The sequence below is a fragment of the Gorilla gorilla genome, chromosome 1 (genome assembly GCF_029281585.2).
Source record: "Gorilla gorilla gorilla isolate KB3781 chromosome 1, NHGRI_mGorGor1-v2.1_pri, whole genome shotgun sequence".
Classification (NCBI taxonomy): Eukaryota; Metazoa; Chordata; class Mammalia; order Primates; family Hominidae; genus Gorilla; species Gorilla gorilla.
In genome coordinates this window covers 85743761-85887939 of record NC_073224.2, presented here as the reverse complement: position 1 = coordinate 85887939, position 144179 = coordinate 85743761, and the positions used below count along the sequence as shown (strand labels likewise).

The following is a 144179-nucleotide window of genomic DNA, read 5'->3' as shown; positions in this document are numbered from 1 at the left end:
AATTTACCTCCCTGGGACTGTAGCAGAAACTGTGCTTGAACCTTTCTCACCTCATGGTATTTTATCAAAGCTGTTTCCCATTCTTTCCCATCTGTCCTGCCACCGAGTGACAATGAGCAAACCAGAAAAAGGAGTCTGTGTCAATGTTCACTAACTCATATTACCAACATGGACAGCATATTCCACAATGCAATTAAAATGTATAGTTTACAATTTAAAAAGTATAGAGAGATAGGGTCTCAGACTGTCTCCCAGGCTGGAATGCAGTGGGTCAATTAATAGTTTACTGCAGTCTCAAATTCCTGGGCTCAAGCAGTTCTCCTGCCTCAGCCTACCAAATCACTGGGATTACAGGCATGAGCCACTGTGTCTGGTCCTAGTTTATACTTTTAATGTTTACCTGTCTTCAGTTGCATTGTGTAACATAGGCATAATCATAGTACTTATCTCTTAGAATTATTGATTTAAGAAATATTTATTAAATGAATATTATGTGCCTTTTACTGGAGATGAAATACGAACAAAAGAGACAAAGTTACTGTTCTCAAGTAGCTTTCAGTTTAGACAAGGAGAGTAAACAGTTAAAAACCCACACTAACAAATGTACTGTTACAAACTGAAATAAGAGGTCTAGAGAAAAAGAACACCGCTTTATGAAAATTTGCAATAAATGAGGCCAACCAGAATATGGAATCAGGATGGGCTTCCTTGAGTAAATAATGCTTGAGCTGAGGAGTTACATAGGTTAGAGGGTAAGGCAATATAACAGGGGGGACCTCATTCCAGAGAGAGAGAAGAGTGAGGACAAAGGCCTTTGGCTGAAGGGCATGTGCATATTCACAGAACAAGAAAGCTGAAAGGACTGAAAGCCAGAGAATGAGGTGGAGACGAATAGGATTAGAGAGCACAGTGGAGGTGGGAGTCTTCTGGGCAACATTAAGGACCACTGTCCTTTGTCGTAACAGGAACAGGAAGTCACTGTGGAGTTTTAAGCATGAAAGAAACATAATAGAATTTGTGTTTTGAAAAGATTTTCCTGGATGAAATGTGGGCCATTCTTAGAAGAAGATCAAAGTAGTAACTGGACAGGAGGTAATTTCAGCAATCAAGTGAGGTGCTCAGAATAAGATAATGGGGATGAAGAAATGGGTTTGGCAAATATTTAGGAAGCAAAATCAAAAGGTTATAGCAATAGACCAAGAGTAACTCCTAGTTTGTGGACTTTGCAATGCCTGCCAGATAATTAATGCTCAATAAATATTAGTAATAGCAGTTTTGGTGTTGGTTGATGCTATTGCTGTGTTATTATTATTATTTATAGAGCTTTGGGATCAGAGATCCCAGATTTAAATCCTAGTTTTGCTAATAACTAGTTATGGTTAAACAAAAAAAAATTGAAATTAGTTATTATAAACTCTCCCAGCTCCCAAAGGGGTAGCCTGTAGCCCAATGTCCAGGGACCATGAAGAACTCAGCTCTTTCTAGCAACTATAGTTATTTGCAGAAGTTACAGCACAGGTGGGAGCCAAGGACAATGATAAAGCAAGGTGTCCTGGATTTGCTTCCTGAGGATCTTGTTTCTAATTCAGCCTCAGCCGCTTATTTTCTGGGGACCCAGCATTTGTGCTAATTTCTCCAAATACTTTATCCCACACCTTCCTGAAAGCTCTTTTTTCTCTAGATTTGTTCCTTTCTCCTAACTTAAGTCTTATTTCCACGGGAGCATTGGGAACTTTAGACATCTGATTAGCTAACTCATGTTAAAGCACAAATTGCCTACAGTGTTGTTTCTCTATGGCATTCACGGAACATTCACTCATCCTCAAAATCAAAACTGATGAGGGTGGGAATGCCAAACACTGTGTATGGCGAACTGCATTGAGACCCTAGGGGTACAATTTGTGAGGGAGTCATCACAGTTGCTCAGATGGCACTGGAGCACTGGGTGCTTCAAAAACAGATGACAACTGTCCCACTGAGTACTCTTGGCAGATGGAATAGCTGCAGAATAGATTATGTGACTCAACTCCTTGTGGAGAAGCAAATTCCTTATGATATGACCAAGCAAGGAGAGCACTTCATGTATTTGCAGCTTTTTGAAAATTCTGCAAATTATTATTATTATTAATCTAGGTCTAGGTAGAAAATCAAGGATGGAAACTTAAAAATATTGAAAACTGGATTTCTTTTAAAGCACAGAAAGCAAAGTACTGTAAATTGCAAAATTTTCTTGCAGGAGAAAAATTCTAAGTCAGCTTTATTGGAGTATAAGCTACATATAGAAAATTCATCCATTTTAAGTGTACATTTCAATGAGTTTTGAGAAATGTATACACTCCAGTGATCACCACCATAATCAAGAGGTATAACAGTTATAGATAGCAACCAAAAAATTCATTCATGCCCCTTTGTAGCATGGGTTATCTTGGATGGAATCATATTGCATATTCAATTGAAGAAAAAGCCAGAGACTTGCTGATGGGTTGGGTATAAAGTGTGGGAGAGAAGAGTTAAGGATGAGTCTGGGCTTTTGTCCTGAGAAACTGGGTATACAGAGGTACCATTGTTAGATGACAGTGACTGAAGTTTTGTGGGGAAAATAGTGCAGTTTTAAATATTAAAGAGGAATTATGAAAGATAAATTTTAATAAATAGATAAGCATTTCACAGACAGGTCATAACAGAAAAACAAAAATATGCTCATTGAAATAACAATGGAGTACAAGTGTACAACTATTAAATTACCAATTACTGAAAGACATGATGCTACTCAATGTTGGTTATGTTGGGAGAACTTGTACATGCACCAACTGCAGATGCTAATTCAGAAAAGAACCTTTATTTGAAGAACAGTGGCCCAGAACTGTCCATGACTCTTTTGCCCCCTCATTCCAATTCTGAGAACTTTTTCTTAGAGAATTTTGTTTAAAAATTAAACCAAATAATCTAAAAGACAGAAAAAGTATAATTTGCATCAAATGCTCACTGCAACTTTCCTTATACAGGTTGTGCATCCCTATCTCAAAAATATGAAATCCGAAATGTTCCAAAACCTGAAACTTTTTGAGCATTTATATGACACCACAAGTGGAAAATTCCACACCTGACCTCATGTGATGGGTCGCTGTCAAAACACACTTGCACAACATGGTTTATTCAGCATCTTAGAGGGAAAAGAAAACCCTCTCAGCCCCCTTCAACTGCAGTGTATCTTTTCCATGCAAGTCCAGATTCCCCTTCAAGCACGCCCACAAAAGGTAATAAAATAAAAACTATGTTTCATGCACAAAATTATTTAAAATATTATATAAATTACCTTCAGGTTATGTGTATAAAGTTTATACAAAACAGAAATGAATTTCATGTTTGGACTTGGGTTCCATCCCCAAGATATCTCATTATGTCTATGTGAATATCCCCAAATCAGAAAAAAATATCTCAAATCAGAAACACTTCTGGTCCCAAGAATTTAAGATAAGGATGCTCAGCCTGTAGCAATGAAATATTTGTATAACAAGTGTCCAGAAAAGGAAGTTGTATAAGTAATGTGCCTTTGGATAGAATTTGTAATAACAGATAACTTTTATTGAATGTTTACTATGTGCTTGACACTACGCTAAGTCTTAGTTTACATTACCTCATTTTATCTTCATAATAGCCTATAACATAGATACTATATCCTGCGTGGTAGAATTTATCCCCAATTAACTGATGAGAGGCATGAAGGACACATAGTTTAAAATTATACAACCAGTCAGTGGTAAAGATAAGACTTGAATGTAAGCAGGATAACTCCCAAGTCCAGGTTCTTAACCATCAGTAAAACTACCCAATATTAAGCAAATACTGAGAGTAATTACAACGAAAATGGATTGGAGATAGAGTGACACATTCAAAAGGAAAGAAAATATGAAAAAAATTGTTTCTAATGGCTTATGTTAAAAAGGAAAGAAAATACAAAAAAGATCTGTATATTATAGGTATAGGTATGTGAATATAAGAAAAGACCAGAAGAAAATGCAAAAATAAGATTTTTGTTCACATGAGACTATTGGATTCTTCAGTTAGGAGTTCATTAATGGTGTTGCCAGATAAATTTCCTTTAAGAGGTAGGAGCAGAAGGGTTTAGTAAACTGATCTTTCAGAGGCTGGTGATGATAGAAGAAAATTGCATGTTTTTGTTTGAAGAGAGGTAGAATCAAGGGATTTGAAAAAAGCCAAAGAGAAGAAACCAAGGAATAATAAATAGAAAGAGGATGAGAGGAAATGAGAAAAGAGAGGAGGTAGTGCAGAGAAGAGAAGAGGAGGGAGAATGTTGGAGGGTGAAGAAGGAATCAAAGGTAGTATGGAGTATGTTATGCCTTATACATAACAGTTGCTCAAAAATATTTATTAAATTTGAAGTTAATAAATATTTTTGAGCAATTGTTATGTATACGGCATAACATTGGAACCAACCTAAATGTCCAACAATGATAGACTGGATTAAGAAAATGTGGCACATGTACACCATGGAATACTATGCAGCCATAAAAAATGATGAGTTCATGTCCTCTGTAGGGACATGGATGAAGCTGGAAACCATCATTCTCAGCAAACTATCGCAAGGACAAAAAACCAAACACTGCATGTTCTCACTTATAGGTGGGAATTGAACAATGAGAACATATGGACACAGGAAGGGGAACATCACACACTGGGGCCTGTTGTGGGGTGGGGGAACGGGGGAGGGATAGCATTAGGAGATACATCTAATGTAAATGACAAGTTAATGGGTGCAGCACACCAACATGGCACATGTATACATATGTAACAAACCTGCACTTTGTGCACATGTACCCTAAAACTTAAAGTATAATAAAAAAAAAAATTTGAAGTTAAAGCAACTTATTATAAAGTTAGGCAATCATGTCATGGTTATTATCTCAAGGAACTCATTTTGCTTTGCTTTGTTTTGTTTTGCCGTGTGTGTGTGAGTGTGTGTATAACATAAAAATAGCCTTATTTTATTTTTCTAAGTATGCATATATAAATAAATATGCTTATGTATTCAGAAAGTATATTAAATAATTAAGAAAAAATAAAATAATCTGTAATCCTATCTAAACAAAACTCTGGTTAGAATTTTATCATATAGCCTTCTTGGTTATTTCTGTTCATTATGCACACATACCTAACTTCATATTTCCTTCTAAAAAGGCATCGACATTTGTAATCAGCTTTTTGTTACTCAACAACAATATGATTATTCCCTATGCTACTAAATATCTTCTCTTGAATAGTTGTGTAGTTTTCTGTTGCTTGGACAGATATAATTTATTTAATTAATCCCCTATTGATGGACACTGGCTTATTTTGAATTCTTAGTTACCATAAGAGCATTGTGATGAATATCCTTACACATGCATATCTATAAATGTTCATTTGTTTCCTTAAGATAAATTCTGCAGTAGAATTACAGTGGAGATATATATATATGTATGTTCTTTGGACAGAAATTACTCAAGTGCCTTCCAGAAAATGTGTAAATGTTATCTTCTCCCATTGACACAGTGGGGGAAGGTTTGCATCCCCACAGCTTGCTGATTTGGGCTATCAGCCTTTCTAATTTTTCAGAGAGCCATTGTCTGAAAAACCTCAAAATATCCCCTTTCTCATCCCACATTGCCTCTTGAATAGATAATTTTCCCTAGAAAGCATCTAAAAAATTCTGGAAGATATAAGTAGTTGAAGTAAAATTAGACTTGGTTTTAAGGTTTTACCAGAGAACAAAGAAAGTTGAAAACCATCAGGGCAGAGTTCTATATGTGTTACCCACTGATGACTCTATGCTGTGTTCCGTCTGATTAGAAAATGAAGGAATCAAATTTATGGAGATGCTTCACAAGCTCCTAAAAAACAGATCTTCAGCTGTGTAGGGAGCCACAGATTTCCCCTGTATGAATCTAAAATTATGTCAAAGTTTTTTCTCCTTTATGTTGGGTGTTTTTTTTTTAAGAATAAATATGAAGGCATTGCCTCTCAACCGTTGAAAATAGGCATGGGAATTATAAGAAAAAGTTTTGCATTTGAACTCTGACTTAAGGTTTAGGCAAATATTTAGATATTAATTTAATTTCAGACAAACTACAGAATCCTAGCGATTTATTATAGCTCTAATTTGCAATAAGGGAGAAACAGTAGTATTTCTTCTAGTATTTTAGCAGAAATTAAAAATGTGTATTTACAACACTTAGTCACTTCCCTTAAAAAATAAAATCTTTTCAGCTTCCATGTAAAGCAGCCAGATGTCTAATTAGGAATCCTGAAACTTGGCTCTATTGAATTAATAAGAACCCATGGCAAGTATTAACCAGAATATCCCATTCCTCAACAATGACGAAAAATACTTGAAAGTTCATGAAATAAGCTGTCAAAGTGGTTCGGTAAAATTCTAAATAAGATTATTATATTTTCATGTTCTTGCTAATCTATATCATGGTTAGAAATCAAAGCATGCCGAAATTTCTCTCTTACTTTTTTTGCTGTTCTTCCTCAACCCCACCTCCCTCAGGAATTTTTTTTTAACTAAAACGTTCTGTGGTTGCTTTCAACCAAAGAAATGTTATAAATTATTGAAGTTTATATGTTTTTTGTTTGTCTTTTTATGAATAGAAAAATATTTGCTATTTTTTAATCAGTTGAGTGGGGGCTGTGTGTGTGTGTGTGTGTGTGTGTGTGTGTGTGTGTGTGTGTGTGTGTTTGTGCGTGCACCTGTATTTTCTTACTTTAAATAAATGTTTTCCTATTTTAAAGGCTTTGTGGTATATTGATGAAACAAAATGGACAAACTTTCAGAGACGCTAATTAGTCATTTGGCCACTCTTCTCACAGCCGAAAATATAGTTTTTTTTCCAAAGAGGAAGCAATAAAGTATTTTAAGTAAATATTTTTAAACTTCTACTAAAATGCTTGTTGAAATGTAACTGATGTACCTTATGGAAAAAATGCACACTTTTATCACACTTAGTAAATTACTAGAGTTCTGGAATTTCGTTGTCTGATGTTAATCAATATATGTTTACACAAATCTCAGTTTATTTTTAAGGAATTGAGAGATAAATGCATTTATATTTTTTAGGAAAGGCAATTAAACCCTTATAAGAAAATAATGTAATGATAATGGTTAATACCTAGTTTAAAATGTTAGCATGAAAATTAATTAACCTAATGTGTACAAAGGACATAAACACTTGCTTGGCTTATGATGAATACTTAGTAAGTATCAGCTGTTATTATACCTGGAGTCACACTGTCTGGATTTAAATCCCAGTTCTGCCATGACTCGGCCTCAGGTCTTAAATTTCTCAATGATAAAATGAGGATAATTATAGTACCTAGTCCATAGGATTGCAGTGATAATCAAATAAAGCCTTGGAAGAGTGTCTAGCATACAGTACCTTCTCACTGACTATTAGCTTTCATTTTTAACCATTAGTGCCCCCAAATGAGAGCATGTTGCCTGGATTATTGGTAGTGGAGTAGATATATGTTTTATCTCAATTAGGGTAAAAATTTTGGAGAAGATAGGGTCTTATTTTTCTTCTGTAGCTCCTGATGTTTCTAGCCTTGTACAGTAAGTATGAAAGCCAGACTCTGCAACTGCCACTGTCTAAATGCATAAATGATTTAGTGAATTAATTTGTAAATTCAACTGGTATGAATTGGTCACTGACAGAAATAGAGAAAACAAACAATTCTTTCTCAACTCATCCAGAGAGATCAAAAAGGGAAAGTTAGATGTTTCTTACAGAACTAATGTTCCCAAATGACTCATTAGCCATGTATGTCTCTCAAAGCCAAAGTGCTTCTCAAAAGAATATTTGTACTTCTCCTATCTGCCCTCTTCTATGAAAAATAGATGGGATTAAAAAGAAAACAAAGACAACAAAAACCAAACCCAACGTTGACCGCTTAGCTGCAGTGTTAGTTCTAGAGCCATTTGTAAAACAGCAATGCCACCTGTTGGGTAGAATATGCAAGTCTGTTATGATTTTTGTGTATTGGAAAAATATTTGTTTATGCCTCCTCTACGAGGCAAAGTATTGGGCTGCAGTATGAGAAGGAAAGAAAAATGAAAAAATCACCTGCAAAAAGTTTCCTAAGTAGTAAAGCAAATGAAAAGACATATTTCTAGTCATAGCATATGGACAAGTCTCTATTTTAAAACCTAACTTTTTTCCTCCCAAATCCTTCCAAGGATTACATGATCTATCCTGGCATTTGCTCTATTGTTCTTTCACCCTCCTTTTATGGGGCTGCTGAAAGCAAAAATAGCAATCTGTAACACCTGTCACTTAACTAAAATGAGACATTACTTTTAATAAAGCAGATAATTGTTTTAACAACTTAGCAAAGATGGGGCCCTGTTTGTGGGGGCTGCAGCAGTTTTGTACTTCTTGTCAGTACTACATAGTCATAAATCTCTGAAATGTAATAAAGAAAGAAAAATCAAAGATGATATTCTGATAGTGAGATGACATATGGATATTAGTCCCTGACCCAGAAAACATAAACAATTTTTGTTTAAGACAGAGTGTCCTCAGAGTTAGAAGTCTATCAGTATTGCTCAAGGTGTTACTTTGAGACTTACCAATGCCTCAGTCTAAAGATGAAACACTCAATGCTATTGCTTTTCCATTGCTAGCAAGCAAATGATGACGTTAAATTTGCTGGGCTTCAGACAGCAGAGAATATCTGGAATTGCTCGCTGGTCAAATACCTTGCTTGGCAGAGATATTTTCTCTAGGACTTCTTTGGATCAATTTCCTGACAATAAGGACCACCCTACTAGAGTAAAGAAAAAGATAGCTGGGCATTCAGAATATCAGATGCCAGTTATGTGTATGTACAAAAACTACAATATAAGGAAATGTCCAATGTCATATGAGTGGCATGAGTGATTTGGGAATTTATAGGTCATAAAAATTCCAACTGAGATAAACAGGGAAGACTGGCAGGAGGACACTCAAACTGGAAAGATGAGGGCAAGAAATAGCTGAGATCCAATCAGAAACAAAGAGCCAGACTGTGAGAGTCAGTAGGACTATTCAGGTTTGTTTTTCCACCTCTTATTCTTCTAGGTACATGACATAGTTGCATTTTCCTGCCTCATCTGAAGTTAGACATGATTGTATGACTTATACCAATGACATGTGAAGGAAAACAGTGTGCATTACTTCTGAGCAGAAGTTCTAAAAGCCAGTATAGAATTTGTTATGTATCTTTTCCCTACCTCAGCAATTGTGAATCCAAATGTTGAAATGGAGTGTCTCTTAATCTGGTCTCTAGGTAACCAAGATGATCAGAGTCTGTTTACTGATTCACATTGGATATACACCTTTATTGTGGTATGCGATCAAGATTGTGAGGTTTGTTTGTTGCTGCAGCATAACCTAGCACATCCTGACTAATACACAGGGTTCCCATAAAATATATAAAATAATGAGCTAATAAAAGTAAAAATAAGAAGGAAAGCCTTAAAAAACCTAAAATTAGAAAACATTAGCTTTGGAAAAGCTAGAGGACAAGGGTTTTTTAGTAGTTATGTGTTGTATATGAAGTCAGTATATATGTGTGTGTGTCTATAATATATACGGTTTGGAAATGTATTTCCAAATGTTAGCCATTTCTCTATTTAATAACATATTTTCCCCTATTTTCTCAACTCTGAAAGCAGCAGCAACAACAATACAATGGTACTTTTCAGATGTCTCCTTTATCTCTCTCTTATTAATATTCTTTATCATTTCCAAGACTGGAAATTAAAGCATTGACTCAGTTTTCTTTTTCTACCTTTGTCCACATAGAGGCTTTGTATATAGTAAACAGAGCACTTTTATTAAAACACAAGTCAGACTAAGTCACTCCACTGCTCCATGACCTCCAATGGTTCACCATTCACTCAGAGAAAAGTCCGTCCTTGCTGGAGCTTATAAGGTCCTATGTGATCTGGCCCTCAATCACCTCTGACCTCATTTTCTTTGTGCCTTAACTTCCATGCTTAGCTGTTCCTCAACTATATATCAAGCACACTTGCTTAAGGACATTTATAGTTATTATTCTCTGTGCCAATAAGGTTCTTCCCTTAGAACATTTACATGGCTCATTCCCTTCCTTTCCTTCTGGGCTGTGCTCAGAGACCTTCCCTGAACACTTTTCACACTTGAGTGGATTTGTCATACTCACTCTGCTGTATTTTTCTCTAGAGTATTTAAGATGGTGTGATATACTACAATTTGCTTGTGTGTCTGTAAATAACCTTTTTCCTTTAACTAGGACATAAGCTCCGTGAAGGCAGGTCTGTGTCTGTTTTGTTCTCTGTGGAATTCCATCACCCAGAAGAGGACCTAGCAAACAGTAATAGTTCAATAATGAATTTGGATTATTCTCTCAGTGCTGAACCTCATTGCTGTGCAATATGGCTTTGAATTCCCCTTCTGTATCCCTGGACTTACTACTCAATGTCCAGTATGCTGTCCAGGGTCAGGCTCAGGGTCACAGCATGCCAGCATGATAGCACAGGACAGAAATATGAGCAGGCTTACTTCTGAGGTTCCCATATGAAAGCTATGGCAAAATTTTCACTTTCCCATGAAGAAAAAAATAGACAAAGGCAAATTTGAAGGCATTGACATAAAGCTAAGTTTTAAATTTTATTTTTTAAAATGTGGGATAATTTCCTTACTTTTTTTGGTGCTAAAGTGTCCTTTCATTTGTTAAATAACGATAGAGTTTGATGACAGTTTCTATTTTGCTGCTTATTTGTTAGCTTTTTCCTTTTAATGGCCCATACTTGGCAAAGTGAAAAGTTGAACATCCTCAATAATACCCAATTTTTAAATATTCTAGAATTAACTATCTCATAAGGCAGGAAACTGAAGTCAAGAGAGATGCCATGACTTCTACATGTTCGTCTATCTAGATTATAGCAGAAGAAGAACTAAAATTCATACCTCCTCATTTCCAGCAAGTTCTCTCTCTACCCAAAATTCCTGCCTCTGAAAAGCCCTTTGAGAATAATTCCCTCCCTGACGTGGAGTGTGCTTTATCCCCATAGATTTGCTTTTTTGGCCATGAAGCATTTCAGGGCTCTACAAGAAAATCAAGCCTCTTCTTTCTCATTTTTAGGGTAGTCAAAGGGTTTACACCTTACACAAAGGTAAGTTCTAATAGGGTGGAGTGAAGTGTCCGTGTTGGAAGCAATTAGAGAGGAATGAATTTCCCTCTGAAAACAGGTTAGGATAGTTTAAGAGGTGAGTGGAGGGGTAATACATTCCTGAATATAATATTGCCCTGTCACTTCCTTTGCTGTCTTGGATGTCATTTTGTACATTTTTCACATTGTGTGTGTGTGTGTGTGTGTGTGTGTGTGCGTGTTTTGCAAATACTCAACTTAACTCTGAACTTTATTGTAGGCCAGAATTTTGTCTCCTTATATTTACTATCCACCTAACCAGAGGGCCTGCCCAGTACTCGGCACTAGAACATTGAGTGTCTGCCACATTGACTTCTGCTTTTATTTATTCTCTTTCTGAAAGGTCACTAGAGCTAAAAATTCTCAAGCTGTTGAGAAATGCCACCCCCATCCATGGTACTGTATTGGCTCATGAGCTTTTTTCAGTTATCTTTCTCATTGTCTTGGCATCTGACTTTTAAGTAGACAAAGAATGCCAAGTTCATGCCATATCACAATCTGCAAAAAAATGCTTATCACCGCTGGCAAGGAGAATGGAATATGCTCCCTTTGTAAAGATCATGGCTCAGAAAGAAGATTCAAATTCTCAGGAGCCAAACAGTTGGCTATAGTACCTTCCCACCCCTCAGATGTCCTGACTTCTATCTGGGAGGTATCTGGGCCATTAATGTAATACTCCATCATCAAGCATATATTGTGATCACCACTAGTAAGCTCAGAAAATCACTGAATTCCAGGATTAAAAGAGGCTTTAATGGTATCTTAATCCAACATCCATCCTCTTTATAGTTAAGTGATTGAAGACTGCTGGTAATTTACATAACACATTTATTGTTAGAAAGTTTTCTTTTCACACATATGAGGACTTGAAATCTTCCTTGCTGAAACTTCTACTTATTGATTGCTTATGAACTAATATTTGAACACTGAGCTCCTTATCACACTTCAGGTTCTGTGCTATGTGTTGAGGCCAGGAAGATGGATAAGGCACAGCTCCTGCTTTCAACAGCCTTATAGTTGGGTTGGAGAATTGTCATATAAATATATAATTCATACGCTGTGCATAGTTCTGTATAAAAGCAGAGTGGAGGGACATATTCCCCCAATTTAGGCTGGTAAGGTAAAGGAAGGGAAGATTCCTGGAATATATGATATGTCACCTCACTTTCTAGTTTGTTAGTCATGCAGCAATTTAATCAGTTAATAATCAACCCAACTATATCATCCAGTCTAAAGTCTACATCTTTCCATGAACATAATAATCTTAGCTGGGGACATAGTGACTGAGTCTCCATCATGCTTTCCCCATTCCACTCCCGCCCCTGTGTAGAAGCAATAAAGTTTGAGGAACTGACCTCAACTCCAGTCATAAAACCCACCCCTTGCCAGGATCCCTAACTGGAACCTATCTGTGCATAGTGTTCCACTGATGACAATTACTCGTTAAGAAGTGGGAACATTATGAAAGGAAAATTATGTTCAGTGCTTGAGAACTGTTTGCTCATTTTTTCTTTCCAGATATGAATGAGAGAACATGTAGCCTATTTTCGACTACTGGACAACTTACATACAAGATGAAGCCAACACTGTTGTTAGCACAGAAAGACAAAATAAAACCTGGATCCTTGATCATATTACTAAACTGCTGGATCAATGAATTCTGATACACGCTGCCAAGCATGTGGGCCAATAAATGTACTCATTGTTGAAGCCAGTTTGATTTAGATTGTCTGTTATTTACGTCTAAAACCATCATAAGTGTTCAACTTGTCTAAAGCCTTATTAAAGAGATATTATGTCTATGGTTTTTTATGAACAACTGCTCTAATAATATGAAGAAAGGAAAAACGTGTCTTTGGTATGCCTTGTTTTTGTGAATCAATTGTGGTTCCTAGTGCCTAAAGTCACATTTTCCTGGAGAAATGTTCTTAATTCACTTAGAGTATGGGTAACAGTTGGAAGTAATTCAGCTCCACAAGTAATGATTACATGTCTACTCTTTGCCCTGTATTATACTAGGCACCAAGGCACATGCAAAGTGGTTCTGAATAAGATATGGCTGCTTTATTTAACAAGCTTAAAATCCTTTGGAAGTCAAATGTAATCTAAGGAGCTTGAGTTCTTGTGTCATATACCCAGTCTCAAAACTTGCCCTGCCTATTATGTGTCAGACACTATACATATCCTGTCTCATTTAATTTTCCCATCACCCGTTAAGGCCATTATTTATGAATGAGGAAATTAAGTTCAAAGAGGTAACTAACTTTCTCAAAGTGACTTGTCAGACATGATGGTGCTGGAAAATGAATATAAGACTAAGTACAAAACCAAAGGTATAACCAACATTTAGGTGGGATGTGAATGTGTCATTAATACGCAAGCAAGCCTGACAGCCAATTTATGTCTATTGTAGTTCCTCTGTCTCGGAGATATGCTCTGAAGTCAAAGGTGGTACTCAGTTGGTCCTTTAAGGGAAAAAAAATCTCCCAAATCAGGCAAAGCTCCATCTGATGGCAATTAGAGCAAAAACCAAGAGCATTAGTCTTTTGGTTATTCATCTATTCAATGAAGATTTATTATGCTCAATATATGACGGGCATTGTGCTAAACACAATGAAGAATACTAAGATTCATGAGGCTCAGTTTCTTCTCTGAAGCAGCTGTAACCTTTTAAGTAACAATAGCTGCCATGTATCAGATGTCTACTAACTGCTAGGCATTTTTCATAAATCATCTGTAATCCTTAAATGGTATTGTAGTGTATTTTTGTTCCCATTCTCTGGATGGGAGATCTGAGACTTAGAAGGCTATGCCTAAGTCACGTATTCAAAGTCAAGATTTGAGAACAAGCCTAACTGAAAGCTTATGATGTCACCCAGTCATAAACATCTGAAGCCTCAGTTTGATTGGTGGGAGTGTGTAGTGTCCAACAGGTGTTCCTTTCTTATTCTCCATTCCATAATCCCCACCCCATTCTTCTCAGCGCCATATGCCTACCAAAGTGCTGTGTTTACGGCAGCCACTCAGTGGGTTCACATCATGTATTTTCAGCTGTGTGACAGAAACTATACTTTCCCTGCTGCCTGTCAAGTGATTGATCTTGAGAAATCTGAGGACTGAAAATTATATTTCAAGTTCTTTTCGCCATAATAAGCATTCTTGCCTCTAGCATAGAACTGTTTATATAATTCAGACTCAAAAATATACATCTTAAACACTTACTATATATGCTAGGCACTTTCACATATGTTGTTTCATGACTTTTATTTTGCGAATAATGAAACCGAAGGTATAGTAAATTGTTCAAGGTCACTCACATTTTAAGTGAAGGTCCAAGATTCAAAATCCAGTACTCTCTGTCTAGCATATTTTTAAGTATACATTCAGCTTTCAGTATATTTTTAAGGATATGTCTAAGTCTGATATATATTCTGCTACACCAGATGTGAATGCTATTGGTTTTTGCATGGTGAGAACTACTTTTATTTAAAGCATTTTCTGTGTTTCATCCTCTCATTCCACTTCCATTATTACTTTCAGAATGTTTTATGTCTATGTAACCTCTGCCTTTTTCCTTGGTGTCTCATAATTACTGATCCTGGCTCCAAACTCTCTCCCATAACTATTCCCAGAGGCCATCCTCACTATGCTACAGCCTGTCTCTCTGTTAAGTTTTCATGAGGAATGTCTCTTTTGTGGCATTTACCAAAGGGAAAAAAATCTTCCAGGCTTCTCTAAATAGCATAAAGTAATTCTGTTCTCATAGTCTTAAAAAAAGGCATTTCTCCCTTTTTCTTTTTTTCTTTTTTTCTTTTTTTTTAATTCTAGGACTTGTCCCATCAGTAGGACCCATACAGTTAACCACATGAAAACTATTGGAGTAGACTTTTAAAAAATCTTTGGTACGACGAAGACAGTGATTTACTAGATTTATTTTAAGTAATCATATGGGAATACTTTTTTATTTTCAGAAAAAATCAAATTAAACATGTGAGCTTTATTTTAAAAATTAGTATTTACGATTAGACTCAGTACAGGTAAGGAGTTCAACTGGATAAGGCCACTTAGTTTTTGTGCCTGTCTTCTTATGAAGTGGTTGGTGACAAATTAGATTTTTCTATACTTCTAGCGCAAACTCAGTCATGCTTGAAGGCTTCAGTGTGATGACCCTTGACCTGAACTGAAAGTATAAATGAGAAAGCACCGGGTCACCCACTATTACATTTGGAAGTTGTTAAGTATTTTTGGAGTTCTATCAAGAGAAACTTGGAATAAAGTAAGACTAAGATTAGCCACTAATTATGGAAAAGACAAGTAAGTGGAAAAAGGGTCCTGGTCTTTTAAGAGAACATCCAAAATCATGCTTTCAACTAACACCTCTTAGCAAAGTAGTGAAAAGCAGTGACCTAGGAATATGTTCAATACCTGCTTCAGCTACTTACTAACTGCAAGTGGTTTAACTTCTCTGGATTAATCATGGTTACCACCTCATAGGATTGTTGTGAAGTTTAAATGAAATAATGCGAGGAAAACATTTAGCACAGTGCCTGTTGATCCTAAGTGTTCAGAAAATATTCTAGCTAAAATACTCTTGTTGTTGTTATTGTTGTTATTTTTATTATCTAGATGTAAACCTTCAGTGCAGTCCAAGTCGTGTGACAGGACATTTCTACTTTGGTATCTTGCCCCCCGCCGCAAGCTTCTAAGCCTGTACGGCAGAATTGGATTTTTCTGTGATCAAGGTGAGGGGGCAGATACGACAAATACCATCAACCTAGGAAGTAGATGGAAGCTACTCATTGGCACCAAGCAATCACACATCCTCAACGCATGCTTGTTGAGGCAATTAACCTTCAGTTTCTATACGTATAGGTAGCTAGATTTCCTAATTGAGGAATTGATGCAGAGTGAATATACCATTCAAAGTCTCAGCATCCACAATCTCAGCATGTATCTTTATAAATCACATAACATAAATCCAATATTTTGGAGGAAGAAAGCTTGGCAAAAAGGAATTCGAAAACTATTCATTGATATTGGGGTTATTTAGGGAAGAGAGCAAGGAATAAAAAACGATTCGTTGATGTTGGGGTTATGAAGGGAAGAGAGCTACAAATGTAACATTCAACTTATTATCCAGATTCTGAAACAGGCCTTACAACCCAGGAACATTTAACATTTAGCACTTTAGTAGAATGTATAACATTTCTGTGTTTACCCACCACTGAGCTGGGCAAAAAGATGACTGGAATTATTCTTTACAATCAAAGAGCTTACATGATATTTTAGAGTATAAGAAGCATAGATATTCCTATGTTCCTAAATTAATCTACCTCTCCCATTTTCAGCTTATTGTCAAATTTAGAGTATTTGTGAGCAGAAATAAAAGCCCTTTGCCCCCAGACTGTATGGCTTGCTCTGAATTTTGGAAAGCCAGGTTTCTGGTCAAGCAAGCAGGATTTGAATTGCAACGAGTCAGGGAAGACAGTCAAATGCTGGGCTGGCCAGCCATTTGCCTATAGCTGCCTCTATTTAGAGACTGTGAAGAACCAAGGAAGGACAGCCAGAATCAAACCCACTTCCAGCTTCATCCTCTTCCTACCTCCACACACCATCATTTCTTTCCCAGACAATTATTAACTAGTCTTTGCCACTATATATCTGAGTAAAAAATTCACCCAAAACTCACTGACTTAAAAGAACATTTATTTCCATGAGTCCGTGGGTGGGCTGAACTGGGATGGATGCTGTGCTCAGCTGGGTGGATCTACTTGAAGCTGTGTCTCCCTAGATGCCATTGCTTCCCACTACAGGTCTGTGGGCCAGCCTGGAGTCTCTACTTCACATATCTCATTATCCTAAGAGTCCCAGAAACAGGCACACTTCTTCATTCGTGGAGGAAGCAGAGGCAAAAGGGAGCAAGAGGAAGTATATGAGTCCTGTTAAGGCCCAGGTATGAAACTGACCCATTGTCACTCTTGTCCCCAGGATCAAAGCAAGTCACATGGCCAAGCCCAAAGTCTATGAAGCAAGAAAATACACTCCACCAATGATGGGGCTATGACTAAATAGGGAAGCAAGAAAGTGTGAAGAATGGGAGCCAGTCTTTCAGCCTACCACTCTGAATCACTCCCAATCCTAAGCTAAAAATGCTCTCACCTGCAGAACTTGAAGTTTCTCTATTGAAAGGATATTTCTTCACTTTTTAAGATCATTCAAGGGGGTTCTAAACCCTCTACACTTCTTCCCTGGCCAGAATCCATAATTCCCCATTTCATTTTATGCTCCACACTGAAAACTTTTTCCCCTCATCATTTATCAAAACATGATTACTGTTTGTGCTGTATTTTAATTCTTTGGGAGGCAATCTATATAGTTTCATCTGGAATGGATGTCATTAACATTTGCAGTACTGCCTCAGTTCATTCCCCATAAATGATAAATGATATAGGATACACACACACACACACACACACACACACACACACACACACACACAAGAATATCCAAAATGAGGAAAAGCGAATTAGTTATTGGATGAGATTCAGCTGAAAATCTTCAGGGAGAACTTGAACATTGAGTATAACCTTGAAAGAAATTTCCAATTGCAATATTCTACTCACCACTCACATGATGAGGCATTAGATGTATGGATGTGTGAACTGGTTAGTTTGGGATCGTTTGCTTGTTATTCACCACAACCGTACCTTTGTCCTTAAGCTATGCACACCACTAATGCAAAGGAAGTGGGTGAGAGCTCACAACTAACTCATCAGCATGACCAGACAGAGCTCAAAGTCCATGCAGTTTTGTTTGGTGGATCAGAGGTAGTATGGCTAATATGTGTTCTCTGTCTCTCCACCTTCATGCATGTGTGCATATGTGTAGGTGTGTGTACATATAATCAAAAGTAAATGTATGTTGTGCTTATTAACCAATTAATGGCCATTAATAATCAACGAAGTATAGCTTCCTGACTGCTGCTATAATTATTGGGAGCCATTGATTCATTAGAAAGTATATGTGTTTGAGTCACTAAGATAATGCATTGTACATTTTCCTCACACTTCTGTTTCTAAAACTGTTTCAGGTAATAGGAGGGAAGCTACTTCTTTCTGGGTTACTATGTAACCCTAACTACCTTTCACCACAGCACTAACCATCCTGTATTGTAATTGCCTATTCACTTGTCTCTACCTAACCATAAGCTCTGAGAGGGCAAGTAAACATCTTGTTTATAGTTCTCTCTCTTGGTATAGTGCCTGCTCTGTATTATATGCTCAATAATTTTTTTGAGAGAAGTAAACATCATTCCAAATGTTACATAAGACAATACAAGTAAAGCATTTTGTAAATTGTCAATTTTATATCACTATGTTATAATTAGTATAATCTCCATTAAAATTATCTACTGAGAAAAATTACAACTGGCAAACCACAGATTATGAATGTGCTAGCCCAGGCAATCTGGCAACTTTGCAAATTATCTAATTTGGGGGTTGTATGTATTGGTCTTGGCATGAACATATACAGTGTTACTTACCAATTTGGTCTACGGGACATATAAATATACTTTACCAGGCCAGGTGCGGTGACTCACGCTTGTAATCCCAGCACTTTGGGCAGCAGAGGCAGGCGGATCACTATGTCAGATGATCAAGACCATCCTGGCTATCACAGTAAAACCCCATCTCTACTAAAAATACAAAAAATTAGCTGGACATGGTGGCGGGCATCACCCATGTAGTCCCAGCTACTTTGGAGGCTGAAGCAGGAAAATCACTTGAGCCTGGGAGGCGGAGGTTGCAGTGAGCCGAGATTGTGCCACTGCACTCCAGCCTGGGTGACAGAGCGAGACTCTGTCTCAAAAAAAAAAAAATATATATATATATATATATATATATATATTTATACACACACACACATATATACATGCACACACACACACTTTATGGTGGGGATGGACCTGCACCCACTGGCTACACACAAACACAAGCCCATACATTAGTGACAGATAGATAACCTCAGGCTTAGCGTTGAAATGGTTTCTCTATAAAAGCTCCTCAAAGTTGTGAAATATAACTGAGATTCAAGAGCAAAATAAAATATGAGTCTTACCAGAGGAAAAATATGGGTTTTCTCTGGATTAAAAATATAAGATTTTTTCCCCCTGAATGATAGGACCGTAACGATTCAATTTCTCCTGCACCAATCAGCATCAACCTGTGAGATCCAGACCTGACACATGGAAATTTCAGCCTTAAGTCAAATATTATTTCAAAGTTAATGACAAAATCTATTTTTGCAGTGGTCTTGTTTAAAATATTTCCCCTTAATACTCTTGAAATGCTGTAATTGAAAGCAGTTATTTGAGATGCCAGTGCATATTTCTTTAATTATGTCCTGTGCCATCTGTTTTCAATGAAAGGGCAGTATCTGTTTGCAGTTACCAGTCTTATGAAAAACAGGCTTGTCCCGAAATAGATTGGAACTAAAACCAGAAAGCAGTTCTTTCAGAGGCATCCTTTCAAGGCAATTAACTTTAATCATTATAGAAATGTTTATTTCCCATCTTAGTCTCTCTTCACATGTAAATTCCTTCAGGGGAAAAGATCTCTTTTTGTGACTGTTTGAATAGTTCCAATTTGGATTAATCAGAACCTGCTGGTCTGTTTATGTTCCAATTGTGAATGCTGGCAGCTTTCTTGATGAAGGAGCACACATGCCCTGCGGAGAACAGATTGAGAAGCACAGTAGATATACACCTACTGATCAGAGCAAGTTGGCTTAACCTCCTGGGCCCTATGCTTGCCCCATACTGTCTTCAAGGGTCAGGACAAGGAAGCCATGTGATGGATGGGAGACCAGGAATCCTAAGCTGAGTTTGTACAAAACCCATCTCCTCAAAGGAACCAGATACTCCCTTCAACCACACATTCCCGTGTCATTCTCATAAAAGCTATGAGAAAGACTGGTGGCCTTGCAAAATGCAGGATCTGTGGTGGTGACTTGTGAGTGCATCACTCTACCTAGGAGACTGTTATTTCTGAATTGCTTCTATTCTTCAGGGAGATTTTCTATCAAAAGGTCAAAAAACATTTTATGGCAAATTTTTGATGACAATTATTAAGTAGTTTCATTCATTGTTTCAGAATGTAAGTTTCTCAAGGGCACGGATTCTTGACTGTTTTGGACATTGATATATCCCAAATACCAAGAACAGCAATTTGGTGCAAAGAGACCCTCAGTGACTATTTGCTGAATTTGTTCATTCTTTTAGACTTTGATAATACATTGATATAAAACATACAAAAAAGTCTCTTAAGAGACTTTCGTTCAACATGATCGGTGTCTTGGACACGAAAATAAAATGCTCAAAAGACAAACCATGTTGACAGTAAACATCTTGAGGATAGAACAAGAGCAGAGACTGTATCTTTTTCATCTCTGTGCCTAGATGCAAAGTCTCTAATTTAGACTTGGCATTTGATAAATATTTGATTAATTTGACTCAGCAGGCATACATGTCTTGGCTTCCACCTAAGAAACTTACCACTTACTTAGATTTTAATAAGTCTTGAATGTTTTTATACATAAGCTTCTCTAATCCTCAAAACAAACAAAAACCCTGTGAAGTACTAAATATCTCCAATGTTCGGATGAAGAGCTGAAGCTTTTATCTGGAAAATCACTTGCCAAGGTTAATCAGTTAGTAAAGCCAACATGAGATTAGGAACTCAGGTTTGTCTTAAAGTCAATAACATTGTACCCCATAAATATATAATATGTACGATTATGATTTGTCAATTAAAAATTTAAAAAACAAAATGCAAGTCAATAAGCAAATAAAAGTTGATACTCATATATGTTATCTATTGGCTTCTATACACTACTTAAAGTGTCCTTTAGGAAAGTTTGTCTTTAACATAAACCCAAGGATTCATAATCACATACTAAAAAAATCTAAAATTATTAAAATCTACATTATTGTTTGAAAAACAGTAGTTTCCCATCTCTCCCTTGAAGCTTCCTTGACAATCCTGTTTCTCCCTTGAAGTTCCTGGAGTCTTATATTGCCTGGACCTTCTAATAACTGTTATTCCCTTCAATTTGGGATCCCTGTAACTTGCAGGTCTGTGGCTTTTGGACCTCATGAGCTCCATTCAAGAAGGAGATGTTCTTCTGGTTTCCCAAAAATCATGAGAGTAAGTAATGTGTTTTTTTCCCTTTGGAGTTGAAATGTTATCCTATCAGATTGGATGGACTTGGCAGGCTTGATTTAAAGAAAACCACCCATCTCTCCCAGGCTTTCTTTCTGTGATGATTGAAATGGAAGTGTAATACAATCTCTTAAACTTTCATAATTTAGTCCCACCCGAAACTTTCCAGAAATCAGTCAGGAATTCTTGTGGGAATATCAAGTGAGAGGCAGTACAGGATAACACAACAAAGGGAAACATATAAAGGGAAATGATGGAAAGTTGGGAAAGAGAACAGAGATATATGAATTGAATAGTGACTGAGCATCTAACACACTCATGCTAATGAGTGGCTTCTGAAATTATGTGGTCAAAATAAAAGAGCTGGACTCCATGTTCTTGAGCTTGGCATTCAGTGATTATGATTCATATTTTAGGTCTGGAGCAGACTAATGAGTTATGGACAAACTACAAGCACTCATTCTGTTTTAGAATGGCTATGATCTTTTTGTCAACTCTTCATTTATCATTTAATAATATTAATCACCACTTCCCAGTCTTCATCCATAATATAGTAAGTGCTACTCTGAGCCACAAGCGAGAGTTATCTCTACCCAGAGAACATTCCATTTAAATTAATCAAGCGTACGCACACACACACACACACACACACACACACACACACACGATAAAGCTAAAGCTAAGAGCTCCCTCAAAGAGAAGGAATGCCAGGGTGGGGCAAAAGTCAATGCCTTAAAGTAGTTAAAGTAAACACGGTAATATCAATAACAAGAATACCAACAAAAAACTTAATACTATTTATTTAATGTCTACTGTGTGGCAAGCACTGTGATAGGAGCTTCATATTGATTCTATACAGACTCTGTGAGTTGAATATTCTTATCCCTGTTTTACAGATGGAAAATCAAGTCTCAGAGAAACTAACATTTTCAGGCTCCAGAGCTAGTAAATGATAGAAACAAAGTTAAAACTCAGTTCTTCCTGACTTTAAAATTTCTGTTCTTTCTGTATTAATCAGAGAATATGGTGGGAAAATTCTATTCTGTGAAGGAAGCAGATTGAAAATAGAGAAAAAAAGATTAAAAACTTACAGAGTCCTGGAAATATTCCTGAGCTAGAAATTAGATTTAAATTCTATTTTCTACTATTTTACTAATTAACTTTATAATCTTAGGTAAGTCACTCACTTTATCTCTTCAGGCTTTGGTTGTATCATCTATGCTACCAAATTAAGGAGATGAATTTAATGCTGTTAAAGATTGCAGGGGGACTGTTAAAGATTGCTGTTAAAGACTGCCCCTAACTTAGATTTCTCTGTAGAAGACGCTATCTGAGCGAGGCTGAACAGCCAAATGGAAAACGATTTTACAACATTTCAGTTGTAAAATTCCTCGGCTAAGTCACATTAGAGTATCTTGGGCTTTGAAACTGGGCTGCACCTTCTTTTCTCTGCTCCATCTAGCGTGATTGGATCTGCATAGTGTATTCCAGACTAACTTAAGTAACCACCCTTGTGGATAGGAATAGTCACTCAGACACTCAAGTGCAAAGGCACATAAGGTCAAAAATGTGTGTGAAATTTCTCATCTGAATGAACCAAGGAAGAAGCAGGGGATGGAGACACAAAAGAGAAAAATAATTTATCTTCTCTGTAAAGGACTTCTAAGATCTTTCCTGGTATTGAGAGTCCATAGATCTATGAAACCACTGCCTATAAACAAAACTGAGTGAATATCATTCAAACTGAAACATGTAATGAAATGCCAATTACCTATAAAAATATGACAGTGAGATCAAAAGGAGATTGTTAATCAGGAACAGTAGATATCAGAAGTCAATGGAGTAATATATTGAAAGTACTGAGAGAACATAACGTAAAACTAGATTTTTTTATTCAGCCAAACTATTATTTAAGAGGGAAGGAGAAAAGTACAGTTTACCACATACAGATTCTCGCTGAAATAATTAGTAAAGATGTGCTTCAGAACATTGTTGTTTTTAGAGTCAGGGAGCTCTCCTGATGCTCATGCTATTATATAATCCTCTCTCTGTCTCTGTTTTTGCTACAAGGTAGAATCCATAGGGCTAAGGGGATGTGCTCACTGGGAACCTGCCTCTCCTTCTAGACCTTGGTCCAAATACCTAGAACACCAGAGTTTTCCACCAGAACCTGGGCCTACTTACAGGTCCCACATGGATCTCTTTCCCCAGAGGGAGATACCACCAGTGGTCACACTTCTCAACTGAAGAGGTAGCTGACAGGTAGCTGTTTGCAAGCGTTCTAGATGGAACTATGTATATGTGTGGAGATAACTACAAACATGTATGTGAGACCCTTAGTTGTGTGAGGTAAAGCCAGGATGAGAACAGAATTGGTGTGAGCTGCAAAACAAAAGCCAGGGGCCCACTCTCTCCAAGCCACGACTTTCTGGTTTGGGAGTCCAAGAAGTCTAAGAAATCTAAATTTGAACCTGGCCTTCTAGGTTGTTAGGAGATATATTTGCCAAGAAAGAGGATAGAGCATCATGTATTTAACAATTTGTGGGGCTTTATGTACAGTTGCGTGGAAACAAATAGCTCTACAAAGAGAAACTTAGAACCATTAACGCAGGAGTACAGGTATGTAAAGAGTACACGGAGCACACAAACAGCTAAAGGCTGAATGGAATTACAGTACAAAAGTCCCTCTACAGTATAAAAGCCTCTCTACAGTACAAAAGCCCCTCAAATTTCAAACACTCATGGAAAAAGCTAAACTACAGTCTAGGAAAAATAATAATAAGTGAGTGGTTGTTCACAATCTATATTTTAGCTTGGACATTTCAGGTCCCAGTTTGTCCAGTAAATGCAAAAGCAACGGTGGTATCCTAGTGAGAAGAGACAGGGGCTTGTGGTGGGGAAAAAAACTTCTATGTATGTAAAAATATGTATGGTATGTGAGCTTCTTTATATTCTTGATCAACCCCCTTGAATATTAGGGGAAGCCTAGAAGAAAAGAGAACCCACAGGGAAAGCATGGAATGCAAAAAACAACAGAGGTTACGAAAATTAATAAAACATACCAGAAAATTAATTAATGTGACTAAAAAAATTCTAATGACGAGCTTTTGTGGGTTAAAAATGGTAAAACAAAAACATTAGGAGAGTTTGTCAATGGGGTGTTAAAAAGTGCTAGGATCCTATTACACAAGAGTAGGATGTAAATACTGAACAATTTTATAAACCATTCAAAAATGTAGAGCGAATTCTGCACTGTAAAACTATAAAAAGTTTAAGGTAATCACTAAAGAAATAGAAATACTTAGTTTCTGGACTAACAAAAGAAATTGGGAATAAATGGAACTTTAATCCAAGAGAAAACAGGAAAAGAAAAAATAAAGCAAAGAAATAGTGGTAAACTGAAAAACACAAAATAAGACAAGAAGAATAAATCCACAATTTAATAATTAAAATAAATTTAAATACAATTAAGTCACCTATTAAAATATAGAGATTAACTGTTTAGATAGTACAAAAAGAATAAAATCCAGCTATATGCAGCTTTTAAGACACACAACTGAAGTAAAACCATGCAGGTTGGAAAAGAAATTATGAAAAAAAGATGTAACATGTAAATTCTAACCAAAATAAAGATTATTTTACGTTAATACCAGATAACATAGAATTAAAAACAAAATAGTAATTATGAATAAAGTGTGATACAATATATGGAGCAATCAACCAAGTAGCAATAATAATCACAAACGCATATGCACCTAAAAACATAGTTTCTAATACATAAGAAAATATTAGAAATAGACACATCTCCCATCAAAACAAATCAAAAATAAGCAAGGTTAGAGAATATTTGAACCACACATTACCAAGGTTGATCTTATATCCATATTTCTGTCTTTGTACCTATAGAGTTATCCTCCTTCCTTTAGTTAGAAAATATACATTATTTTAAAGAATGTAAGATGTATTTTAAAAACTAACCACACAGTAGCATAAAATTAAAAACTCAATAACAAAAGGGTAACTAAAGTACTCCTTGTGTATAAAATTTTTAAAAACACATTTAAATAACTCAGAGTTTAAGAATGCATAAGGAGCTCAAACAACTCTATAGGAAAAAATATACAATAATCTGATTTTTCAAATGGGCAAAAGATCTGAATACACATTTCTTAAAAGAAGACACACAAATGGGAAACAGGCATATGTAAAGGTGCTCAACATCACTGATCATCAGAGAAATTCAAATTAAAACTACAAGATATCATTTCACTCCACGTAAAATGGCTTTTATCTAAAAGACAGGCAATAACAAATGCTGGCAAGGATGTGGAGAAAAAGAAACCCTCATACACTGTTAGTGGGAGTGTAAATCAGAACAATCACTGTGGAGAACAGTTTAAGAATGAATAAGACCTACTACTTGATAGCATGATGGGGTGACTATAGTCAATAATAACTTAATTGTACATTTTTAAATAACTTAAAGAGTGTAATTGGATTGTTTGTAACTCAAAGGATAAATGCTTGAGGGGATGGATATCCCATTCTCCATAATGTGCTTATTTCACAGTGCATGCCTGTGTCAAAGCATCTCATGTACCCCATATGGATACACACACACACACACACACACACACACACACACCCCTACTATGAACTCACAAAATTAAAAAAAGAAAAAAACTAAAAATAGGGCAGGTGCGGTGGCTCACACTTGTAATCCCAGCACTTTGGGAGGTCGAGGCAGGTGGGCCATCTGAGGTCAGGAGTTCAAGACCATCCTGGCCAACTTGGCAAAACCCTGTCTCTACTAAAAATATAAAAATTAGTCTGGCATGATGGTGGGCACCTGTAATCCCAGGTACTCTGGAGGCTGAGGCGGGAGAATCACTTGAACCCAGGGAGGTGGAGGTTGCAGTGAGCTGAGATCGCACCACTGCACTCCAGCCTGGGTAACAGAGCAAGACTGTCTCAAAAACAAAACAAAACAAAACTAAACTAAACTAAACTAAACTAAACTAAACTAAACTAAAATTAGAGCTACCACACAATCCAGCAATTCCACTCCAAGGTATAAATACAAAAGAAAGGAAATCAGTATATCAAAGGGATATTCTGCATTCCCACGCTTGTTGCAGCATTGTTCACAATGGGCAAGATTTGGAAGCAACGGATGAACAGATAAAGTATGGTACATATACACAATGGAGTACTATTCTGTCATAAAAAATGAGATCCTTTCATCTGCAACAACATGGATGGAACTGGAAGTCATTATGTCAAATGAAATAAGCCAGGCACAGAAGACAAACATCGCATGTTCTCACTTATTTGTGGGAACTAAAAATCAAAACAGTTGAATTCACAGACACAGAGAGTAAATGGATGATTACCAGAGGCTGGGGAGGGTACTGAAGGGTGGGGGTGCAGGGGAGTGGGGATGGTTAATAAGTACAAAAAGTAATTAAAGTAATTAGAAAGAATTAATAAGACCTAGTATTTGACAGCAAAACGGAGTGACTATAGTCAATAATAATTTAATTATACATTTTAAAATAACTAGAAGAGTATAATTGGATTGTTTATAACACAAAAGATACATGCTTGAGAAGATGGATATGCCATTTACCATGATGTGATTATTAGGCATTGCGTGTCTGTATCAAAGCATCTCATGTACCCCATAAATACATATATCTACTATATACCCACAAAAATTTAAAGATTTTTTTAAAAATCATCTACATAAAATATAAATGATGCTCAAAAAATTAAAAACAACAATTTATGGTTTAAAAGAGAAATCATAAAGAAAATAGAAATATATTTACAAGAAAATTATAATGAGAATACTAAATTTTGTAATTTGTTAGAATATAGCTAATGTGATACTATTGTGGAGGCAAGTAAAAGAAAAACTTAACCCTAAAAAAAAGCAGAAAATTAATAAAATTTGAATACAACAAATATATAGAGAATATCAGAAAGGAGGATAAATACATAGATAAAATTAATTTATAAGGACGTAATTATACTCTAAGCCATTTTTAATAAAATACCTAACATTTAATTTTACTTGAAGAAAAAACAGAAATGAATTTGTAAACTTGAGTTAAAAATTTCTATATGCCAGAGCTGCTACTTTTTATAAGCTCTTTTAACATTAAAGGAACTATATGAAGATAATTATATTAGTGTTATCTTTTTCAAAAAAATGTATTTTCAATTTTAGTGTGAATTGCCTCTCTTCCACCAAAAATGAAACAATTATTACTAAACTTTTAATCCTCCTACCATCTTTTTTCTGTTACTTATAATATTTTTACTTGTTTAGGGATTATAACACTTATGTTTTGCAATGAAAATTCCTTCAACTGTTAATTTTTTTTTTTTTTTTTGAGACAGAGTCTCACTCTGTCGCCCAGGCTGCAGTGCAGTGGCGCAATCTGGGCTCGCTGCAACCTCCACCTCCTGGGTTCAAGCGATTCTCCTGCCTCAGCCTCCTGAGTAGCTGGGATTACAGGCTCTCACCATCATGTCCAGCTAATTTTTGCATTTTTAGTAGAGATGGAGTTTCACCATGTTGGTCAGGCTGGTCTTGAACTCCTGACCTCGTGATCTGCCCACCTCGGCCTCCCAAAGTGCTGGGATTACAAGCATGAGCCACCGCGCCTGGCCTAATTTTGTTCTATTTTTAAATGGATTTAATACCCCATCAGTTTTTGTTTTGTTTAATTTTTATCAGTTTTCCAAGTCAGGGTTCTTCATTTCTTTAAACATCACTTAATTGTCTGTTTTGTTTTATTGAATGTTTTGCTTAAGAATTCTTCACTGGAACCTATAATCCTTTACTTTTTTCATATATGCGGATTTGCCTTTTCTCCTATTTTCCTAAATGGCAATTTGGCTGGGTTAATGTTAGACCCAAGAATAGACTTCTGTAGCCATTGCTTCATTGTCTTCTGGATTTTGTTTCCTCCTTGGTAACTTACTTTTTCTGCCTAAACATCTAAAGCAATTCCTTTAAAGTTTTTTTTTTGTAGTTTGGTCATTTAATAGTAATTTATTTTTTAAAAATGTTCAGATAGGAATAATTTTGCATTATTACTTCTTAGTATATAAAATTCCCTCTCAATTTTTTTCTTCATTTCAGGAAAATTTTTGTCATTGTGGTATATCTTTACATCATAGCAGCTCTTTCCTTCAGGGATACCAATTGCCTTTATGTTAGATTATCTTTACTTTTTCATAACTATCATCTCTTCCAATTGCTTTAATCTCTGATCTGTGACCATTTCAGTGTATCCCCCATGCCATAAATACAGTTTTTGTCCATGTCTATTTCCTTCCTTGTTCTTATTATTATTTACAAAGTCTATTGTGCTATTATTTCAGTTCATAATCTGTTTCATTAATTCTACAACTTTCATCTCATTCTTTTGCCTCATCCCATTTTGGGGCTCATAGTTTTACGAGTTATTTTCTATAATGAAGAACTGAGTGGGAGTTTCCAGGCCAAGACAAGTACAGAAGCAGGAACACAGTTTTTCTCTTCCATGTTTCCTAAAAATGAACAAAAATTATTTTTAAAAGGCCAAAACTATGTGTGTGTGTATGTATGTGTGTACGTGTGTGTGTGTGTCTTCATGAACATGAATTGTTACATCTTTGAAATGGTTTACTTATGGTCCTGGAGATCAAGAGGATACACTTCAAAACTTTTAAATGTCTATTCTATGATTAAGTAATTAACATAATTTAGTAAAAGCATTGTGTTATCTGAATTTTATAGTTGTGTGTGTGTCCACATAAAAAACCCACATTTCTAAAAGGAAATATTGCAGCCCAATACAATCTTTTAATCTAGTTCAATTAGTTCACATCAATTCCATTGAAGTCAAATTGGATCAGTTCAATTTAACTGGATAAAACTACTTGCTCTAATCTTGATTCACTTTCACATTAGGGTGAAAAAGAAAAAATCCAGCTCCAGATAATACCTTTCTGCTGTCAATATTTCCTCTAGCTACCCTCCCATTCCTCCACTTACTCACTTGACTAGCTTTTTCCAGCCCTCGTCTCCTGCATCTTTGATCTGCTGGCTTTGTGACCCAGCTTCTGTCATCTGCTTTAGGTCTCTTTTTGTTTTGACAATCTGTTTGGACCAGTTTCTGTGTTTTACCAATTTTAGTCCATTTCACTAATCTGTTGGCTTTTTAGATCCATTAAATTTTGATAACACTGCAACTGAAAATAAGAAACACTTTATTCAGCTAAAGACTCGTTCTAAAATATTCACCACACTGCCAGAGGTAGTCTGTATAAATGTGTAGCTTGGCCTCCTTACAAGTATATAAGGCACTATGTTGGGGTAAGGCATAAAATCGTAGAGAAAGACCATGTGTACTGTGCGCTAAGAAGACAGTGATGCTTCAACCTGTTCCCTACTGTATATCTCAGTCCTTGACACTTTGCTCTTAATATTGAGACCCAGAGCTTCCACTAACTGGATAGAGCCAGAAAGACTAGCCCAAGTAGAATTCCTTTTATATGTGCTAATGTAATTTTTAAAGAACACATTGGGTGAGGCAGGCACATAACTGAGGACCAGCAACAGTCCAAAGTGTCTCAAAATAAATTACTTTCCAAATAGTCCAAAGAGATAGATAAGGCAGAGAGACTCTATATGGCTGGTAAAAAGTTGGCATCAAAGGCAGATGATTGACTTGAACTGCAGTTCGCTGTATTTTTATGCTTTGATTGACAGTCTTCTGTTATTTTTGGTGAGGCAGAAAACTCAAATTTTGCCTTTGGTATTTTTTTCTTCACTTTGTTATTTTTTCAAGCTGTAGTAATGCAGTATTTTCCAAAACTGAGAAAAAGCATTAAGTCATCTTCTCTATTGCTCTGGCCAAAGCATTATTTTCTGTGATGTGTATCCTAAGACATTTATGAACTAAGTTAACCTTAAGATATGGTGGTTCCCTTCTTATTGTCTTTGAGACATGACTCCCAAATTTAGTTATTATTATTAGATATTTTTTTCTGATTCTGGTCATCCTTGATTAATTTCCAAAATTTTTGTTTCTATCCCTGAATCACATCTATCTCTATTATGCTGTGATCTTAATGTGAAGTTATGCTCTTAATGTTAAGAAAGGCCTTTAAGCATTTCCATCACTTATCATTACTGAGATTAGAGACATGTGCATATAAAGGAATCGGACATTATAATATTTGACTGAGCACTCACCAATCCCTAAAATGTGACATCTGTTTAAAGTAATTATTACCTTCAATGGTAAAGAAACCATTAAAAGATAGCTTGGTGGAGAGTGTATTAGGACAGTTCCAAATCTTTATCATGGTGAGGAAAGCAGGTCATCAGCTATTAGGCTTAGCATTTACAAGGTCTTCATTGAATTCTGTGGGGGTTCTACAGGGTCTTTTCATTCTTTCTGTCAAACCTTGAATGTTTTCCACCCCTGTGTGACCTCTGGTAGTTGCTCAGTTCAAAACTTCTTGATAATTGTTCTTCCCCAAGTAGTTGTATTCTGCCAGGACTTGCAGAGTTTTGCCCTGAGCATTTGCAGCTTTTGATTCAGTCAAATTTTCAATACAAATTTCTGGAGCACACAAGGGAAGATATCCACTTTTTCACTCTGTTCAGCACTGCATTGGCAACCTAGCCAATGAAATAAGACTAGAAAAACAAAAGACGTACATAATGGAAAGGAATAAATAAAAGACTTTATTCTCAGATGACATAATCGTGTGCATAAAAAATCCTAAGCAAGGCCGGGCACGGTGGCTCACGCCTGTAATCCCAGCACTTTGGGAGGCTGAGACAGGTGGATCACGAGGTCAGGAGATCAAGACCATCCTGGCTAACACGGTGAAACCCCGTCTCTACTAAAAATACAAAAAATTAGCCGGGCGTGGTGGTGGGTGCTTGTAGTCCCAGCTACTCGGGAGGCTGAGGCAGGAGAATGGCATGAAACCGGGAGGCAGAGGTTGCAGTGAGCCAAGATCATACACTGCAGCTTGGGTGACAGAGGGAGACTCCATCTCAAAAAAAAAAAAACCTAAGGAATATACAATTATTATAACCAATATGCGAATTTAGCAAGGTCACAGGATACAAAATCAATATATAAAAAATATTTCCAGATACTGACAATAACATTTGGAAAATAATTTTAAAAAATAACATTTATAACAGCTCCCAAACATTTAAGATCCTAGAGCCAAGTTTAGTGATAGAGATGCAAGATATGTACATGAAAATTACAAACACTACTAAGAGAAATTGAAGACATAAACAAATGGAGAGATGCATCATGTTCATCAATTAAAAGATTCAATATTGTTGTAATGTTAATCCTTTTGAAATTAATCTATGAATTCAAAGCAATACCAACCAAAGTCCTCAAACTTTTAAGAATTAAATTGTCACACTGTTTAAAAAACCTATATGAATCCAATGGGAAAAGTAAATAGATCAAAAAACAAAAGAGTTCAGAAATAAGCCTATATCTTTACTGATTTCTTTCTTTTATTTATTGCTATTTTTTACTAAAGTTCTAAAGCAATTCAATGCGAAAAAAAGACTTTTCAACAAATAGTGTTGGATCAACTGGCTACCTATATGAAAATAAATGAACCTCAACCTATAGCTCATGAGACATGCAAACAATTATTTTGAGATGTATCACAGACTTAACATAATAGCCAAACTATACAGCTTGTTGAAGAAAACAAAGGAAAACATCATCTTGAAATTGTTATAAGCAGTAATGTCCTACACATTAACTATAAAAGAAAAAAGTGTCAAATAGACTTCATCAAAATTAAAAACTTTGAAAGATTCTGTTAAGAAAGTAAAAAGACAAACCATAGACTGGGAGAAAAAATATATAAATAATATACATACATAATATATATTATATATTTATATATACCATTATGTAGTATATTATATACTATATAATAAATATGTGTAATTACACATTAAAATGTTTATTTTATGTATATAAATTTATACATATTATATATAACATATATAAAACTAATATATATATCAAAACAATCTTAAGAAAAACGAACACACACTACTAGATTGCAAACTTAACATAAAGTTATGATAATCAAGAGAGTGTAATATTAGATTTATAGATATTAAATATGTGATATTTAATAATGGACAAGAATTAAAATCTTATAAAGTTATTGCACAGATTAAATGAGACAATGCATGCAAGGTGCCAAGATTGCTGGGTTCATAGTGTATGCTCCATAAGCACGAAGCACCCTTGTACCACTTCTTTTCTCCCTGTTTTTGTTTACTAAATTAGAAAAAATTCAACTCACGATTACAGATTGTTGGGAACAGATGAGTCTGTTGGCTCTGTCAGATTCATATTCAACCTGGACCCAGGAACTCTAAGATTTCTCACTGAAGAATTCAATACTGTGACAGTTCCCAAGTTGACTAGTTTCTCTCACTTGAAGTATGGAAGAAAAAATACCTCAACTTCAGATATTAGGGCAAAGGGTTTTCTTTCTTTTTTTGGGGGGGGGGGGTAGGGGGGGACAGAGTCTCGCTCTGTCGCCCAGGCTGGAGTGCAGTGGCGCTATCTCGGCTCACTGCAAGCTCCGCCTCCCAGGTTCACGCCATTCTCCCGCCTCAGCCTCCCGAATAGCTGGGACTACAGGTGCCCGCCACCACGCCCGGCTAATTTTTTGTATTTTTAGTAGAGACCGGGTTTCACCGTGTTAGCCAGGATGGTCTTGATCTCCTGACCTCGTGATCCACCCGCCTCGGCTTCCCAAAGTGCTGGGATTACAGGCGTGAGGCGCCGCGCCCGGCCAAAGGCAAATGGTTTTCTAATCCAGCCTTTAAAAAAGTTTTGACTGTGGAAAGCATTTCCTAGTTCTCTCTTGCATGTGTTGTTTTGCTTCGCTTTGCTTTGCTTTCCATTGTTTTGTTTTGATAAGTATTACTCAATACTCATCAATAATACATACTTCACCATAAATAACACATCATCCATTTCTTTGTCCAATAAGAAAAGGAAATTCTCAAATTGAAGGGAAAAGTAAAGATCTCTGTGATATCAGTTCAGTCTTCTTTTTTAAAATCCTGATATCTTATTCTCAGTAATAAAAATGGTAATATTTTGGCCCCAAACTAATAGGCCACTCTATATAAATGCTGCATATGTTGTTGAAATATATCGCCTAAGCAAGTCACTGGAAATTATATAATTGGTCAAATGAAATTTCCAGCATCAATAGGAAAGTTTTAATATAATTCCTCATTTCAAAATCTCACATTGCCAGTTTTGACTTAACAGCCAGGGAACTTCAGTGCGTAAGAGCAGGGTTATACAATTGCTTCCATTTCCTTACACAGAATGTTAAAAAGACATATCAGTCACTGTCATTTAATCATATTTGCACTGTTTATTTCAATATTTCAACCAAGATCAAGTGACATTTTGCTAACCATTAAATACTCTGGGAAAATATAATAACCATAAAGATAAGGAGAAATAGTGTTCTCTAGCAAGTTTCAGTAAAGGTACTGCAGTTTAGCTAATCATTTTGTGAGTTTCATGAATAATCAAGGCTTTAGTGGCTGCCTAAATAGTTTAGAATTTAGAAATAGAGATTTTAAAGAAGGAAAGATCTATGATAGACTCCTTGATTAAGCACTAACCTCTGAGATTTCTCTGTTATATGCTCTCATAGCACCATAATGTATGAAAGCTGTATAAATGTAATAAATGTGGGATGTAAATGATGTGTGAATAACATGTAACAGTATTTATGTGGTATTTGTGTATTTATTTTTTCTCTTTCCCACTGGACTGGGAGCTCAGAGAGGGCAAGCACTATTTTGTTTCGTGTTCCATAGCCACTGATTAGCAGAGTGCCATGCACATACTGAGGTTTCGATACACATTTCTTGAACATGTAAATAAGTAAAACAGTTCAAATTAGAATAGAAATATAAGATAAAAATTAATATGAAAATTAAGCTAACCATCTTTCATATAATTGCTAATGAGCTGTTAAAAGATTGGCATATAAATTACAGCGTTTCAATGTTCTCTTTAACTTATTATTTACCTTTTCCAAAGTTGAACAGATACATTTTATTTTGGCTTATTTAGACTGTACATTGCTTCAATCACATAGGTAACAATAAGTAGAAAGATGTATTATCTCTATTTTGAGCTAAATTGTCCATAAAGATTTTTCTTGAATCAGAATCTTAGCTAACAAATGAAGAAGGAAATCACATAATTAGAAATCACCATTTTTCAAACTATAATAAAATACTGGAGGTAATCAGTGATCATCAATACATACTAAAATAATTAGATGAAAAATTGATGGAGAACATTATAGTAGATGGCTCAGGCTGATAGTACCTGAACCCACTGATCTTAATATCACAAAAAATAGTAACAATTTGACATTTTGTGAGTACTAGTGTGATGTATTAGAACATTCACAACATTATCTGTGAAGCGTTTTTGCCAAAATACATCTTATAAAGCCTCTAGATCAAATTTCTGGTTTACAGAAGCTACAGGGCATAGAGGAACATGTTAGTGACACTGCAGAATGCAATAACAAAGTCCAGACTATGGGAAATTCTAAAGATTTTTTTCCTCAGAATAAACAGCTCAGTTTCCTGCACAAGTATATGTCAAGGGGAAAAAAGAGGAAGAAGAAACCTGTAGTTTAAAAGATCCTTAAAAGACACATCAACCAAAGGCAATGTGTGAACACTTCTGGATTCTGATTTGAACAAACTGTAAAACAAAACAAATACAAAAATAAGATAATCAGGAAAGTTTGAATACTGGCTGAATATTTGATCAAATTAAGGAATTATTTGTCTATTGTTTTAGGTGTGATAATAGTGGTGGAAATCTTTTAGAGACACACACTGAAGATTTGTGGATGAATGATATGTAGGATTTGTTTCAAAATAATCTAACTGAAGGTAATTAAGGGATGTATAGATAAATTATGTTTGGTCATGTTTGATAATTATTGAGATGGGTTGGTAGGTATATGTAGATGTATTATAATGTTCTTGCTACTTTCATATATCTTTTAATGTTTCCATAATAAACAATGTAAAAAGAAGGAAAAAACAGGCAGAAATGAAGATTGAACAAAGTACAGTGTTGTGATTCAGAATATAGCTCTGGAATCAACTGCCTGAGATTAAATTCCAACTCTACTACTTACCAGCTGAGGGACTATGGTGACTAATAAATCTGCTTGTGCCTCAGTTTCCTCATCTGTACGATGGGGATAATAATGGTACTTGGCTAACAAACTTGCCAAGATTCGGGGAATTAATACATATAAAGCATTTAGAACAGTGAGAGATAAACAGTATGTGCTGATACATGTTAGCTATTTAAAAGCAAAGTTATCCTAATTAGCAATTAGTTTTAAAGCTTAACTGGAAGACTTTTCTTTGTGCCAACTTCAATCACTTGGTAGTAGCTTCCTAGAGTCTTGAGAAGAATATGATTTTGAGACCAAATGTGGACACAGCAAAAAATAACTTACACTTAGGTCTGCAAGGGTGGGAAGAGTGAGTTTATGTGGAGGTATTTATCAACGTCTTTCTATCACAGGCAGTTTTCATAAATTATGGAACTTTGTAACTAGACTAATCTACTTTATCTCTTTCTTTTACTGAGGAGAAACTTGAGTCCAGAGAAGTCAAGTAATTTGCTAAAAATTATACAGCTGGCAATTAAATGGTCCCCAGAACCCAGATCTCAAGGTTCCAGTAAGACAAGTGATGTGTCTCATATCTCAGCATTGCATCTGTGGGGAAATTACATTCATTCATGAAACCAATTATGACTATAATTGCAAGGCATCTTATTTTGAGATTTGTAAAGTGGTTCTAAAAATTGAGAAACATAGAAAGAAATCTGTGCAGTGGGGTTGACAACGGTTGAAGCAGACAACCAGAGCATCACTCCCTGGCTAGCAGGAAACTGAGTCATTCTTCATCATTCATCCTGTTTCGCAAGGTCAAGTTTCCAAAGGATTTCGGAGGTCAAACTTTAGGCAGTAAGGCCTATAAGCCTCTAGGACTCTGGTTGTCTCCCTTATTTGACCCTTCATGGCTGTTGAGACCTATCTGAATGGTCACTCCAAGAACTCAGTAATGACAGTGACACAGATCATTTCTGAGGTCTGTTTGGAGGTATCTGAAAATATCATTGATTTGCCTTGAAACTAAGGCAACATTTGTTTTATTTGAGTGTCCTAACTGTTCACAAGGAACATCCAAAGTAAGCATATTCTTTCCCAGCAACAGTTTTCAAGAAGGACTGTAAATTTCTTGCATTGCCAAGAACAAAGCTTTAATCTGTGAGGCATTTGGGAGGTAAAGAATATTTCAAAGTCATATTCAAACCTCTGTCTTAAAAGTTATTCTTGGGAGATTTCAGTGGTTGAATTACAGAAATGTTTACAAGGAATTCAAAATCGAAGCTATTATTCAAAACATTGTTTTTCAAAGGTGCTATTGATTAAAATGGGCCTTTACAAAGGTCTATGAAACCCTTTTCATGTCGCCTCACCCTGTAAATTGTTGATGGGAAAGAAAACTATGAAGCAGTTACTACTCATAGAGACCACTGGCACACAGCGAAGCATTTTCTAAACTAAGCAGCAATTTCAAAAGATTTTACTGTCTTATAAACGTTTCTCAATGGCAAATATGATTGCAAGAGAACCATTGTTCTAGCAATGATTGAACTATTTACAGTCTCTCTTGACATCATGTCTCTCTACATATCCTTTCAGACATTTGTCACTATTCTTTGCTACTACAATAAAGTTTGATAAGCAATAATTTATAAAAGGTTTGTTGCAAAGTGCAATCTTAAACTATACCTATAAACTTTGCATGCTCTGTTACATTAAAATCCACTTGTCTGTCTTGCACTTTGAGGAGACCTTTCACTCATGTCTGATTTTGTAACATTATATGTTGGTAATTTGGAACATAATGGTTTACCAAGTTATGCAGATCTTCCAAATGCTGATGCAAAATCACAGTTATTAATATCACTGCCAATTTCATCAGAAAAGTTTTTCAGTATTGGGAAGCTGTCAAACTCATGGTGGTGGATAACATTTTCCAAGATTCTAATTTTCTCTTGAAAACTTCAGTTTTATCATTGGCAACAGATACTTATTTTCCCTGAAGTGACAGACTCATATCATTCATTTTTGAGAAAATGTCTGCCAAATACCCAAGTCTGAATAACCGTAGTCTGTCATTGCTTCATTCAAATAATAAAAAAGATTTTATAGAGTGGTCTGTTCAGCTCACAATTCAAATACACAGTGCTTTTCCTTGAAAATATGAAACTAGCATATTTCTCCATGTAGCAGAAGTACTTTATATGTATTTCTCAGTTCATTATATAGAATATTTAAAAATTCATTTGCTGACTTTGCTTGTTTTGTTTGGTTAGGTTTTGGGGAGGTTTTGATGGGTTTTGTTTTTGTTTTTGTTTTGTTTTTACTATACGTATGCAGCAGTTGATAATGTGGTGACTACTAGTACAGTTTGGTGCCCTATGTCGATTCATGCTGAAGGACTAGCAGTTTTATCCAACAATGGTTTTGCATCATCGGTGCATTATTATTAAAACAGTTTTGACCTCATGGACCTCCTGATAGAGTTGCAAGGGCCTCCAAGGATGTGCTGATGACACTCTGAAAACTGCTGCCTTATACAATGACCCTTGTATACTCATTCTGACAAAATAGGATTTGAAATAAAGGTATAATAAGGAAAGAGTACAGGAGATAGGCAAGGAAAAAAGTTTTAGCTTAGGTTCTAAAAACGAAAGAGTCTTAATTTCTACTTGAGTTGTGTCGAAAGTAACTTAATGAAAGATACTTAAGGGAGTTGATCTTAGGGATATGCTATAAAGCTAATCATTGCAGTTCAGTGGTAAAATGAAGGAATAAAGTTAACGAAAACCTAACATAGAATAAAAGATTAAATTTAAAATTATAAAAGGATTTTGCATCTGAAACGTGGAAAATGCATTTTGATTTCTCACAATTTTATTTCCTCTCTACTATGGCAGTAATCTTGATTTGACAATATTTCACTGGACAAATTTTGGAAAGGACTCCGTGTTCTTATCCAGTATATAAGGATAACAATTCCTTATTTTAGAATTGTACTTTAACATTTCAAAGAAATGTAAACTCCGTAGCTTTAATTTAACAGCATTGAGTAGCAACTCTACTACCAGCCTCAGAATTGTGGGAAAATTTACTCCCAATGTAATGTAGCAAATAATAAAAGTTTGAATGCAAATGCATGTAGTATGATACAACAGGTGTGTGAATCAAATGAAAAGTATATTTTTGCACAAAGACACATTTAATATTCATTTAAAATGCTTGGTTTTGAAGGGAATTCTAAGTTGAACCTTTGTCAACCTTGTAATTACTTTCTATTTTTTAAACATTTTACCGGTGCTTTTATAAACGTAAAGAATTTTTCTTGTAGAAAATATAGCAGTCATTTTATATTTTTTCTATAAGAACAAGGGGAAAATAGGTCAATAAAACATTCTTAATCCCATGTTACCATTTTGTATGTTATGGATTTTTTTATTGGAGAAAAATACACATTTACAGTAGAAAATTTGGGAAATATTCAAATAAAAACTGATATAAGAAAAAGAAACCATAAAATATGATAAAATTTCTCTCTCTCTCATTAAACCAGTTAAACAGTCAGTGGAAATAAAAACATAAAATAGTCTTTTTTTTTTATAATCATTGCCTTCAAGTAGGCCAGGTAGAAGCTTTATTTTCTATCTGATACTGATATATAGGGGAGGACACAAAGCTTCGCCATGTTAAACTCACAGCTATGTAGACATTGAAGCCTGCTGCCACCAGGGCTTACCAGATGAACACAGGACCTAGAGCCTCCTGAAGAGGTCATTCCCTACAGCTTCTCCTCCTTCACTCTTTTCTACCACTTGCCAACTATAGTCACTGCTAATATTCTTTCACTCTGTTTTTGCTCTTGTTTGATCTCTCTATACAGAGTATATCTTAATATTATCTAAGTACTTTTCTCATGCCTTTAACCTTTTTTGAGCACCAATTTACTAACTACATATTATGCCATCTATCATATGATTACTTTATAATTTCTCTTTATTGTTAGAATAACTTTGTTTTATAAATCTGACTTTCATACATCAGATTTTGTTTAAACAGGGCACACTCAAGCTGTAATGAAACCCTATCATTCCCTTCTATGCATCACTACTTCCCTATATAATTTCAATTTGGCTGCAATGGTTCAGATTGAATGTTGTACAATAAAAATTATGTCTGGCCTTTGACCTTGGTTTCTGGAAAGGGTTTTCTAAACCCTTGAAATTTCCCAAGTGATAAAAGTGTATTTGTTATCCACGGTGGGCACCTGAGACCACATTGAGTTTATGCCAATGAGATGACTCATGGTGGGCTCCTAGATAGTTTCAGGATGGGGGCTAGCCATACCAGAAACACTAACCATGTCATTAGAGTGTTGGAGCTTTGAGCCACATGATATCAGCTTGACTTCCAAGGAGGGAGGGGTGTTAGAGAATGAGTTTAATCGTATAGTCAATGATTCTATCTATGAAATAAAACCCCCAATAAAAACTCTAGACAATGATGGTCAAGTGAGATTACTAGTTGGCAATACACAATGATGTGTCAGGAGGATGATATATCCAGAGGACATGGAAACTTCACATTTGAGACCCTCTCAAACTTTTTTTTTTTTTTTTTGAGATGGAGTCTCACTTTGTCGCCCAGGCTGGAGTGCAGTGGCATGATCTCGGCTCACTGCAAGCTCCCCCTCCCGGGTTCACGCCATTTTCCTGCCTCAGCCTCCCCAGCAGCTGGGACTACAGGTGCCTGCCACCACGCCCGGCTAATTTTTTGTATTTTTAGTAGAGATGGGGTTTCACCGTGTTGGCCAGGATGGTCTTGATCTCCTGACCTCATGATCCGCCCGCCTCCGCCTCCCAAAGTGCTGGGAATACAGGCGTGAGCCACCGCACCCGGCCTCAAACCTCATCTTATAGGTTCCTTCTTTTGGTTGTTCCTGATTTTTATCCTTTATAATAAAACTGTAACCATGAGTGTAATAGTTTCCTCAGTGCTGTGGGTCATTCCAGTGAATTATAGAACTCGAGGAACTAGTAGGAAGCCCCAGATTTGTAGCCAGCTGATCAGAAGTGCCAGTTTCCTGGGAATCACAGACTTTGCAGCCAATATCTGATGTGAGGACACCTGTGGGGTCTGTGCCCTTAATCTGTGAAGTCTGCATTAATTATGAGTGGTTAGCTTCAGAATTGCTTTGCAGTAGGCACGCGTTTATCTATTAGGCTTTGGGATATTCAGTTGTGGGAAGCCAGTCAATTGGTGTTATTTTCTGGAAAAAAAAAATATCCGTTGTCCTCTTTTTTTTTCTCAATCTGTCTCCGCACCACTGCATCCCTCACCCTCTCCCACATAAAACATAATGTTTTGAGTGGGCTTTTGAACCTCTCATTTTGTCTGCCCTAGAATGAAAAGCATTACCAGTTAGATACCAAAAAAATCCCCGTCCCCCAAAATTTTGACCAAATGTGGTACTTTTCTTAAGTCCTATAGTCTCAAAGTGTTGAGCCAAGTGTGTGTACATATGTATGATGTATGTATATATGAGGGGTGTGTGTGTATGATGTATGTATATATGGTGTGTGTGTGTGTGTGTGTGTGTGTGTGTAAATTCTGAGAAATAAGTTGCCAATGGTTTTCTCTGAAGTTTTAACTTTACATGGCAGCAGAATATGGGATTTTTGGCTATAAATCCCATCTAATATAAGAGTTTTTCTAGTTCGTTTCAGAGATATCCGGCTCTGGACCTTCCTGGGAATTATGCTGATATGTTCACCAGCCAGAACCACTACCAACACCGGCCGGATGTGGGCCTGCATCATTCCAGATGCAGGCAAAAAAACTCTAGCACAGCAAATCTGCACTGTCCCAGGGAAGGTGACGAAGTCTCCACAGATAAGGAGAAATTCCCAACTTGAATCAACAATAGGCTTCTCCCCATGTTGAGAACAGGCTAAGAGCTTGGTCTTGAGCATTTATTTTTAATATCACAAGTTTTCATACATCTGGAAAGCAGGGTTATTGATGGATGTGCCCTACAGATCCTCTTTGTAAGCAAAGGATAACTCGGCCTGATGTGTTGCTGTAAGCACTCATAATTCAGAGCATGTCACACAGAAAACAAATAGCTATATAGCCAGATGCACATGTGGAAAGGCCTGTGTCTATGCCTGGGAAGGGACACCCCATTACCCATCTGGTTTAACAGTCTTTGTAAAGTCTTGCTTTAGTAGAGACTCTAACAGGTTAGTAGATAAATCTGCTCAGGACAAATTTTTGACATGGTCCAAATTTTTATGGGATCTGTAGGGAAATTTCCCAGGGTGGCTCTCAGTAATTAATGTTTCCTGAGAGGATGTACCTAGCTGGAAATGATGACTTGGGGTTCTGTTTATTTATCTGATCTGACTCAGTGAACAAAAGACCCCTCACCCTGAAGCTTGAATGCAGGGAAGAAAGAGGGAGCAAGCAGACTCTCGTGTTCTGATGTGAAATGAAGAGACCAGTTGTCTCTGATTATAGCTCCTCATTTTGGAGACTGATAATAATGTGTATAGATAGATCCCTGAGGAAAGTGAATATTTGAGAAGTAGGGAGAGGAAAAGGAATCACTGCAGGAGACCCCACAGGCAGAGAAGTCAGAAGAGAGCCAGGGGAAAAGGACAAATGAGCTTTATGAAGGAATATGCTTCCATAGTGTTTAATGCAAAAGAGGCGTCAAGAATGATGTGCAGTGCAACATGTTCCCTTCCTTTGGATACACTAATCATGGAGATATTTGGCCAACCTTAGCAAGTGAATTTTTAAGCGAATAATAGAGGTAAGAGACAGATTCTGGGAGCTGAGCAGCAACTGAGAATCAAAGCATGGATGGAGTGAGTATGGGTGAATCTTCCTAGAATCTCTAGGCCTAGAGTCTGTCGTCATTCCCGGGATGATTCTGGCCTTCCTCCCTGGCAAACTAATAAACTAATAACTAGTTGCTTAAAAAAAAAACCCAGGAATTCTGGTTTCCTTCATTTAGTTCTATCGAGTATGGGGAGCATTAAAGTAAATTATCCAGGTAACTCTTATTTATCCAGAATCTTATTGGAATGAATCTGCATTCCAATACTTTTTCTAGAGATTGTCACTTTCTCTTCATGTGTGTCTATCTGGGCTAGGGAGGATTATGAACTCATTCTCCCAATAAATAAACTCATGTTTTAAAGGCCCATTGGAAAAACTTCTTGAAAAACATTGTAATGAGTTAAGTGTAAATAAATCAGAAACACAAGGATTGTATTTCCCTGGAAATACACATGGGATGATAAGTAAAAGAGGGAAAATTTTCCACCTTAGGTCTTTACGAAACAATTGAAATGTGATGCCAAGAAATGATAATCTGTTTTTCCAGTATTCAAATATCATTAAAATTCCCTGCCTTTCTTTTTCAGGCATGTAATAAAAAATGTTTGATACTCAATTGCTTCCTCCACCCTGAAGTGTGACTTTATTAATTCAATTAACTAATGTCCAGTATTTCTTCCCATTTTGTAAACTAAAGGGGCATACAGAGTCTTACAAGAAGAACTGATGTAGCAATGGGAGAAAAGCAGTGCTTACAAAGTACAAATGAGCTCTAATAAGCTGTGCTCAGTGGCTTCTCTCAGGGTTCATATGAGATTATGTTACCACTCAAAGTTAACAGAAAGAAGTTTCTATCCATGATGAAGCTTGCTTTTCTGGAGGCAAAAACGTGTGGGTGAGGCGGGAAGGGAAGGGAAGCGGAGGGGAGGGGAGGGAAGGGGAGGGGAGGGGAGGGGAGGGAAGGGAAGGGAAGGGAAGAGAAGGGAAGAAATGGGAAGGGAAGGGAAGGGGACACAGTATTGCCTGCTGGTTCACTAGTATCATTTGTTTTATTAAAAGTCAAACCCTTCCTTTCCCAGATATTGTAATAATGGAAAAAGAAACATTTGGTGCCTGGGCTTGGGTAATGAAGTACATCAGTTAGCTTTTCCAGTGTCACAAACCACACCAAAATTTAGTACCTTAAAGCAATAAAGATTATTTTTCACTCTCCCATGGGTTTCCTGGTAGGTTTTTTGAGTTTGGGCTGGTTGATCAGGGGCTTGATGGTTTAGGGTGGCCTTATTATAACTCTGCATTATGGGTGATTTTATTGTCTCTTTCTTACTTTTCTACATGTTCCAAATTATGTATATTAAATATCCTTTTTGTAAGTATTCTTTTTTATAAGAAGCTAATTTTTATGTATTTTTCTTTAACACTTATATAATTAGATTCATGATGTACATAGTTTTATATTGTGATTCTATTTAGTAAAAGTTACATCATTAGAGTTTCCCCCATCTTAAAAATTTCTATGGTCTGAATGTGTCCCTGAAAATTCTTATGTTAGAAACTTAATTCCCAATACAACATTGTTGGGAGGTAGGGTCTTTTGGAAAGTGTTTAAGTCATGAAGGCTCTGCCTTCATGAATGAATGAGTTTCATTAAAAGGGCTTAATGGAAGTAGTCCATTCCTTTTGGCCCTTCTACCTTCTGCCATGTGAGGACATAGCAAGAAGGCCGTCACTAGACACCAGATGCCAGAGTCTTGATCTTGGACTTCTCATCCTCCAGAACTATAAGAAAATAAATTTCTGTTCTTTCAAAAATACCCGATCTCAGGTAGTTTGTTATGGCAGCACAAAACAGATTGAGACCAAAATTCTCCAAAACCTAATTTTAATGACTGCATTATAGTCTTTAACTATGCTTCATAATTGAGGTAACCATTTATTTTGTTGATACTTCTATTGTTCCTAAGTTTCACAATACAAATAATACTGTTACAAATGTCTTTATTTAAAAAAATTTGAATCTCTATTCTAGTTTCTTGAAATGTAATTATTGAGTCACAGGGTGTGAACTCTCCCAGGACTCTTGATTTATATTTCCAAATTCAGGAAAAATGAAACGTGTGTTCCCACGAGGCAGAGTCTGAGTATGAACCACACAGTGCTCTCCGGCAGCACTGCTATGAACACACATTGTGATGAGCAAAAAAAGAAAGAAAAAAGGAGAAGAGTGTTTTCTTTGTTTTAATTCTCATCATTTTAATTGTTGGTCAGGTTGAACATTTTTAAATATGCTTATTAGCCTTTCGTTTTTTCATAAATTATATCTATATGACTTTCAACATTTTCATATTGTATGTTAGTCTTTGATATCACTAATTTGTAAGGCGTCTTATAAAAGACTATTGACCCTGTTTTTCATATCTGTGGTGCATTTTCTTCCAGTTTGTTATTAACCTTTTATGTTTTTTGTCATATTTCAAATTTGTATGTGCATAAATCTACCAATATTTTCCCCTTTGATTTTTTCCATTATTTTAATACTCAGAAGTAACTTTGTTCATTCAGAGATCAGAAATTTACTCATTTTCTGCTGTTTTAAAAAAATATTTATCTCTTTAATCCAGCTTGAATTTCTTTTGCTAGACTATGCAATTGCAAGCTGTAAGCTGATTTTCCCCCAAATAATTATTTTTTTCTGCACTCTTTGTGGACTCATCCATACATTCTCCAGGATCTTATGATGTATCTTGTATTATAAACTAATTTCTTATATCCAATGGTCCTTTCAACATCTCTACAAGGACATCTATGTGACTAACATATGAAACTAAATTTCTTACCTTCTATAAAATCCTTGCTCCCCACACAGGAATGGAATATCCACCCTTCGATTTGCTCATGACCCCTTCTTCCCTCACATCTTCATATTTGACCTACTAGCTAAAGCTCTACTTTCAAAATAAAGTTAGAATCTGACCATTGTGCCTACCTGCACTGCTTCTACTCTGGTCCATCACCATCACCTCTTGCCTGAATTATTAGAATCATTTCATAACCAGTCTATGTACTTCTGCATTAGGTCAGTTTTAGATTATTTTCAAGAGAGCAACAGAATTGTATGTAAGATTACATATTTCCTCCACCTGAAGTCCTCAATAATTTCACTTCTTACCCATAAAAAGAGTGAAGTACATATAATTGACTATGAGGTTCTCCTTTCACTTCCTCTCTTAATACTTGATATGCTTTGGCTGTGTCCCCACCCAAATCTCATCTTGAATTCTCATGTGTTGTGGGAGGGACCCAGTGGAAGGTAATTGAATCATGGGGGCAAGTCTTTCCCATGCTGTTCTTGTGATAGTGAATAAGTATTACGAGATGTGATGGTTTTATAAAGAGGAGTTCCCCTGCACAAGCTCTCTCTCTTTGCCTGCTGCTATCCATGTAAGACGTGACTTGCTCCTCTTTGCCTTCTACCATGATTATGAGGCCTCCCCAGCCATGTGGAACTGTAAATCCATTAAACCTCTTTCTTTTGTAAATTGCCCAGTTTTGGGTATGTCTTTATCAGCAGCATGAGAACAGACTAAGACAATACCTCACCCTTTATGTCCAACTACAATGGTCTTCATGACCATCTTTGAGAAGTTCAAGTACGCTCTGATATCAGAGCCTTAATACCTGCTGTTTTCTGTACCTGAAATACCTTTCCACCAGCTATATGTGTAGCACTCACCCTCACTTCCTCTAGGTTTGCTTAAATGCCACTCTCTTGGTGTAGCCTTGGCTACCCACATTATTTTAAATTGCAAGTTGGGAACCTCATATTCTTTCCCACAGTAGATCCCAAAGGGGCCCAGTTTCAGCTCTAGACCCTCATGCTGCATGAAGGGCTGGTATGTTCCTCCTGGGAGATGCACACCCTCTAAGCCAGTGAGACTGGGCTTTCCAGCCTCTGTCCCACAACATATCCCAATGGGACCCAGTCTCAGCTCTAGCTTCTCATGCTGCATGAAGGGCTGACAGGTTCCTTCTGGGAGAGACATGACTTCTAAGCCAATGAGACTGGGTTCTTCAGCCTCTGCCCTACAGCAGATCCCAACAGGGACCAGTCTCAGCTCCAGCCCTCCTGCTGCAGTCAAGAAACTATCCCTTTTATGCAGGGACCTGCTGATAGACAACATGCCTATCTGAGCCAATGTGATAGGTATCCCAGCCTCTGTCCCTCAAGAAGGCCCAGTTTCAGCTCCAGCCTCTTCTGTTGCAGTCAAGGTATTACCTTGCTTGTGCAGAGACCTTCTGAGACAATGATGGAGATGTGTGACCTTTTGCACAAAGAATTCAAAATAGTTGTTTTAAGGAAGTTCAGCAAACTTCAAGGAAACAGAGAATCAATTGAGACACTTATCAGATAAATTAATAAGAGAAATTTAAATAATTTAAAAAAAATAAAATACAAATCCTGGAGCTGAAAAATACAGTAAATGGAATAAAAAATGCAATCAATAGCAGAGCTGATCAAACAGAAGAAAAAATCAGGTAGCTCAAAGGCAGATTATTTGAAAATACATAGTCAGAGGAGAAAAAAGAATAAAGAATAAAAGGAAATGAAGAAAGTTTATGGGCTCTATGAGACAACATCAAAAAGCAAATATTTGGGTTATTGGAATTAAAGAAGAAACTGACAAAGAAAAAGAAAGAGAAAGCTTATTCAAAGAAATAATAACCGAAAACTTTCCCAATATGGAGAATGATATAAATATGCATGAATAGGAACATTAAAGGTCACCAATCAAATCCATAAGAATACCTTAAGGCATATTATAATCAAAACTATAAAGATCAAAGACCAAGAGAGGATTCTGAAAGCAGTGACAGAAAAGAAGCAAATAACATATTTTAAAAAGCCAATGTGCCTGGCAGCAGACTTCTTGGCAAAATCCTTACAGTCCAGAGAGAGTGAAATGATGTATTAAAAGAGCTGAAAGAAAAATACTGTCAACCAAGAATACTGTATTCAACAAAGCTATCATTCAGAAATTAAGGAGAGATAAACAGTTTACCAGACAAACAGAAGCTCAGAGAATTTGTAGCTACCAGACTGGTCCTACAAGAAATGCTAAAGCAAGTTCTTCAAACTGAAAGGGAAGAATGCTAATTTGACTGTTAAACTAATGTTGTAACTGTGCTGTTTAAGCCACTTATATCTTTACTAAGAAGACTAAAAGAGAAAACTATTAAAAGTCATGGCCACAACAATTTGTTAGGAGTTAGGCAATATAAAAAATACAAATTGTGACATCAAATACTCACAAGGTGGAGAAAGAAGTAAGTTATTGTATACAGGATCTTATGTGGTTGTTTTTTTCTTTTTTTGTGATCAAAGTTAAGTTAGTATCACTTTTAAATAACTTGTTATTATAGGACTTTTGTGTAAGCCTCATGACAACCACAAAGCAAAAGCCTATAATACATACATTAAAAATAAAAAGTAACAAATTAAAACACACTACCAGAGAAATTCACTTAACCCACAAAGGAAGACAGAAAGGAAGAGAGCAAGAGTTGAGTTATAAAACAACTAGAATACGAGTAACAAAATGGCAGTAGTAAGTCCTTACCTATCAATAATAACATTGAATGTAATTGAATGTAAATGGATTAAATTATCCAATTAAAAGACATACAGTGGCTGAATAGATTAAAAAACAAGATCCAATTCTATGCTGCCTACAAGAAACTTAATTCACCTATAAAGACAAAAAGATTGAAAGTGAAGGGATGGAAAAATATATTCCATGTAAATGGAAACTAAAATAGAGCAGAAGTAGTTATACTTCCCTAGACTTTAGGTAAAAAGGAGTAAAAAGAGACAAAGAAGGTCATTATATAATGTAAAGGGGTAAATTCAGCAAGAACATATAATGATAGTAAATATATGTACACCCAACAATGGAGCACCCAAATACATAAAGCAAATGTTAATAGATATAAAGAAGAAGATAGGCTATAGTACAATAATAATAGGGGACACCAGCTGGGCATGGTGGCTCACACGTGTAATCCCAGCACTTTGGGAAGCTGATGTGGGTGGATCACCTGAGGTGAGGAGTTTGAGGCCAGCCTGGCCAACATGGCGAAACCCTGTCTTTACTAAAAATACAAAACTTAGTTGGGCATGGTGGCGCACTCCTGTAGTCCCAACTACTTGGGAGGCTGAGGCAGGAGAATTGCTTGAACCCAGGAGGCGGAGGTTGCAGTGAGCCAAGATTGTGCCACTGCACTCCAGCCTGGGTGACAGAGTGAGACTCTGTCTCATAATAATAATAATAATAATAGGGGACACCCCACTTTTGGCAATGGACAGATAATTCAGGCAGAAAATCAACAAATAAATATGAGAATTAAACTGCACTTTAGACCAAATGGGCATCATAGACATTTACAGAACATTTCATCCAACTGCTGCACAACACACATTCTTCTCATCAGCACATGAAACATTCTCCAAGATAAGCCACATGTTAGGCCATAAAACAAGTCTCCACAAATTCAAAAAAGTCAAAATTATATTGAGTATATTTTCTTACCACTGCAGAATAAAATAAGAAATAAATAACAAGAGAAATTTTTGAAAACTGTGTAAATACATGGAAATTAAAGAACATGCTTCTGAATGTCCAGTGGTCAATGAAGAAATTAAAAGGAAACTAAAAAATTTCTTCAAACAAATGCAAATGGAAACATAGCATACCAGAACCTATGGGACACAGCAAAAACAACACTAAAAGAGAATTTTATAGCAATAAATATGTACATTTAAAAAACAGAAAGACTTCAAGTAATGCACCTCAAGGACCTAGAAAAGTATAAAAAAACCAAAGCCAAATTTAATAAGAAAAAATAAGTAATTAAGGTCAGTGCAGAAACAAATGAAATTGAGACTAAAATATAAAAGATCAATGAAACAAAAACTTAATTTTTTTGAAAAGATAAACAAGATTGAAAACCTTTAGCTAGAGTAAGAAAAAAAAAGAGAGAAAACCCAAATAAATAAAATCAGAGATTAAAAAGGAAACATTATAACTGGTACTACAGAAATACATAGGATAATTATAGACTACTATGAAATAGGAAGGATAATTATAGACTACTATGAACAACTATATACCACCAAATCAGAAACCTAGGAGAAACTGATAAATTCCTAGGTACTTACAAACTACCAAGACTGAATCATTTAAAAATAGAAAATACGAACAGACCATAATGAGCAACAAGAGCAAAACAGTCTCCAATCAAAGAAAACCCTAGGACCTAATGGATTCACTGCTGAATTCTACCAAACATGTAAAGAACTAATACCAATTATACTTTAATTATTTCAAAAAATTGCAGAGGAGGGACTATTTCCAAACTAATTCTCTGAGGCCAGCATTACTGTGATACCAGAACCAGAGAAGAACATCCCTCAAATCAAACAAACAAACAAACAAACAAAATACAGAACACTAGAGGCCAACATCCCTGATGGACATAGATGCAAAAATTCTCAACAGAATATTAGGAAACCAAGCTCAACACACATTAAAAAGATCACTCGCCAACACATGGACACATAGAAAAGAACAACACACACTGGGGCCTTTTGGAGGGTGGAGAGTGGGAGGAGGGAAAGGATCAGGAAAAACAACTAATGGGTGCTGGGGTTAATACCTGGGCGATGAAATAATCTGTACAACAAACCCCCATGACACAAGTTTACCTATTTAACAAACCTGCACTTGTACTCCTGAACTTAAAAGTTAAAAAAAAAAATCACTCATCATGATAAAATGAGATTTATCTTAGGGATACAAGGATGGTTCAACATGTGCAAATCAATAAACATGATACACCACATCAACAGAATGAAGGACGAAAACCATATGATCATTGCAATAGATGCTGAAAAGGCATTCAATAACATTCAACATTCCTTTATTATAAAATTTCTCAGCAAGTTGAGTATAGAAGAAACATGATATAGGCCATTTATGACAAACCCACAGCTAATATCAGACTAAACAGAGAAAAATTGAAAGCCTTTCCACTAATATATAGAATGGGACAAAGATGCCCACTTTCACCACTTCTATTCAACATAGTACTGGAAGTCCTAGCCAGCATTTAGGTGAGATAAATGATGTGGTTTGGCTGTGTCCGCACCCAAATCTCATCTTGAATTGTAGCTCCCATAATTCCCTCACGTTGTGAGAGGGATCCAGTGGAAGATAACTGAATCATGGGTTGCCTCATACTGTTCTTGTGGTAGTGAGTAAGTCTCACAAGAGCTGATGATTTTATAAGGGGAAACCCCTCTTGCTTGGCTCTCATTCTCTTCTCTTTTCTGCCACCATGTCAGATGTGCCTTTCACCTTCTGCCATGATTGTGAGGCCTTCCCAGCCACGTGGAACTGTGAGTCCATTAAACCTCTCTCTTTTGGAAACTGCCTAGTCTCGTGTAGGTCTTTATTAGCAGTGTGAAAATGGACTAATACAAGAAATAAAGGACATCCAAATTAAAAAGAAAGAAGTCAAATTATCATCATTGGTAGACAACGTGATCTTATATTTAGAAAAACCTAAAGACTCCACTAAAAAACTCTTAGAGAATTTATTTAACTCAAATGAAATTAGTAAAGTTGCAGGATACAACATCAAAAATCAGTTACATTTATATACACTACCAGCAGTCAACTTGAAAAAGAAATCAAAGCAGCAATCCCATTTACAATTACCCATAGTTTTGCTTTCTGTAGTTTCAGTTGCCTGTGGTCATTCGTGGTTCAAAAATAATTAACTGCTGTATAATAAGATACTTTGAGAGAGAGAGACAGAGAGACAGAGAGAGGGAGAGACCAAGTTTACATAAGCTTTATTTCAGTATATTGGTATGTTTGTACTATTTTATCATTCGCTGTTGTTGATCTCTTACTGTGCCTAATTTGTAAATTAAACTTTATTGAAGGTAAGTATGTACAGGAAAAAAAACATGGTATATATATGGTTCAGTACTATCCATGGTTTCAGATACTCACTGGGGAGATCTTGGAACATATCTCTCACAGATAAGGGGGAACTACTGTATGATAATGTTTTATGGACTTTTTTTTCTATTTTGCACTAAAAGAATTTCATTCTAAATTCTTAATCTTTTCTAACGTTCACCATGTCTAAACGAAAATACAACATAACTAGTATCCCTCCTGCCAAATTTCCACATCTCTGGAAGGATAACTTAGAGAATAAAATCCTATTACTTGGGGAGTTTTATTTAATGTGAGGGTAGGATGTATTTTTTTTTGACAAAATTAGGCATAATTATTTAGTTGTAGTTTTAAAGAAATATTCTTGTTAATTATTAATGAAACTGTAAAAATAAATATAAAAATCAAATACAATCGAACTATACTATAATGCACATGCTGGGGATAGGGTCAACGTCTTACTTTTTAGTTGGTTTTTCTATTAGATATTGTTTTCTATTAGGAATTGTTTTTAGCAGAAAATAAATCGTTCTACCAAAAGGGCATGTGCACTCACATGTTCATCACAGCATTATTCACAATAGGAAAGACATGGGATCAACCTAGGTGCCCATCGGTGGTGGATTGGGTAAAGAAAATATAGTACATATACTACTTATACACCATGAAATACTACACGGCCATAACAAAGAACAAAGCCATGTCCCTTGCAGCAACATGGATGCAGCAGGAGACCATTATCCTAAGTGAATTAGCACAAATACTGCATGTTCTCGCTTATCAGTTGGAGCGAAATATTGGGTGCTCATGGACATAAAGATGAAAACAATAGGCACTCTGAACCACTACAGAGGGTAGGGAGGGAAGGGTAAAAGTTGAAAAACTAATTACTGGGTACTATGCTCACTACCCAGATGATCAGATCAATCTCAGTCATACCCCAAACTTCAGCATCGCATAATATACTCATGTAACAAACCTGCACATGTACCCCCGGGATCTAAAATAAAAGTTGAAATTATTCTTTTAAACAAGAAATGATCCAAAAAAGAATGGTTTTTTAGCATCACATACTTACCATTTTTATACTAAATACTAGGTAAGAAAGAATCAGAATGGTTTCTACTCATCTTAGACACATCCTTTCCATTCTGATACATGATTAAAAAATAAATAAAGAGAAAAAATGGGAGAACTTGAGAGGAGAGGGCACACATTTTTGTGGGGGCAGTTTATAAGCTTGGAAAATGTTGACATCTTAGCAGTTTCAAATAAATAGAAAGCAATGCCCCATTTCGCTCTTCTCATCCTTCCTGCCCTGTGCCCTCCCCCAAGGCCTTCCTGCTCCCTCAAGTGCCCACCATTGAGTCCAAAGAGAGTTGCCTCTCTAGATCCTCAATACACTCTTGAGATTCACCATGAAAGTGCATCAAAAAGTATTTTATCATGAGATCTGGAAATAATTTTCTAATGAATGTATAATACTGTAAGTGTATCATGTAAAATCACAGCCATAGAAACTGTTACTTTGGAAAAATAAGCTGTAAATCTAAATATGATCTGCTCTTTTTAAAATTTTTTCTAGTAATAATGCTTGTTACTTGCTCATTTATTTTGTAAAGCAGATAATTATGACACCAAAGATTTAAGCAAAACTAATGAAAGTATAATTTTGAACTAAGACATTCTTTCTGTTTGACTTTCATCTGCAAATTAGGAAAGGTCATCATTATTTAATTATGTCAGTGATCAACCTCATGGATCATTGCCACGGAAAGCAAGAGGAGCTCACTGTGATCTTAATGCCTCAGGACACATGGTGTTCTGCTAATATACGTTAGTAGATGCTATAGGACAAAAGCCTTCCATAATCAAATGAGATTGGAAAATGCTAGGTTAAAGAAAGTTAAATACATTTATTTACCACAGGGATACTGTGCAACTTTAGTACACTAATTTTCAATATGAATTTGCAAAAAGAGGCAGTGACCATAGAATCCTTTGTTCATGGAGCATATTTTTTAAACTGGAAGTCACATAGGTAAATTTTCTCTAATCACATCAGAATGTGACTATTGGAGGAAAAAAGAACACTCTAATTTCCTATTACAACTTGTCATAACACATTACACCTAAATTCATCTGAGAGAAACAGAATTTTAGGAAGTTAAGCATGAGAAAACCATGGCAACATTATTTATTTACTCATTTATTTTCTCTTATGTCAATATGTATTGTTGAAGTTCAATAAGCAAATAATAAGATTTGCCACCAGAGAATAAAGAAGCAGTAGCTATGAAGCGTTGGAAGAGAAGAAATCAGCCATAGGCAATAGATCAAATTTACTATGCAGAAAGCATGAGGTATGTGAAAAACAGAGTGTATGTATGTAAATACATGTACGTAAGTGTATAAATATAAAGGTATATGATATAAAAGTATATATGTATGTAAGTATATAAGAATAATAATCTAAGAAGAACTGAGGGAGAATGGCCAGCTGAAAGAAAATTCTTAGCTTACACTTGGGGAAACACAGGTAAATGTTTCACTAGGAGAGGAGGAGAGTGACCTCTTGTGTTCAGGACCTCCCTTATTTCACTTCAGTATCCTCCTCTTCCAGAACTTCACACAATGTCATTCCTATATGTAAGGTGATCAAACATTAGAATGCATCAGTAAAGGTTATTTTTCTAATTTTGACTATTCACAAAGAAGTTCCACTAAAATTAAATCTAGTATAGTTCCATAGTTCTATCAGTTAGGCTTATGTTTGTCTACAAGTGCTAAAAGCTTAACATAGCAGATTAGAAATGTATTTATCTCAGGTGAATGAAGTCCAGACTGAGCAAGGTTGGACAAGGATGAGCAAAGTTGAGCAAGGCTGGCAAGTCAGTTTCATGATCATTAAGGCCCTTAGCACAGGGCTTCCACCTCATTCTCCAGGCCGCAATTTTGTCTGTCTGCTGCAGCCAACAGGAAAAAGGATAGAGGAAAAGGAAAACAAAGCAAAGAGGCGTCCAAGAATTTACACATGAGCCATGGTAACGAGGCTTATTCCAAGCAGTCATATACTCAGCTAAACACTGGGGACTCTATAACATAGAAGAAGGAGAAAACACCACAGTAGTTAATAAATCTTCATTAAAGAAGGTAAAACTATATGAAAAACTGCAAGAGAATGGCCAGCTAGAAGAAAATGCTTAGCTCGCATCTTGGGAAGTGCAGTCAAATGATTCTAGTAGGGACATCTGAATATCTCAAAAACACCATTCAAAGAAAGAAATTTCACTGCCTTTCTCATCTCTCTTCTTTCTTACCCTCTTCAACCCAAGTTAGGGAGTGCAGAGGAATCAAATAAGAAAAAGAAGACAAACACACCTCACCCACTTCTGGAGGCTGCCTGACTGCAGCCATGCCTAGTTTGGACAAGGAAAATGTAATTTTGAGCGAAATAAATTGTGTTATTATACAAAAAGGGACTGTTATAATTATTAAATTGTGATTTTTCTGCTATGTACAGTGACTATAGGGCTTTTTATTCGCAACAAGAAATCAGAAATGTCATAGGTGTGCCTGACATTTGTCCAGGAACAGGACAACGGCTTTCCTACTTAATAACGTTTACAAGTATAGGGAGAAATAAAAGTAAAAATCACTTGTGATTATATCCTGTGAGTATTGCTTGTACAAAGTGATGGCTACAATAGCCCCCTCAGGCTTTTCCTGAAGTTATTTAAAAAAAAAAAAAAGAATGAAAGAAAGCCGTAGAGAACAAGGCATAGAGTGGCACTAAATAAATTTAGTGTCTTTCTCTTGATTCACCGAAAAAATATTTATTAAATTCATACTATTTGCTAGTTGTGGTTTATAAAAGATATACAATGGGAAAAATCATAGGAAATAGTACAAATGGATATTTTAAAATCATATCTCATGAGATATGAGAATCCAAATTATTTGACTCACTAACCCGAGGGCAGCTGCTGAAATTTCAGACGCAATTCCCAAGAGAGACGCCAGCAAACTTAAGGCTTGGAATTTTAACCCCATTTTACTGACAGAGGCATCACTATAACATGCCTCTTGAGTTTTGTGAACTCATTTAGTCATTTTTCTGTTGAAAGCTGATTCCAACCTAAATGAGTCCACACACTATACAGATATGATACAGAGGATCTGAAACCTTCTCCTGAGGGTACTAGGCTGGAGAGAGGCCACTTTCCATTGTGTCATGTAAGTGTGCAAATTTCAGTTTTCTCTGTTAACACCTTGAATTCCGCACTAACACTGAATTTCCTTTCTGCTCCCCTAGTTATAATCTCTAATATGATGCCTGCAAGTTTTATCTTGAGTGACACCTAGTGGTTTCATGTTGTAATGAGAACACGGAGGAGGCTTGGAATCTCTGGCTAGCAGGCCAGAGGGGTGAGGTTTGAGCTTGTTTTGCATCTTTACCCTGGTCAAATAGTCATGTGAGAAAAATGATTTAGGGATCACGGCAATTCAGACTGTCCCACTTCTTACTTGTAAAACGGAATTTATATTCGTGCTCGCCCTTCGTTGCTGGAATGTTAAAAATCTCTGGAAGAGAGGTGCTATGTTCTTTCAAGTGGCTATGATTATAAAGCAGTTTCCTTCCCTTCTTTGGAAACTGTGGAGGTGTTACAAACCAACACTGAGGGGAAAAGAAGAGAAACAATGTCCAAAGTTCTCATTCCCTGGCCAGAGCAGAGAAAACTGTGGAGATTTTTAGATAGTAAGAAGCCAATGATTCATATTTTTTTCTGTCTGGTTTGAACTTGTGCTTATTTAAAAGCAAAATGAAAACCAGAATTTGACATTCCAGATTTGAAACCCATTTCAAAATCATTATATAACAGACTTGATTGTGGTTCAGCAGTTATTTATCTTACTCTTGTCTTTTGTTTTCTCTCCACTCATAGATTATGAAATATTGAATAGAGTCAAAGGAGTTCCCAGAGAACAGACGGAACTAATTCATTATGACTTTCTTCTTAAATTTTAAATTCAGAAAAGCACAGAAAATAATATAGCAAATTTTCATGCGTCGAGATTTTCTTTAATAAAAAAAGAAAATATTATGGAAAAAGTTTATCTAATTTTTTTCTTCATTCTAGTTTTATTCACCATCACTATGATGCATGTGGTATTTATCCTATCCAATTGTTTTAGAAAATTTACTTCATATCAAAAATAGTGTTTTGCACCCAACAAAAATACAGTTCAGTGTGTTATTATATGATAATTGTCATACCATACATATCATTCTGCAATTTTTTCATAATTTTTTATAGCTATCCATGTTTAGATATACAATCTTAGTCCATTATTTTAATTGCTATTTCCATTATATGAAGAGATCACAATTTGTTTAATGTTAGAAATTTTTTTTCTATCAAAACAAAGCAGTGAAAGCATTTTTAGAATGGTGGGGCAAGGACTTCTGCTGTACAGAAAGCATGGCTGCAGAGGCCTCAGGAAACTGTCATTCTTCATGGCAGGAGGGGAAGCAGGCCCATCTTACATAGCTGGAGCAGGAAGAAGAGAGAGAAAAGAGAGAGAAGGGGAAGGTGCTATCCACTTTCAAACAACCAGATCTCATGAGAACTCACTCACTATCATGAGAACAGCAAGGGGGAAAACCCACCCCAATGACCCAATCACCTCCCACCACACCCCTCCTCCAACACTGGGAATTACAATTTGTCATGAGATTTGGGTGGAAACACAAATCCAAACCATATCAGTCTGCCCTTAGCCCCTCCCAAATCTCATGTCCTTCTCACACTGCAAAATACAATCAACTCTTCTCAACAGTTCTCCAAAGTCTGAACTCATTTCAACATTAACTAAAAAGTCCAAAGTCTCATCTGAGACAAGTCTAGTGCCTTCTATGAGCCTGAAAAATCAAAAACAGTAAGTTAGTAACTTCCAAGTTACAAAAACAGTAAGTTAGTAACTTCCAAGATACAATGATGGTACAGGCAATAGGGAAATATTCCCTTTCCAAAAGGGAGAGATCGGCCAACACAAAGGGGCTACAGGTGCCATGCAAGTCTGAAACCCAGCAGGGCAGTCTTTAAATCTTAAAGCTCCAGAATAATCTCCTTTGACTCCATGTCTCAAATCCAGACAACAATGATGCAAGGGGTGGACTCCCAAGGCCTTGGGCAGCTTCGCCCCTGTGGTTCTGCAAGGTATTGCCCCCGCGGCTGCTTTCTCAAGTTTGTATTGAGTGCCTGCAGCTTTTCCAGGTGCACAGTACAAGCTGTTGGTGGATCTACCATTCTGAGGTCTGGAGGACAGTGGCCCTCTTCTCACAGCTCCACTAGGCAGTGCCCCAGTGAGAACCCTGTGTGAAGGCTCCAACCCCACATTTTCCCTCCACCCTGCTCTATAGAGGTTCTCCATGAGAGCTGTGCTGCCACAGCAGACTGCTGCCTGAACATCCAGGCATTTCCATATGTTATCTGAAATCTAGGCATTGGCTCCCAAGCCTTAACCCTTGTCCCCTGTGCACCTGCATGCTTAACACCATGTGGAAGCCAGCAAGGCTTATGGCTTGCATATTTTGAAACAGTGGCCTGAGATGTACCTGGGGCTGTTTTAGCCACAGTGGGAGCTGTAACAGCTGGGACACAAGAAGCAGTGTCCCAAGGGCAGTGGGGCCCCAAGCCTGGCCCTTAAAACCATTCTTCTTTCCTAGGACTCCAGCCTGTAATGGGAGGGACTGCCCTGAAGTTCTCTCAAGTACCTTTAAGGCATTTCCCTCATTGTCTTGGCTGTTAACATTTGGTTTCTCTTTACTTATGCAAATTTCTGCAGCTGGCTTGAATTCCTCCCCAGAAAATTGGTTTTTCTTTTGCACCACATGGTCAGGCTGCAAATTTTTATGCTCCGCTTCCCTTTTTAAGTTCCAGTTTCAGACCATCTCTTTGCTTAGGCATGTGGGCATATATTGTTAGAAGCAGCCAGGTCACATCTTAAATGTTTAGCTGCTTAGAAATTTCTTGCACCAAATTCCCTAAATCATCACTCTCAAGTTCAAACTTCCCAATAAGTTCCTCATGTCCATCTGAGACCTCATCAGCCTGGCCATCTCTGCCCCACTGTCAGCAACTGGGTCAAAATCATTCAAGTCTCTAGGATGTTCCAAACTTTCTCTCATCTTTCTGTTTTCTTCTGAGCCAACCAAACTGTTCCAATCTCTGCCCATTACCCTGTTCCAAAGCTGCTTCCACATTTTCAGGTATCTTTATAGCAATGCACCACTCCTAGGTACTAATTTTCTGTAGTAGTCTGTTGTCACACTGCTTGAAATAAATATCTGAGACTGGGTAATTTATAAAGAAACAAGGTTTAACTGGCTCACTGTTCCACAGGTTGTACAGAGAGCATGGCTGGGGAGGCCTCAGGAAACTTTCAATCATGGCTGAAGGGGAAGCAGGTTCATCTTACATGGCCAAAGCAGGAGGAAGACAGAGAAGAGGGGGGCTAGAAGGAAGTCAGATCACAACAAAGAACCATAAAAAAAATTACCGGGCCAGGTGCAGTGGCTCACACCTGTAATCCCAGCAATTTGGGAGGCCAAGGTGGGTGGATTACGAGGTCAAGAGATGGAGACAATCCTGGCTAACACAGTGAAACCCCGTCTCTACTGAAAATACAAAAAAATTAGCCACTGTGGTGGCACGCACCTGTAGTCCCAGCTACTCAGGAGGCCGAGGCAGGAGAATTGTGTGAACCTGGGAGGTGGAGCTTGCAGTGAGCCGAGATTGCGCCACTGCACTCCAGCCTGGATGACAGAGAAAGACTCCGTCTCAAAAAAGAAAAAAAAAATTACCAACTGAGAATTCTATATTTGACCAAACTATCCTTCAAAAAAAAAGAAAGAAGGAAAGAAAGAAAGAAAAAAGAAAGAAAGAAAGAAAGAAAGAAAGAAAGAAAGAAAGAGAAAGAAAGGAAGGAAGGGAAAGAAAGAAATAAAAAATTAAGTATTCACAAATAAAGTAAGATTGTTTTTCTAGCAGATCTGCCCTACCAGAAATACTGAAGATATTGTCTCAGGCTGAAATAAAAGAATACTAGCTAGTCACTCAAGTCTACACAGAGAGCACACTCATAAACTACAGACGTAGAATAAAATTATTTGGTTTTGTTCTCCTATTATGTTTAAAAGAAAACAGCTTAAAGCAATAATTATAAAACTGGGTTGGTGGGATTATAATGTTTAAATATACGTATGTATAACATGAATATATATAATGTGCATGGCAATAATAGCAGAAAAAATGAAGGAGGAAACCAGGTATACTGGAGCAAAACCTTTGTATGTTATTGAAACTAAATTGATATTAATTCAAACTACATTGTTTTAGGCTAATGTTGTAATTGTGACCCTAGAACAAACAAAGTTTGAAAATTCACACTTCTTGATTTCAAAACTTACTACAAAGACACAGAAATCACCACAGTGTGCTACCAGTATAGGAAAAACATATAGATTAATGGGATAAAATTGAGTTCAGAAATAAACCATTTTAGTCAATTCATTTTTTACAAAGATATGGAGACAATCAGGAAAAGAATCATCTTTTTAACAAATTGTACTGAGACAAGTGAATATCCAGATGCAAAAAATAAGATAAAATTAGACCCCTACCTCACACTATATACTAAAACTAATTCAGAATGAACCAAAGACCTAAATGTAAGGCAAAAACTACAAAACTCTAGAAACGTTCTAAATCTAATCTCTGTGAAGTTGGGCCAGGGAATGCAGGCAATATCTTTTTCTTTTTTTTTAGTTATGATACCAAAAACACAAGCAATAAAAGAAAAAGAATGGCAAATTTAAATTTCACTTAAATTTAAAACTTTTGTGCTTCAAGAGACACTGTCAAGAAAATGTAAAGGCAGCCCATAGAAAAGGAGGAATATTTGCAAATTATGTATCTGATAAGAGACTAGCATCTAGAACATATAAAAAATCACAACTCAATAATAAAAAACCGAACAGTCTAATCATAAAAAGTCATATATTGTATAAATCTATTTACATAAAATGTCCAGAAGACAGAAAGAAGATTAGTGGTTGCCAGGTACTTGGGGGAGAGGGAGGGAGAATGTCTGCTAACAGGTACAGTGTTTCTCTGGAGGTTGTTCTAAATGAAAATGTTCTAAAATTAGATAGTAATGATGGTTGTATACCTCTGTAAATATATTTAAAATGATTGAATTATATACTTTAAGATAAATTTTATGGTATGTGAATTATATTTTAATAAATCTATTATAAAAAGTGCTACAATAAACATCTTTCATGTCTCTCAGTGCATCAGTTGTATACATGTTTATACACTCTATGGACCTAGAACTGGAAATTCTGGGTTTTAGATTTTCAGTTTTGCTAGAACTTGACAAGTTTCTCTACAAACTAGTTATATCCATTTATAATCCCACCAGTCGTGTGAGAAAGTTCAACTTTCTTTTATCTTTGCCAATATTTGAAATTATCTTTTTTTAATTTTTACTTGTGTTTTAGTGTTTTTTAACTTATTAGCTGGGAAATAATATTTTAATGGTTTCTATTTTCATAACTTCAAGTGAGATTAAAAATCTTTTAAAATATTTATTGGCCATTCAGTTTTCCTTTTCTGTGAATTTTCTATTCTTATCCTTTGCCCAGCTTCTACTGGACTGTTGGTCTGAAGAACTATCTTTCAGTGCTTGTAACATAGAAACCAGAAACTTACCCACCCCTCAATAATGACAGGTGAGCATTAGTAGCCACTTGGGCATGCCAGGATATTCTACCACATTCATTCCAGAATGGAATCTTTGAAACATATTGTTGCCATGACAAGTGTCAACATTTCAAAGAATTTGCTTGGTTGATAACTACATAGAGTATTTTACCTTTGGCTAAGAGGTCATATACTAGAGTTTCTCTTCACTACTTTGTCTCACCGTGATTACAGAGAAGTTACAAATATGTAAGTGAATTCCTATTAATATTTCTGTCAGTCAAAAGCTTGTCTTTTTTTCTAATCCTGACTACTTTTCTTAACTTTTGTTCTGTTAAGAAAAAGAACCATGAATACATTAGAAAATTACATTATGACTCAGGTATGGTGGCTCACACCTGTAATCCCAGCACTTTGGGAGGCTGAGGTGGGCGGATCATGAGGTCAGGAGGTTGAGACCACCCTGGGCAACTTGGTGAAACCCCATCTCTACTAAAAATACAAAAATTAGCTGGGTGTGGTGGCGGGTGCCTGTAATCCCAGCTACTCAGGAGGCTGAGGCAGGAGAATCACTTGAACTCAGGAGGTGGAGGTTGCAGTGAGCCGAGATCATGCTACTGCACTCCAGCCTGGCAACAGAGTGAGACAAAAAAAAAAAAAAAGAAAAAAGAAAAGAAAAAGAAAATTACATTACTATGGGCCCTCATCCAGAAATCTTGCCAAAGTTGGCAATTGGAAGAATTTGTCTTTATTCATTAATCTCCTAACTTCATGCCTTACTAGTAAGGATTCTCTTATTAGTAAGGATGAGAGAAACCACAACTATATAGATAAATATATTTATTATAAGGTATTGGTTTACACAATAATAGAAGCTAGGAAGTCCTGGATTCTGCTTTCTGCAAGACAGAGACCCAGGAGATCCAATGGTGCAGTTTGAAGGCCTGAGAGCAAGAGAGTTGATGATAAAAATTCCAGCCTGGTTCTGAGGATCTGAGAACCAGAGCACCGAGGGCAGCAGATTTGTGTCCCAAGTCAAGTAGTCAGGCAAAGAGAAAACTAAGCATTCTTCTGCCTTCTTGTTTTATTCAGGCCCTCAATGGATTGGAAGATGTTGACCCACATTAGGGAGTGTCATCTCCTATCATCAGAACACCAATTTAAATGCTAATCTCTTCTGGAAATACCCTCACAGACATACCCCAAAATAATGTTTACCAGATATCTGGGCATCCTATGGCTCACTCAGTTTGACACGTAATATTAACTAACCATAATGAGTTCCCACATTGAAAATTTGGCACCCATATACATATCCTTAAGCCATAGTTAATCTCCAAATAAAGTCAATAAGAAGTTCATAATTCCATTTAACATGTTGAAATGTAGTGGGATTGATAAGGAATCAGAGAGACCGATGGGGTTGAGAAAGATATTTATTATTTAGGTACACCGGCCCAGTTGGATTAACCTCCAAAGGACTGAGCCCTGAACAAAGAGCTATCTTTTAATCATTTCGTGGGGTGGGGGAGATCTGTGTAGGGGGAAGCATATTACAGAAGTGAGAAACAAAGACAGTTATTCAATTAATTGAAACATGCATTACATCATTTCTTACTTTTCAAGGAAAAACATGTTTTACGACTTCAGTTTATCTGTCTAGTGACCTTGCAGCTGCACAGCTAGAGAAACAGGGTCTTCACAATGCCTGGGAAAGGACGAGAGATAAGGCTCACTAGCCACAGAAAAACAGGCAGTTAATTTTAAAGGACTCCAGCTCTTTCTCTTTCTCTGGGGAATTGGGTTTTCTTACATACAACTGAGTTTCTGCTTACACATTCTTTAATTTCTTTTAATTCCTGTTCCAACATATGTCCTGCATACAACTGAAAATGCACTAAACCCTTCTCAGAGGAGGAGATAAAGTCCTTCAGTGATGTTTACTCTCTTCCTTGATGTCCTGTAACTTAAACACTATGATGTAACATTAGCAATACTTAAATACTAGAATATGAAGTCATTGCATTTTGTATTATGTGATAAGAGAATAAGAAAAGAAAAAATATTTGGTATCTAATATATACACAAAGAAATGTATTCAGAACAAAATTAAAAGGAAATACTCATAATTATTACAGTCTTCATTTCCGCACTGATCACAGCATCATAATCAGTATTTTTAACTCCCTTTTTCTACTACACATTCTGTAGTTTCTTTGCTTTCAGTAAGCACCTCAGCTGCTTGTGGTTCTTTACCTGTTAAAGTGATCCATAAAGGTCTGGGTCACTAGTAGTCCTACCTGCATTGGGTGGTTGTAGTTTTCCATTGATCTTAATCACAGGACACAGTAATACTAAGAGACACACTAAGGGATCTTTTGTATTGCAGACATACTCTTCCTTGCCTCCATTATGGAATAGTAGCCCAAGTTCTCTTTGGTAGTGTGGATCAGTCAGTCCAACCAGCACCATAACTCCCTTCTTAGCCTGTTGACTCAGAAGCACAAGGAGACCAAGGTGGCCAGGTGGCAGTCTTAACTTCCAGTTCAATGGAATTATTGTCGTGTCCCCTGATGGAAGAATTCTTCCCTCCAGAACTGAGATCTCTAAGCCAGCAGAGCATAATGTCACAAGAAAAGGAAACTAGTGGGACACTAAGGATAATAGTGAGTGGTGCAACTCCTATTTTCACCCCTTGATCCCTAGACCCAGGAATCCTGGTTATAGGAGAAATAGCACTACAAATTGAACATATTCAGAGCATATTCAGTTTTCCGGAGAACCTTGCCCCAGCCCTTCCAGGTATTGACATCTAGCTGGTGATGTAACTGAGTCTTCAAAAGGTCATTCCACCATTCCATCAAACAAATGGCTTTAGGATGGTGGGGAACATGGTAAGACTAGTGAATTCCATGAGCATAAGCCGATTGCCCCACTTCTTTGGCTGTGAAGTGAGTTCCTTGATCAGAAGCAATGCTGTGTGGAATAACATGATGGTGGATAAGGCATTCTGTAAGTCCACAAATGGCAGTTTTGGAAGAAGCATTGCATACTCAGAAGGCAAATCCATATCCAGGGTAAGTGTCTATTTCAGTAAGGACGAAATGCTTCCTCTTCTATGATGGAAGCAGTCCAGTGTAATCAACCTGCCACCAGGTAGCTGGCTGATCACTCTGGGCCACATCAAGGACTCAGTGTTTTTCTCTGCTACTGGCATATTGGCCACTCGGTAGTGGCCATAGCTAGGTTGTCCTTGACAAATAAAAGTCCATGTTGCTGGACCCATACATAACTTACATCCCTGATACTATGGCTACTTTGCTCATGAGCCTATTGGGTGATGACACTAGTGGCTGAAGAAATAGCCTAATTGGTATCTACAGAATGGGTCATCCTATCTACTTGATTATTAAATAATCCTCAGCTGAGATTGCCCTTTGGTGAATATTTACAGGGAACACAAATATCTTCAAACTTTTTGCTAATTCTGAGATGTCTATCCACACATCTCTTCCTCAAATTTCTTCATCAATTTTCCAATCATGTTCCTTCCAAGTTTCTGACCATCTAGAAAAATCACTGGGCACAGCCCATGAATCAGTATATAATCACACATCTGGCTATTTCTCCTTCCAATCAAAGTAAAAAATCAGATTCAGTGCTCGAAGTTCTGCCTACAGGGAGGATTGCACTGCTTGGGGTTTTGCCCACTGGGAGTATTTCTCTTGACCATTGTCCTTCAGAGATGTCCCAAAAGGGGGCTATAGGGATACAGTCATCCACTTTCAAGTTGTGCCTGTATATCATGTAAAACCAACTGTAAACCAGGCTGTTTTCTTCCTCTGTCAATTGATCATAGGGAACTCCCCATGAAGCCACAGTTGCAGGCTAATAAAGAGAAGGCAATGTAGCAGGAGGAAGGATCATTGGCTTTTGGCCACTTCTTTATGTAATTTACTTGTGCCTTCAAGACCTGCTCAGGCCTGATCACACATATATATCACTTCCATTTGATGACGGAGTACTGCCTTGCACATCCAACTTTATGGCTTGGTGGGTTGGATAACACCCAGTTCATGATAAGCAGCTCAGATCACATGGTAACTTGGTGCCACGTGGTCAAGCATTCAGTCTCTACTAAGGCCTAGTAGCATGTCAAGGGCTGTTTCTCAAAAGAAGACTAACTATCTGCAGAGGAGAGTAAGGCTTTGCTCCAAAATCCTGGGGGCTTGCACTTCAATTCACTGCCAAAAGCTCAAAAGAGCATCATTATCTGCCACTGATGCATCAAGCACAATTGGATCTGCTGCATCCTATTGTCCAAGTACCAGAGCAGACTGTACAGCAGCCTGGACCTGTTTCAGTCTTCTTCTACTATGGGCTCCATTCAAATTAGCAGCTTTTTAGGTCACTTGGTGAATGTGCTGGAGTAACACACCCAAATGAGAAATATGTTGACTAAAATCTGTAGAGGCCCATTGGGCATTCTGCTTCTCTTTTGGCTTTAGGAGGTACCAGATGCAACAAGTTACCTTTAACCTTAGAAGTGATATCTCAACATGCTCCACACTACTGGACCCCTAGAAATTTCACTGAGATAGAAGGCCTCTGAATTTTTGTCAGATTTATTTCCCACCCTCTGGCACACAGGTGTCCTGCCAATAAGTTTAGATATTGCTACTTCTTGTTCAGAAGATCCAATAAGCATAGTGTCGCCAATATAATGAACCAGTGTAATGTTTGTGGATGGGGAAGTGATTAAGACTCCTGAAAACTAAATTATGACATAGAGCTGGAGAGTTGACATGCCCCTGTGGTAGAACAGTGAAGGTGTATTGCTGGTCTTGCCAGCTGAACACAAACTGCTTCATGTACACCTTACTGAAAGGGACAGAGAAAAAAAGTATTTGCCAGATTAATAGCTGCATACCAGGTACCAGAGAATATGTCAATTTGCTCAAGCAATGAAATCACACCTGGAACAGCAACTGCATTTAGAGTTACCACCTGGTTAAGTTTACGGTAATCCACTGTCATTCTCCAAGATCTATCTTCTTCACAGTCCAAATAGATAATTTAAATGGGGATGTGGTACAAATGACAATCCCTGATTCATTTAAGTCATTGATGATGGCACTAATCTCTGCAATCCCTCCAGGAATGCAGTATTGCTTCCAGCTTACTATGTTCCTAGGTAGAGGCAGTTCTTGTGGCTTCCACTTGGCTTTTCTCGCCATAATATCCCCCATTCCACAGCTCCGGCAACCAGTATGCGGATTCCACTAGCTACTCAGCTTGTCTATTCCAATTATGCATTCCAGAACTGAGGAAATAACCTCAGTTATAACAAATAACTCTGTAATAACCAAGGATGGATTGGGGACACACCGGACCCACTGTTAGAAGGACCTGAGCTACACTCCATTGATCTCCTGACCTCCCTAGTTCCCTATTCTGACTGGATGGCCAGAATGACATTTTGGGTCTCCTGGAATTATTGTCAGTTCAGAACCATTTTCTAGTACTCCCCAGAAGGTCTGATTATTTCCTTTCCCCAAGGCACACTTACCCTGGAAAAGGCCATAGGTCCCTTTGTGGCAGACTGGGAGAAAGATTCACAGTATAAATTTTGGTAGTATACTAACGTCCTTCTTCAAAAGGGCCCAGCCTCCCTTTCACTCAAGGAATTCTGGGTTTATAAGCCAGCTTAAACCTGGGAAATGATTGAGGGATCATGACTCAATTTTTTATTTAGGTTATATTTTTGTTCACTTGACCTAGAACTTTTATGCTTATACAAATCAAATAAGAATTTAATAGGCCTCCTGTCTGTTTAACTTCTAGGAACACCATGATCAACTAGCCAATACCATAGGTTCAAAAGAGTCAGACTATTTTGACTGCTGCTTTGACTTTTTGTTGCTCATTAAGGCAACTGCACTTATCTTTCCATTGGCTGTTGAGCTTGCCCCTTTGCCCCTGCCACCCTGAAATCCAATTATCCTCATCACATTTACATTTCCCTATTCAGTGGCTGCAGTTTCCACCATAGTAGGGTCTGATCTACAGAAAAGAGCAAGCACAGAGCTCCTCAAGGATGCTGGGACTTCCCTCACAAATTGCTTGCTGTAGTGGCAAAAGGTGTGTCTTCTGGACACTCCCAGCGTGAGGGACTAGGTCTTAAATGACAAATTCACTCTAACATTCCAATCTCCCTAAGCTTTTGAATCCCTTTTCTACATTAAGCTATACAGGTCTGGCATTTCTAACTTTCTCCTCATTGGCCACTTTTTGGTCCATGTTTTAGCCAATCAACCAAACAAGTAGTTAGAGCCATTTCCAACTCCCTGAGCTGCACCATTAAATGCAGAATCTCTGCTTAGTGAGCCCATATCAATAAATTTGGCCTAATTCAACTTTTCGTTTCTTCCACCATTATTCTACAGCTTTAATATCCATTTCTACACAGGTTCCCTGGATTTCTGCTTGTAGAAATAAGAAAACTCAAGTCATTCTTTTGGAGTGTAGCACATTTCCTCATGGGTCACACTTTCTACCTTGACTTTAGGGGCCTTCTGCAACCTGAGTCTAGTTACGGGTCTAGAAGCAAAGAAGAGTGGTGGGGTTGAGTCCCTAAGAAGACTCAGCATTATCTTGCTTGGCAACTGCCTCAGGGAAGGCAATTACAGTTTCCTCTGGCAATGTAGAGTAGACACACACACCCCCTCAGAGAATACCGATAATTTTATCAAGGGAAAATTTTAGATTTGTCCTAAAATTTCTTTCTGTATGTCTTTAATCCTGTGAAAAATTTTAAGAAACTTTTGCTAAAGCAAAGTCTTTGATAGGGTAGGCCAGTAACATACATTTACTAAAATATGGGATATTCTAAAACAGCAAGGAAAGCACTCCAGTTATGGAGTAACAGCTGAATTGTATGGAAATATGACATGCCTGGAATAGGACTTTTGTTCACATGTTTGGACCCAGAGATACCTCCCTGGATAGGTGACTGATACTTTTCCTGGGTGATAGGGATGTGAGGAAAGCAAGGTGAGTAGCTTAGACAGAAAAAGGGGAATGGAATGCATGCACTAAGGAAACTTTCTTTGGTTCTGGTTTTGAACCAAAGATAAGCTGGTGAAGCTGAATTAAACAAGAAATCACACAAACAAGCTGCTGTTGCTTGCAGGTGGGCCAGGGTAAAGGAGGCCAATTCTGCAGTAGCTCTAATGCTGCCAGGAGGGTAAAATAGTTGGGGAAAAGTAAAGCCAAAAGAGCAAATTTACATATACTATGCTGGATCAAGAGGAAAATTCCTCCAGGTGAAAGTCCTGAAAATATTTGATTCGGAAGTAGCCCATCTTATTCTAATAAGCAACAATTTTAAAAGAATCAATACAGGATCTAAACAAATATTTTACAAGAAAAAAGTAGAAAATTTAAAAAATCAATGACAATTAAAAACTGGAAAAATATCAAACAGCAGATGAAAAACTTTTTTAATTTAATGGAGTGATTTTATCTATAAAATGTGATTTCAAAGTAGATATATAAGAATTTAGGAAAGAAATAGTGCAGCTCAGGAAAAAAATGGAGTGTTAAAAAAACTCCAAAAGCAATGCTGGAAACAGTGCAAAGAAAATGAATATTGCTAAAAATGTGCTAAAGAGAATTAAGGACCAAACTGAGGTAAGCTAGAAAGACTTTAGAAATGAGATAAAATATAAGCATAACTGATATCACTAAAGAAGAGAACCAAAATAACAGAAAAGAAGAAAATATATAAATAAATTTTAACAAAATGTGCCATGAACATATAGATTCAAAAGCAGACTATGTCCCTAGAAAAATTAAGTCAATCAGTGATGAGCTCCTTACTTGTAAAGTTACTTAATTTCAAAAATAAACAAGGAATCCTTTGGAAATCCAGAGAGGGAGAAAAAGGTTCATTTGATCTATATAGGAGAAAAAAAAAAAGGAGCTAACCTTAGCCTTTTCCACAACAATGCTAGATGACAATGGAACAATGTCTGTAAAATCCTTATGAAAACATTATAGCTCAGGAGTATTACATGCAGCCAAACTTTAACTCAGTGTAACAGTTTTAATGTGAAAAAAAATCAAGGAATGTGATTCTCATGAGATTCTCTTAAATAAAGTCAAAGAAAATGAACTTTAGCTCAACAAGAAATGAATGGGGAAAGTCTGGCAGTATGCACAGAATCTGTTTACATGAAGGGCTAAGACATAAAGGAAGTAGGATTATTGTTACAGAACTGAATGTAAATATTATACGTCTTGAAAGTATAAAAATAATATCGCTAATAATAATTATAATAAAAATAAAAGATAAGGGGAAAGTTAATAAATACATTGATTTCATTTTTAAAGCCTAGGGGTTATTAAACAAGCAATATAAACACAAATGCATAAAGATTTCACTAATAAATCAACTAAAATTGTATGAGGAGTGACAGAGAAGAGAAAATAGAAATGAACTAATTTCATCTTTGCTCATAGTTGGGAATCAACAGGTTCTGTCTAAAGTTTTGAGGAATAAATATAAGAAGTTATTGTAACCCTAAACATCATCACAACAGGAATATAAACCTTTCGTATTAAAGAAACACACAAAAACACCACATCACACACATACAAAGTAAGGAGAAAAACATCAAATAATAAAATATTTAAAGGTAACAACAACAACAAAAGCACATACAAAATACAGTGACAAAATCTGTTATGTAATAAACGACAATGGATTGAACTTATGTACAAAGAAAGAAATATGGTTAAATCACTAGTAAAGTCCAGCAATATGTTACATACTCGAGGTACTTATAAAACAAAGTATCTCGAAAAGGTTGCAACTAAAAAGACGGAAAAAAGGAATACCAAAAAAGTGTAAACAACCACTAAGTAGGTGTTGGGATCATAATTCAGACAAACTTGAATTTCAGGCTTTAAAATAAGCTTTGAGGCAGTAAAGGTGATTTTTTAAATGCATCACATTATGAAAAAGTTCATAATCCATTATGATGATACAATAATTATGAAAATCTATGAGGTAAGAAGAATTTTAAGACAGCTCCCAATATTCCTGTCCCCTAGTATCCACGTCTTATATCAATCCCTCCACTTGAAGCTGAAATATTTAGGAAGGAAGGGTACGGGATGAAGATCTGAATATGATGTATGATGGGAAATCATTCTCATGATTGTGTTATATAACGTGGAAGAAGGAACTGTACAGCTATAATTAAGGTTACTAACCAGTTATCTTTGAGTTAAAAGGAAGAGTATTTGAGTGGCCTGCCGTAATCACACGAGTCTTTTAAGTCTGGGTCTGGAGGTTGGAGACAGAAGTCAGAGATTGGTAGTGTGAGATGGCCTCTGGAACAGGTCATATGGCAAGAAACCGCAGACGGCTTCTAGATGCTGAGTACTGTCCTCAGCCGCAGCCAGCAAAGTAATAGGTTCTTCAATCTGACAGCCTCAAACAATTGAATTTTGCCAACAATCTAATTGACCTTGAAAGAGAACTCTGAGCCTCAAATGAGATAGCACTCCAAGTTGACATCTTGAGTCCAGCTGTGTGAGACCCTGAGCAGACTACAGCTTAACTGAGACTGAACCTTCTGACCTACAGACACTGAAATAACAACATATTTTTAAGCCTTTAAATTTGTGATAAATTGATGCATAGCTATAGAAAATTAACACAATCCACATACTGTATATCATAGTACCATCCATATTGATAGAGCAAAACAAAACTGTAGGAAAGTTTCTGGTTTATGTACTAATACGTGATATTTTTTGCAGCATTACTAGTAGAAGACTTTAATACACCTCTGTCAGCATGTTGACAAGGAATCCAAAAACAAGTAAGGCTTTAGGACATAATAGAGATGGAAGAAGGTATTTTTGTGTATATGTGCGTGTATGAGTGACAGATGACAGACAGAAACCTATACATCATTCTGTAACCATGATAGCAAAGAATGTACCTTTTTTCCCTAATGCCCGTAGAATGTTCACAAAAGTAACCATATATTAGGCTAGAAATTTCTGTATAAATTCCAGAAAGTAGAAATAGAAGACATATTCTCTGATTACAATGCAAAAAACTAGAAACTAGTGATGAATTCATGAAACAAGCGAAAAACAACCTACCACTTGTCCAATAAACTTTCTGTTTTAAACAATTCTTGAGTCAAAGAGGAAATTAATAGGAAATTACAAAGTATTGATAATGCTACATATCAAACCCTATAGTATACAGCCAAAGGGGTCACAGAGAAAAATTTATAGTCTTTAGTACTTAGAAAACTAAACCAGAAAAAAATAAGAATAATGAAATCAAGTATTGAAAGCAAGAAGTTATAAAAATAAAACAAAACAAATCTAAGGAATGCAGAAATAAAGTGACCCATATAAAGATGAAGTTGAATATTTGAATTCAGGAAAAGAAAAATAGTAGGACTAATAAATAAATTCAAAATCTTGTATTTTTTTCATGATGAGACAGGCAGGTATTCACTCTGTAATATTTTTTCCTCAAACCTATATTCCCAGTCTAATTATATGAAAAAAAAATCAGATAAATCCAAATAGAGGTACATTTTACAAAATACCTAACCAGTGCTCTTCAAAACTGTCAAGGTCATAAACAAGGAAAGACTGCTAAACTGTTAGAGATCAGAGCAAACTGAGGAGACACGCTGACTAAATGCAACGTGGAATCCTGGACTGGATCCCAGAACAAGAAAAGGATATTAGTGGAAAAATAGGTGAAATCCAAATAAAGTCTGAATTTTAGTTAATGTAATTGTAATAATGTTAATTTCTTAGTTTTGAAAAATGTGCCATGATTATGTAAGATGTTAGTTAACATTAGAGGGAACTGGTTGAAGGATACATGAGAATTTACTGTCTTTGCAACTTTCCTATAGGTCTGAAATAAAAAGTTATTTTTTTAAAAAAAGAATCAAAGAAGATCTAGAAAATCTAAATATACCAATTAAAATAGAAGACATAAAATAATTATCAAAGGGCTACCTCCTCCAAGCAAGCAAAGGAAAACATAACAAGTTCTAAAAATTTCATAAGGCAATTTTACCAATCATTTCAGTAACTGATAACTCCACTTCTAATTAAATTATTTTGATAACACTAAAAAATTTAAAAGCCCCTTATACTTTTTCCTAAGAGTTATAATTCAAACAAAATTATATTTTCCTTTCCAGTTTTAATATATGCATTTATTTCTATTTTTAAATAATATTTGATGGTACTTCCAGAAATGGTAAATGATGGTGGTAGTAATGATAATCTTTGTTTTATTCTTTACCTTAATAAGAACGCTTCTATTTATTTTCTAATTACACTTGGTACTGACTTTTTTATCTATCACATTAAGACATGAACTACATAGCCATTTTATTTAAAAATGTTATCAAGTTTATATTTAAAATCTTATAAATTTGGAACTCAAAAATTATTGTGTAGAATTTCTTCTTTAGCAATTAATGTTGAGAATTGTATTATAGATTCTCTTTTATTGAACCATCCTCTATGTAATAAATACTACTTGGGTATAGTCTTTTATTCTTTTAATGTGCTGCCATAGCCTGCCTACTAATCTTTTTGTTAAGTGTTGTCCAGTAATACTCACAGTAAATTTGTCTATAGTTTCAGTGTGTGTGTGCATGTCCTTGTTGGGCTTTGACATCAAGGTCATAGTAGCTTCAGGTTTGGAAATAAGGCCCCATTAAGATGATAGGAGTCTATGTTTATTCCTTTTTAACTAATCTCCTTCTTTCTGGCTAGAGAGTAGTCTCCAGATTCTGCAAGACAGTGTGAAACGGCACCACATGGTAAGTGATATTCTATAAGGATATCAATGTAACTGAATTCTCTTGGAAAAAATAACTTTTTACTGTTTCCATTACAAGGATGTTACAAGTAATGTTTAAAATACATGTGTTGGGGGAGAAAGGGGAAAAAAAGGCAATTTGGTTAAAAATTGTTTTTACCTGTATGTCCCTGCAGCGTCATTTCTTCATTCTCTCATGTTCTTGAAAATGAGCTTCAGTACTAATTTAAAAGGATGAAACTTTTTACCCATCCTACTACTTATCCCACCCATCCTCCATCAACTGACTGGTCTCTAGGATAGTCTCCTCACTCACATTTTCCCTTCCATCATCACTGTGGAAACCCTTCCCGTCAAAGTGAAGCCCTTCTACCTAGTCTCTGATTGAATGATATTATTTCCTTATTTGAGAGCCATTCTAGTTTGTGTCTTTCCTTTTCCATTTATCTTATTTTCTAGGACTTTTGAAGATTTCTTGTCTTTGATCTCTTGAGAGCAGAGATTGTGATTATTCATCTTTGTGTTCTCTGCAGTGTGTAGCACAGTATTGTCTTAGTGGATATTCATCCAGTCATTTTTCAAAATTGTTTTAAAATTCTGAACCTCTAATAGACCCTACCATCGTTTTAATCCACATCCAAATTAACACAGAAGAAACAGGGGAGGGCTACCATAAGAAAATATGTAATCTTCTACCTTTACAAAAGAAATGCTTCAGCGTGGATATTAAAACCTTTATAGACTTCGTTCATAATCCATAGGTCGAAGTCGCTGATAATTAAAGCAAAACATTGATAACATTTGGTGGACAAATTGATTTTTCCAGCCAGGACATGAGGAGAGTTGTTAATAAAACCATATTCTATTAAACAGGGTCATTTAATCCTTTCCCATTTGTATAGTCCATAGAGTCAGAAAGATGCAGTTTAGAATTACACTCACTCAATCACTCATTCATTTATTCAACAAATATTTATTGAGAATCTGCTATGCATTAAATATTATGCTATCTTTTTGAGAAACAAAGTAGAATAAAACTCAAACACTAGCCCCAAATTGCTTATAGTCCAATGGGAGAGATTTAAAAAAATTCAGTAGTTAGAAACTGTTATAAGTTATGAAGAAGTTACAATATTCAGGAAATGATAGAAGTATATTTGGAGGGACATTCAAATATGACTTTGGGCCAGAGAAGATTTGAGCTGGACTTTGAAAGATGAGTAGAATGCCTAGATGAAAGTGAAGTACATTCCAAGAAGAGGAAACAGCACCTGTAAAGGTGTGGAGAAAGAAAAAGCAACATACGTTTGTAGAATTATAGATTTTAGCTATGGTTACCCAGGAAGCAGATTCTAAAATAACACTGGATGTGCTCTTTGGATCAATACTTGGGGATTAGTAGTAGAGGCAAAGTGAAGGAAGCAGGATTAGGTACAAGGAGGTGTTGAACTGCAATGCACTTGCAAGATAGGTCTCAGCTACTTCTGCAGGGCACTCTGGAACTGGAATGACCTTTCAAAGTTGACCCTCTTTGAGGCAAGGAGGTTTGGTCTTTATTTCCCCATGTCAACTAGTCATTAGATGTAGGTTGCTCCCAGATAGGGGATGTGATCTTAGGTAGGAAGGCTCTTTGGCTAAGGGAAGTCTCAAGAATACTTATCTAAAAGCTCTCAGCTGCCAACACTTCCACAAGTTGTGGAAAGAGTATTTCAGTACTGAAATGGAGAGAGGCAGTCTAAACAACACCCTGCAGCATCCATCTAAGACAAAAGGTGTATCTAGAATGAAGACTAGTCAAGAGGAAATGATAGGAGTTGTGGATGGAGAGGTACGCACAGACTTAGTCATAAAAGTTCCTTTCCGCTTTGCTAAAAAGTTCAAAACCTTGGTGACTTACTTAATCAGGAGAGTGGTGTTGCTCCAACAAAATTATAGATGATGAAATACAAAGATACTCCTTATAAGTAATAACAGACATCTGAGTTGAAGTGTATAATTGAGGGCGGATGGCTGTTGGGAACTCCTGCACCTGGGTCAAGTGGGCTGGTGTTTCAAAATTTAAAAACAAAAAACCAAAACACAGCACAGTGGGGATCTTCCAGAACATGTAACTGGACCTTGAAAGTGACTCTCTCCTAGTAAATTGAGTTCTTCATCAACAGGGCTGTTGGGGGCACCACCTGCTTGCCAGAACAAATCACCAACAGGAAGGGGACAATAAATTATTTCATGGATGGACCAAAAAGGAAACATATTTCCCCCAATTCCTCAGCCACCTACAACCCCAGAGATACAAAGACAAGGAAGATGAGAAAGGGAACAGAGTACAGAGACGTGTGAGAGAGGGAAATCCCTTCCCCATTCCAATGATAGTAAAAATAGCTAAAACTTATATAGCAGCCATAACATGTCAGGCATGCTGTAAGTGCTTTAAATGAATAACTCATTTAATTCTCACAACAGCCCTTTGGGGTAAGTACTACCTTGAAAATGGGGAAACAGAGGCAGAAAGTGACCTGCTTATAGTCACATAGCTAGCAAGTGGCAGAACGAGGTTATAAATTCATAGATCCTGGCTGCAGAGTTGCTGGTCTAAGCACCAAGCTATACTGTGTTTACCCTAAAACCAAAATCCTTGCCTGCTCTGGGTATCAAGGAAGACTTTTGAACAAACAATAAAGTTGAAGATTTTAAATAAACAGGATTTAGTACTAACAATAATTATGAGACTGTATTAATAACCAAAAAAAGATGGAGAATTCATGAAATCAGACTTAGAATAGTCCATAAAGGAGACAGCCATCTATCAGGGAAAGACAGGGCAAGGGAGTTGGCAGAGAAGAGGGACAGAGCACAGTGGCAGCAGTTACAGGAAAACATAGAACCAATTCCTGTATATATACCTTAGAGGCTAAAACTGCTCACAAAAGAGTATCATTAACATTCTTATATCTGCATATTCTATTGCTAGGAGAATGCACAGGAAAGCAGTAACAACTGTAGATTCTGGGGATGGAAATTAGGGGATGGGAGCTAGAGAAGGGGAAGACTTGGAAACGTTCACTGTTTACGCTTTTGTACTGTACTGCACATGCATGTCTATTACCTTTTTACATGTTCAAACAAATAAATAAGGTATACTACTTTAAAAGTCCATTCAAAAACATGCTTCTATGAATAATCTAAGTTTATTGCTGGATCAAACTATATCTATATTTTGATATAGTCTATACTTATATTCACAATCCATCTTTTGCTCTCGTAAAGGGGCTGTCTACTATGCATGTTTGTAAATGTACCTCACCCTTAAATCCTCCATTTTGTCTTAATTTTTATTCTTTATTTTCTTTTAGCCTTTATTTTTATATCATCGAATTGGTTTTCTTTGTCTCTAAGCCACGGAAAATCCCTCTTTTTTTCCCTAGTGTGGGAGGGGGGTCCTAAGGAATAAATTGAAAGATGTCTTCCTATGTGGATTTGAAGGAATTTTAAAATAGAGATTTGCCATCAGTTAGAGATGACCACACTAAATTTTGATCTAGTTAGATGTATACACTGTTAGAGAAGTAGAGTAGTCCAAACACAATTATTGCCAATAGTGTGATAAGGAGTTTTGTCGAAAATATAAAGTGCACAGAAAATTTAGAAAGTGCAAAGAGTTATGGCATTCCAATTACAGAAACAAATTAATTAACTCCATCAGTTTGTCTCTACAGGAATAATAGGAGTTAGTGAACCAGCTCCTAAGCATGCATAGTAAAACTGTGGTTCTAAGAAAGCAAAAACTGGACTACCATTCCAGGCCTTAATTTGTTTTTCAGCAACAGAATCTACATTTCTCTTAGCTGTGGAAAAGGTCAACTTCAGAAACCCAATTATATTCAAAAGAATGACACAGACTTAGATTGGAAATAGGAGTTGCAAGAAGAGAGAAGGAGATAATCAAATGGCTCATTGGAAACAAAATATAAACTTGCTTGATGTAGAAACTGAGTTATTGCTAGCATTGAGGCATGTCTGGGCCACTCAAAATAAGGCAGGACTAGCAGGATGGAAAAGCCTGCAGGGAAAGACACCTCCTAGCTGAAGATTATCAAGGTGCGTGAATGTGATTCAAAGACAGTGGGCTAGTATGAGAGGTTGATCAGTGCTTCTCACTATATTAATAGCACAATCCCAGCTGCTAAGTCCTATAAAGACAGGGCTGTTTTAAAAAAGCAAAACAATGACCATCTGAAAATGATGAGAGTGAATTCAGTCACCTGTTACTTTAGCTATAAAGTGAGAGCACCTTTTGTGCAGAAGCTGGCTCTTTTGCTAATGGGTTACAGCAGCCATGGGACTGTAATCAACAAGTGGGTGAAGGATATGAACAGACACTTCTCAAAAGAAGACATTTATGCAGCCAAAAGACACATGAAAAAATGCTCATCACCACTGGCCATCAGAGAAATGCAAATCAAAACCACAATGAGATACCATCTCACACCAGTTAGAATGGCGCTCATTAAAAAGTCAGGAAACAACAGGTGCTGGAGAGCATGTGGAGAAATAGGAACACTTTTACACTGTTGGTGGGACTGTAAACTAGTTCAACCATTGTGGAAGTCAGTGTGGCGATTCCTCAGGGATCTAGAACTAGAAATACCATTTGACCCAGCCATCCCATTACTGGATATATACCCAAAGGATTATAAGTCATGCTGCTATAAAGACACATGCACACATATGTTTATTGTGGCGCTATTCACAATAGCAAAGACTTGGAACCAAACCAAATGTCCATCAATGATAGACTGGATTAAGAAAATGTGGCACATATACACCATGGAATACTATGCAGCCATAAAAAATGATGAGTTCATGTCCTTTGTGGGGACATGGATGAAGCTGGAAACCATCATTCTCAGCAAACTATCGCAAGGACAAAAAACCAAACACTGCATGTTCTCACTCATAGGTGGGAACTGAACAATGAGAACACTTGGACACAGGAAGGGGAACATCACACACTGGGGCCTGTTGTGGAGTTGGGGGAGGGGTGAGGGATAGTATTAGGAGATATACCTAATGTAAATGACAAGTTAATGGGTGCAGCACACCAACATGGCACATGTATACATATGTAACAAACCTGCACGTTGTGCACATGTACCCTAGAACTTAAAGTATAATAAAAATATATATATATATTTAAAAAAGAAGCATTAGCAACAGTATCAATGCCTTTGACAGATGGCAGAGGCAGTAGCAGCAGCAAGCAGCAGCTTTTGACTTCAACAGAGGTAGGCAATGCCAACACATCAAATTATAGCAGTGAAGGAGGTATCAGACAAATCTTTACTACAGATAGCTCAGATGTATAACACAAAATCTTTTGTAATCTATCCAATTATTTTTGGTTTTCAAAAATGTATTAGCTACTTTTAATTATTCACACTATCAGAGGAACTTTGAAATATACTTGTCAAATTCCTTCCAGAATTTCTCTTGGCATTTTGATTTGAAACACTGAATTTATAGATTAAGTTATGAATACTTCCTTAAACTATTGTCTTATCATTAGAAACATGTTTTCTTTCTACTTATTTGAATATTTAGTAAAGTTTTTTCTTCATTCAGACTTCATACAATATCTTTAGAAGTATTTTATAAATAGTATTGTTGTTGAGTGTAAAATGTATGATTTGCAAATATATTCTCTCAGTGTATGGTTTGTCTTATTTTTCTTAATGGTATCTTTTGAAGAGCAAGAGGTTTTAGTTTTGATCAAGTCCAATTTACCATTTTTTTCTCTTTTGTGGGCCACGGTTTCAGTGTTGCATCTAAAAACAAAAAAAGACTTTTCCTAACCAAAATTGGCTGTTTTCTTCTAAAGGTTTTATAGTTTTAGCTTTACATTTATATTTATGATCCATTTTGTGTAGGTGCGAGGTAAGGTATAAATTCATCTAGTTGTATTAAACATCTTTTGTCCCATTCTTATGTTTGTAACATAAAGTCTTGTAGCATTGGCCCACACAGTTTCTAACTTTCAGAGCTTAAGGAGATTTTCTTCATGAAGTGAATATATGATCAATTTCAAATGCTTTTATAGTTTTACAAAAATGGTATGCTCTTATTTTTAAAAGCCATGCAATGTAGATTAGGGAAAGAAAAGAAAGAAAAAGGAAGGAAGGAGAGAGGGAGGGGAGGGAGGGGAGGGAGAGAGAGAGAGATGAAAGAAAGAAAGAGAAAGGAAGGAAGGAAGAAAGAGAAAGAAAGAGAGAGAGAGAGAGAAAGAAAGAAACAAAGAAAGAAAGAAAGAGAGAGAAAGAAAGAAGCACCATGAAAAGAGTCATCACCAATTATTATTTCAGCCATTTCTCTAGGTCACAAGTCATTTTCTCTTAAAAAAAAAATTGAATGCATAACTTACATTGTTTTGTGGCATCCGTTATGACTGATGAAAACATGATGGTGGTCTGATTCTCTAGCCTTTGTCACCTAGATTCTTTCTGTAGAAGCCTTTATCTTTATTTTTGGTAAACTGGAATTTTATAAAAATGTCTCTAGGTATTTTTTAATTCAAATACACTGGGCACTCACACATTTCCAATCCAACTGCTCCAGCCATTTATCTCTGAAAAATTATACTACACTATTGATTGGATAATTTTTCTCTTCATGTTTTCTCCATTATTTCTTTATGAGACTCCTATTAGCTACATATTGAATTGTAAATTCTTAAGAAATTTTACTATTTGACAGCTTTGAATTTTGGGACTCTTCAATATCTGACTTTATATTTTCTGTCTCAATTCATCTATCAGAGGACACTTAGGTTGATTCCATATCTTGACTATTGTGAATATGCTGCAATGAACATGGGAGTAAAGATGTCTCTTTGATATCCTGCTTTTATTTTCTTTGGATAAATACCCATAAATAGGATTGCTGAATCATATGTAGTTCCATTTTTAATTTTTTAGAAATCTCCATACTGTTTTCCCATGTGGTTGTTTTCATGCCAATTTACATTCATGCCAAGGGTTTACATGCATCCAAGGGTGTCCTTTTTTCCATACTCTCACCAACTCTTATTATCTTTCATCTTTTTGATAATACTTATCCTAACAGGTGTGAGGTAATGTCTCACTGTGATTTTAATTTGCAATTCCTTGACAATTAATATTATTATATTAATAATATTGAGCATTTTTCACATTCCTATTCACCGTTTATATGCTTTTTTTCCCGTAAGTTATTGGGGTACAGGTGGTATTTGGTTACATGAGTAAATTCTTTAGTGGTAATTTGTGAGACTTTGGTGCACCCATCATCTGAGCAGTATACAGTGCAACATATTTATAGCCTTTATCCCTAACCCCCTCCCACTCTTTCCCCCAAGTCCCCGAAGTCCTTTGTATCATTCTTATGCCTTTGCATCCTCATAGCTTAGCTCCCACATATCACAGAGAACATACGGTGTTTGGTTTTCCATTCCTGAGTTACTTTACTTAGAATAGTAGTCTCCAGTCTCATCCAGGTCACTGCAAATGCTGTTAATTCATTTCTTTTTATGGCTGAGTAGTATTCCATTTTATATATGTGTATATACCACAGTTTCTTTATCCACTTGTTGATGGGCATTTGGGTTGGTTCCACGATTTTGCAATTGTGAATCATGCTGCTATAAACATGCTTGTGCCAGTTTCTTTTTCAAATAATGACTTCTTTTCATCTGGGTAGATACCCAGTAGTGTGAATTGCTGGATCAAATGGTAGTTCTGCTTTTAGTTCTTTAAGGAATCTCCACACTGTTTTCCATAGCAGCTGTACTACTTTACATTTCCACCAGCAGTGTAGAAATGTTCCCTGATCACCACATCCATGCCAACATCTAATGTTTTTTGATTTTTTGATTACCGTCATTCTTGCAGGAGTAAGGTGGTATTGCATTATAGTTTTGATTTGCATTTCCCTAATCATTAGTGATGTTAAACATTTTTTCATATGTGTGTTGGCCATTTGTATATCTTCTTTTGAGAATTGTCTATTCATGTCTTGGCCCACTTTTTGATAAGATTGTTTTTTTCTTGCTGATTTGTTTGAATTTGTTGTAGATTCTGCATATTAGTTCTTTGTCAGATGTATAGATTGTGAAGCTTTTCTGCCACTCTGCAGGTTGTCAGTTTACTCTGCTGACTGTTCCTTTTGCCATGCAAAAGCTCTTTAGTTTAATTAAGTCCTAGCTATTTATCTTTGTTTTTATTGCATTTGCTTTTGGGTTCTTGGTCATGAAATCTTTACCTAAGCCAATGTCTAGAAGGGTTTTTCCAATGTTATCTTGTAGAATTTTTATAGTTTCAGGTCTTAGATTTAAGTCCTTAATCCATCTTGTGTTGATTTTTGTATAAGGCAAGAGATGAGGATCCAGTTTCATTCTCCTGCATGTGGCTAGCCAATTATCCCAGCACCATTTGTTGAAAAGGGTGTCCTTTCCCCACTTTATGTTTTTGTTTGCTTTGTCAAAGATCAGTTGGCTGTAAGCATTTGGGTTTATTTCTGGATTCTCTATTCTGTTCCATTGGTCTATGTGCCTATTTTTATACCAGTACCATGCTGTTTTGGTGACTATGGCCTTATAGTACAGCTTGAAATCAGGTAATGTGATGCCTCCAGATTTGTTCTTTTTGCTTAGTCTTGCTTTGGCTATGCGGGCTCTTTTTTGGTTCCATATGAATTTTAGAATTTTTTTTCTAATTCTATGAAGAATGTTGGTGGTATTTTTATGGGGATTGCGTTGAATTTGTAGATTGCTTTTGGCAGTATGGTCATTTTCACAATGTTGATTCTACCCATCCATGAGCATGGGATGTGTTTCCTTTTGTTTGTGTCATCTATGATTTATTTCAGCAGTGTTTTGCAGTTTTTCTTGCAGAGGTCTTTTGACTACTTGGTTAGGTATATTCCTAAGTTGTTGTTGGTTTGTTTTTGTTTTTTCTTTCCTTTTTTTTTTTTTTGCAGCCATTGTAAAAGGGGTTGTGTTCTCGATTTGATTCTCCCCTTGGTCGCTGTTGGTATATAGAAGAGCTACTGATTTGTGTACATTAATCTTGTATCTGGAAACCTTGCTGAATTCTTTTATCAGCTCTAGGAGCTTTCTGGAGGAGTCTTTAGGGTTTTCAAGGTAAACGATCACATCATCAGCAAACAGTGACCGTTTGACTTCTTTACAGATTTGGATGCCCTTTATTTCTTTCTCTTGCCTGATTTCTCTGGCTAGGACTTCCAGTACTGTGTTGAAGAGGAGTGGTGAGAGTGGGCATCCTTGTCTTGTTCCAGTTCTCAGAGGGACTGCTTTTTGTATATATTCTTTGGAAAAAGTTTTATTCAGGTCTTTTGCCCATTTGTAATTGGATTATCTGCTTTTTTTTTTTTTTTTGCCATTGAATCATGAGTTTCTTATACATTTTGGATATTAACCCCTTATCTGATTTATGTTTTACAAATATTTTATCCCATTCCATAGGTTGTCTTTCTAATTTTATTAATTGTTCTCTTTGCTGTGCAGAAGCTTGTTAGTTTGATGTAGTCCCACTTGTTTAATTTTGCTTTTGTTGCCTGTGCTTTTTACGTTATATCCAAAAAATCTTCACCGAAACTAATGTAAAGAAGCTCTTTCCCTATGTTTTCTTCTAGGTGTTTTACAGTTTCACATCTTTACATTTGTCTTTAACCCATTTCAAATCAACTTTTGTATATGGTAAAAGATAAGGGTCCCATTTCACTTATTTGCTTATGGACATTCAGTTTTCCCAGCATCATTTATTGAAGAAACTGTCCTTTGCCCATTGTGAATTCTTGGCTCCCTTATCAAAGATTACTTGACCATATATTAATAGATTTATTTCTGGGCTTTTTATTTCATTCAATTTGTCTATGAGTCTGTTTTTATAGCAGTCCCTACAATTTTAATTACTTTTGTATTATAGCTTGAAATCATAACTGTAATACCTCCATGTTCTTTCTTAAGATTGTTTTGGCTATTGGAGGTCTAGTTCTCCAGTTTCCTGGAAAAAAAGAATGATAAATTCTTAGTGGAATCCCTTTAATTACCACTTTTAAAGGCTAAATTCTCATTCCATAGTGTGAGTTTAGTCATTCTTTAATAAGGCCTGACTTAAGTTGCCCTGCTGGCATTTTTGAGACAGAGTCTCTCTCTGTCGCCGAGGCTGGAGTGCAGTGGCGCCATCTCGGCTCACTGCAAGCTCTGCCTCCCGGGTTCACGCCATTCTCCTGCCTCAGTCTCCCGAGTAGCTGGGACTACAGGCGCCCGCTACCACGCCCGGCTAATTTTTTTCTATTTTTAGTAGAGACGGGGTTTCACCGTGTTAGCCAAGATGGTCTCGATCTCCTGACCTCGTGGTCCCCCCGCCTCGGCCTCCCAAAGTGCTGGGATTAGAGGCGTGAGCCACCACGCCCGGCCCTGCTGGCATTTTTATAGGTAGACTCCAGACTGTGTAGATGGGACTTAATAGTTACAGTGGTGTACAGAAGTGCATCTGGTAAAGAGCACACCTTACAAAATGCTGTCTGGAAATGCAAATTATATAAGCATAGTGGTTGACTGTAAAAGATCTCCACTTAGGCAAACATACTATTGTAGATTTAAATTACAGTTTGGTCTCAACACTTCTATGAACTCTTGAGCATGTTTTCCAGTCTGATTTGGTTCCTTTAGTCTCTGTAAAAGGAAGAAGTGCGCATGCTATTATGAGTCTCACTGCTCTGTAATCATTAATTCTTCTTTTTTTTTTTTTTTTTTAACATGGTCTTAGGCACATAAAGTTAGCAGCCTATTGGATGCATACGCAGGCCTGTTAAGTAATGAATCCATGATCCTGGCTGTGAACTCCAGGTATGATAAGCTATCATGCTCTTTTATTTCACTAATTGGATATATTTAAAATGTTATATCTTTAAAAACATGCAATTGTGAAAGATAAGGAATTACTCCAAACTTCACCATCATAATTTGGCGACTACTATTTCTTTCTTATACTCTTTCCCAGTCTTTCTGTATTGCATAGACAAGCAGATAATCTTTCTAGGTGCTGAGGCAAGCTTCATTTGCCATCAATTTGAAGATGCATCTCAATGTAAGAAATACTAAGATGTGAAAAACATATTATCATTGATTACAGAAAATGTGGCAGTAATATATTTCAACTGTTTAAAGCTTAGCATGGCTTTGTGGACTTGGCTGGGAATGTAACCACTCTTTGCCTTATTATGTTTATGGAGAAATATATTCTGATTTCTAAATAACTGTTTATAGATAATATTTACAAAGAAATTAATTCCTTTATTTTTACAACATTATTATCATTTTTAAGAGAATATTTAAGACTCATCTGCCATACAAAGCCAAAAGCTGAACCTCATTTTTGCTTATCACTAAGAAATGGCTGGGCCAGGCACGGTGGCTCACGCCTCTAATCCCAGCACTTTGGGAGGCTGAGGCGGGCAGCTCAAGAGGTCAGGAGATTGAGACCATCCTAGCTAACATGGTGAAATCCCGTCTCTACTGAAAATACAAAAAATTAGCCAGGCGTGGTGGCGGGCGCCTGTAGTCCCAGCTACTCAGGAGGCTGAGGCAGGAGAATGGTGTGAACCCGGGAGGTGGAACTTGCAGTGAGCCGAGATGGCACCACTGCACTCCAGCCTGGGTGACAGAGCGAGACTGTCTCAAAAAATAAATAAATACATAAAAAAGAAAAGAAAAAAAGGCCACTAAATTTCTATTATATTTGTTTTCTCATCATTAATAATTACTCCTTTTTCTTGTCAGCTTTGTGGATCCCTTACTGCAGTTTGAATCTCAGTTGAAGATAATAGAGTCATCCTTTGGAATGCTAGTTGTCATGCCAAGTCTTGACAAAGTAAAAGAAATGGGGAGCAGTTATGAGTACATTGAGGACATGGAGGTAAAATTTTTCTTCCTTTAATCATTATAGGATGTTATTACACATCACAACAATCCTGCAGAATGTGACTCAGCAGGTGATAATCTTTAGGGTCCTCCTCTTCACTCTTTTTAGTTATAACAGTCAGTGCACTAATCTACACCACTGGACTCCTTGTGAGTTCTACAACCCATGGGATTTTAATGGATTCTATAGGATTTGTAGGAGCAAATAGGTGAAGATATTTTTGGTTAACTGGTTTAGCAAGAATAGGGAGTTTGCTGGCAAGTGCTTCAAAGAATGGAATAGGGACACAGAAAGATGGAAGTAGAAAGAATCCTATAGTAAGATTAGCAAACATCTGTGGTCTCCATTTCTTTAGCATTGCTATACAGTGAACTTGCTCTATAAGCTAGAGAAGAAATTTGTGGCATATGGTATAAAGTGAGGTGTCAGCATAGCCACCTCTCTTTCTTCAGTTTGTGGAGAGAACCTACAACACTCAGATGCAAAACTATCAGGCTAATTGTTTCTTTTTATAAGAGCTTCTGTACAAATCTCAGAGAATTTCAGCCTCATCTGCAATTGATGCAAGGTGACTTTAATGTAGAAGCTTTCTCAGCTATGTTCCTATATCCCTAACACAGATTTGTAGGCTGCTATTTTTTCCAAATGTGCCATTCTTTTCCAGCTGGACTTCTTCCAAATATTCCTGAGTGGCTACATGAGGATACCCAGAGATACTTTTACTTTTTACTGGTGAAGACCACTCTGGTAGTTGGGAGAAGAAAAATAAGTTCTGAGTTAAATAAAAGTCTTCTTCCAATACTAGAAAGAAAGAAAAAAATGTGTTGTTATATAGCATTTAAACATCCAAATGCCCCATGTTTATTAATGTTCCATATATTTTATATATCAGCTACTCACACATGGAAATTTCCAATACCCACATAGCATACAATTTCTAGTACCTACATAGTGTGTGGAACAATAAATCTTACTGTTTCCATCTATTTACATATAAAATGTATTCAATATTGGGTTTTGTTTTGTTTTGTTTTGTTTTGTTTGAGACAGGGTCTTGCTCCTTCACCCAAACTAGAGTTCAGTGGCACTATCTTGGCTCACTGAAATCTCCACCTTCTGGACTCAAGCAATCCTTCCATCTCAGCCTCTCAAGTAGCTAGGACTACAGACATGCACCACCATACCTGGCTAATTTTTGTTTTGTTTTGTTTTATAGAGATGAGGTCTCACTATGTTGTCCAAGCTGGTCTCAAACTCCTGAACTCTAGCAATCCTCCCACCTTGGCCTCCCAAATTGCTGGGATTATAGGTGTGTGGCACTGTGCCTGGCCTGAATTATATTTAAATATGATGTTTGGATAACTTGTAGGTGTCAGCTAAAATAAGAACCAAGTCACGTCATGCTTGAGTCTTCTCCAACCTATTTCAAATCACAGAGGCATAAAAGTCTATTTTTTTTTTACATAGATAGTAGTAAGTAGCAGCACTTAAAATAGCAATTACTGTCTACTTCCATCACAATTGTTCAGGTGGATATTCACAAATTATTCCTTTCAATGAACTTAAAGCAACAGTTAGAATAAAATATATTCATGTTATTACATTCTAAAAGACAGTGGAAAATTGAAAAGTATACATACAAGAGTATCCCAAAACAAACACTAAAAAGATAATCTATAAACAGCTAAGGCAAGAGAAAATTTAAAATTTTAGAGGTGAGAATTTTTCTAAATGTTCACCATTAGAATAGGAAATAAAACTTTTATAAATAGGGGGACAAAACTATTAGCCAGGGCTATGTTGTTTTTGAAAATGAACTCAAAATCACACATCCAGTGAAAATAAATCCAACATATTGAATTCTCAAGCAAAATCACATTTAAGCAGAAAGAATATTGAGGAAATGCAGCATTCATAAACATGGAAAAGCAAGTTTTTATAAAATTAAATTTATAGCTTTTCCTCCTATAAACATGGTAGATGCTTATTACAGAAAATTTAAATATTATAGAAAGTCACTAAAAATACTCATTCTACTTCTCAAAGAGAATTACATTTTTATGTTTTCATTTGTCTTTTTCTTTGTATATTTTTTAATATCTGAGATAATCCTAAAATTCTTTAAATATGTGTGGCATTTTACAATTTGATGTTAAGTATTTTCTGTGTCGCTGATTCATGTTCAAGGAATTGAAACCCAATTAAAAGTAACTTTTAAGCAAGAAAAACACTGTAGACTTTAGGTAAAATTTTATCTAAGTCTGGCTGACTGTGCAATGTTTTTGTGTTTCAGAATTTATACCACAATATTTTAAATATATATGAGAACATTCTTACGAGCTTGGTGTCTAAAGACCTCTACAAACTACAGATCTTAAAGGTAAAGGGGAAATAAGTAGTTTAATTTTCTTGTCATAAGTCTGCTATGCTCACTATGCTTCACTTTCTTCTCATTTGCTATATTTGCATCTCCTTCAAGTATTTGATGACTGAAAGTTTTTCTTTACCACAAAAGAGTGAAATGTAGTCACTTCCCTTTATTTGAATTACAGGGGCACACTTTTAGGAATTTAATTTGGGAAGGACAGCATCAACAGGTACTTGAGAAACCAGATCTCATGTGATGATATATGGGTGAACACAGTTTGAAGTAGCAGAGAATAGTATTAGAGAGCAGTATTAGCCTAAACTACCCTCAAGTTCACATAGCAATGAAACCATGCTGTGTATGTCTGTGTTCATGCTTCTTCCTCATCAACTCAGGTGCTAAAGAAAATGCTGAGCATTCTATCTTCATGGATACTACTGTACCTAAAGAAGGCCTAACAACAATTCAAAACCCTAGTTTTCACAACTGAGACCTCACTTCATTTTTTAATGTCCCAACCAGAGACAGAAGACTGCACTGCATGTCTTATGGTCTTCAACTTTGCATTCCTAACATGTTGGCATCAGAGGCCAACTGTCCAGAAGTACTGGAAAAACAGATGGATTTATCCTACCAGGAGCATCTATGAGCTGTATAAATCATAAATACATACAAGTAAAGAAGCAGTATTGGTATTTATGAAGACAAAAAGGAATTTGAAGGAAAATAAAAATGTATTAAGCTAATTTGTGCCTAATTTGAGCTGACTGTTTTTTTTAATTCATTTAAAAAATGTTATCCACTAGCTAGCCATATGCAGAAGATTGATATTGGACCCCTTCCTTACACCATATACAAAAATTAACTGAAGATGGATTAAAGACTTAAATGTAAACCCCAAAACTATAAAAATCCTAGAAGACAACCTATGCAATACCATTCTGGACATAGGAACAGGCAAAAATTTTGTGAAAAAGACACCAAAAGCAGTTGCAAATGGGACCAAAAGCAAAAATTGACAAATGGGATCTAATTAAACTGAAGAGCTTCTGCCCAGCGAAAGAAACTATCAACAGAGTAAACAGACAACCTACAGAATGGGAGAAAATTTTTGCCAACTATGCATCTGACAAAGGTCTAATATCCAGCATCTATAAAGAACTTAAGTTTACAAGAAAAAAAAAAACTCTATTACAAAGTGGGCAAAGGACATGAACAGACACTTTTCAAAAGAAGACATACATGTGGCCAACAAGAATATGAAAAAAAGCTCAACCTCATTGTTGATTAAAGAAATGCAAATCAAAACCACAATGAGATACCAACTAACACCAGTCAGAATGGCTATTCTTAAAAAGTCAAAAAACAACAGATGCTAGAAGGGTTGTGGAGAAAAATAAATGTTTATATACTGGTGGTGGGAGTGTAAATTAGTACAACCATTGTACAAAACAGCATGGTGATTCCTCGAAGACCTAAAAACAGAAATACCATTTGACCCAGCAATTCGATTACTGGATATAATATATCCAGAGGAATATAAATTGTTCTGTCATAAAGACACATGCACACATATACTTGTTGCAGCACTATTCACAATAGCAAAGACATGGAATCAACCTAAATAACCACCAATGGTAGACTGGATAAAGAAACTGTAGTACACATACACCATGGGATACTATGCAGCCATATAAAAGAATGAGATTATGTACTTTGCAGGAATTTGGATGGAGCTGGAAGCCATTAGCCTTAACAAACTAACACAGAAACAGAAAATCAAATACTGCATGTTCTCACTTATTAGTGAGAGCTAAGTGATGAGAAAACATGAACACATATTGGGGAACAAGAGATACTGGGGCCTGAAAAAGGGTGGAGGTTGGGAAGAGAGAGAGAATAAGGAAAAACAATTAATGGGTACTAGGCTTAATACCACAAGTTTATCTATATAAAAACCTGCACATGTACCTCTGAACTTAAAATAAAAGTTAAAAAAAGTTGTTATCCTCACAACCCTTCACTGTGATTATGAATCCTCCCCTTCCCTGCCCATGCATGCTCTTTTATTCACTCCATGACACTATCAATAGCTTCCATTTATTGAGTTAAGCATTGACTCCATGTCAGGCACTAAATTGAATATGTGGGTTATCTCATACAATCCTTAACATAATTCCATGAGGGGGTTACTATTAATTCTTCCATTTCACAGATTTAAAAAAATGAAAATGGAGAAAGGAGCAATAATAGATATAATGCTAATGTGTGGAGGAGCCCCTCTAGCTTGGGAGCCTGTTACTTAACCACTTTGTTCTTATACCTACCATGCCTAAAAGCTTCCCTGCTTCTCAAAAAGGGCTGAAACCTCACTCCTGAAAAGGACAAGGCAGAGGCTGACCCCTCTGAGATTTAGAAACTCTTTCACCTTAGGAAATAGACTTCAAACATTTTTCACAATGGGAGCAAGAGAAGGTGAAGAGGTTTGGCCAACCATTGACATAAATATAGTAGACCCTGACAGATTGCCTTAAAGAAGGCTATTAATGGTGATTGGCTTATGAGGCATATGCAGTATTCTTCCCTTTTCAAGGTTGTAAATGTGTCCTTGCCTCTGAGGATTAAGAAAAGCTAGAAGGTGCAGCTAAGACAGATTTGAATCAAAATTTGCAAGAACTTTCTAACCAACCTGCCTCCAGTAATGTACTCTCTAACCACAAGCCAGAATATTTGAGTGGTGAATTGGCAGAGGAATTCTGGAATAAGATGATATTGCAGGATCAGACAAGATTTTAAGTCTCTTTAAAGCTGAAAGGCAGATTGTCATTTAAAAATAAAAGGGAGAATACACACTTTGAAAGAAAAAGAGGAGGCAAAGCAGCTGATAATCATATCATAGCTTCGTACTGAACTACTCATGGTGCCTAACAAAGTGACTGTTATAGTGGATATTAGTAAATACTTTTTGAATAGAATAAAATAAAATAAAACCCAGATACAGTTTCCATAGTAGATGAAGTAGTATACTAGATGCTTATTGTCTGTGTTTTTGAGATAAATGTAGGTTAAGTGTGAAATAACCAGGAGAATGTAGGAATGCCTGAATTGGTGAAGTTGAAGAATAGAGGAAAGGTTCTTGGAAAATGGAAATTTCATGGTTCTAGGATGACTTTTATGTTTCCAACAGGAAATGCTCGTGTGGATGAGTAAAGATAGCTCATATCTGCAAGAGAGAATAATGGTGATCATCAAAAAGGTGTTAAGATTTACAGTCACGAAAGTCAGAAAATATGTAAGTCACAGAATATAACAATGCCACCTCATTCTGAAGACTGCATTTCCATAGTGCTGCTTTCCATGTCTTGGGTCCTAACAGTACTTGACAGGTCCTTGGTATTATTGTACTGGTAGGTTGGTTGGGATATCAGAAAAGGAGTCAATATCCCACATGACTTTTTGTCAATCAGAACAGACTTTCTCAAACAATTGGTTAAGATGCATCATGCTTTATGCAAAGAGCATGAAGGTGTTAAAACCAGATTCTTGCTGACTCTGAAATTTCCTCTGTAGACCACAATTTGTAATCTTTAAAATTCTTCCAACCTTACCTGTCTTCTTATGTATTACTTCCTAAAATAATTTGAAAGCTGTTATTTATTTTAAATTTATACAAGTAATCCTCAAGTTCTTTCATTGTGAAACATGCTAGAGGTAGAGCATAAATCTCCCTTTACTATCCTCTCCACAACAACCCTGTCCTTAGCCATGTCAGCATGATGTGTGTCCTAACAAACCACTTTCAATGTGCACACCCACATATAAAACACACACTGAAATACGTAGCTTTATTATTTATTGTTTCTTTACTAAAGTTATATTCACATATGGTTCTACAATTTGCTTTTTTTCACTGAAACAATACATCCTATAGGCATTTTCATGTCAACATATGTAGATTCATTTTATTATTTTAAATACAGTATATAGCCCATAGTTTTGACATATTATGATCCATTTAGCTATTTTTCAGTTGATGGACATTAAAGTATCATTTAATTTTTTTCTGCTTCAAACAATACAAAACAGGCATCTTTGTGCAAGTACATGAGTGTGTACCTGGAAAGGCTTAGAAAGATAATGGTCAGATAAAGAAGTATGATAGGTTAAAGTTTAGTAACACAAAATTGTCCACCAATTTGCATTCATGTAAATATTAAGGTGCCCATTTCCCCACACCTTCACAAATACTGGGATACAATCAGACTTTTTAATTTTTGCATTTCAGATGGAGAACAAATAGGTATGTCATAATCACCAGTATTTACTGAGTTTGTCTATACTTTGAATGACATCATGGCCTGCCTTCTCAAAAACCTTATACTACCTATGAACATTTCCCTTTTGTGGATACTGTATATTCAGCCTCTGTTTCCCAACTCATCCTTCACAGTGATTTGTAAACATACTCTGCTAATTACTTATCTGATTGCTGGAGTCACTTCAGGAGGAGATAAAAGTAAAGAGGGTGAGAAACATGCATTCATGATGTTATCTTTATCCATTTTCTACTGCTTGTACAAGCCGTCCCCAGATTTATTGAGATGAAGAATCTAGATCAGCTTTGTAATACCTCTGAATTTTTACTGTTTTGTTTAAACTCAGCTTTGGAACATAATACAATTTACTTAGATGGGGGACACAGTCCAGAGTGTTCTTTGTATCATGCTAATTCCCTGCTTCAGTGTCCAAAAAAAGAGAGTGAGCAGCTTATTTCAATCTTCTGATTCTCTGACCTGGGAAGGCAGCCTTTCTCTAACTTCTAAAATAGCTCGAGTTATACATTTGGTGTCCAGAAGGTTCACCATTGAAAATTTTGCAAGTGAGGCTTGAAATTAAGTGTATCTCACCACTCAAGACTGTTTTCTGCACAGCTCCTAAAATGTGTTATATACTCAGCAAGTATTTGATGACAATTGTTTGACTAGAGCCTAGTCACATGTTTCTCTCTGCATTTGATATATTCTAGTGAGTTCCACTCAAGTAGCAGATAGGCATTTTGGAGTTTCATCTTCTATCACTTCTTTCCATTACTGTAGTAGAGTTCATTCTCCTTTGCATACATCCCATCCTTCAACTGCAAAGGAATAAATATGTAAATTCACATGTGTAGCAGAAGGTTCTCATAAATTGTTAGTCGAGAGTTCCTAGCTATTACTCAGATTTGTTCGAGAAACCCAACGGAATAACCTATTACTCGGTTCTGCAATGTTCACTAAGTGCCACCAGGTGGAAGTACTTCAGTATTTTCCAGAACATTGAAACTAGAGCTAGAATCAACCAGCTCATCACAATCAGGGAAGCATAAAACTTCAGTAAGTTCGCTTTCTCTTTAAAATAATGTCTTGTAAAGATGATTAAGCCAGTGAAATTAATTGGGGAGGCAAATATACAAAACAAAAAAATCAAAACACATTGTTGACAAATTAAAATCTGAGATTCCCACAGCCCTAGTCTGTGTATCTCTGTATCTGACACATTGTATATCATCAACGAATATTTGTTCTACCCTTCTCTAAGTGCATCCACCTCATTTGTTCTCTGGTACTGTTCCTACACTGGATAGACTTTTTTCTCCATAATAACCCTAGCCTAGGTCCTCCAGAGTGTCAGAGATTCTTGTCCTATTGAACAATTCTATCATTTTTATCTTGTCATAAACATTTTTAAAGTGATGATTTGTCTCACATGACTCATGTGCCCATCAGGGTAGAGAAACTCCTGCACTCAAAGCACATGTTCTTTCAATTAAATGGTTCAACTTTCAACAGGCAAAGAAATGTAAGTTAAGCATGTCAACTTATAGCATTAAGATTTTTTTTCTTAGCTTTGTTCCTTTGGCACATCAGCATTTAAAAATGGATGGTGGGTTTCCAGCTAAATCTAACAAACTGCCCACGTGTATATATCTCCTTCTCCTCCAGAGTCCCCACAAAATGATGGTAATAAAATATTTTAAAAGTATAAATACACAGCAACAAAAAGAATTAATGAAGTGTTTTCAATGGGCTACTGATGCCAACAAATTTCTGGAAGACAGATTAGGTAGAAGATAAAACCTGGCAGGGGAATTGAATGGTGGGAACCCATGAGCATCAGGGTAGGAGTTAGCTGAAAGAAAAGTAGTTTGCCCTGTAGAACCCTAGAGAGTGAGTTATGAAAGGCCAAATAATGATAAGGGCTGGGAGTCAAAGGCAGGCTGGAAACACATGCATTAATTCGAAGGATTAATTGAAAGCGTGTACAGAAGAACCTACATTGTCCCGCATTCCTCTTGACACACATTGGCAGACAGAAGTTGAGAATTTTTCTTTTGCAAAAACCATTGTTAAGCTCCCTGAGAAAAGAGTCTTGCATTCTGTCTAACTATACTACAGCATGACCCCAGCCTCCCTCCCAGTTGCTCTAAAACGAAGTACAACAGGTGGCAAGCCTTGCTCACACACAAAACCCCATCAAGAGGCATTACATCCTTAAATATCAAGCAGCAACCACACTTTGTGAAATTTGGGGAAACTCTCCAAATAAAAGAGACCGACAAAAGTAAATAAAGAAAAAAATTACTATTAAAGATAGAGAGACAGCTGGGCTTTGTGGCTCATGCCTATAATCCCAGTGCTTTGAGAGCCTGAGGTGGGAGGACCTCTTGAGCCCAGGAGTTCTAGGCTGCAGTGAGCTATGATCACGCCACTGCAGTCCAGCCTGGGTGACAGAGTGAGACCCCATCTCCAAAAAAAGTAAAAATAAAAATAATTTTAAAAATAAAGAGATAATGCAGGGTACAGATGAGAAAGACATAGGTACATACTGAAAGGAAATATAACTAAAGTGAGCATGGCCTATATATTGAATAATTTTATCTAGTCATGGTGAGACCATATTATTGATTTTCAACTTTCAGAATTAATCTATAAACCCAGCACAGGAAAACTTAAATAAGTTACTGAATACAATGTAAATGCTATGAGCTCAAAAGTGCAAAAATTAAAGTGCAGAGAATAGTTTGGTGGTTCTCCAACAAGTTACACATAGAATTGCCATTTGACACAGAAATCTTAGGTATATACCTAAAAGAATTTAGCAGTTGTTCAAACAAAAACTTGTACAAAGTGTTCATTGCAGCAAAATTCACAGTAGCTGAAAAGTGCAATCTAAATGTCCATCAACAGATAAATGAACAAATAAAACGTAACATACGCATATGGCATATTATCCACTCAAAAAAAGGAATCAAGTTGTATACATGCTACAACATGCATAAACCTTGAAAACATTATACTAAGTGAAAGAAGCCAGGCACAAAAGGCTACATTTTGTATGATTCTACTTATGTTCCTATTCTGTTATGTTTTATCCTGTTGCATTCCTATTCTGTTATTCTGTTCTATGAAACAAGAAATAAAAGTATTAATATATTAGTAAAACACAAAAGTAGAAGAATTAAAAATAATACACTATGATGAGTAATGTTCTCTATTGAGAGAATTGTGGTGAAGTGGAAGAATGGAATTGAGATAGACAATGTCTCAAACTGATGTTAGAAGCAAAGGTGCATTGTTTATAGAAACAGGGGCGACTTCCAGAAGAAGCAGCTGAAAACCATAGAAGTGGTTGCTTCTGGAATCTAGCACTTAAAACTATCATTATTGTTAAGATAAGGGACTGGAGAGGCCAGATCTACAAAGAAAGGGCACAGTTAAAAGGGCCAGAAAACTAAGCAGGAATACTTAGGTTTAGGAGTGAATACCGAGAAGCTACTTTTCTCCAGTTTTTAAATATCTGCTTCTTTTTAGTACTTGGGTAGATTTTCTATAAAGGCAGGATATATCATATCGAAAGCTCTCAAAGTCTTGTCTTAGAGGAGGGGTAACTGTGGTTGTCACGCTTCTGAAGGGGCTTGGCAGGATATACATCAGTGTGCTCCACGATCCACGCTGCCTTACTCCTCTCTCAGCCTACCTTGGGTCATGTCCCACTTCCTAAACATGCCTTTTTAGTTGGTGACAGTAAGTGGATATGCAGTCTAGGCACAACCACACATACTCTGCTAGAGACATACACCTAGATAGATCCTAACTGGCAAACAGAACAGAAGGAAACCACTAGGAGCTTCATTTACAAAAACATCTACTAAGAACTACACATCTAACAAGCTCCTGAGCAGGGATAATCAGAGAGGACATTTGAGGCAAAACCTGTAATATAAGATGACTGTAAGGCCAATCCCCTGTAAGTGGTGCTCAGCTTCAGTGAGTTAAGCTGTGAGAAGTACTACTCTTCTCTCATATCCAGTAGAGAGAGAAAACTTGCTCCTTTTTCTCATGCCCATACACAAGGATGGTTTTAAGATCTTGCCATCGAGTGGGAAAAAAAAAAAAAAAACTTGGAATGCAAACCCAAAGAAAAGGACATTCAGGGAAAGAGAGCATTTCCCCCTAGGGCCTAGAGCGGAGGCTGTCTGCTCCCAGATTCTCTAAAGCCACAGAGCTCCTATAAGGGGAAGGACCAGGCCAGTCTTTGTACGGGTGGAAAAGAATACAAGGAGAATATCCATGGAAAAAAGAGATTTATAATCTCTCTTCTCCTACTGAGATCATCACTCCCCATATCACAATTCAATTATGGCCTTCGCCCACGACCTAGATGACCCAGGTCACTTCATATTTCTTCCTTAGGAATTTCTGTGTGTGTGTGTGTGTGTGACAGAGATAGAGTGGGCGGGGAGTGGTGAGTTAAGCCACATAAAGGGCAGGGAAAATGGGGCATGAAAAAGGTCAACAGAAGCAGAAGCAGGCCTTGGGATCCCCCTAGAGTTTACCATCAACAATTGCTCCAATCATCAAAGCCTCTACCTAGGAAAAGTACTCACTTGTCTTGGAGGCAAGAACTATCTGCAAGCCATGCTGCTAGTTGGCCAAATCTACATTTAATCAGAGCCCTTCTTTGTCTAAAAAATGACACGCAAAATTGGTAAAGGCCCTCATACTTTCATAAAAGCAAATGCCTTTTCTACCTTTCCTCTTTTCTCTCTCTACTCCCTTCTCTGTTTGGATATTATCTAGCCAGAGAGGTCCATTAAGGTGAAAATCTAAATATTTGATCAGTCTAAGGGTTGAAGAAGTTGTAGAAAGAAATACAGAAATATTTTGGTAGTAGCTTTGACATCAAAAGCAAATGCTCTGCATTTTAAAAAAATGAATTTCCTTGAGAGGAGTCAGAATAACTTCCAGAGGAAAAGTGGCATGCCTCCTCAGTGACTTGTAGAAACATCTAGTGTTTCGTATGTGAAGAAGGAAGTACTAAAGGTTTTGGAAATACACAGCCCACCTTACTTTTCTATGTCCTGGGAATTTGCTACCTGCAAGTGACTACCCACTTCATGGCATAGAAACTAACATTAGTTGAGTCACCTTTATGTCCAAGTACTTTCCTAGGAATTTTTCTTCTTGTCATCAGTGTTACCCCTTACTCTCCACAATAACTGTTACAAAGTGGAATTTATTGGTCTTCATTTCACAGATGAGGAAATTGAGAGTCAGTAATGGGGCCAGGATTTGATTACAGATATTGTAAACTCTGAAGCTTATCTTAGAATCCTAGTCTGATTTATAACAGGATCAGATGCATGCAGACATTTTCATGTTGGCTATGCATAGCAAATGCATGTTCTCCTTTGTTTCTCCATTAGATAAGTGTTGATGCTCCATGTTTGGGTCTCCTGGCAGCAGAGCTGTCTCTTTTGTGTTCCCATGAAGATCCCTCGATTGTACAACAAGCATCATTGGGAATGTGTCACCTCCTCTACATTGCACGGTGTCAGAACGGTAAGAATGGTTCACCATCTCTTCTCAAGATTACTAAGAATATGTCCCTCGTTATTCAACTTACAGGTCCTGGGAAGGCTCTACGTCTGTTAATTTCTAAATCCTGCCCCAAGAGTCATGGCTATACTTTCTAAAATGTGTCTTTTAATCTTTTTAGCATTGTCAAGAAATTCTGGTAATAATGTGGTTGGTTCTTCAAGATTTATAAAGTACTGTGCTTAGATTACTTGAGGGTTAATGGTAGGGAGAGGAATGCTGGGTGGGTCCAGGGAGGACAGAGAAGGAGAGAGTTTACCAATGGGACTTTAAAAATGCGGTATTTTTTTCTGTCTAATTGAGCATCTGATAGACTACTCAGAAGATTCTTGCTTCAATGGTGGAGAAAAATCAGCCTAGGATTAAAATAAATGTTGCTATGGCTTGTCTAACAAAGCATAAAAGCAAGACCTGAAAGTATTAAGCTATTTCCAAGTAATTTAATTGCATTTTAGAACAAAGCTTAAAAATATTTGTATATTTGTAAGGGGTGGAGCCTCTGTCTATGGAGCCTATGCCTCTGTTTCTGTCCAGGATGTAATAACAGAGAACAGATTTACTCTATTTACACTCCTATAGCAAGCAACCTTAAAAATATACATAGTTTTTGGCAGGGTGCGGTGGCTCACGCCTATAATCCCAGCACTTCGGGAGGCTGAGGCGGGTGGATCACAAGGTCAGGAGATCGAGACCATCCTGGCTAACACAGTGAAACCCCCTCTCTACTAAAAAATACAAAAAAATTAGCCGGGTGTGGTGGCAGGCACCTGTAATCCCAGCTACTCAGAAGGCTGAGGTAGAAGAATGGCGTGAACCCAGGAGACAGAGCTTGCAGTGAGCCGAGATCATGCCACTGCACTCCAGCCTGGGTGACAGAGCAAGACTCTGCCTCAAAAAAAAAAAAAAAAAAATATATATATATATATATATACACACACACACACACACACACACACACACACACACAGAGTTTTCAATTCATTGGACATTAAATAATAAAGGACAATGACTCTTGAAAGATGAGAAGGTGAGAACGAATGAGGTGGGGTTTGTAATTGCCTGAGCTTACCACCTAGACTACATTTCTAAGAGCCAACACAAAAAGAGATAAGCCAGTGGTCTCATCAAGTTAAAAAGACAGAAATGGGAGTCCAGAGAGGTCAATAGCTAGGGTTGAAAGGCCAGGGTACCAGAATGGAGTACATGAGTGCATGCACACGCATACACACACACACACACACACGCACAAACGCACACACTCGAGATCTGCAGAGATCTAAAGAGAGCCCCCTTTAAGTATTTAGCTGAATACTAATGAGAACATGCATGCAAGTAAACTGCCTGAGTTTGAAGGGTAGGAAACAACAAAAATGATTAGAGAAAAAGATCCAGTGCTCAACAAAGGCTAGTGATAATGCCTGTGCCTGTAAGCCAGAATTTAAAACCTTATAATTCACAAGTACCGAGGTAGAGTACTCAGACGGGTTTTGTCTCATTAGGAGAAAAAAAATCATCCCTAAACTGTTTCAGTGCTACTTAAAAAGGCCTTGAAACAAGATCTAAAAGTATCACTATCTCCAAATATTTTAATTACCTACCAAAACCAAGCTGAAGAATACCCCTAGAAATAAAAAAAAAAAAGTTCCTGCACTCAACAAGTTAAAATTAACAATGTGTGAAATCCAATAAAAAAAAAAAATTATTAGGTTGGGCACAGTGGCTCATGCCTGTAATCCCAGCACTTTTGTAGTCTGAGGCGGGCAGATCACCTGAGGTCAGGAGTTCGTGATCAGCCTGGCTAAAATGGTGAATCCCTGTCTCTACTAAAAATACAAAATTAGCTGGGCATGGTGGTGAGTGCCTGTAATCCCAGCTACTCAGGAGGCTGAGACAGGAGAATTGCTTCAACCTGGGAGGCAGAGGTTGCAGGGAGCTGGTATCGCACCACTGCACTCCAGCCTGGGCGACAGAGAAATGGCACAAATGATAGAATGAGTAGAGTGTGACATTAAAAGAATTATTATAACTATATTCCACTTATTAAAGGAATTAGAAGATAAAAACATCTTAAGTAGAGACAGAAAAACTCCTAAAAGACCTATATTGAACCTCTGGAGGTAAAAATTACAATATCTGAGAAGAAAAATTCTCTGGCATGGATTAACAACAACTTTGCAGAAGAAAAGATTAATGAGCTTGCAGACATAGTAATAGTAATTATCAAAATTTAAACAGAGAAATAAATGACAGACAAATAGAGCATCAGTGAGCTATCAGGCATGTCTAATTTGAGTCTCTGAAGAGCCTAATATCTTACCTGAGTCTCTGAAAGTGAGAAAGTGAGGACAGAAAAACAAATTAAAGAATAATGACTGAAAAATTTTCAAATGTAATAAAAGCTATAAACTCACACACTGAAAAGCTCAGCAGAGGACAAGGAATGTGAAGAAAAGAACATCAAGGCACATCATAATTAAATTGCTTACAACAAGTGACAAAGAAAAAAATCTTAAAAGGAGCCAAAGAGGAAAAAGGACATTATATACAGAGAAACAAAGATAAGGGTGACAGCAGATTTCTCACCAGAAATGACACAAGTTATAGGCAATGAAGGAACATCATAAAATACAGAAAAGAAAAAAAAAGTCAATCTAGAATCCTTAAACCAGTAGAAATATCTTTCAAAATAAAAAGTAAAATAAAGACATTTTAGGTATACAAGAGTTGGTAGAATTAATTACCATAAGATCTTTAACTGCAAGAAATGTTAAAGAAAATTCTTTTAGAAAAGGAAATTATACCAGACGAAAATCTAGATCTACAAAAAGGAATGAAGAGCGCTGGAAAACTTCAGCAATATAGATAAATATTCATTTATCTTTCTTATTTAAATCTCTTTAAATGATAACTCTTTAAAGTAAAGATAATAACAAAAGTAAAATGTATAAAAACAATAACACAAAAACTTAAAGGGAAAAATGTATAAATGTGTTTTAAAACTCTTCTCCTATGCACAAAGTTATAAAACAACACTTGAAAGTAAACTAATAAGTTAAGGATGTATCATCTAAACCCTAAAGCCACCACTAAGATAATATAGCAAAAAGTTATATATAATAAGCCAAAATGGAGCTAAAATGGAATCATAGAAAATAATTTAAAATAAGGCAAAAAAGAATAGAAAAAAACACATAACACAAAATAGGAAACAAATAATCAAGACAACTTTTTAACCCAATCAAATAAATGTAAATATTCTAAATACCCCAAGTAAAAAGGCAGATTGTCAGACTGAATAAAAAGCAAGCCTCAACTATATGCTGCCTACAAGAAACTCACTTTAAATATAAAACATACATGAATTAAATGTTAAAAGTTAGACAATGATATAACATGTTAACAATAATAAAAAGAAAATTGGAGTGGCTATATTCTATTATTATAAAAAGATATATTTTAGAGATAAGAATGCCTCCAGGGAAAAGAAAGTCATTTCATAATGATAAAGAGATTGATTAATTAAGGAGACATAACAATTCTTTTTTGAGTAGATTTAGGGGGTACAAATGCTGATTTGTTGCATGGATATATTCAGTAGTAAGCATCACCTAAATAGTGTACATTTTACCCATTAGGTCCTTTCTCATCCTTCACTCCCCTTTCACCTTCCCACTTTTATGAGTCTCTAATGTCTATTAATCTGCTCTGTACGCCCATGTGTACACATTATGTAGTGAGAACCTGTGGTATTTGACTTTCTGTTTTGAGTTATTTCACTTAAGAAAATGACCTTTTTTGCCTCAATGATCTAATACTGCCAGTGGGATGTTGAAGACTCCCACTATTATTGTGTGGGATGCTGAAATCTCTCACTATTATTGTGTGGGAGTCTAAGTTTCTTTGAAGAACTCTAAGAACTTGCTGTATGAATCTGGGTGCTCCTGTGTTGGGTGCATATTTATTTAGGATGGTTAAGTCTTCCCATTGAATTGAATCTTTCACCATTTATGTAAATGCCCTTTTTTGTCTTTTTTGATCTTTGTTGGCTTAAAGCCTATTTTGCCTGAGATTAGGTTTGCAACCCCAGCCTTTTTCTGTTTTCCATTTGCTTGGTAGGTTTTTCTCCATTTCTTTATTTTGAGCCTGTAAGTGTCATTACATGTGAGATGGGTCTCTTGAAGACAGCATACCATTGGGTCTTTGTTTTTTATTAAGCTTGCCACTCTGTGCCTTTTAATTGGAGCATTTAGCCCATTTACCTTCAAGGTTAGTGTTATTTATGGATTTGATCCTGTCATGATGTTAGCTGATTAATTATGCAGACTTGTTCGTGTGATTGCTTTACAGTATTACTGGTCTGTGTACTTCAGTGTATTTTTGCTGTGACTGGTACTGGTCTTTCCTTTCCATATTTAGTGCCCTTTTCAGGAGCTCTTATCAGGCAGATCAGCGGTAATGAATTTCTTCAGCATTTGCTTGTCTAAAAAGGGTCTTATTTCTCCTTCACTTAGGAAGCTTAGTTGAGCCAGATATGAAATTCTTGGTTGGAATTTATTTTTTTTTAAGGATGTTGAAGCCAGGCATGGTGGCTCATACCTGTAATCCCAGGACTTTGGGAAGCTGTGGTGGGTAGATCAATTGAGGCCAGAAGTTTGAGACCAGCCTGGCCAACATGGTGAAACCTCGTCTCTAATAAAAATACAAAAATTAGCTGGGCATGGTGGTGTGTGTCTGTAATCCCAGCTACTCAGGAGGCTGAGGCATATAAAAAAATGATAACATATTTTCTTTTTTTATTTTGACCTTGGAGAATCTGATGATTATGTGTCTTGGGGATGTAGAATTGTGCAGGGGTTGTCTGTATTTCCTGAATTTGACTGTTGACCTGTCTAGCAAGGTTGGGGAAGTTTTCATGGATGATATCCTGAAATGTTTTCCAAGTTGTTTGCTTTCTCTCCATCTATTTCAGGGATGCCAATAACACATAGAATTGGCCTGTTTATACAATCTTGTATTTCTTGGAGGTTTTGTTCTTTCCTTTACATTCTGTTTTCTTTTTTTTCTTTTTTTTTTCTGACTGCCTTAATTCAGAGAGCCAGTCTTCAAGTTTCAAGATTTTTCTTCTCAGCTTCATCTATTCTGCTGTTAATACTTGCATTTTAATTGTGAAATTCTTGTAGTGTGTTTTTCGGCTCTATCAGGCCAGTTAGGTTTTTTTATACTGGCTATTTCATCGGTCAGCTCCTGTATCATTTTATTATGAGTCTTAGTTTCCTTGGACTGGGTTTTGCTATTCTCCTGAATCTCAATGACCTTCATTCCTAGCCATATTCTGAATTACATTTCTGTCATGTCAGTCAATCCAACCTGGTTAAGAACCCTTGTTGGAGAACTATTTCAGCCATCTGGAGGACACAAGACACTCTAGCTATTTGAGTTACTCATTCTTTCTCAGTTCTGCATGAGGGTATTCCTTTAAATGCAGTGGAGATTGAGTATAGTCAGTAGACTTCCTTTCTGGATGTCTTCACAGGACTGAGCCTTGTACAGGGTCTGTATTTGTATCTGACTTCTCATCTTTGGTTTCATGGTAGGGTACGTTAGTGAGGTATTTTGTTGTTGAAGCTTTAGGCTGTGATCTGATCTGGTCAATGGCACTTAGGCATAGTGATCAGTTGGTAGACTCTTGCTCAGTTGTGGCTCCCCTATATTTCCTTATGGTAGCAGCTGTGCTTCTTCTCAGTGCCCTGAAAGCATGGGCTCCTTTCCCACTTAAGTGTTGGTTATAGATCATGGCTTGGCACTTCCAGGATGCCTACCACAACTCTGGGTTGATTTCAAGGTTTATGTTTCCTCCCCAAATTGGAGGCAGCAGAGAAAGGGACCTCAGCAGTGAGTGTGGCCAAGGATCTTTTACTTGTCTTCTGGAGGCTCCACACCAGAGAGATGCAGGTCAGCAATTGCTCAGTGCAATCAACCCAGGATTGAAGGTCTGTGCTGTGGGCCCAAGCTAGGAGTTCCCAGCCTGGTGATGAGCAGGGAACATGAGTAGAACCCACAGGAGACAGACTGGCCCCCTTTCTCTGGGTTGATTGTAACTTGCTGGAGTTGCAGATTAGGTATTTACAGTCTTTGCTCCTTCTTTAATCTGAGGGTAGCAGGGATAGTACCACTGCAGAGGCAGTGGCAGAGGAATTTTCAGTTGCCCCCTTGAGCTCTACTTCCAAGAAACATGGAGCTGCTGTTACTGAGATTGTTCAGCCAGTAGGGTGGGACAGCTAAATTGCTGGTATGAGCTTGGGGTTATGCTTGTTGGAGAGCAGGGGTTCAAAGGCTCTCCAGGTGGAAAGATTGGTCTCCTCTCCCTACAGTGACTGTGGTGTGCTATAAGCTCAGGTGTAGCCCTCAGGCTCATTTCTTCCCCAAATTCAGGGCAGCAGGGATAGAACTCTGCTGTGGCAGTGGCAGAGGGGCTGTCAAACACCTCTGGGAGCCTCTCCCCAGGGAGACTCCAGCCACTTACCAGTGGATATGCTCAGCCATGGTTGTGGGTGACCATTCTGCAGTTATAAGCCAGGGGCCCTGGCTGGTGAGGAGTGGGGGTTGGGTATTTCCAGGGAATAAGGGCTAGACTCCTTTTCCTCTTGTGGCTGGAGTGTGTTGGAGGTGCCAGCATAGTGACTAGGCCCTTTGTTCCTTCCCCTAGCCCAAGGGCTGCTAAGGGAGAACTACTGCAATTGTAGTCGCGGAGGTATTGTGGGTTGACTCTGGGATTTTCTACTCAGAGAAATGCTGGGCTGCCTCTGATTGAAGGGGACAGGTGGGAGCAGGGTGGTTGTGCTGGAGTCCAAGGTCAAGAGGCCCTGTCTGGTGAGGAGGACTGAGACCTGTGTGGAAAATAGCCCAGCCACTTTTTCATGTCAGGAATGCTCTGTGCTGGGAATCCAGACCAGCCTTTGGTCCCCACAGACTCTCAAGAGCCTGGAGACAGCACGGGTTATAAGACAGCAAAGAGGGCAACTCGCCCTCCCAGGGAGGTCTGTCCCAGGGAGTTGCAGAGATGCTACTGGCTCAATAGCCCTGGTGAGGGATTGCTGGAGATCCAAGCCAGGAGAACCTGTTCAGTGAAAGCTTAAATGATTGTTAGCATTTTGTAGCAATAAAATGTCTTTAATTAAGATATGTATATTTTTATACATAATGCTATTGCATACTTAATAGAATACAGCATAGTGTAAACATACATTTTATAGGTGCTGGGAAACCAACAAAATTAACGTGGGTTACTTTATTGTGATAATCACTTTACTGCAGTGATCTGAAACCCAAACCTGTAGTATCTTTTGAGGTTATGTCTGCACTTAATGGTGAAATACTGAATGATTTCCCTGAAACATCAGAAACAAGGCAAGGATGTGCACTGTCATTACTTCTATTCTATTCAACATTGTGCAGAATAGAACTGAGAGTCCAGAAATAAATCCATATATATAGTCAGTTGATTTTTATGAAGTTTCAAAGGCAATTTAAAGGAGTGAGCAAAAACTTTTCAATAAATTGCGTTTGGAAAAAATGGATATTTATAGGCAGAAAAACAACTTTGATCTATACTTCATATATATTCAAATATTAATCCAAAGTGAGTAACAGAACTATATGTAAAATCTAAAACTATAGAACTCAAAGAAATTTTGGGGGCCTTGGATTAGGCAAAGATTTCTTAGATACAATAGTCAAAGTATAAATGAAAATAAATGATAAATTAGGTATTTCTGCTCTTTGAAAGATACTGTTAATAGTTAAGCCACAGACTGGGAGAAAATATTTGCAAACTACGTATCTGATAAAAGACCCATATTCTAAGTTCATAAAGGACATCAAAACTCTGTAAGAGGAAGAGAGGAAGTCATCTCTGTTTGCAGATTACATCATTTTATATTTAGAAAACCCCACCATCTCTGTCCACAAACTTCTTGAACAGATAAGCAACTTTAGCAAAATCTCAATACAAAATCAATGTGCAGAAATCACAAGCATTCCTTTACACCAACAATAGGCAAGCAAAGAGCCAAATCATGAATGGACTGCCATTTACAATCGCTACAAAGAGAATAAAATACCTAGGAATACAGCTAACAAAGGATGTGAAGGACCTCTTCAAGGAGAACTGCAAACCACTGCTCAAGGAAATAAGAGAGGACACAAAAAAATAGAAAAACATTCTATCCTCACGGATAGAAAGAATCAATATTATGAAAATGGCCATACTGCCTAAAGTAATTTATAGATTCAATGCTATTCCTATCAAACTACCATTGACAGTCTTCACACGATTAGAAAAAAACTATTTTAAATTTCATATGGAATCAAAAAAGACCCCGTACAGCCAAGACAATCCTAAGCAAAAAGAACAAAGTTGAAGGCATCATGCTACCTGACTTCAAACTATACTACAAGGCTACAGTAACCAAAACAACATGGTACTTGTACCAAACATATAGACCAATGGAACATTCGTGCTGGTACCAGACATATAGACCAATGCAACATAACAGAGACATCAGAAATAACACCACACATCTACAACTATCTGATCTTTGACAAACCTGACAAAAACAAGCAATGGGGAAAGAATTCTCTGTTTAATAAATGGTGCTGGAAAAACTGTCTAGCCATATGCAGAAAACTGAAACTGGACCCCTTCCTTACATCTTACACAAAAATTAACTCAAAATGGATTAAGACTTAAATGTAAAACCTAAAACCATAAAAACCCTAGAAGAAAACCTAGGCAATACCATTCAGGACATAAGCATGGGCAAAGACTTCATGAATAAAACACCAAAAGGAATTGCAAGAAAAGCCCAAATTGACAAATGAGATCTAATTCAACTAAAGAGCTTCTGCACGGCAAAAGAAACTATTATCAGAGTGAATAAGCAACCTACAGAATGGGAGAAAATGTTTGCAATCTATCCATGTGACAAAGATCTAATATGCAGAATTTACAGGGAACTTAAAAAAATTTACAAGAAAAAAACAAACAACCCCATCAAAAAGTGGGCAAAGGATACGAACAGACAGTTCTCAAAAGAAGACATTTACATGGCCAACAAACATGGAAAAACCTCAACATCACTGATCATCAGATAAATGCAGATTAAAACCACAAGGAGATAACATCTCATGCCAGTCAGAATGGTGATTATTCAAAAGTCAGGAAACAATAGATGGAGGATGTGGAGCAATAGGAATGCTTTTACACTTTGGTGGGAATGTAAGTTAATTCAACCATTGTGGAAAACAGTATGGTGATTCCTCAAGGTTCTAGAGCCAGAATACCATTTAACCAGCAATCCCATTGCTGGGTATATACCCAAAGGAATATAAATCATTCTACTATAAAGACATATGCATACATATGTTTATTGCAGCACTATTTACAATGACAAAGACATGGAACCAACCCAAATGCCTATCCATGATAGACTGGATAAAGAAAATGTGGTACATATATACACTGGAATACTATGCAGGCACAAAAAGGAATGAGATCATGGCCTTTGCAGGGACATGGATGAAGCTGGATGCCATCATCCTCAGCAAACTAACACAGAAACAGAAAACCAAATACCACATGTTCTCACTCTTAAGTGGGAGTTGAGCATTGAGGACACATGGACACAGAGAGGGGAACAATACACACCAGGGCTTGTTGGGGGTGAGGGGTGAGGGGAGGGAACTTAAAGGACGGGTCAATAGGTGCAGCAAACCACCACAGCATATGTGTACCTATGGAACAAACCTGCACGTTCTGCGCATGTATCCCCTTCCGCTTTTTTTTTTAGAAGAAATAAAAAAAAAAAACTCTCTATGAAAAAAGACGACCAAATAAAAAATAAAAATGGATTTAAATAGCCAAAGAAGCACAGATAGCAAAGAAGCAAATCAAATAATGTTCTACATATACTTATTAAAGAAATGTAAATTAAACCTATAATGAGATACCACTACACACTCATTAGAATGTCTAAAATTAAAAAGACTGATTCTGCCATGTGTTGTTAAGGATGTCACTGGAGCTCACATACATTGCGGGTGAAACTGTAAAATGGTATAACAACTTTGGAAAGTAATTTGGCACTATCCTAAAAAGTTAAACATATAGCTATCATATGATTCAGTCATAACACAACTTCATATTTACCTGAGAGAAATGAAAGCAATTGTTCGTACAAACACTTACTGGTACATGAATGTTCATAACACCATTATTTGTAATAGCCTCAAACCGGAAACAACCTAAATGTCCATTAACAAGCAAACAGATAAAGAGATTTGGGTATGTACATATAATAGAATACTATTATTCACAGTAAAAAAGAACAAACTATTAATATGTACGAAAACATGGATGAATCTCAGTAGTTTTGCTGAGTGAAAGAAGCCAATCCCCCCCAAAAAGAGTACATATGGCATGATCCACTTATATAAAATTAGAAAGTACCAACTTGACAGAGAGCAGATGACAAGAAGTGGATAAGTGGTTGCCTTGGAGTCAGAGGATGGATACAGGGATTAGGTGTGAGGGGTTACAAAAGGGCATGAGGAAACTTTTGGAGACAATAGATATGTTCATTTTTTTTCCTCTGGTAATGTTTTACTGAGTGTATAGATACACAAAAACTTGCCAAGTTGTTCACCTTAGATATGTTATATGGGCTGGGCATGGTGGCTCACACCTGTAACCCCAGCAATTTGGGAGGCCTGGGGGGGCAGATTACTTGAGCCCAGGAGTTAGAGACCAGCCTGGGCAACATAGTGCGACCCTATCTCTACAAAATATGTATATTTTTAATTAGCTGGGCACTGTGGCATGTACCTGCAATCCCAGCTACTGGGGAGGCTGAGGTGAGAAGATCAGTTGAGCCCAGAAGTCAAGGCTGCAGTGAACCCTGTTTGTACCACTGGACTTCAGTTTGGGTGACAGAGCAAGATCCGGGCTCAAAAAAGACAAAAAACAAAAACAAAATCAGTAAATAAATGTCAATTATATCTCTATAGAGCTATTTAAAAACAAACAAAATCATTTAAAGCTCACCTTCTCCGGAACTGAAGTTATCTGCACCTGAAGCTTTTGCTGAGCACTTCTGGATTCCCTGGTCTACCACTCCTCAGCTCATTTCAGTTGCCTCCAAGTCTACTTTCCCTGCCAATAGACCCTCCAGCTTAGCATTAGCTTTTCCAGCACACTGAACCATGCATTTGATGGTCTATATATATTTGTTATCTTGTCAGGCTATTATTAAAAGTATTTGTCCATTCATATGTCACATGGACTCTCTTAAACACTTTATGAATTCTGTGTGAGTGCCATAAAATTTTATGAGACTAAACTATGAGCAGAGAGTTAAATATTCGGAAAACTTCAGATCTCCAGAACTGGGCAGGAAAAGAAAATTGGAAATAGTAATGTCATAGAACAAACCAGTGATCAAATAACAACCTGAAACTCTTTTTCTTAACAAAGCAGATATTGGAACAAATAAGCCTACAAACGGTAAAAGTCATAGCCTCCAGTTTCCTTCTTCTGATGTAGAATTTCTACCCAAGGAGTTTCAACAAGACGAAAGTAAAATAGCTCAGGTAACTTAGCCCCCACTTTTTCCAAGGGCTTTTGTTTATGTGTATTATTACTCTTAGTAACAATTTATTTCAACAAAGTTTATGTCGTTAGTATTTTTTCGTTTTTTTTAAACTCAGTGTGATAAAATGTAAATTATTATAGACCATTTAGTTTTCTGATTTTCATCTCTATTAATAGTAGTTATGCCTATTATTCCCAAATATAGTAATTTGTATTACTTTACTTAATCCTTATAGAAAGCAAATGAGGTATTTCCTAGTTACACTTCTTTTTGTTTGGCCAACAAATAGTTCACTAAAAATGGAGAACTTCTGCTTATTTAGAAAAATTAACAGTCATCAGTTAACAGACTTTCCAATACTATCATAATTTAATCTGCAAGCATCATAATGACACTGTGATTTTGATTTTGTTCAAAAGCGCTATTAAATGAAAAATAAAAATTTAAAAAGCCTACATGATAAACCTCAGTACCAAGTAAGTAGTTTTTACACTGTCTCGACCCTTGGGAGAACTGTGAGGCTCTATAGCCATATATACTCCCTCACCTTCTTCAAACTACATAGGTTTAGCCATAGGCTCCAGAAGTTGCACAGCATTGGGGCCCAGGTTGGGATTTCCAGCACCTTCCAGCCACACACGTTGAGCTAGTAGTTCAGCAAAACTTCTGAGGAAACCCGTTAGGCTAGCTCATCTCTTGGGGTGGGAGGATCTAGGGGTTCCTCTTAAAACTACATGTATAAAGCAGTGTCTTCTTCCATGGCTGAGATGGGTTGAATTGTGGGAGGCTAAGGATACACAGAAGCAATACATCTAACATGGTATGGTCAAAAATACTGCATAGCTGTCTTAAATATGTAGAAGCCCAATGGTACATCTTTCCAAAATCAAAAGTTATTCTTTCCCACCTCCTCTCAAAAATTTCAAGCCTGGATGACTATGTTCATTTACATGAAGAAACCAGGCATCTGTTTAAGTTTACTAGCAAATCTTCCCTCATCCTTCCATCCTCCACTCCAGTATCCTGGAATTGAAATCCTGAGTACCATGACTGGGCTAGTGAACCTAGGACCAGCAGTCTGTTGGGGCCTCTTCTAAGCTGTTCATGAGACTTATCATCACAGCCTCTAGGTTGGTGTCCTTGCTTATCTGAGTTTAATGTCCATCAGGTGTAAAAATCCTTGGACTTGGGGTAGGTACCCTGGGTCCTTGTGTTCATGACCTGTTATTCATTTCCCAATTGTGAGACCAAAGCAAGCCCAGCACTACATGCGGGAACAGTAGCTGGAAAACCCGGAGTTGGGACTTCCAGTAGTAGATGGAACAGGTAAATTGAGAGAATACAAGATTGTAGAAACAAGACCAAGAGGACTATAGCCAAAGACAAAGTTCAAAGCATGCAAATAGGAGTAGAAGCAGCAAGGTTGCTAACCATGGAAGCTGGAAGCAAAGCACCATTAAATGGGAGGGCTGGATTGAAAAACAAAACCGAAAACAATTCCCAAACTATGGCACTCTCATTTTACATAGTGGTTGGTTGTAAGAGAGGACACTGTTTTGCAAAGGATCCACAGAGAGCCACAAAAGTGTCAATAACTAAAAATATATATGTTTATATATGTTCATACCAAATAAACTAGTAGTGTCACTCATGGGAATTTATAGAAAGAAATAACTCAAAATGGCACCATTATTTGTGAGAAGAGCTTCTTCACAGATTTTTTAAAGTATACGCCAAACATAGAGGAATAAATGAAAATCTGTGGACTATTAAGTTAATAGTATATTATGCAAACATTCAAGCAAGCAGCATCAAGAACATGTAACAACATGATGTAGCAGTAAGAAGCAGGAGGAGATAAAAATGACCTCTGAAGAACCCAGCTGATCCTGTGTGATTGGTGTATTTCTGGAGAGTTACGTGTAGATAATATTTTACAAAGCAAACCTACCATTTTATATAATCTACTATCACATCTTCACCTGTACATGACAGAAACTTCTAACACTGGCTCTAAGTTTCACTGGGAATTGCTTCTTCTACAACTTTTTAGATAGATACTAAATTTTTTGTTGAGTAAGCAAATATTCAAGAAGAGAATATTCTGCCTTCCAATATTTTTTAAAAATCCAGTGTCATATAATTAAATCTGGCTTTCTTAAAGTAGGGCAAACTATTTATGATATTCAGCCCACCTCTCCAAGCCTTGGTTACCTCCCTCTAATTTTCTTCCATAGCTTTCCAAGATTCCCATCCATCACCCCTCTGCCCAGTGGGAGAGGAGCTAGTGATCATCAATTCTCACTCAGACCTTAGTTCTGCCTTATGACCAAAAAGCAATACTCCATCCCTTTAAGGAGAGTGAAGAAAAACCTTTATTGGTGAGATTGGGTATCCTCTGTACTTGGGAGAATGACTTTTTTTTTTTCCATATAAAGGCAAAAGGAGAAAATTTGGCTCGTTTATCTTTCTTTGAGAAATCTATAATCAATGTGAGTTTGTTCAAATTTTACAATCCATGGATAGTCCTCTAACTTTAAAAAGGGATTATTTGAATTGTAGTTCTTGCACCTTGATCATGGACATAAAGGCCTTTTATTTCTTTCTGCTTCCTGATCCCTTTCTGTAAAAGAGGAAAGTCCATGCCTTTGATTCCCTTGACTTCCTCACCCTGTCCCCTCCTGCATCTTCTGCTTTCTTCATACTTGTTTCTGATCGGAGTAAACTCATTTCCAAAACTGAATAAATTCATGATAATATTTGAACAGCTGAATTGCTTTAAAATCAGAAGAAAAAATTAAACATAATTTCACTTGGATTATAGTCATTTTTGTAGCAACATTATTGTAAAATATAATTTTTAATATTTTTCATGGAAGAAAGAGACTCCAACAAGATGTATATGGACCACGGAAGACTTGTGGCCCTGCCTGGCTCTTGAGCATCCCCCACCATGTCTGAGTTTAGCTGTCTTATGTTGGTGTGAGTAAGTCCTGAGGTCATGACTATCCTTTGTGGTTGCAGAGAGTAGGGCAAACCTTACTGCCTTCCTTGCTGACTGACTTTGTGCAGAGTCTCCTGATGAAACTCTCTTCACCTGATGATAAAATCGCATCTGATGCAGCATCCATACTGATATTTACTCTGGAATTTCATGCCGAGAAGGTCACCATGGTAAGATACTTGACAATAAGCAGGAGAGCACAGGGTTTACTCTCTAATGTGCATTTTTGCCTGTGTTGTATGTCCACTTCTTTTTATATGTATTTCTTGTCATTGTTCATTATATGAGTTCAATATAATGAGGCTTTTGGTTTTTTAAATTTTACTTAGAGACAGAGTCTTGCTCTGTGGCTCACGCTGGAGTGCAGTGGTGAAACCTTGGCTCACTGCAGCCTCAAACTCCTGGGCTTAAGCAATCCTCCCACCTCAGCCTCCTAAGCAGCTGGGACTACAGGCATGTACCACCACACCCGGCTAATTTTTTAAATGAATTTTTGTAGAGATGGAGGTCTTACTATGTTGCCCAGGCTGGTCTCAAACTCCTGGGCTCAAGCAACCCTCCCACCTTGGCCTCCCAAAGCATGAGGGTTACAGGCATGAGCCACCATGCCTGGCCTGAGAATTTTTTGTGTGAAATATTTCAAGCATACGAACAATTTTAGAGAGTAAGTAATGAATGCTTATCCACCAATCATATTAAATCATAATATTTTGCCTTATTTGCTTTAGAATTTTTAAAGAAATATATTAACAGCAATAAAATAGTATAGCTGTAATTGAAATCCCCTGTGTATCCCTTAAGGAATGATTTCAAAGACTCTCAGCTTGCGTAGAGCTGGCTACATAATTTGTGGGGCTCAGTGCAGAACGAAATCTGGGACTGCTTCCTCACAACATAGGAAATAATGTCATTAAATGTGTAAGCACATGCAGTGTTCGCCTTTCCTCCACAGTCTCTCTCTCTCTCAATTCTTCATGCTGGTTTTATTTGCGATTTAATGTCTTTCTAAGCAAAAAGAACAATTAACATTTTTTAGTCGTGAGCACAAATTTTACTATCCATACATATATTGTGCAATGCCAGTTACAAACGTAAGCATAGGAGCATTTAGCTCATGTGCGGAATCACCAAAATCATGCTATTTGTGTTTCACAGCTCACACATGCATACGTATTACATTCTTTCCAAAAGGGTGGAAACACTATGTAAAACTAGCTCGACTTTTAAAATTTCAATTTTTATCATTCATATATCCTACCAACATTCTCTACCTTCAGCTTATTGATGAGTAAGGAAAGCCTGAAAGGAAAATAATTTATGGCCTACCCTTTCTGTTTCCTTCTATGTCATTTTCAGATTAAGTGGGAATTTTTAAAGTAGGTTACAGTTTCAATAAGATGCTTATCTTGTTTTTCCACTGAGCTTCACATCATGGGTCCCCTGGCATTTTGTGAACACCACATGTGAATGGGACCACAGGAACGATGGCAGACTCACATACTGTATCTCCTCTGCTCCACTGTCCCATGGGACTTGATTTACAAAATACAAAGATGAAATTGTTTAAAAGTTCAAGGTGATAGTGGCAGAGCTTTAAACAAAGTAAGGGTACCTTCTCAGCATGGAGCCCTGTGCAAACACATAGGTCACAGGCCCATGAAACCAGTCCTGATGGTGACATGAGGAATGAACCTCTAGTTCCCTCTCCTGACACAGGAGTGCAAGGTGACTGAAAATAATCTGAGAAGTCTTACTCAAATTCATAGAGCAGGAAAGGGGAGGTGATGCTTTATATAGAACTCTCAATGCTGCTGCAGATGGGAGCATTCTGTAGGGCAAACACAACCACAGGGAAAGGTGAAGGGCAAGAGTCATTTTACAAAATAGAGTTCTGTTCCAGTGAAGTAGGAAAGAGCACTCAAAGGAAGGCGAGATGAAGGCTTACCAAGTCCCTGAGAGAAAGAGAGACCAAACAGAAAACTAGATTTGTAAAACTAGCCTCTGCTACAGTGAAATCTCTAACCACAGAAACAAAATGAACAAAATGGGCTCCTCAATTTATGACCCAACCCCAGCTCCCACAAGCAACTGGACTACTGAAAACAGTGGATTCTTGTCTTAGATGGGGTTAGGTTCTAAAATGAGTTATAAGGCTAAAAACATCCCTAAAAATCCCCCACATTGCATATACAGTATATGGGCTTATAATCTCTAAATAATCCTAACACATCAAATATTTCATCAAAATTGAAACAGACCATCATTTTTATAACTGGACATAAATTAGCATAAATTTCTATAATTAAGCACCCAGTGACATAGGTGGCTTGCTTTAGAGGTATTTGCATTTAAAATAGGAAGAGGACAACTAGAAGAAGCTCTAAATCCTATACTTAAAAGGTCTGTGGAAAAGAGTAGTTTGATATCTCTCATTTCTTGCTCACCTTGGAACCTATGTGGTTGGAAAAGTACCCTGCACTTTTTAACATTTATAATTTTTTCTTTTGTTTGCCATAGAAAGTTGTACAGATAAATGAACTGTATATGATGTAACTGCAGGGTAATGTAAATTTGCATCAACTAATTTTTCAGCTTATAATCTCTGTTAGTCTAAAATTTATGATCCAGGATCACAAGCAAAATTTAAGAAGAAAAAAATGCAATGGATTATTTTCAAAATAAGAAGTGAGATGATCTGAGTGGATTAAATTTGATACTGAATACACAGCCACTGATTTGAAACAAATTTCAGATCCAGCTAGAACTCTCCTTGTTCAAGAATGAGTAAAAAGGGGGAAAAATGACACTAACATGGGACCTACGAGTAGAGTTTGCAAGATTGTGGGTTAGTGTTTACCATTCTGGGTCATTCCTCCAATACATGGTTCATCCCTTCAATATGTGGATTCAAATCGTCTTTAACTTGCAAAAGTTTTCTTTGAAGTATACACTGTAGCTCCATTGTTATTCTGTTCCATTATTTTGATTTTCTTTAAGTACTTGAATTATATGTATGTTTCCTATACCGAGCTTATATTTCTTATGTAATGAATTCAACCCTCCCAAAATAAACTTTTAAAGAAATGGGCATTTTCCTGCTATTCATAAATGCACAGATTTAGTCTTCATCCAAATGAATATTTTGCATTGTGTAGTCACACATGTAAATATGCTTTCTACTAGTGCTTATCTGTATGTTAGTTGCTGCTTTGGTAATTCTGAGAAAAAGTGAATTCTTACGTCCAAGAAATGCCTTGGTTTAGAGGTGACCATGAAACAGGAGATTCTTGTTTACCTGTGGAATTTCTCTTCCAGGTGTCTAAGATCGTGGATGCTATTTACAGGCAATTGTGTGATAACAATTGTATGAAGGATGTTATGTTGCAGGTTATCACTTTGTTGACATGTACTTCACCCAAGAAGGTCATCTTTCAACTTATGGACTACCCAGTTCCAGCAGACGAGTAAGGCCCCCCAACCCTCTGTCCCTTCCACAAGGGCTTGTTCACAGGCTGCACTGTCAGATGGACCTGGGTTCAACTCTCAATCTGCCATAGTCAGTCCTGGTTTCTTTTTTCTGAAAGAGAAAATCTATTTTTGCACCATGTGGGATACTTGTAAGACTTAAATAAGATCATATGTGTTATGCATATCTTTGTATAATACCTAACACACAATAGGCCCACAAGATATGACCAATGTCACTATTATTTATCTGAGGCTTTAAATTGTGTTCTGTTGCATATCCCAGAGGAACAAACCTCTCCTCAATGGGATAATGGATTTTTATTCCCATTTGTGAATTTACTCATTTTTGTTGAGGAAATAAATTTGTACATGTAGTGTTTTTCTTGTTTATGAAAGACAGACATAAGATATTTCTACATACCAATAACAGCATTAAAATTGGGAGTCCTGTGTCCTTTAACTATTAGACTGAAATTTATGATCCAGGATCACAAGAAAAGTTTAAGAAAAAAATACAAACGCGAGTCTACGGGACAATATGAACCTAACAGGCACATTAGAAGAGCTTAGAAAAATCACACCACTCCATTTCTACAATTGGCATAAACATTGGAAATCAAGGTACTACTTCTCTACTATGAACAGTGTAAAAGGCAGAGAGTTTTATTTTGAAGAGGACTTGGGCTTTGGAAACAAATGAATCTGTTTCCATCAACTTTGACCCTTACATTTTATGTGACATTATGCAAGTTTGATAAAACTCCCCGATGCTAAATTTCCTCATCTAGAAAATGAGGAAAGTTCTATCTATAGATATGTTATGTGGGTTGCTTAGTTAGTTAATGTCTGTTAAAGGGCATCGAAATCAACAAAACTCTAAATAAATCACATAACTTTATTTTTCAGACTGAAAGATGGTATTTATTTAGGAAGCTTTAACTCACAAAGTATTTTACTATTCATAAAATTCCTAGAAAGATCTTTGTAAGATGATTTACTCATCCAGGAACTAAGCACCCACTTTGTGTAAAGTATTACTGGCCCTCAAGCATTTTGCTGAGGAGAGGGAATATATCCACATGTATACAAGATAAAAATTGCCAATAAATCTGGTACAAGCAATATGTGCTGAGGAAGTACAGAAAGCTGGCATAATTTGTTAGGTGAACTTAATCAAAGCTGCTACCAGCAGGTCTAATTCTATGTGAGGATTGAGGTAGAAAAGGCCAGGATTTGGAGTGAAACTAAACCAAAGAAACACATGGAACATTTGCTCAGCCAAGAGGTATGAACAAGTGGTAAGACAAGGAGACACGGCATATGAGAGTTGATGTCCATGTGATTCTAAGTGGGACCTGTAGGCAGGAGCAGGTGGGTAGTGGGTGCTACAGAGCTGGGTTTTTCCATATTCCAAGGGATCAGGCACCTATATGATGAACCTAAACACAGAAAGGCTGAGCAATAAGTGTCAGAACCCAGTATGAATTGGCAAGGTATCAGAAATACATCAGTGTAGAGATGTATAGCAGTTTCTAAGATAAGCAATAGTAAGACTAATCTTGAAGAGTGTCGAGTATATAGGAAAAGGAGCTAGGGGACTGGAGGTTGAGAAGCCAGGATTTTAATAGCATCTGTGTCACTCATTGTGTGACATTTGACAAAATGGCTCACTCTTCTGAGCTCAGTTTTTTTTATTTTTATTATTTAATTAGTTCATTTTTATTTAGGGTTTTTTTATTTTTATATTAATCTACATATTAATTTGTATTCCCATGCCAGTTTTTAAATATTCTATTATTCCTGAACAAACAAAGTCACAAGGCCAGAGGAGCAGAGGAAGTATAGATTGCAGAAAGCTGATCAGTTCTTGACAGTGAGCTAGACAGACATTTAAATTGCAGTAGAAATGAACTTGCAGACCAGACTCTGGTATTTTCCGTAAGGTTTTATTTAAATTCTTTCTGTGTTTTCTAGGATAAGATGTTTGTGGGATCATTTGGAAATAGGAATCTCAGTTTGCTTTGGACATGTCTGCAGTGTCTTTGCTATATAAAAATGTAAAACCAAGACTATTTTCCTGATTCTTGTTATTCTATCAAGTAGGACATGACAAACATGATTCTCATTGTGTGGGGCGGGGCTGTGTTTGCAGCACTCTGATACAGATGTGGCAGGCGGCAGGTTCTCAGGCGAGCGTGGCCCCTCACGTGCTGAAGACAATCTTATTGATACTGAAAGGAAAGCCTGGTGAAATGGAGGACACCCTAACGGAAGGGAAACGTTTCTCTCTCGATATTACCAACTTGATGCCTTTGGCGGTAAATAACACGATGAGTGTTTCTTCTTCTCAGTACTGTTTTCCTGATTGTGAAAATCCCTATCTGCCCACAGACTCAATCATACTTTCTTAACACAGTCCTCTTCTCATGCATCCATTCATGCAACACATATTTATTGAGTGTCTATTATTTGCTATGCCCTATTATGGAGCTTACATTTTGGTAAGAAACACAGACAATGAAAAAATAAATGTGTTGTAAGTCAGATGGTATAAAGCTTAAAAGAGATATATAGTGGTGTGGAGGAAAGAAAGTGACTGGCAAGGTTTAGGTAAGTTGGTCAGGGCAGGCCTCTCTGCTGAGCTGGCATCTAATCAGAGACCTGAATCAGGTGAGGATGTGATCCTTACATATATCTGAGTTAGAGAGTTCTAGACAGAGAGAAGGGAAAAGTCTCGTATTGATGGACACTTACCTTGTATGTTAGCGAATACAAGGAAGCCAAAGAATCTGAGTGAATTGGGCAAGGGAGATGAAAGTATAGGAGATGATATGAGAGAAGTAACCACTGGCTAGATCATGTAGGCGTTTGTAGTCATGGAAAGACCTAATCTCATTTGTGTCCATCATTTTATTCTCCTGAAAACCAAAATCACCACTCCTGGGAGTAAATTAAGGTCTTACAGAGACAGAGTAGTATAAAGTTGGCATTGCTTCACAAATGTGAAATGTTGGAATATGTATTTCTACGATGCCAATTACAATCCCTAAAGGCAAAATCCTGAACACCATAATCCTGAATATTGAAATTCCAAAATATCAAAATCCCAGAAGTCTAAAATTTCTATCATCTAATTGAATCCCCAAACTGTAATGACAGGTTTGGAATTAGGTGCAATCAAGGCTTCTAAAAGTGAATTTCAAGTTGTCACTAATAAAGTTTGTTTTTTCCATTCAGTCCAAAGCATGTCTAGGAAAATTCAGATGAGGGGATTAGCCAGGCAATATGGCAATGATGCAAACTTTAGTGGTAAAATATGTCATTTGTTTGCATGGACATTCCTTCCAGCTGATGAAATTCCAGGAGCTTTTGATAAATTAAAGCCACATATGCCTTGAATAAGCCAGAAAAGTTACTGACTGGTTTGAAATTAATTGTGTGTACAGTAGGAGAAGACACTTATGCAATGGTGTTGCTGTTCAACCATCAGTATTGTTTCCTCCAAATCTGTGGTCTTTCTATGAGTGCATGTGAAATAGATTTCTGCATGCCAAAACATCATAAAAGCATGGCACAGAAGACGGGAAAATTTAACAGGGAGTGCTCGAGTTAGTGTATGTCAAACCATAAAAGAATTTCAAAAAGAGTAGCATCACATATAAAATAAATGTGAACATATTCTCCAGGGAGAGCCATGCCGTAAAAGAGAAAAGAAAAAATAACAGCCATTCATCATAATAAAGGACTTCAAAATATAATTAATGATCATAAAAGTTGACCAGCTCTTATGAACCACCTCTATGCAATTGCCCATAATTTATTCCTATTGTTTTTATATGTTGAATTTTCTTTTTAGTGTGTTTATTTTCTTTTTAATGTATTTTTCTCTCTATTTTAAGTTGTCAGCATTATTTTTTCCAATTTGCTATATACTACATATTTCATTTCCTATACTGCAGATAAAAATGTAAAGACTTTTAGAGGGTTCTAATTATTTTTATGCATTTTGCAAATTTGTCTCCATGAAGATGCATTGTCACTGTATTGACTTTGTGTGTAAGCATTGCGCTTATACATAAAAATGTTGAAACTTCCTCAATAAATGAAGTGACGCATTTTTGTATATTTGCCTTTTTCAAGAAAGATAAAATGTATTGAGATCTCGGCTCTTTGGGTGACTGCATATGTGGTGGTGATCCATTGGTCTGTCTTGTCAAAAGACTTAGGTTGTCCACCAAGGGATTTCAGATGACCACAATTATATAAGTTGTTTCTTTATGAATATGGTTTGTCTGCCCATAACTGTTACCCACGCGACTGCTGTTGGTATACCTAAGTGTTTTATCTTTGGAAAAGTACATATGTTATTATTGCCTAATTTATTGTATCAAAAGACCTATGAAGTTTTCTGTCATGTGTTCATGTTTCTCACATGTCATTTTAATTTTTTAAAAAATTTTCCATTTTTGTGGGTACAGAGTAGGTGTATATATTTATGGGGCACATGAGATGTTTCAATACCAGCATGTAATGTAAAATACGTACATCATAGAGAATGGGGTACCCATCCCGTCAAGCATTTATTCTTTGAATTATAAACAATCCAATTACACTCTTTATTTAAAAATATATTATTATTGACAGTAGTCACCCTGTTGTGCTATCAAATAATCTTATTTATCCTTTCTAACTATTGTTTTATGCCCATTAACCATCCCCACCTCCCCCATCCCACCACCCTTTCCCAGCCTCTGGTAACCAATAAATCTCATTTTTAAGAATGTAAACACGTCTTTAAAATTTTTAAATTATTTTTCCTGAGTTACATTTTTGGGAGTTTGATCTCCCAGGATTTCAATATTCAGGATTATGGCAGTTGGGAATGTGTCTTTTAAGATTATAGCCCAGACCCATATTTCTGATGTGGTGACCTCCCGCCCATATTGCAGTAGTCAATATGCCAAATGATCTGTTGGTGACCTGACCTGCCTTCCCCTTAAATATCTCACTTCCTTGTATTGTTTGAGCACAGGTAGGACCTAGGTTATTAGTATGACTGCTCTTCATGGCCACATAGGAAGGGGACCTTGGAAGGGAAGCCTACCTTGGAAACCAACCTGCATCCCACTGGTTTGTCATCCAGGGTGTTTGTATAGTGCCTTAAGAGTTCCTTACCATAGTAGGCTTGGCACAGTTCCTAGCTCACAATTGATGTAACGGCTGTTATTAAATGAATGGATACCCATATATGCTTTAGGTTTTCTTCAAGGAGGCTGAAGGAGGGGTTGTAGAGTCACTCTCTTGCTCCCCTCAGTAAGGTTGACCGGGTTTAGAGAAAAATGTTTACATTTCTACCTCCTATTTCCTTCCCTTATAGGCATGCCAGGCCCTGTGCACCTTTCTGCCTCTTGGTTCTTACAGGAAAGCGGTGGCCCAGTATTTCCCCCAGCTCTTGACGACTCTTATGTTCCAAGTCTTCTACAACAGTGAGCTGAAACCGATACTCAAGGACAGGGCTTTGTGAGTTAAAACTGGTTATTTCAGATTAAATAAGAGATAAGCATCCAGCTGTCAATACTTCTACCCTCTTGGGTTCATATGGGATTCTTTACAGTCCCATGTGCGGTGTGTTCATTTATTACAGTTTTCTCTCCTCTGAATGGTAGAATGCCTTCAGAAAAGTAACCAGCCCAAGTACCTAAAAGTTAGTTCACCTTTCCTGAGCATGTGTAGTATATAAAGAGCCGTGACCACAGAACTCTGTTGATTCCTACCACACTGCCTATCAGATCAGTAAGAGACTACCACAGGAAAGAGAGCAGAGCATTAAATCCAAAGTCAGATACATTTTTGATCTGCCATTTACTTACTTTCTGCTAGTAACCTCTCAGGGTTATTATACATATAAGATTAAAAATGATGTGCTCAAATGTACTTTGTGAACTGGAAAGTTAATTTGTGGTTGGAGATGTGATATATGGGTTTATGACTACGTGCAGTTGTCTGTCCACATAGAAGTTTGGCAATTCCATTTTGCCCAAGGGTGTACAGTTGATTTTGCTACCCTGCAGGGAAATCTCAACCCACCTGTCTACTATTTGCCCTATTCTCTAAGATGACATACATCAAAGCATCCCAACTAGATAAGAATATATCCTATTCATTTAATAGAAGAAAATGGACATCTTTAGCAAGTCATTGCATCATTGAACATCTCTTTCAAATTATCTATTGCAAATAAGCTAGCAATAATAAACAAATAAGGTGTTCTGCGATTGATGCTGGATTTTGTGTGCCACAATTTTAATTTAACCCCTATCCCATGTACTGTTAATCAGGGAAGATGAAGGACATTTAGCAATCTTTTTCCGTTGAGACATCCCCTTTCTCAAAACCTATATTCTGCCCAAGATGGAATTAAAAGGCAGGTAATGTGTATTTAGTTTTTTGAATATCACCGGCATGTGATGACCTTGCTCTCTTTTGGGGCTTTAGGTATGCCCAGGATGCCCTGAGAGTTCTGCTGAATTGTTCTGGACTGCAACAGGTGGATATTACTCTAATGAAGGAGAATTTCTGGGACCAGTTATCTGAAGATCTGTGTTACTATCATGGAGTCTGCTTTATTGCTAAGTAAGAACAGGGGTCTCTGTGTAGGATTCTTGGTCTCTATCCTACCTTCTCCAACTTCCTTCAATAAGCCATGGGGGAACAAGATAGGAATCTATTCCAATTTCCAAATCTCTCTTAATGATCTGAGTTGCTATTTGATTTCTACTTCTTCAATTATTTTGAAGTGTTTTTATTTGTGATTTTTTTTCCTTTTTCTTGCCCTCTTACCTGATAACATAGATGCCCAATTATCCTCCCTCCACAGAACAGGTTTCTTTTCTTACAGATACAGAAAACTAGAAGTGAGTTTGGTTTTTTCCCTCTGATTTTAGCTGATTCCTGCACTGCAGGCATCAGTTTTAGACATGTTTCCACTTGAAACAGGTCCAGTAAAAACCTATACTCAATAAGCCAAATAAATTTGGAAAAGAATAGAGAGAACTTTTATTTTTCTTGTACTGGAAAGGTGGGGGGGTTCTAGTTAACTCTTTAGTGAACAGCAAGTTTCTGATTGTAGGGATCAGATTTTCTGATGAAGAATCAAAATACGAGCTGTTGACAACATGACAGACTAAGACTACTTCAAGTTGTGACTGACCCAGAAACTACATTCTTTGTGGTCTATGGGGCCTTGGTGCTTTTATAACAGCATCTCATTTGCAAATGGATTTCAGGAACACATGCTGTGTTAAAGTGTAGTACATCTGCACCCTGCAAGTTGTCACAAGTTGAATGTCACTCTAAGGGTATCTAACAAGTAACTTTGGATCTTCTTACTCAAAGTGGGGTCCACAGACAAGCAGCAACGGTGTCACCTGAGAGTTAAAAATTCAGAATCTCATGGCCCACCTCAGACCTACTGAATCAGAATCTGCATTTTAGCAATATCCCCAGGGTGATCTGTTTGCACGTTGCAGTTTGAGAAGCACTGGTTTGGAAGACCAACTGGGAATCTTAAAATGGAAACTTCCTCATGTTATCCTTTGCAATTCTGCCCTTACTGATCTGATCCAGGCCACCATGTCAGTACAAGTGTGAGGCTGTCCACCACCCAAGTGTGTTCTGGAGAATGGCATAGTGAATCAGAGCTCACCACCTCCTTTCCTGACCAATCCAGGGCGGTCCCAAACTCTCATCGGCGTTACATCATTCAAAGAAAGAGCTTGGTCCAAAACCACAAAGATGACCTGTATGCAGCCATCTTGGACTGAGCACTAGATTTTTATTTCCTCTCCCTTTAGTCAAGAATTGATGGGAGCTTGCACTAAAATAGGACATTCTGTTCTGTGGCAAAGGATGGGAGAGACAGGAAAGAGAAGTGACATTAAGGAAAGAGATGTTGACAGGGATCCAGTTATAGGTAATTCTCCAGAGTATGTGTAGAATTCATAGTGGGACTACAATTTATTTAGGGAATATTAAAGAATATCTTTCATCTGGGAGGTACAAGATATTAGAATAATGATTCTCTCTTTGCCACTATTAGCATGTTTTCTCCTTTGCTAATTCAGTGCCTTATTCTCTTTTACAGAACTCTCAGTGAATATAACTTTCCACAGTTTCCGGAGACCCTGAGTTATCTCTATAAGCTCTCAGTAGAAGGTCCTAGAAGGTCAGAAGACACTGTCATCGTATTAATATTCCTCACTGAAGTGAGTTTTGTAGACTGTGAACAGCTGTGTTCTCATTTCCTTTTCTTACCCAAATTTAAATCAAAATTCCAGTTTCTCGTATCTCTCCCTCTGAATGTTGGTTCTTACCAAGACTTAAGATCATGAAAGATATCTGAAGTTGGATGGGGAGAGGTGTGGAGTTAGATCTGGGTTATGGAAGAGTTGTCCCTTCAGCTTTCCCCAGCAGTTGGTTTTTCTCTGTTTCTAGGGGTGTGAATTTGTACAAAAACTAATTATTTTTTAGGACCAGTTTATATATTTCTGCATGATTGTTAAAGTATATTGAGGGATAATTGGGTTTAATAAAGATGGTAGTTAACATCTGGGATCTAGGCAGTACTTCTGACCATCCAGAGGGAGAAAGGAACTGGCTGAGTAACTGGGTAAAATGAAGATGTGGAACCATATTACTTTGTATATCAATATTGTGCCATGTATTGTAATACTATAATGGAATCAAGCAAATTGACAAACTTTTGTTTACAAAAAATAAAGGCTTTATAACCTGAAATTATCAAATCTAATTTTTTCATAAAAATAATAATCTAATAGGCACATATTACCTAAGGTGAAGTACCCAATACTTTCAAAATTTGAGGTGATTTCAAACACCATAGGAAAACGGTTAATAAATTATGAAAAGCATACTGTTATACTATACCATCTACTTCTAAAGCTTTCAAAAGTATACATAAATTAATTTAACTGAACATTGTGGTAGTCATCAATGATTTCAGATATGCTCAGTCTATTTTAACCTCTCATTAATTTTACTGCATGACTCATTATTTTTATTGAATTGACTATTCTTTGCCCAGTGTCTATTCTTGGCTTCTCTATCAATCTTTAGTTGACTATTTACAGGTGGGTTTCTTTTTTTTCCCCATAAGTTATTGGGGTACAGGTGGTATTTGGTTACATGAGTAAATTCTTTAGTGGTGATTTGTGAGATTTTGATGCACCCATCACCCGAGAAGCATACACTGTGCAATATTTGTAGTCTGTTATCCCTCAGCTCTCTCCCACTCTTCCCCCCCAAGTCCCCAAAGTCCATTGTATCATTCTTATGCCTTTGCATCCTCATAGCTTAGCTCCCACATATCACAGAGAACATACCATGTTTGGTTTTCCATTCCTGAGTTACTTCACTTAGAATAATAGTCTCCAATCTCATCCAGGTCACTGCAAATGCTGTTAATTCATTCCTTTTTATGGCTGAGTAGTATTCCATCCATATATATATACACACACACCACCGTTTCTTTATCCACTCATTGATTGATGGGCATTTGGGTTGGTTCCATGATTTTCAAATTGGGAATTGTGCTGCTGTAAATATGTGTGTGAAAGTTTCTTTTTCGAATAATGTCTTATTTTCCTCTGGATAGATATCCAGTAGTGAGATCGCTGGATCAAATGGTAGTTCTACTTTTAGTTCTTTAAGGGATCTCCAAGCAGTTTTCCATAGTGGCTGTACTACTTTACATTCCCACCAGCAGTGTAGAAATGTTCCCTGATCACTGCATTCACAACAACATCTACTGTTTTTTGATTTTCTTGATTACTGTCATTCTTGCAGGAGTAAGGTGGTATTGCATTGTGGTTTTGATTTGCATTTCCCTGATCATTAATGATGTTGAGCATTTTTTCATATGTTTGTTGGCCATTTGTATATCTTCTTTTGGGAATTGTCTATTCATGTCCTTAGCCCACTTTTTGATGGGATTACTTGTTTTTTTCTTACTGATTTGTTTGAGTTCATTGTAGACCCTGGATATTAGTCATTTGTCAGATGTATAGGCTGTGAAGATTTTCTCCCACTCTGTGGGTTGTCTGTTTACTCTGCTGACTATTCCTTTTGTCATGCAAAAGATCTTTAGTTTAATTAGGTCTCAGCTATTTATTTTCGTTTTTGTTGAATTTGCTTTTGGGTTCTTGGTCATGAAATCCTTGTCTAAGCCAATGTCTAGAAGTTTTTTTTTCCAATGTTATCTTTTAGAATGTTTATAGTTTCCGGTTCTCAGAGGGAATGCTTTCAACTTTTCCCTATTCAGTATTATGTTGGCTGTGGGTTTTTCATAGATGGTTTTTATTACATTAAGCTATGTCCCTTGTATGCCGATTTTGCTGAGGGTATTAATCATAAAGGGATGCTGGACTTTGTCGAATGCTTTTTCTGCCTCTATTGAGATGATCATGTGATTTTTGTTTTTAGCTATGTTTCTGTGGTTTATCACATTTATTGACTTGCATATATTGAACCATCCCTGCATACCTGGTATGAAACCCACTTGATCATGGTGGATTATCTTTCTGATTTGTTGTTGAATTCATTTAGCTAGTATTTTGTTAAGGATTTTAGCATCTATGCTCATCAAGGATATTGGTCTGTAGTTTTCTTTTTTGGTTGTGTCCTTACCTGGTTTTGGTATTAGGGTGATGCTGACTTCATAGAATGAATTAGGGCAGGTTCCTTCTTTCTCAATCTTGTGGAATAGTGTCAAAAGGATTGGTACCAATTCCTTTTTGAATGTCTGGTAGGATTCTGCTGTGAATCCATCTGGTCCTGGACTTTTTTTTGTTGGTAATTTTTTAATTACCATTTCAATCTCTCTGCTTGTTATTGGTATGTTCAGGATATCTAATTCTTCCTGATTTAAGCTAGGGGGGTTGCATTTTTCCAGGAATTCATCCATCTTTTCTAGATTTTCTAGTTTATGTGCATAAAGGTGTTCATAGTAGCCTTGAAGGATCTTTTGTATCTCAATGGTGTCAGTTGTAATATCTCCTGTTTCATTTCTTAGTGAGGTTATTTGGATTTTCTGTCTTCTTTTCTCGGTTAATCTTTCTAATGGTCTATCAATTTTATTTATCTTTACAAAGAACCAGTTTTTTGTTTCATTTACCTTTTGTATTTTTTTCTTTGTTTGTTTCAATTACATTCAGTTCTGCTGTGATCTTGGTTATTTTCTTTCTTTGGCTTGGTTTGGGTTTGGCTTGTTCTTGTTTCTCTAGTTCCTTGAGGTGTGACCTTAGGTTGTCGATTTGTGCTCTTTCAGACTTTTTGACATAGGCATTTAGGGCTATGAACTTTTCTCTTAGCACCGTCTTAGCTGTATCCCAGAGGTTTTGATACATTGTGTCATTATTGTAATTCAGTGCAAAAACTTTTTAAAATTTCCATCTTGATTTCGTTTTTGACCCAATGCTCATTCAGGAGCAGGATTTAATTTCAATGTATTTGCGTGGTTTTGAAGGTTTCTTTTGGAGTTATTTCCAGTTTTATTTCACTGTGGTCTGAGAGAGTGCTTGATATAATTTCAATTTTCTTAAATTTATTGAGGCTCATTTTTTGGCCTATTATATATTCTATCTCGGAAAAAGTTCCGCTGTTGAATAGAATGTGTATTCTGTGGTTGTTGGATGAAATACTCTGTATATATCGGTTAAGTCCATTTGTTCCAAGGTATAGTTTAAATCCATTGTTTCTTTGTTGACTTTCTGTCTTGATGACTTGTTTAGTGCTGCCAGTGGAGTATGAAGTCCCCCACTATTATTGTGTTGCTGTCTATCTCATTTTTTAGGTCTATTAGTAATTGTTTTATAAATTTGGGAGCTCTAGTATTAGGTGCAAATATGTTTAGGATTGTGATATTTTCCTGTTGGACAAGGCCTTTTAGCATCATGTAATGTCCATCTTTGTCTCTTTTAACCACTGTTGCTTTAAAGTTTATTTTGTCTGATATAAGAATAGCTACTCCTGCTCACTTTCAGTGTTCATTTGCATGAAATCCCTTTTTCCATGCCTTTACTTTAAGTTTATGTGAGTCCTTATGTGTTAGGTCAGTCTCTTGAAGGCAGCAGATAGTTGGTTGGTGAGTTCTTATCCATTCTGCAGTTCTGTATCTTTTAAGTGGAGTGTTTAGGCCATTTACATTCAATGTTAGTATTGAAATGTGAGGTACTGTTGCATTCATCGTGCTCTTTTTTGCCTGTGTATTTTGTTTTTTGTTTTTGCTTTTTAATTTGTATTTTTGTTTTATAGGTCCTGTGTGATTTATGCTTTAAAGAGGTTCTGTTTTCATGTGTTTCCAGGATTTGTTTCAAGGTTTAGAGCTCCTTTTAGCAGTTCTTGTAGCGGTAGCTTGGTAATGGCAAATTCTCTCAGCATTTGTTTGTCTGAAAACAACTGTATCTTTCCTTCATATATGATGCTTAGTTTCACTGATTACAAAATTCTTGGCAGATAATTTTATTTGAAGAGGCTGAAGATAGGGCTGCAATCCCTTCTAGATTGTAGGGTTTATGCCGAGAAGTCTTTGTTAATCTGATATGTTTTTCTTGTTAGGATAACTGGTGCTTCTGTCTAACAGCTCTTAAGATTCTTTCCTTCATCTTAACTTTGGGTAACCTGATGACAATGTGCTTAGGTGAAGATCTTTTTGCAATGAATTTCCCAGCTGTTCTTTGAGCTTCTTCTATCTGCATGTCGAGATCTCTAGCAAGTCTGGGGAAGTTTTCCTCGATTATTCCCCTGAATGTATTTTCTGAGCTTTTAGAATTGTCTTCTTCCTCAGGAATACCAATTATTCTTAGGTTTAGTTGTTTAACATAATCCCAGACTTCTTGGTGGCTTTGTTCATATTTTCTTACTCTTTTTGTCTTTGTTGGATTGGGTTAATTCGAAGACCTTGTCTTTGAGCTCTGAATGTCTTTCTTCTACTTGTTCATTCTATTGCTGAGACTTTCCAGAGCATTTTGCATTTGTCTCCAAATTTTCCTGAACTTTTTATTGTTTTTTCTTTAAGCTATCTATTTCCTTGAATATTTTTCTCTTCACTTCTTGTATCATTTTTTGGATTTCCTTGCATTGGGCTTTGCCTTTCTCTCGTCCCTCCCTGATTAGCTTAATCACTAACCTCCTGAATTCTTTTTCAGGAAAATCAGGGATTTCTTCTTGGTTTGGAATCATTGCTGGTGAACTAGTAAGATTTTTGAGGGATGTTGATGAACCTTGTTTTGTCATATTACCAGGTTTGGTTTTCTGGTTCCTTCTCATTTGGGTAGGCTCTGTCAGAGGGAAGGTCTAGGGATGAAGGCTGTTGTTCAAATTTTTTTGTCCCACAGGGTGTTCCCTTGATGTAGTACTCTTCCTCTTTTCCTGTGGATGTGGCTTCCTGTGATTCAAACTGCAGTGATTGTTGTCTCTTTTCTGGGTCTAGCCACCCCGTGAGTCTACCAGCCTCTGGGCTGGTACTGGGGGTTGTCTGCACAGAGTCCTGTGATGTGAACCATTTATGGGTCTCTCAGAAGTGGATAACAGTGCCTATTCCAGTGGAGGTGGTGGAGGGTGCTATGGACTCTGTGAGGAGCCTTAGCTTTGGTAGTTTAATGCTCTATTTTTGTGCTGGTTGGCCTCCTGGCAGGAGATGGTGCTTTCCAGAAAGCATCAGCTGTATTAGTGTGGAGAGGGACCAGTGGTGGGTAGGACCCTAGAACTCCCAAGATTATATGCCATTTGTCTTCTGCTATCAGGGTGGGTAGGGAAGGATCATCAGGTGGGGATGGGGCTAGGTGTGTCTGAGCTCAGACTCCCCTTGGGTGGATCTTGCCATGGCTGCTGTAGGGGATGGGGGTGAGAGTCCCAAGTCACTGGAGTTGTGTACCTAGGAGGATTATGGCTGCCTCTGCTGAGTCATGCAGGTTGTCAGGGAAGTTGTGGAAAGTGGCAGTCACGAGCTTCACCCAGCTTCCACACAAACGAAAGGGGCAGTCTGACTCCCACCATGCCCCCTGCAACAGCCCTGAGTCTGTTTCCAAGCAGAGGGCAAGGCAGGCTTGAAAACTTGCCCAAGGCTTTTCACCTCCCAGCTGCAAAAGAAAAAGGCTTTAGTTCTTCCCCTGCCTGTGAAGTCTAAGTCTGCAAGCCACATTCATGCCCTCCCCCGAGTTCTGGCCAGGAGGCTTCTTGCCCCATTCAAATTGTTATAAAGTTCAGCTCAAGAATTCCTTCTCCCTGCATAGTTTTACTCCCTGCTCCTCTGGCCACCCTCCTGATGGATCCCTGTGGTGCCAAGCAGGAATGGGCTGCTTGGGGACCCAGTGAACTCCCAGGGCCTTTCTGCTGCTTCCCCTACCCCTGTATTTCACTTGGCTCAGCTCTCTGACTTGACTCAGCTCCAGGTAAAGTCAGAAACTTCTCTGGCAAACAGACCTTCAGCTTCTCCAGTCAGGTTGTGTGTTTGGGAAAGGAGGGTCTCCCTTTCTCACTTCCGCGGTTGGGTCACTCACAGTATTTAGGGGTATCTTCCAGGTCCTGCAGGAGTGTCCACTTCCTTCAGAGGGTCTGTGGGTCCTCTCAGGATTGCTGGTTTGTCCTTGCAATCAATCTGGAGCTAAAATCCACAATGCAGCCTCTGCATGCTGTTCTGTCTGGAGCTGCTATCTAGTCCTGCTTCCCATCTGCCACGATCCCTCCTAGTCACCAGGTGGGTTTATTTCTGAGCACTCTGTTCTGTTCCATGGGTCAATATGTCTGTTTTCAGGCCAGGACCATACTGTTTTGACTACTATAGCTTTGTAATATATTTTGAAATCAGGAAGTGTAATATCTCAACTTTATTGTTTTTCAAGATTATTTTGACTATTTGGGGTGTTTACTGGTCTCACACAAACCTTATTTTTTTTTCTATTTCTGTAAAACAAGCCATTGGAATTTTGATGAAGATTACACTGAATGTGTAAATCACTTTGGGTGGTATAGACATTTTTATTTTTTGAGACAGGTCTTGCTCTGTTTCCCAGGCTGGAGTGCAGTCACACAATCTTGACTTACTGCAACCTGTGTCCTCCATGCTCAAGCAATTCTTCCACCTTAGCCTCCAGAGTAGCTGGGACTGTAGGTGCGTGCCACCATGCTTGGCTAATTTTTGTATTTTTAGTAGAGATGGGTTTTGGGTTTCACCATGTTACCCAGGTTGATCTCAAACTCCTAAGCTCAAGTGATCCACCCAACTTGGCTTCCTAAAGTGCTGGGATTACAGGCATGAGCCATCACGCCTGGCCAGTATAGATATTTTAACAATTTTAATTCTTTCAATATATGAACACTGGATATCTTTCCATGTATGTGTGTCTTCAATTTCCTTCATCAGCATTTTATAGTTTTCAGTGTACAGGTCTTTAACATCCTTGGTTAAATATATTCCTAAATATTTTAATTTTTATAGCTATTGTAAATAGAATTGTTTTCTTAATCTTTTTCATATAGTTTATTTTTAGTGCATAGAAATGCAACTGACTTTTGTATGTTGATTTTGTATTCTGCAGCTTTACTGAATTTATTACGTCCAACAGGCATTTTATGGAGTCATTAGGGTTTTCTATACATACAAGATCATGTCATCTGCATTTTCCTTCTTCCTTCTTCCTTTCTGATTTGAATGACTTGTGTTTCTTGTCTGAATGTCTGTCCAGGACTTAAAGTACTAGGACTTGCAGCACTTTACACTTTTTCTCCTTACCTGCTCCCATTTTATTCTATTAATGTCACCCTTTACTTATTTTTATATTGTGTGTTCATTAACAAATTATTGAAGCTATATTTTAATACATTTGTCTTTTAACTTTTATATGAGAGTTAAATGTGATTTACACACCATCCCATATTAAAATATTCTAATTTTGACTATATATTTATCTTTCAAAGTGAGTTTTATACATTCACATATTTTAATGTTGTTACTCAGTGTCCTTTTATTTCAAATTGAAGAACTCCCTTTAGCATTTCTTGTAAGTTAGGTCTCATGGTTGTAAACTCCCTCAGCTTTTGTTTGTCTGGGGATGTCTTTATCTCTACTTAATTCTGAAGGACAGCTTTGTCAGGTATAGTATTCTTGGTTGTCAGGTTTTTTTTTTTCTTTCAGCACTTTGAATATATCCCGCTCCTTCAGTTGTGAGGTTTCTGTTGAGATATCTGCTGATAGCCTTATGCTAGTTTCTTGGTATGTGAGAAGTCTCTTTGTCTTTTCTGCTTTCAAGCTTATCTCTTTTTTTTTACTTTTAATAATTAGATTATAATGTGTCTCAGATAATTATTCTCTGAGTTGATCTTAGAGTCTTGAGCTTTATGAATCTAGATGTTCTCTATCTTTCCCTCTGCTCCTTCCTCCCTCCCCCACACCACCTCTTTCTGCCCTCTCTCTCCTCCCCCAACTTCTGGAACTCCTATAGGAGAGAGAACATTTAAAGAAATTCTGGCTCAAAACTGTCTGAATCTTGTGAGGGTTATAGACATCTAGACTCATATATTTAATAGTGTCCCTTACATCCCTGTCTTTACTCTCTTTCATTCTTTTTTATCTTTTTCTTTTTTTTTTTTTTTGGCTAATTTCAAATGACTTGTCTTCAAGTTTGCTAATTCTTTCTTGTGTGTGATCAGGTCTGCTCTCAAAAGTCTCAATTGAATTATTCACCCTGTTATTATAGTCTTCAGCTCCAGGATTTCTGTTTTGTTATTTTTTATTTTTTTTTTTAATTAAGTGTCTCTTTCTGTTCATGCATTGCCTTTCTAATTTTATTTAGTTGTCTATCAGTGTTTTCTTGCATCTCATTGAGCTTCTTTAAGATGATTATTTTGACCTCTTTGTCAGGCAGTTTGTAGATCTCCATTTTTTGTGGTCAACTACTGGAGCTTTATAAGTCTTCTTTGGTAATGTCATATGTGCCTCATTCTTCATTATCTGTATAGCTTTGCATTGGTTTCTGTGCATTTGAAAATGCAAACACCTCTTCCCACTTTTACAGAATGGCTTTGGCAGGTAAACACCTTTTCCTTTTCACACCTGGGCTAATGCCTCCAGAACTGTAGGTTAGGTGGAGTTGGAGCTAGGGCACCTGGGTGCTCCTGGGACTTGTGGTTGGCTGGTCTGTTACCACGGACTCAAGAAGGTGTGTCTCTTCTCTGGTTCCTGGGTGAACTGGCCTAGCTCCAGGACCTTGGTCAGTAGTGTTGTCTCTGGAATGAGGGTCCACTACAGAGTCCAGAAACAACAGACCTATTACCAAGTACACAGATTGGCGTAGCTCCTTTTGGGTCTGTGAGAGGGCTCCTACTATGTAAGTAGGTGGGTCCCAGGGCAGGACTGGCTCCAGACAATGACTAGCAAGAATAGAACCCAGTCACAAGGCTGCTTCAGTGTCTACAGCCAAGACCATGGTCTGCAGGATAGGCATGTTCCTAAGCTGGTCACTAGACAGGAAGAACTGCTCCCAAACTGCAGCTAAAAGGGGCTGGAATCAAGGTACAGGACCTTTCCAGGATCTGCTGTGGGACCAAAGTTAGCAGTCCAGCCTGCAAAATCACATATAGGCTTCTTTTGGCAGCTTCCTCGGCAGGCAGGAAGGCTCTCAGGCCACTGCTGAGAAGAGATAGAGATGAGTTACAGGGCTGTTTCAGGGCACAAAGACATAACCAAGGTCAGCAGGCCTGTTACCCTGGTTTCCTTGGTGGATGGTTTTGGTGGCAGAACCAACACCAAATGTAGCTGTAGCCAAGTCTGCAGAGAGACCGGGTCATTTCTGGGTTTAGAACCAGGACCACAGTCAGCAAGCCTACCATCCAAGCATTGATCTGCACTCTCAAAATAGCTCTCCTTAATTTTAGAATCCACCATGTTTTTGCAACCTTCTACATAAATCCCAAAGAGTCCCCAGCAAGGTACTTTTGTTTGGGGATGACTGCAAAATTATTGCTTCTCTGGGGGATAATCATGGTGAATAGTATTCCATTCTTGTTTTATTATGGATTTTCATACAAATGCTTCTATTTCACTATTAAGACAGTTAACTTTTATTGGAAATACACTGTTATTAGCCATTGTTCTATTCATAGTTGTATTTGAAATGTTGAATTGTATTGACTGTATTTTGACAGTGAACAACATAATTTTTTATGTAACTTATTAATAATATATAATGGTCACAGATAGCCTAACATTAAAACTATCATTGTAATATTCTACAAACTAGATATGGTTGGAACTTGACTTATTAGAATTTTATTAAGAATTTTTATATCTTGTTCAGAGGTGATTTTGTTCTGCAGTTATTTATTATGTGTTGCCTCTCATATTTTTGTATGAGATTTACATTCAATTGTAAAAATCAATTCAGCATTTTTAAATACTTTTCTGTACAATGGAATTACTTATGATTCTTGGAAATCATCTATTTCTTAAAACTTTGGAAGAAGGCTGTAGTTAAAATCATCTGCTGTGATTCACACAGATTTTAATACTATGTTGCCATAAAAATGAATGAGAAGCCACACACCTGTAGTCACAGCTACTCAGGATGCTGAGACAGAAGGATCACTTGAGGCCAGGAGTTTGAGGCTGTCGTGAGCTGTGATTGTGCTTGTGAATAATCAGTGCATTCCAGCTTGGGCAACATAGCAAGACCGTATCTCTTTTAAAAAAAGAATGAGAAAGATCTCTTTGTACTGATGCAGAATAACTTCCAGGAGATGTTGTTAAGTGAAAATAAAACAAGCGGCAGAGCAGCACAGATGCTACCTTTTGCATAAGAGAGAAAAAGACATGTATTATATACTATAGAAGTATATAAAATGTAGACTTATTCTTTGGGAAATATATACGTATGCACACACTAAATACATGTTTTATGTATTATATATAATTCTATATAGTTGTATTATATATTATAAAATATAAGGATTTTTAAATATATACTTATCTTTTGGAGAGAAAACAAAAAGATAAACTAGATGTTAAAGAAACTGGTTACTTTAAGGGACATGGGAGTAATAGGGTAGAATGGATAGGGATGGAAATAAGACTCTCAAAGTACCCCTCTTGTGTAGTTTCGACGCATAAAGTTATTGTTGAAAGAATAAAATTAAATCAAGAAGAAGAAAAAAGCCAAATTTAAACTGATGCAAATGAATTTATTTGTATAGCAAATTAATAACCACACAGATAATATAATTACTCCATGCAGCTTATGAACATAGTGCTTTGACTTAGATATATTCTAAGAATGAAATTGTCTATAAAGAAATATTCACTTTTACTCAGAAGGTTTATTGGTATTGTATATTGATATTATCATTTTAAGACTAAGGTATGTATTATTTATCAGAAAGCAAATAAGTAAATATATTAATCCTATTAGATGCCAGGGTTTTCCAAGTAAAAGGAAGGCAATAAAAACATGAAGCTGCAAAAAGTTAATATAAACTCTTATGTTAGCTTTGAATTAAAAATATCAACATTATAAGTATAAACTCACGATTTAAAGAATAACTATTTCCAAGTTCTGAGTAAAAGCCAAGAAGACATGATATTCTGACAGCTAGGAGTACTTTAGCATCCATTTCTAATGGTTTCTAAGTGCTATTACTTACCAAAAGGAACCATGTCTCCTTGATAAAATGGCTGATTTCAGAGGGCAAGAAAAATAGATGAGTCAGGGACATCTAATTTTTCCACAACGCAAAGAAGGGCTAAAGGCCCATGGGGCCATGTCAAAAGGACACAAGAAGTAGTGGCTTCTACTAGCCAACTTTGAGTATCAAAATGAATAGTAACTAAATAATTGTAACATTATTTTTTTCCTTTAATTATTATACTTTAAGCTCTGGGGTACATGTGCAGAATGTGCAGTTTTGTTACATAGGTATACACATGACGTGGTGGTTTGCTGCACCCATCAACCCATCACCTACATTAGGTATTTCTCCTAATGTTATCCTTCCCCTAGCCCCCAACTCCCTGAAAGGCCCCAGTGTGTGATGTTCCCCTCCTTATGTCCATGTGTTCTCATTGTTCAACTCCCACTTATGAGAACATGTGGTGTTTGTTTTTCTGTTCTTGTGATAGTTTGCTGAAAATGATGGTTTCCAGCTTCATCCATGTCCCTGCAAAGGACATGAACTCATCCCTTTTTATGGTATTCCATGGTGTATATGTGCCACATTTTCTTTATCCAGTCTATTGTCGATGGACATTTGGGTTGGTTCCAAGCCTTTGCTATTGTGAATAGTGCTAGAATAAACATACGTGTGCATGTGTCTTTAGAGTAGAATGACTTATAATCCTTTGGGTATATACCTAGTAATGGGATTGCTGGGTCAAATGGTAATTCTAGTTCTAGATCCTTGGGGAATCACCACAGTCTTCCACAATGGTTGAACTAATTTATACTCCCACCAACGGTGTAAAAGGGTTCCTATTTCTCTACATCCTCTCCAGCATCTGTTGTTTCCTGACTTTTTAATGATCGCCATTCTAACTGGTGTGAGATGGTATCTCACTGTGGTTTTGATTTGCATTTCTCTAATGACCAGTGATGATGAGCATTTTTTCATATGTCTGTTGGCTGCATAAATGTCTTCTTTTGAGAAGTTTCTGTTCATATTCTTTGCCCACTTTTTCATGGGGTTGTTTTTTTGTTTTGGTTTTTTTTGTAAATTTGTTCAAGTTCTTTGTAGATTCTGGATGTTAGCCCTTTGTCAGATGGGTAGATTGCAAAAATTTTCTCCCATTCTGTAGGTTGCCTGTTCACTCTGATGGTAGTTTCTTTTGCTGTGCAGAAGCTCTTTAGTTTAATTAGATCCCATTTGTCAATTGTGGCTTTTGTTACCATTGCTTTTGGTGTTTTAGACATGAAGTTTTGCCCATGCCTACGTCCTGAATGGCGTTGCCTAGGTTCTCTTTTAGGACTTTTAGTAACATTGAATTTTTTTTACTTCATGAGTCCTTAGTGGTTCTCAAAATGAGAGAATGAGAAAAGAGACAGAGACAGGAATAGAGACAGACAGCGAGACAGATGCCATCCACTAAATGTAGAAAGAATGCTAGAAGTGGCAAATCACAATTTCTGCAAGCCCTAATGTGATAACTAAATCCAGAAAAATCATCAATAGATGTTAAAACAATTAAGTGAAAAGTTGTTAGAGAATGGAATATTCACAAAGCACCAAATTACCACCCTACAGATTACTTATTGGAATCCCAAAGGGAAAATACGACTTTACATTTTTATGTGTGGTTATCACTCAAAAAGAATTACCTTTGATCCTGTTTGGAAATAATGCATTGATTATTACCAGTCTCCCATTATTTTTCATCTATTTCAATGATCTAGTTTTCCTTGACTTACGTTGGGAGATTTATATTTTTCCAGAAAATAATTTATTTCACTCAGAATTTCAAATGACTGCCATAATCACTGGGTCTCTACTAGATGGGCTACTAAAATCACCAAGAAATATTTTTTAAGTACATAAGCCAGGGTCTGCCATTGGAAAACCTACTAGGATGATGCCCAGACATGTGTAATGTATAAAAGCTGCCCGCAGAAGATCCTGCACTCATCCTTGCCTAAGAACTACTAACACAGATATTCTTTTTAAATTTTTGATCTAATCCACACTTTTTTTCTCACTGCTCATTTTACTTGTTCTTTTTTGTATTATATTGATCAAAAATCTGTTTATCTTAATAGGATTTTTTTCCTGTGCAAAAGGCAATAGGCTTATTAATTCTATTGTTTTTTTGTTTCCTAATACAATGATTTCTGCCTTTATTATTTTCTTACACCAACTTTCTTTAGCACCATTTTATATTTTGTGATACTGTTTCTCTTAATTTCAGGATATAAATAATGTTAGCATTTCTTTTTAAGTAAAATATTTAAAGTCAAATTATGCATTTACTTCCAACTATAGTGTAAATATCTATGTTATACATAATTTTTATTGTTTTTTATTTTGTTGTCATCCTATTGAGTGTTTGAGTTCCTCTGTGGTTTAAGATTTTGATCCACAAATTAGGGGAAATTTCTCTTAAATTTGCAAGTACTTTATAGACTTTCTTGTTTTTTTATTTAAAGTTTCTTTTTGGTTTCTTCTTTTATTATAGCACAAATTTTTGAAGTGCTTTTTAATTGTTTTGCTTTAGAGAAGTTATTAATACTTTTTGACATGGTATCTAATTTTTGTGAAGGTTCTCTGAAAGCTTGAAAAGAAGATGTGATCTGTCCTCCTCTCTCATTCAATCTCTCTCACTCTCGCTCTCTTGCTCTGTCACTCCCTAACTTTCTGTGTACCTGATCTAAGGATATTTTAAATTCTTCCAAGGAAAACATGATTTTATAAAACTGTCATTTTTTTTTTTTTTTTTTTTTTGAGATGGAGTCTTGCTCCGTCACCCAGGCTAGAGTGCAGTGGCTCGATCTCGGCTCACTGCAAGCTCTGCCTCCCAGGTTCACTCCATTCTCCTGCCTCAGCCTCCCAAGTAGCTGGGACTACAGGTGCCCGCCACCACGCCTGGCTAATTTTTTGTATTTTTTAGTAGAGACGGGGTTTCACCATGTTATCCAGGATGGTCTTGATCTTCTGACATCATGATCCGCCCGCCTTGGCCTCCCAAAGTGCTGGGATTACAGGCATGAGCCACCGCACCCGGCCAAAACTATCATTGTGTTTTTGAGAGATTTTAATCAGCATATTTGACTGTCAGTTATTAAATGTATGAAGGCTCATGATACTCATGTCTTCACTCTGGGTATTAGCTCTTAAAAACTAAACTTCCTCAAACTGGCCTGCAGGTTCTGTCCCACCTTCCATACTTGCCCTCAAGCCTCCCTGCTGTCCAGTCTTCTGTTCCCTCTCCCTTCCTCTCACTCATCTTTCAGGTGCTCAAACACACCCTGCTTCATATTCCTCAGGGCCTTTGCACATGGTTCACCATCCTTGAAGGTCTCCTCTCTAAACACTTCTTCTAGCTAATGCCAACTCACAAACCTAAATCTAAATATCACTCTTCATTCTAAATTGAATCTACATTACACAATGTAAATTCAATAGTCCCATAGATCAGGGGTCCCCAACTCCCTGGGCCACATACTGGTACCGGTCTATAGCCTGTTTGGAACAGGGTTGCACAACGGGAAGTGAGCAGCATGCGAGCATTACCACCTGAGCTCTGCCTCCTGTCAGATCAGTGGCGGCATTAGATTTTCATAGTAGCACAAACCTTATTGTGAACTGTGCATGCAAGGGATCTAGGTTGTAGGCTCTTTATAAGAATCTAAACTAATGCCTGATGATCTGAGGTAGAAGAGTTTTACACCCTCCCTCCCCAGCCATTCTTGGAAAAAAAATGTCTTCCAAAAACTGGTCCCTGGTGCCAAAAAGTTTGGGGACTGCTGCTGTAGATGCAGATGTGTTGTGACATCTGGTAGCTTTCTTTCCTAGTACTGACTAAAATTAGAAACTCTGTCTCATTAGAATAGTACATAGTATAGTATCAGTCTCTCTAGCTTGCCTGGAAGCTCCACAGGGTCGTGGGTTGCTACCGTTTCGCTCACCATTGTATCTCTATTTACTAGTGCAGTGCCTGGCCTGTAGTGGGTATCACCTCTTAGCATATGTAGACATACACTGTGAAGAAACTCACAACCTGACTACAATCAGTATGATGGGGAAATTTAAATTGGGTCACTCAGTTTCCAACAATGGAGGAAAATGTAAAATACATACACACACACACACACACACACACACACACACACAGACAAAAACGAAACAAAGCATCTATTTTTCTATCCTGATTGTTGTCTCTCCCCACTGCTGTGAGCACTGAAATATATGTATTTGATGTTTTAGTGAGATTTGCATTCTAGTTTTACCTAGAATATCTTGATTTTTATGACAGAAATCATGCAGTGGCCTCTACTTTGCTTATAAACTTATTAACTATTTTCTTTCAGCTTCTGAATAACTTCTTCAAGGACCCTTTACCAGAAGAATTTTTGGTCCTCTTCATAAACTGGATCAATGATTCCAATCCTGTAGTTAGCAGACTGATCCTTCATAGAATTGTCCACATGTCACCAATTATCAATAAGGTATGTGTACGTGAATTGTGTCTGCAAGCATCATCAAAATCATAATCTGAGATTTTGATGTCACTTAACATCTTCACTGACAAAGCGGTGATATTTTTCAGTCTCTATATAACTAAAACATATCAAAGCCTGCTGTTTTATTAACAAGGAAACTGAGTTGAATAGAAAGGATGTGTTAAGTCCACTTAGTGGCTTTATCGCCTTACTTTTTTTTTTTTTACAGAAAATCATTCATTGCACTCAGAATGTATTTATCCTCATTGCCCTAGACTTGTCTTACAGTCTAAACCATATATACATAATTTCCCCTCCAACATACACTCATGTGTACACACTAATTCCTATCTCAGAGCACTTGCTCAAGCTTTTTCTTCTACTCATAATGTTCCTACTTTACCTATACATATTTACGTTTTTCTCCTTTTTCAATGATCAGCCCAAGTCAAACTGCACTGAAAATTCTTATCTCTCGCAGCCTCATCCCTCTCAGAGCCATATCAGTTATGAGCACTCATATTTTATACCAGTGTCAAAGCATAGTTCTTGAACCAGCAGTATCAGCATCACCTGGAGACTTGCTAGAAATGCAAATTGTGAGGCCCCACCCCAGTCCTATGGAATCAGAAATTCTGGGGTGGGCCCACCAATCTGTGTTTTAAAGGTCCTCCAGGTGACTGTTATTCAAGTTAAAGTTGAGAACAACAATCTTATACTGTTTCCCATTGACTCACATGAATTCTTCTTACCTTCCAGGTCGACTGAATTTAAGCACGTTCCATTTTCTGTAATTCTACACTCCAAAGTATCTTGTAAAATGCTGACAGTGCAAATGTTCTATAAATCATTACTTTTATAATACATCCAATAATAAATCCTTGTTTATCTATTGAGCATAGTCTCTGAGAACTGAAGCCTATCAGTGGACACCCGTTGTGCATTTAGAATGACATAAGCCATGGTCTGTTTACTTTAAATAAATAATACAAGTTGATGGATTTACCAGTAGTGTACATTATCTTAGTAAACAGCAAATTATTTATTGCTTTACCCAGAGCTCTTCCCAATGTTATCAAATACTGAAAGGAAAATTCCGTCAAGACTTCCTAGGAGAGTGAAAAAAAAGTAGTGGAAAGTGATCTGGGTTGAGATTTCATATACTGTTGGTAAAGATACAAATGGCCTCTGGCATTGACATAGTCCTTAGCTCTATTTTTTTCTCCTTAAAGCTATTATTTTGGCAAAATAATATTCATTCATTTCCTTTAGTCTTTTTCTCCTTGCCTTTCTTTCTCTCTGGTGTCTCCTTTTCATGTTTTTCCTTGCCTTCTATTCTGTTTGGTTCTGATCTACACTGACTCCCATGACCTGCCTGAGTGTCTCAGTAGCTCTCATGTCCAAATGGGTCACTATCATCTAATTTAGAGGTCATTCTGCTAGTAGTGTGTTAGTAAATGTTTGACAGCCAGGTGTCTGAAAATAAGGCCAATTCCCTGGTGTAAAGATCCTTATGATGGCTAATTTCAAGCTTTCAAAGGGACATCACTAACCATGGAACTGGGAAAAGATGCACAATAGCCCATCATTATTTAATATTCCCGCCAATCAGACACAATGCCCATGAATAACCTCAAGAGCATAGATAATGGTAAAATGTAGCAAAAGAATTAGGGAGTGATAATTTTTTAGTATTATCAGTTTCTATTTAATGTTAAATTTATATAATTTAATTTTCAATAATTAATTTTCTTAGCAAAAAGTCAACATTTTTGAAAATTTGACAAGAGATTTTCGTGAGTCAGTTTCCGCACACCATGATGTGCCGCCCAGACTCAGGGTATCCATGTAAATGTCAGCTCAAGTCTCCTGCTAGTTCCTAAATCCCACCATTTTTTCCTTTTATATGTAGACAGAAAATGTCAGCAGTATATTAATAGCCATCCTGGATGCCTTCCTTTCCAAAGACGACAATGTTGTACTTCAGGCCTTGCTCACCCTTAGAAGGCTTTTAAACGAACTGGACAAAGTGACCTACTCTTTGGGTACCAGAATTGGTTCCAGCTACTGTACTCTGATGGATCATGTGAGTTACACAGTTAGATATGTGAGATCATTAGGTTTTGTGGTTCAGCTGAAACTCAAGTTGAGGCAGTGATGTTAGGTCACAGAATAAGTCAATAGGAGAAGAAGCCACCATTTCTTTTCCAGAGATAAAAATATTAGTTAGGTAAGTACTGTTTTTTTTTTTAAGTACACTGTGAGAACCTGGGGAAGAAAAGAAGACTAACCAAGGAATAGCCTCTATCCTTGGATGAAACTGTAGCTTTGTGGCTATATACTGGTTAACCCTATATCTGGACTGCCTGGGTTCAAATCCCTCTTCCACCTCTTATTGACTATGAAACACTGAGTGAGTGATTTCTTCAGTCTTTTGGTGTATCACTTTTTCCCCATCTATAAAACAGCAATAGTGACATAAACAATATTAGGTTTATTATAAGAATTAGATTTGATATTTGCCATGCCCCAAATAAATGTTTGTTATTATCATATAAAACTTGAATTTAAAAGTATTTTATCAGAAAGTTGTTCTTTCAGAAAATTCTCATTTTACATGGTAAATATGTTTCAGAAAAGTTTAATGAAAACTTTGGTATGCCATGGGGAATCTATGTATTTTTAAAGAACTCCACAATAAATTGTTTCTAAACCAGAGAATTATTTCACAATAAATTATCTTGCCAAAACTTCTACGTTTTTAATCACTTACAGTTTAATGAAGAAAAGCACAGTATTATTAAATTATGAAAAAAAAGTAGTGGCAAAAATGAATTTTATAAACACATAAACACATTAGAATAGTAATAATAATAGTAGTGGCTTAAAGGGGCGGGGCCAAGATGGTCAACTAGAAGCAGCAGCATCCGGAAGCTGCCATCACAAAGATGCAAATCCCAAACAGCATGCAAATCCTGCACTGGCAACTGAGATATCCAGGTTCTGTCATCAGAACTGACTAGGCAGCGGGCGTGACCCATGGAGAGGAAGGCAGAGCAGTGTGGTGTGGAGGCCTACCTGACAGCCACACGGGCCAGGGGAGCCCCCACCCCCAGCCAAGGGAGGCAGTGAGTGAGCGTGCTACCCAGCCTGGGAAAACGTGTTTTTTCCACGAAAATCCCACTTGTGAGCCCATGCCATAAGGACCTAGGGTCCCAAACACGGACCTGCACAGATTCTCAACAGCCACTAAGCTAGAATCTGTTTAAGACTGCTGAACTCCTGGGGGAGGGGTGACTGGCACAACAGCTGTGGCTGCCTGCTGTCTAAGCCCTTTAAACTCCTTGGGGGAGGGGTGACAGCTGGCACTCAGACTGATAGCCACCTAACACACTAAGCCCCCATGGTGGGGGTAGGGCAGCAGCCATCTCTATAGCTCCAGGATATGCTTTTTCCCTGCTGGAGCCAGTGAGACTGGATGGCTTGATCCCAAGAGGTATCCCCCACAGCCTAACACATCAGCTGTGGCAGACTGTTGACGAGTGCCTCTTCAGGCTTGACCTGGACCCATCCCTCCTCGCTGGGGTCTCCCTGCAGGAAGTCTGACTACTCCAGCCAGGGGCTCAGGGACAGAACTCTGATCTCCTTAGGCCTGAACCCCTCGTGGGAGGGGTGGCCACAGTCTCTGCACACCAGCAGACATAGTCTTTCCTCCTACTAGTTTGGAGGAAGCAGGGCAGACCAGACAAGTGGGCCTTCCCCCCAGTAAAGCACACCCCCTCCACCAAGGGACAGCCAAAGTGCTTTGTTAAGTGGGTCCTGCTCCCCATAAAACCCAGCCAATTGAGACCCTCCAAAAGGGGTCATCAGAAACCCTACACAGGAGCGAGCCCACAGGCATCAGGTTGGTGCCCCTCGAGATCCCAGAGGAAGGAGCAGGCACCCATCTTTGCTGTTCTCCAGATTCCTCGAGTGACATCTCCAGACATGGGAGCAAATCAGATGAATAGGGCCTAAAGCGAGCCCCCAGAAAACTGCAGCAACCCTACAGAAGAGGGACCAGACCATTGCAAGAGAAACAAAGAAACAGAAAGCAACAACAGCACCAACAAAAAAAAAAAAGTCCCCACAAAAACCCTATTCAAATGTCAGCAGCCTCAAAGATCAATACTAGACAAACTCATGAAGATGAGAAAAAAATCAACAAAACAACGCTGAAGGCCCAAAAGGCCAGAGTGCCTCTTCTCCTTCAAATGGTCACAGCACCTCCTCTAGCAAGGACATAGAACTGGACGGAGGATGAGATGGACGAATTGACAGAAGTAGGCTTCAGAAGGTGGGTAGTA

The 144179-nt window shown here is 37.1% G+C and overlaps 1 protein-coding gene across 1 annotated transcript; it reads left to right on the top strand.

Moving 5' to 3' along the window:
* The first annotated feature begins 61508 nt into the window (after nt 1–61508).
* On the top strand, nt 61509–124417 carry LOC101124651 (maestro heat-like repeat-containing protein family member 9). Its single transcript, XM_004027885.4, has 15 exons — nt 61509–61603; nt 71186–71247; nt 73193–73239; nt 84062–84141; nt 85075–85210; nt 87510–87596; nt 90772–90876; nt 97330–97465; nt 109035–109147; nt 112174–112323; nt 115469–115617; nt 117774–117939; nt 120999–121141; nt 122117–122254; nt 123765–124417. The coding sequence occupies exons 2-15, from the start codon at nt 71223–71225 to the stop codon at nt 124009–124011; spliced, it is 1722 nt and encodes a 573-aa protein (XP_004027934.2). The 5' UTR covers nt 61509–61603; nt 71186–71222; the 3' UTR covers nt 124012–124417.
* Nucleotides 124418–144179: the final 19762 nt, after the last annotated feature.

Coding starts and splice junctions, on each gene's coding strand:
- LOC101124651 (XM_004027885.4), top strand. CDS start 71,223: ATGTTGACAAGGAATCCAAAAACAA. Junction 97,466..109,034: donor CATTGCACGGTGTCAGAACG/GTAAGAATGGTT, acceptor TTAACAAAGCAG/ATATTGGAACAAATAAGCCT. Junction 117,940..120,998: donor CCAACTTGATGCCTTTGGCG/GTAAATAACACG, acceptor CTTCCCTTATAG/GCATGCCAGGCCCTGTGCAC.